We start from the raw sequence: 126,879 nt of genomic DNA on the forward strand, positions 1-126,879 counted from the left end.
ACATTGACTACAATAGGTACATGGGAGGGGTTGACCTGTTTGATCAAGTACTAAGGCTGCACAATGCCATGCAGAAAAAAAGGGTGTGGTATAAAAAACTGAAGGCCCTGTGTAATGCCTACATGCTAAATAGATGTGCGGGCTAGAGGGGAACCTTTCTTGAATTCCAGGAGGAGGTCATCAAGGCCCTAATATTTGGGGACCAGAAAGGGGGGAAGCCCAGTACTTTTGGAAATGAGGCCACACGTATTGTACTGGGGCAACACTTTCCTAGTGAAATTCCCTCCACTTGTAAAAAGCGAAGAACCCAAAAAATGTGAAGACTCTGTTACAAATGAGGGCTAAGGGGGCGTGGCCAGCGAATGAAGGAGTAAGCCGCACTCCAGCTCGGCTCCCGTGACCGACCCCTAGAAAACTGCATCTAGACGACCCAGACCCGGCTACTTACCGCCATGACGAGAGGAAAGAAGAGGGGAGCCCCGAAGACATCGCCAGACGACTCCGGGAGAGGAATTGCCGCATTCCTGAGAAGAACGGCGGGAGAGGGGTCCCGCGCGGCAGTGGCCAAGATGGCGCCCGCAGCATTTCCGGCGCGGCAGACAAGCTCCGAGTCAGAGCAGGAGCAGCCGGCAGAACCCAGCGGGCAGAGCGGGGCATGTGAAGACTGCGGGACCGCGGCAGCGCATAGCCCAGACAGAAGGAGGGGCAGAGGAGCCGCCGGAGTCTCCAGGAAGAAGCCGGAAGAGAGGGATTCCTCAGAGCCAGTGGACACCAGCGCCAGAGGGAGAGGAAGCTCCATGAGCCGGGACCGGGCAGCAACACCCGCGGCAGCGGGGGTGGTGAGCGGGGCAAACATAACAGCCGCAGGAGAGGGGAAAGACACACACAACATGGAGACAGGAAGCACCGGAGCCCCAGCGCCCCCCCCCCCCCCCCCCGCATACTCCCCCCCCTGAGCCCCACAGGGTCACATGAGCCAGCAGACTCTGTTCTCCTGGACAGTACCCCAACTCAGCCCCCCTTACCCAAGGGAGCCCTGAAGCCCCAAGGAGCAATAGGCTCAGCCTCTACTCCTAATAAAATGAGCCCAAGAGCCCACACAAGAGCTGGGCCCTCGCATCCCGCAGACCTAGGAGGGGACCCCCCACAGTGCAAACTCCCCCAAGGCAGCGCACCCACAACAACAGGCTACTCTCCCCCACTGCACAGCCCCTCAGAGACGCACAGCTCTCCCGATCCATACCCCAGCGCCAGTGGTGCCTCCAAGGGCCCCCCGAACGGCCATCATACAGATACAGGGACCGCCACAAGGACCCAGCCACCCTATGGCACCCCGCAACCACAAAGATCTGCGAGCCAGAGAAGGCACAGACAGCTGGACACCCAGGGTACTTCTGCCATCACAGAATCCACACTCCAGCCATACAAGCTGACTCCAAGGCACAACAGCCAAGATACCCCCAGCTACAGGGCTGGACAACCACCTGACTCCAGATACTCCCCGCAGAGGGACCCCGGTGATCCTCCCCCCACTCCGGCGCCCGAAGATAGTTGGGATTGGAAAAAGCATCTCTGGGCACTACCGACTCAGAATCATATCGATGCCCTATTCCAGCAGCTGGAAACCGCCCGTAAGAAGGATGTGGCGTCCCTACAATTCGAGATCCGCCAAATAGGTCAAAGAGTGGAGGCAGTAGAGGAGGCCCAGGAGAAGACTACGGAGACCCTAGAGTCCCACAACCAAGAACTCCACCTACTCTCCCAGCAGATTCTAGAGCTCTACACTCATCTAGATGACCTTGAGAATCGCCACCGAAGGAATAATTTGCGCATAAGAGGCCTCACAGAGGAAGTAGAGCCCCCACAACTCGAGTCCTGGGCCCAGTCTTTCTTTAACAGCATCCTGAAAAGACCCGAGGCTACCACCTTGGAAGTGGATAGAATCCACAGATCATTAGGCCCGAAATCCTCCGACCCCGGCAGACCCAGGGACGTGATCTGTCGAATCCACTTCTATAAGGACAAGGACTTAATACTACAAAAAATCCGCTCCCTCAAAGACCTGTCTTTCAAGGGTACACCAATCCAAATCCTACCAGACCTATCACGTCGAACCTTACAATTACGTAAAGCCCTAAAACCCCTATTGACCCTGCTGCAGGAAAGAGGAGTCCCCTATCGTTGGGGTTTCCCTTTTCAACTACATGCATCCAAGAACGGCAGGTCCACGACCTTCAGAGGACTGGGAGACCTACCGAACTTTTTGAGCACTCTGGAGCTCCCCCCGGTCCAACTTCCGGACTGGCCCTCCCCATGCGCTTTACCAGTGATGCCCCCAAGGAACACCTGGCAACCAGCACCCACAAGGTCCAGCCGCCGCCGCAAGGAACCCCGACAGGGAGATAGGAACGACGCCGGAAGCGAGGCCCCTGAATGATCTGGCGGAAATTATGCATATCTTGTTCTTTAAACTCTCTTTGACTCAACTCCCCCCCTCTCTCGTTTTCCCTCTTTTCTTCTCTTTTTACCTCACGCGCCATCCCACATAGGGAACGCACCACTAGACTAATCCAGCAGAGGGGAAAAGCTTGACCTGGCCGGGTCTGGGAACATCTATCCACATTGATATCACTCCTGGGTCTAGAACCCAGGAAACATTTAACGTAAGGGGTTGGGAAGCGGGAGGGAGTTTACCCTTCCTTGGCTCCCACCCTCCCACATAGGGCTGACAGCTAACTAAAGCTGCGGATTTCTGCCGGATTTAGGCAGGCAATTAGTTCGAGGGGACCATTAGTGTCCCCCCTATTAGTTAATGTTTGTACCCCGGTTGTACGTCTTTACCTCATGTATTGCCCACCCACGACCTCTCCTCATGTGTGTCCCTTCCCCCCCCCCTCATCCTAACCCGCCCGAGGGGAGATGAGAAACAGGCACCTATCCTTATACCAAATCCTAGATGGCGAACCTAACATTTTGCTCATTCAACACCAAAGGCTTAAATAGCCCCCAGAAGAGAAGGCAGCTCCTGTACCACCTGCATAAAAAAAAAGGTGATGGTAGCATTATTGCAAGAAACACATTTCAAGATAGGTTGCGTGCCGACCTGCTCCTCCGCGCTCTACCCTACATGGTTACACAGCCCTGACCCCTTGAGAAAGGCGGGAGGGGTCTCCATCGCCCTGCACAGAACCCTCCAGAACCAGCAAGTCGACTCATTGATCGATCCAGGCAGTAGATATATTTTTCTTAAGGTTGAAATTCTGGGCAGAGTAATCACATTTGCAAATATATATCTTCCCAACCAGAACCAGGTACCACACGCTCTGAGAGTGTTGAACATCCTCGCCAACTTCGCAGACGGGTCGAAAATTGTCCTTGGAGGAGACTTCAACTTGGTCATGGATCCCGCCATGGATACTACTTCGGGTAAGTCCTCTATCTCCCGATCAGCAATCAGAACACTTAGGAAAAAACTAGACACACTACAGCTTGTAGATCTCTGGAGAACTCTGCACCCAGAGGCCCGGGATTATACCTTCCACTCAGCGGCTCACAATTCATATAGCAGGATAGATTACCTATTGATCTCCCACAGTCTTTTAGACAGCTCCCCCTCATGCTCACATGGAGACCTGCTGTGGTCGGACCACTCTCCGGTCCTGGGAGGCCTGGCGGGGTGGGGCTCGGCGCCAAGACACCAGTCTTGGAGACTCAATGATAATCTTCTAAGAGATCCATTATGCATCGCGGCAATCAAGAAGGAAATAGAAACATTCAAAGAGACACACCAGGCCGATCAGACCCCCGCACCAATAAAATGGGAGACACTCAAATGCATACTAAGAGGTGTTTTAATCTCCCACGGGGTAAGAATTAAAAAAGAAAGATCCGCCACCTTAACGAAACTGTTGGCCTCGCTGGGGGTCAGGGAAACCGCTAACAAAAGACAACAAAGCGAAGCCCTAAGAGCCGAAATATCGTAAATTCGGCAACAAATACTAGAGATTCTAGATCAGCGTTCCCAGACCTGCAGAGACAAGCTCAGAAAGGGGTCCTTCGAATATGGGGATAAATGTGGGAGCCACCTCGCTAGAACCCTACACCCCAGGTCACCTCCCACTTATATCCCCAAAATTCAGACATCCAGAGGACATCTGGCCCATAACACCAAAGACATAATAGAGGAATTCAAATCCTACTATAATAAACTCTATAACATTCCAACAGAGACCCACTCTTCCTCTCCTTCCCTAGACAAAGAGATAGAGGCTTATCTGTCCGACCATGCCCCAAAGAGCCTAACGCCAACCGAGGCGGAGGCCCTGGAACAAGACTTTGCCCCACAAGAACTGACAGACATAATCCAAAACTTAAAGATAAACAAAAGCCCAGGGCCTGATGGGTATACAGCAAGATTCTACAAACTTTTTACAGAAGAACTCTCCCCAATAGCATTAGAGGCATTTAATTCAGTAAATAGAGGTCATCCGTTCCCAAAACAAGCATTACAAGCCCATATCTCAATTATCCTCAAGCCAGGGAAGGACCCCTCGGCCTGCGGGAGCTACAGACCAATTTCATTAATAAATGTAGACATCAAGATGTTTGCAAAACTGATAGCAAACAGACTACAGAACCTAATCCCAAAGCTGATCCATCTGGAGCAAGTGGGCTTTGTACCAGGCAGAGAGGCAAGGGATAACACCATTAAAACAATGTCTTTAATAGCTAGGGCCAAGACCACAAATACCCCGCTGTGCCTTCTGGCAATTGACGCCGAGAAGGCCTTCGATAGGGTGAGCTGGACCTTCCTCTCTGCCACTTTGAGGAAAATCGGAATAGGCCCACGAATGCTCCAATGGATTATGGCACTATATCAGGATCCCACGGCCAGAATTAGAGTAAACGGGACTCTATCCGACCCCTTCAGAGTGAAGAACGGAACGAGACAGGGGTGCCCACACTCCCCTTTCCTATATATTTTAACTATGGAAGCTTTAGCTAACTCCATACGAGGAAACGACTCAATAAAAGGTCTCACAATAAATTCAATAGAGCACAAAATGGCTTTATTCGCGGATGACCTGTTATTGTACTTATCCAACCCCCGAGTCGGTATGCCTGTGCTTTTGAAAGAATTCGAAAAATTCGGAAGAATCAATAACTACAAAGTCAACACACAGAAATCCGAAGCCCTAAACATCTCGCTCCCGCAGGCCGAGGTCTCCCATCTGGGGTCAGTACTCCCTTTCCGATGGGTCAACTCGCACATAAAATATCTAGGAACGAACATATCAGCAGATCTATCCCTGGCCTATAAACTTAACTTCATCCCCTTTGTCGAGAGCCTCGAAAGGGATCTGGGCAAATGGAATCCCTTATACATCTCATGGAACGGACGAATTAACGCGATAAAAATGGATGTATTACCTAGATTTTTATATCTCTGCCAAACCATCCCGATAGGGTTACCGAGAACATTCTTTTTAAAAGTCAGAACCCTAATTATAAACTTTGTCTGGAGGGGCCAAAAACCACGACTACGACATTCCCTGCTGACGAGGGAAAAAGAAAGGGGGGGCCTGTGTCTGCCGGACTTCTCCCTATACCAACATAGCAAACTGTGCCCTCGACATTATCACAGGTAGGGGTTCAAGGCTCTGGGTGGAAATTGAACACTCAGGCGAAATAGACGGCCTATACGGAGCCCCCTGGATTCCCCCCAAGTGGGTTAAGTCTATCCCCAACATTTCCCCCTTCAGTCTCCAATTATTTAACACATGGGCGAGTTTTGCACCCCGATCAGGACTAGTCACAGTCCCAGGTCCGCTAACACCACTCATAGCAAATCCCCTATTTGAAATTTCCACAAGCCAAAAGGGACTCCTATCCCTTCCAGCTGATCCAATCCCAAGGCTGAGAGATGTGCTGACGCAGACGGGACTGAAACCCATGACCGAGATCCTGGGACAGACCTCACCACAGCCAGGCACCTGGCTCCAATACCTACAGTTGAGGGGTTTTGTGAGCTCGCTGACGCCGAAGGTAAACCTGACGGCGCCCCTCACGGAGTTCGAACAAATTTGCATATCGAACCAAGGTCAGAGACACATGATTTCTAAGATCTACAAAATACTGCTGAGTCGGGAGATGGAGGACGAGATCCCGAAGTATAAAGGGCCATGGGAAAGGGAACTAGGTGAAAACCTCACCGAGGAGGACTGGAGCAAGGTTTGGACCTTTACTCACAAGGTCTCTACAGCAGGTAAAATCCAAGACCTTAATTACAAGTTGGTCTCAAGATGGTACAGAACCCCAGACCAACTACAGAAAATTTTCCACCAGTCCTCCCCGGTGTGCTGGAGATGCAATGGGAGCAGAGGGACAATGATTCACATCTGGTGGGAATGCCACCCAGTATCAGACCTTTGGAGGGAAGTGACAATACTATATAATCGGGTCGGTCACTCAGATGTGACTATGACTCCTAAACTCACCCTGCTCTCCCTGTTCCCAGGCTCTTTGAGAGTAGTGAAGTCAAGTCTTCTAAAACACTTTATAATCGCAGTGAGAAGAATTATTCCAAGACTCTGGCGTTCCACAACCGCACCTACCAGAGGCATGTGGGTAGAGGAGCTCCATACTCTCATGAGACTTGACGAGCTGGGGGCAGACGAGCCTAAACTGTGGGAAGCCTACCACAAGACATGGCAGTCTTGGGTTGCGTTTAGGGAAACAGATGCCTTTAAACAATGGTTAGACCAAGGATCAATTGATTGATCGCATACCCGTCGAGCTTCTGGACAACATTCGCCACAACTTCATTAGTCTCCACCCACCTAACCCAATACCCTCTCCCCCCCTACCTGCACTTGTCCCCCTCCCTGTCTACCCCCTCCCCCATTTCCCTCACTCCCGCGTACGTCTTAGTGTAAGTTAAATAGAGTTTGGTAGGAAAGGAACAGTCACCTCGAGATTCCATTTTAGAACCGGAATGGTATGCTTATTCGTGATTCTCAGGCACAGCCAAGAAGAGGAACAGAGTGGGGAAACACCATAGCGTGTGCTCTACCCAAACAACTCCTGATCAACCTACTTAAGTCAGGCGCATTCCCACTCAAACACTCCCCTCGCTATCTCCTTTCCAACCCCCATAGGTATAACTGCCTAGGAAACCGTCACAAACAGATAACCTTCTTTTAAAGTTGTTTTTTTCTTTACATCTTTGTGTGACAATTTAAGCTGTAAACAAACAAAGGCAAATTTGTATTCAATAAAATTTATATGAACCACAAATGAGGGCTAAGGAAGGACAACGTTTATCACTGTGAAATCTGCATAACAGACTGTGTGAAAATATACCACAGATCCCTAGAATTTTAATTGTATTACTTCGGCGATCCACCGTAACATGTTTTACCCTGATGTACTCCGCACAACTTATATATAAGGCCAAATGCCAATCCTTCCCTTCTCAGCTCTGCCATGTGCCCAAACAGCAGTTTACGCCTACATATGGGCCATTTTCGTGCTTGGGTGAAATTGGGTAACATATAGTAGGGTGCTATTTTTCCTATTACACTTGGCATAAATTAAAAATTTAGGGCTAAACCTACATATTACTGGAAAAATTTGAATTTTTTTCATTTTCAATGTCAAATGTTCACAAATACATAACACTAGTGGGGTCAAAGCACTCACTACACCCCTTGATGAATTCCCTGATGGGTCTAGTTTTCAAAATGGGGTCACTACTTGGGGGTTTCAAATGTACTGACACCTCAGGGGCTGCAAACAAAACATGGCGTCTGAAAATCAGTCCAGCAAATTCTGCATTCCAAAAGCCAAATAGGACTCCTTTCCTTCTGAGCCCTGCCATGTGCCCAAACAGCAGTTTATGTCCACATATGAGGCATTTCTAAAAACTGCAGAATCAGGGCAGACACCCACTGGCGTTTTTTTCTCCAATGCGCTGATAGCTAAGCACTATCTGTAATTGGCTGAGCGCACAGCCAATAGCTAAGCACTAGCTGTTATTGGCTGAGCGCTCAGCCAATCAGCACAGCCCTTTCAGGAGGCGGGGATTTTTAAATCCTCGCCTGCTGAAAGTGCTGGACAGCAGTGTCGGAGAGCCAGCCGGAGGACGCGTCTGAGCAGTGGAGAGGTGAGTAATTTTTTTAAAACTTTTTTTACCACTTATTGATGATTTTTCAGGGAAGGGCTTATATTTTAAGCCCTTCCCCGAAAATCATACTGCAGGGTTTGCGAAAAACCACTACTTGAAAGAAATGGGATAGCATGCTGCACTTCTGCCACAGCTGTCACAGCTGTGGCAGAGGATTCCTTCATCCCCACGGTCCCCTCGGGGATGAAAAAAACTCCTACCACAGCTGTCACAGCTGTGGCAGAAGTCCGCGGTATTCTTAATATCTTTTCAATGAGGCTAGCGCTGCTGCCGCTGGCCCCATTGAAAAGACTGGCGATATCCCGATCTCATTCCGGCATCTTTCTTGTGCTGTGAGGCGAGTGTTTTCACTTGCTCTCGCAGCGCAAGATAGAAAATATCGCCAGTGGGTGTCCGCCCTCAGGGTAATAAATTCTGAGTCTTGTTTCTCTACTAACTCCTGCTGTGTTATATGGGAAAATGGTTTTGAATTGAAAATCTTAAAAAAAAGAACTGTTCTAATTTCTGAGGCACTTTTCTTTAATTCCTGCAAAACATCTAAAAGGTTAAAAAACTTAATGTCATTTTGAGGGGTGCAGGTTTTAAACTGAGGTGATTCATGTATGTGTGGGGGGCCTGTTATATAGGTTCTTATAATCGACGGCAGAACTGAATTGTTTCGTAAAAAATCAAATTTCTTTTAAAATTTGATAGTAGATGTGAAAAATTATTGCTAAACTTCTATACTTTTTGGAATCCTAAGAAAAGAAAATAATACTTAGAAATGGTTGCAATACACAGTAGACCTATGGTAAATGGCATTTTAACTATTGAGTGGTGTACAACTATCTCTTTTAGGGCTCTTTCACACAAGTGTAGGTGTTTTAATGTTTTCTCACCCATGCCATAAAATTGCGTAAAAGGACTTTTTCCTACCAGGGTACTTAGAGTTTTCTCGCCCATTCACATGACTGTGGAGCGGGGTTTTTAGCGGAAAACTACGTCGCACCCTAGTAAACCTTTGCTTGGTTTAAATACTCTGAATGACCTCTAATTAGAGTTGAGTGAACATACTCTGCCGAACTTGAGGCTCGTTCAAGTATTAGCATACTTGATGGTGCTCGTTACTCGAACGAGCATCAAGCCATGTACGACCCCGCCCCAGTTTTTGGCTCCTCCCCACTGTGACGTGCCTGTTTTGACCCCTCGCTGCCGCGACGCAGCGCATCATTCGCAAATTTTTTGAGAGAGAGAGACCTAAGAAAAAAGAAAAAAAGCTCGGCACCCGGCGTCCCACATACAAAAATGCTGGAGTCTCCCATTGTAGTCTATGGGGTTCGCTACTCGAGTAGAGCTCTCAAATTTTACGAAAAGCTCGACTCGAATAACGCGGACTCGAGCATTTGGGTGCTCGCTCATCTCTACTTCTAATGCCTACATAGAGGCACCTGTAAGCTTTTTGCAGCGTTGGCCACTGCAAAAATGCCTCCCCCTCCCTTTTCTCCCCTGCTCCCATAGGAGACTATGGGACTCGCTGGCGTATATTGGCCAAATATATTTTTGCCCAATGTATATGTGTTGGTGCTAGAGATGAGTCAGCACCCAAATGCTCGGGTCCGCGTTATTCAAGTCGAGCTTTTCGTAAAATTTGAGAGCTCTACTGGAGTAACGAACCCCATTGACTACAATGGGAGACTCGAGCATTTTTGTATATGGGACGCCGGGTCCCGAGCTTTTTTTTGTGTGTGTTTCGTGTGTTCTCTTTCTCTCTCTCTCTTTCCCCTGCCTGCCAGACAAAAAATTTGCCGTTGCAGCGGGGAGGAGCCAAAACAGGCATGTCAGAGCGGGGAGGAGGCAAAAACTGGGGAGGGGTCGAACACACCTTGATGCTCGTTCGAGTAATGAGCACCATCGAGTACGCTAATACTCGAACGAGCATCAAGCTCGGCACAGTATGTTCGCTCAACTCTAGTTGGGGCGTATTTCGGTCGTGTATATTCCATTTTTCACGGTTCAACATTTGTACGCATCATATATTTGCCCATGTCAACGGATGCATTGGAAACCAATGGCTCAGATGGTCGCCTATATCGGCCGGGAGCATAAAAACAATGACGTTTATGCGCTTGTGTGAAAGAGCCTTTATAAGCAGAAGTTTGAAAACCGTGAATCTACCAAATTTTCAATAAATCTTGATTTTTTTATTAAGACAAAATTTGAGGAAAATTTACTACTAACATAAAGTACAACATGTCATGGCAAAAAATCTCAGAATTGCGTAGATCCGTAAAAGCATTCAAAAGTCATTACCAGATAAAGTGACAGATGTGAGATTTGAAAAATAAGATTTTGGTCTTTAAGGCAAAAATAGGTCATTTCCCTAAGGGGTTAAGGATCTCCTATCTGAATGATCACAATCAATTCATGACACCACAGTAACGGGGTGACTATAAGATATATCCCTTATTTAATCTATAATGACAATATCAAACCACAGAGCACAGCCAGCAAGGCTGATACATTTCATCAGTAATGCCTTGTTGGAAGCAACCCATACAAATTCACGTGACCATATAACATAAAAGCATCAAATGGTGAAACAGTCAAGAATCAATACACTATGATATATATTAGTGTTATTATATAAGATCATGCCTTTGATATATTCGCCCTGGCTACCAAGCATTCAGAATAAAGATACAATATGATTCTCTATTAAGGATCCTCCTACTGAAGTATCTATATACTCTTGGAAAAACCCCTCAAGAGAAAAAGCATGATACAATTCCATCGCGTCTTATGATTCACCCCCAGACACTGAACTAAAGCCTTTAGCCTTTTATTATCATGCAAAGCAAAAAATGCAAACACCACTCGGCTGTTTGGTTTCATGCTCCGACTAATCATTTCCTAAATATCTGCCTGACGGTTATTTCCTACAAATCACTATTTGCTTCACTTCCTGGGTATGTCTAATCATTTCTTGTAACTAAAATTGTACAAATCCACCAAGACAAATCCATTTGAAATATCAGAAGTTTTTAAAAAATAAGTAAAAATTAAATTTAAAAAAGTATATATATAGAATTTGAGTTGTTCTACTTGTAAAACAGATAGTTATAAACCACAAAACAGTTAAAGGGGTTTTCCAGGGAAATACTATTGATGACCTATAATCAGGATAGGTCATCAATCGTTGATAGGCCGGGGTCCGTCGCTCGGGACCCTGACTGATCAGCTGAGAGGATGCAGTAACATAGAGGTCGGAGTGAAAGCCTCTGCGCCAACCGCCATATAGTGGCTGAATTCAATGGGAGCCATGCCCGCAGTTACAAGCGTCAGCCACTACACGGAGGTCGGCGCAGAGACTTCTGCTCCGACCTCTGTGTTATTTCAGCCTGCGTCCACTCAGCTAATCGGCCGGAGTCTTGAGCGATGAACCCCGGCCGATCAACTATTGATGACCTATCCTGATTATAGGTCATCAATAGTATTTTCCTGGAAAACCCCTTTAATAATAAACATTTACCATAGGCCAATTTGAATGGCAATCGTTTTTAAATATGACTCCATAAAGTATATGAACTTAGTAATAAATATACATAGACACTCGGGACCACAGGACTTTGCATCAACATTCTAGTTTTGCCAGCTTTATTGCACACACAGCAAAGTATTACAGCATACTGGAACATAACAGAAACTTCAGGGTATCCAACCCTCAGTGCCCTTGTCACATTACCCAGCAAGGGCATCTAGGGGGCATCCTTCCCTGTCAGACTCGGGAGGGACACAGTCTGGTTTGTACTGGACCTCAGGCTTTGCAGCTCCTGAAGCTGTCTCTGCAGCCTTATCCCCCGACTTTCAAAAGGAAACTAAATGTGTCTGGAGGTTTTAACTTCTCCAGACACACCCACACAGCTGTACCTGCTGATTAGCACACATCATGCCTGATTTTTGCCCTCTACAGGCCATCCTGTGTACTACCTTACCACAAAATATACTGGAGCTGGTCAACTGCAGTTATAGCCATGCTAAGAAACGACGAGTTGTGCATTCAGACATGCTGTGGAGCGCCATAGTTGTATTTGGTTGTAGTTTGCTTGACTATGCTCTACCTGTTCATTGGAATGATTCTTGACATCCTCCTCTGTCCCTTTTCGTTAACTAGTTGTTTATATCTACGGAATCCCCTTTCGCTGGATGTTTTTCTTTGATCTCACAATTCTCAGCAGACTCTGGACACCATTGCATGACAAAACACCATGTTTGCTAGCTCTTAAGCTTTTAAGGACATTATCTTTTTAATGCAAGTATATTACAGAAATGATAAGACTAATGGCCCATTTAGACACAACGATTATCACTCAAAATTCGCTCAAAAGCCATCTTTTGGGCGATAATCATTGTGTCTAACTGCACTGACATCGTGCAGTTTTTGTTAAACCGTCGCTCATCATTGTCTTTCAACGTGCTGAAAGACAACGATGAGTCTCATCAGGGATTCACAGCGGAATACAGCTGATACCATTGTTTCAGCTGTATCCCGCTCTCTGATAACGGGTTGAGTATGAAGAACAGAGTGGTCCAGCTCTGTTCTTCATACCTGGCACGGAGCGCTCAGTTGTATAACAGCCTGGCGCTCAGTGCAGAAAACATCTGGATGCAGAAGACAAGCGGGGACACCCCGCTTGTCTTCTGCATCCTCTGCTCCGAGCGCTCGGCTGTATAACAGCTGGTGTATAACGGGTGAATTTGCATTTTGGAATCCGGAGCTGGCATCTGCCTACGGATTCCACAGCAAATATAGCCCATAGCATGCTATAGAAAATTATGATTTCATCTTCACAAGCAGAAATCGATGCAATTTTCCACTCGCAGAGAAGAAATCGCAGCACGCTGCGATTCTGTGTGGGCTCCACACGGACGGCTTCCGTTAAAGCCAATAGAAGCTTTCTGATCCGCAGCCCTTCCGCTATGACATTCCAGAAAAGTCGTGGATTATGGGTCATCACTAGCCAGTGATTTAGAAAAAAAATTTATACTGCGCAAGTCCAATGGTTCGCCGTGCGGACCATCTGCAGTACAGCAAAAAGACTCCCATGCGGACGCCGGCTGGGCACAGGGTCGGATTCTGTAACACCCCAATACACTTACAGTGCGTATGGCCGGACACCTAGTCCTTGTCACGGTGTCGCCAAGTGGTAACACAAGGGGGAATTCTTGTAGAGGTATATATATATATATATATATATATATATATCACGTTGTGACGCCACAGTTCCCCCACACCATTATTCTATGCGTCAGAGTAATAAACACAGACTTGTGTATCGTACCTCAGACCCTCAGGAACGGTTGAGACCCGGCAAAACTTTACTTGAATAAACTTGAAATAACAGGTAATCACAGGTATCATTCACTTGCATAAAGTTACAGGCAGTAGCTCAGAGGTTGGGAGGAAACACAGGAACAATACGGCCCTATAGTCCATGTTATCTATATGTCACCGATCCTGGAAATTGGGTATACTCTGGAGGAGGTAAAAGGTAGGAGTCTCTCCACATACACTCTGGCAGACAATTATCGAAGAAAGGCTTAGCCTAGATGCACCCTGCACAACATCCGCATGGGTGTCACAATCACGTACCTCTGTGTGGTGATCCCAATAGAGGACGGCCACAAAGGAACCATGATGCCTGTAGTGTGAATGGGTACCTGGTACGGTGGGTTGCTCTATACAGAATTATTTGGGGGTTGCTCTCACTCTGGAGGGAATTTGGTAACTCACTCGTTCTCCCATGCATTTCACATACGGTAGGAATGTCTCTCCTTCTCCTCCATATTAGACACAAGAAAAACAGAGGTGTCTCCCTGTGCCCCTGCGGTTTCTCCAGCGGATGGGGGAAGAGGGAAGATCCTCAGCTCCTGCAAAGGGAGCCTCTCCTTCTTCTCCATTTTCAATGCAAGGAAGCTAAAGGTGCTTCCCTGCATCACTGCATGGGTAGATGGATGACCATCAACAACCTTTCCCGCTCTCAGACACTCACATTTATAACCTCACTTGTACCACATGACACAGTAGGATAGATACATTCAGCAGCAGAGCTGACAGGCAATGATTTTATGGGAGTTAACCCTTCAGATGCCGCATTTGTGCAACATACATACTGAAAATTGATATGACAGTTTTGCACAGTGCATCCACATAAGACAGAACATGTATGACAATTATGGAAGGGTCCAGGATGTTGTTCTGGGACACTACAATTCCGCATGCAGAATCCGACACGCCCGTTTGCAGGCGGCCTATCACAAGCTAGTAGATGGTCTTAAGTTGTCTAAAAAGTTAGTGCCCCTTTAAGTAGGTGTCAAAGTAACATCCATATGAAAGTCAGAACCCAAGGTTTCTTAGAAGAGCGTTGCCCAGTGGCACATGGCAAGAATATTGTATTTCCTCTTTACAAGTCACTAGTCAGACCACACATGGAATATTTTATTAAGTTTTTGTCACCCCTACTCAAGAAGGACAAATCAGAGCTTGAGTGGGTTCAAAGATGGTCAACTAAAGTAATAAATGGAATTGGTGAATTATAATACCCAGAGAAGTTATCAAAATTAAAGTTATTTAGTTTAGAAAAAGACTGACAAGTCAATACAGAGATCTCCCTCCTGTTCTCGTTTCACCAAGGCCTGTGACTGACAAGGGGTCATCTTCTACATCCAGAAGAAAGAAGGTTTCAACACCAACATAAAAGCGGTTTCTCACTATAAGAGCAGCAAGACTATGGAACTCTGATCCGTGAGGGGAGGTAAAATTGCTTATCTAAGGCCTCTAACGGTGTCCCCTGACGGGATCTTTATCCGCGGACCTTTCCCTAACTTTGGCGCATGCTCCCATCGGCAAAATGGCAGACGTCAGCGCAGAAGCTGGGCAGGGCCCAGGAAATTTAAAATCACCTTGTTCTTGGCTACTAAAGGTAGCAGAGAGCATGGAGCAGTGACCGAGGGCCGCAGTGAGCAGTCCATGGTCATGTGATCGCCATTTACCAACAGATAATGGCGATCATGTAAAAGTTAAAGTGCAATGCTCCTCTCGGTTTGGGCCCCGTTGTGCATATGGACATAAGATTAGGGCCACAATGGGTATGTCTCTGAACACAGGACAAACAGGGGGATCCATTTTGGGGTGAAGGTGTTCATCCATATGTGGGCTGTAGAAAAAAACTGTTTTTAAAATGACATAATTGCCAAAAAAATGAAAATCGTAATTTTTCCTTCTGCCTTGCTTAGATTCATTCAAAAACTTTCCAAATACGCAGTACACCCCTAGATGAATTCGTTAAGGGGTCCAGTTTTCAAACTGGGGTCATTTGTGAGGGTATCTATCATTCTGACACCTATGAGTCTTAGGTTACAAGTCAGGTCCTCTGCACACGGGCAGGAATTCTGCGGCAGGATTTCCCGCAGAATTTCCGCCCGTGGCCGCTGCCATAGGATTGCATTAGAATCCTAGGCAGATGGCCACGATTTGTCTGCGGGAAATCACACATGGAAAACAAATCGCGGCATGCTCTATTTCTGTGTGGGGCTCGCAGAGGCCCGCACAGAAATGTCAGTGAAGAGCCGCCGGCCCCACTCTGCGCATGCGCCGGCTGGGCAGCAGCCAGCACATCACAGAGCTTCGTAGACACAGGGAGCGGGTGAGCCGCAGGCTTCTGCAGGGGCACGGGTCTGCATCCCGCTGTGAGAATTCTCGCAGCAGGATCCGACCCGGCCGTCTGCAGGCGGCCATACAGTTAAAAATGTGAAAAAAATAACAATGTTTTCAAAATGTTCCCAATTTTTGGCACTTTTAATAAATATTCACAAATTCTATTGGTCTATTTTTACCACCTAAATGAAGTACAATATGTGGCGAAAAAAACACTGTCAGAATCACTTGGATATGCAAAACCTTTACGGAGTTATTCTATGTTAAAGTGACACATGTCAGATTTACCCCAGTGTTTTGAACGGCGCAGTAATTGTGGTATAACGCTCCCATTGATTTCAATAGGGTCTCTCAGACATACACTCGATTTTTGAACGCTGTCTGCTCTATTTTGCCATGTTTAGCGCCCCTCATGACCCATTACAATGATGGGGTGTGCTAAAACCTGCTGTAAAAACCGCAGCGCATGTGTGAGAGTGGCCTAACACTGTTCGAGTCCAGCAAATAATGTTAATCACTCGTTCAAGCGTCTAAAAGTGTAGCTCTGTCCTACAGAGAAATTGCCAAGGAAGCCGAAGTGGCAGGCAGTACAGTTTCCTGTACCATCAAAAACCACATGGCAACTGGAGGAAACTAACAGGAAGAGGTCTGACAGACCAAAGGCCACCACAAACTCAGATGACAAGTTTTGAAAATCAACAGTTTGTTTAATCAGTGCCTCACAACACAAAATCTTCAAGCACTGCTTAAGGCCGCCTGCAGACAGCCGGGTCGGATCCCGCTGCGAGAATTCTTGGTGGGATGCGGACGTGTGCCCCTGCACAGCCCTGTGGCTCACCCGCTCCCGGCGTCTTCTCTCTGCACAATGTGCCAGCTGCTGGTTAGCCGGCGCATGCACAGAGCGGAGTCGGCCCGTCACCAGTGGCATTGCTGTGCAGGCCTCTGCAAGACCCGCACAGAAATAGAACGTGATTTGTTTTTCGCGCATGTTTTCATAGGATTATCCAATGTAATCCAATGGCAGCGGGCACAGGCGGAAATTCTGCAGGAAATTCCGCCCGTGTGCAGGGGTCCTAGAGGGGTTCTGTCATTAAAAAAAAAAATAAAAGTCAATACTTACCTGCTGAGGAGGAATAGGTAAGTGTTAGTAATTATTAGGAAATTATATGTGCCAGTGCTTCTGGTGGCACAAAGCTCCACACAGCTCTGCTACATGCACATCACACACACAGCTCTGCTACATGCACATCACACACACAGCTCTGCTACATGCATGTCACACACACAGCACTGCTACATATACATCACATACAGCTCTGTTATACACATTTTTCATACAACAGGGATGAAAAGCAGCACAGTCGAGTCCTGCACACACTGATCACCCCCTGGTCATGTGACCCCAGACTGCTCCCACACAGGTGACTGATCACATGACAGTGACATCATCACAGGTGCTGTAAGCACACGGCTGCTGTAGGTGTTTGTTACTATTCCATCCCGTACAAACCCCCTGCAGCCTCAGTTGCTATGGAATACTAACGAACACCTAGCTGGACGGACATTATCATTTTCTGCAACACCTCTGCCCTATTCAGCAATTCCAGCGGAAATCCGCGGCGTTGCCCTGCAGCTATTAGGTTCTATTGAACCTAATAGTGCAATGCTCACGGTGCGGAATTCCACCGTGGAATTCCGCCCCGTGAAATCACCCGCAGCATGTTCTATTTGCCGTGGGCGTACGTGCGGACGGCTTCCATTGCAGTCAATGGAAGCCGTCTGTCACGCTATCTTCCGCTTCACATACATGCGTTTTGTAGTGATGATTTTCTAGCGAAATTTTCTAGCCCGCGTGGATCCGGCCGTAGGCTGCTTTCACACGAATGCTTATTACGCTCAACTTTTGTGCGTTGCGAGATGCAGAAAACCTGTGCGAATATGAACTCGATTCTTTTGAATGTAGTCATTCACATGAGCGCTGCTGCGAGAAAAAAAATCACAACATGCCCTCTTTTTTTGCGTTCCTCGGAACGCATCGCCCATTGATTTCAACGGGACCTTGAATGTCTCGCATGCTGTGCATGTGAGCGCGATGCGAGGTTTCCCAGTGAAATCAATGGAAAACACTTCCGATCCGCTATTGCACGAGAAGCGACGTAAGGGAATTTTTCGCCGTAAATTGGCTTGCATTCGTGGATAAAACGCACGTTGACAAGCGTGATTTCCTGGGCCAATGTCGCACTCACCCAAGTCCAGTTTGCCTGAACGTGCCTTCATACACAGCGTAATCGCAGTGGAAAACCCGCAGCAACTATGCATAAGTTCCGTAGCGGCCAAATTCATACCTAGGCGGTGCGGATTTTGCCGGCAGATTTCAACCCTGATATTGCGAGGGCTGTATGCATCAGCAGGAATCCGCAGCATAAATAGGCATGCTCTGGATTTAGAATCCCTTTAGAGTCCCTTTCCAGGACTTATGCCTGGTTCACACAGGGCAGATTTACCGCGGAAATTCAGTGCGAAATTTTGCTGCGGCAAATCCGCTTGCGACCGCTAATCCCGAGATTAGGCAGCCATGTGGACGAGATTTGTCAAAAATCACGTCCACACAGGACAGCCAATCCGTTGCGGCAAAGCCGGAGCTACGGCACGGATTCCCTGGCTGCAGCATGCCTCCCCCCCCCCCATTGCAGCCGTGATGCTGTCTATGGGATAGCTGGCCACAACGGAAAAGCATGTGGCCAAGCAACTCCAAAATCCGCGGTTAAGTGCTGCGAGTTCTGAAGCAGCGCTTTCCCGGCGGAAATCTCACGTTTTTTCGCTGTGGCAAAGCCGCAAGATTTCCGGCGTGATTCCGCACTGTGAGGACCCAGCCTTAAGGCCCTTTTAGACGGAATGATGATGTTCAAAAAAATCATTCAAACAAGTGAATGACAATCATTCATTCTGAATGCCACCAATGGCCGGATGATAATCATTCACTTTTTGCCCTTTGTTCATTTTAGGCCTCATGTCCACAAACGTATCAGTAAACCGCTACGGATCTCCCGTTTTACCGATGTTTGTAAACACCGTCTCTGCCGGCAGAGACCGCGAATGGCAGCGAGATACTGCAAATACTTCACTTATACCGCGAATGTGAAAGACTGAGCGATTTCTCATTTGAACGAGCCAATGATGTATCAGCCGGTATAAACAGGCCGCACGAGCGAACCCCGAAATCAATTACTCGGTCAAAGATAAATCGACTCGTCGAAGGAGATGCGTGATATAATGCGTTATTCCGCTGGAAAAAGAACACATCTGGAGCTCATAGCCATTTTAACCGATGCGCCTTTGTTTGCCGCGTGCAAATGAACGCGTCTAGCGGGCTACAAAAATACAGTGAAATATGCTGATGAGCGTGCAAAAACGCATATTCGTTCCGCAAAACACTTTTACGCTTATGCATGCGCAAATACACGTTTTTATATGGGGGCGTAAGTCGGTCTGACAGTATACGCCAAACATAATGTCCCTGTTGCCCATAGCAACCAGAGTTCAGTGTTTATTTCTTGGTTATTATGAGCCACAAGAACACTTTGCTTTTCCTGTCAGACATGACGGCTGGTCTTAACAACAGCGTGACTCCAGGTTGCTATGGGCAACAAGACCAATTAGTCTCAGAAATTCGCTAAACTTTATTTACATCACCACAGAAGAACACAATACAAAGCAACACGGAGTACAGGCTAGTCTGATCGTGACTTTATGCCTGCCCATTCATTGACGAATCCCCAACAGCTGCCTCAGTATTTCCACTGATACATTCCCAATACTACGAGCCCTAACAAGCTCCGGGAACTCTCAGCCGCCCCCTCCCTCCACACGTCCTGTCAAGCACAGACAGAACTCGATCCGGCAGCTCACTGCCCACGGGACATAACAGAGCGCCCCACAGAGAGGGCACACAGGGCTCCTCACATGACCGCCCCTCTCCGGGGCTCTCCACTCCTGACTCATCATCACCCACCCACGTGTCTCCCCGTTGACTTCCGCATTCGAAGTCCAGCCTCGACCACGCCCACAACCAATCAACCACGCCCATCCAGCTGCCTCGCTTCGGCCACGCCCAGAAAGTGCGTTTGTGTTGGAGTGAGCGGCCGGGCAGCGCGCGCGGGGAGCAGCGGAGAGCACTCAGGTGAGTGGCCTGCGGGCTGGGCGGGTCTTCGGACACCTGTGCGCGGTGTGGACGCTGCCCTCCACCTCCTCAACTGGACGCTAAGCTCCAACTCCGCTCGCTTCCCCTTCAGTTGTATGTAATCTATTGTTTCCTGTTATCAGCCAGCTCTCTATGGAGTTTGAGCCTCACTGATCTACAGTATTCGTGCACTTCTGCATAGACTATGGAGTTCATACTTCTCTATAGGCTTTGCTGTGATCCAGCCCCGTTAACCTATGGAGGAAATATGAACTTGTCTTTAAAGGGTTTGATGGTAGGATAAACTGATATATTGTGACACTTTGTAATATAGTTACTGTTCCAAGTTGGGGGGTTTATGATGTAACGATGTGCCATCTAGAGTACCCTGGATCATTTTGGGTGGGTGTTTCCTGATCCCAGTATTGATATGATGCCCATTAATAACACCCTATCACATGTAACAGTTGGCTGTTAGTCATGTGATGTCATTGCGCCACAATGGACCGCGGCAGGACGAAGGGAAATTGGAAAGGTGCATTTTGTTACAAAGTTTTTTTGGGGGGGGAACTCCTTTTTAAACTGTGCGTTCCTGTATATTAGGCAGTTGCAGCCGAGGCGTTATATATGTATGTTGGATACAGGATGCTATATGTACCTGTTGTCTGCTTGTGGATCCCAGGGCAGCGACCGCGATCAGGGGCTACACAAGGTAAACTTAGTTTACAGTGAAAACGTGTGTTTTCATATCAAAAATGGATTAAAACTTATGCAGAATATATAGTTTAAAAACATAAATGTATACTTAAAACGCGTGCGTTTTTTTTGTTTTACACGTTTCTTTCCATGCACATTTCTGATGTCAAGGTGCCGGTGCAGACGGACCCTCACTTATTAATAAAGGGGAAGGGGGGGGATGTTGATCGATATTTAACAATATTATCTATAATTATGGATGATATTTACGAATATACTACATTCCATCTTTAGGGCCGGCTCACACAGCGGTAAAACGTAAAAACGTTGCGTTATACAAGAGTGTTTTATGTATACGCTCGTGTGAGCCGGCCATAAAGATGGTATTTATTCTGGCAGTGTACAAGTATATGGCTGCATAGGAAGGCGGTTTTTGCACTGCGCATGACCGCGTATCTGACTTTTTTCTTTCTTTTCCCACTCTGTCGCTTAGCGACGATGCGTATAAACGCTGCACATACGTAATGTAACTGCGTATTGATAGCGTTTTTACGCACCCCCCGAGAACAATAGCGCTCCGTCATGCATAATACGCGGTAAAATACTGCGTTCTTTTTTTTAACGCAAGTATTATACGCAATTTTTTTAAAAACCGCTAGTGTAAGTGGATCAGTGAAAATCAATGCACCTTTATCGACTCCACTCGCCATGTCTTGCGTGAGTGAAGACATGCGCATTTGCTGCGTGCCACCACTCCGCTTTAATTATTTTGGCGTGTATGCACTTGTAATACACGCTAAGAACATGCTGACATTTTTTTCGTGCACACATTTCGCACGTTTGTGTGAACGGTAACATGGCGGTGTATAAGAGATTGGTACTGCGTATTACGCATGTGAAAACTGCATGCGTAATACGCAGTGACCATCCGCTCGTGTGAGACAGCCCTTACATGGGTGGCAGATACTTCACCTTGGACCTTCAATGACTCCATATAAATGAGCTGGGAGTGTTCTACTGGGTCGTTCCATACTTGTACCCTTCCATATGTGACTGCCTATATAGGCTGTGGCGTTGCCTCTGTAAGGGATTTTTCTCACTGGTCCATGAAATACGCAGCATTTGCGCAGACTGAAACTGCTTATTTGGTCGTCTTTGTGTTTTTTGGGAGGTTTTTTAGCGAACATATGCACTGCATTTTTCATGCTCAACCCCCCCCCCCCTCCCCCCACTAAGGTCCCATAAATTTCTTCTGCCGTCACGTCATGCCTAGATACTCCTATATCTTGCATAAGTATATGATCCCTTTGCCTTTAATGGGCAATTTTGCGCCAAATAGGACATGCTATGATTTTTTTTCACACATGGAAAATATGCACATGAAAAGCGCATATCTGAATCCCCCAATATAAATCAATGTGGCTTCTGCTGTCCATGTAGTAATATGGATCACATATCCGCCGGTGTGAATGAGGCCTGCTGGATAACTGTTATATGCTGCCGGGGGTTAGATCATACTGTTATGTCAGCTGCATCCTGCCTAGTCCTCCGTCTCCACATCCTATCGCTCGTCCTTTGTGTCTCTTATGCTCTAATTCCCCTTAATGTATCTCACCAGGCAGGGTTGGGAGTGAAGAGGTTAAGCCTAGGCGTGGAGTAATAAGTTTGTAGGTCATAAACGTGTTCCCGCCGTCCTGCGGCCATGAAATTCTATATGACAGCAGTGTATTGATTTTCTAGGATTATGAACTGCGCTGGCACAGCGATCCTACCGTATTATGGTCAGTAATTGGGGCGTAGGGTAGTAGGTTGTAGGACGCTGTGGCGCTCGCTGCTCAGAGGGGCGCACATCCTCGGTGTGTTCAGGAGAGTTTTTCTCACAAAACGACCCATTAAATATAAAATTCTGTGGCAAGATCCGCAGCATTTGCGCAATAGAAAGTCAAAATTCGCACCCCTTCCACATCACCTGACCAGCGGCGCTGCGCTCCCTAGAGGCCACTGGTGAAGGGGTGCGCTGACAGCACAAAGAATGGCAAGGGTAGGCTACATTCATACGGTCAAGCGCGACATAATATTCAATATTCAAAAACACCTCACTTCTGGGAAATTGCGATCTTCAGACATGTGTTTTTGATGCGCGTCACAAGTTAGAGCCCATTACTCTCTATGGGCGCGTAATCAACGCCGCCCATACACAATTACATTGCGTTTGGATGGCGTGTATATGCACCATTGTGAATTGACGCTGCAGGAAATTTTGGAAAGCAAGGAAACCATGACGGCGTGCGAGAAATACGCGGTCCTGCACAGTACAAGATCGCTTCCCTACGCGGTAACTGGCCGCATCACTGCCGGCTACACAGCGGTAAAACTTTGCGTGAACAAGGCAGGGTTTTGCGCATATGGTCGTGTGAGCCCAACCTATAGTTTATGGTATGTGTTTTTGTTACATATTCTCCTCCTTTCTTACAAACTGAAGGCAAGACTTCCTTGTAGCCAACCCAAAGTGATAAGATGCTGAAAGTATTTCGTATGTTGGTTTCAGTATCGGTTATCAGATGGTTTCCCTTATATGACTCAGCCGCTCTTTACACAAGGGCATCACAGACGCTCCTACACCTTATAGGCTGTTTTGGTCTTCTAGGACCAACTTTTTAGGGATTTTACCCTTGTGGGGGTTTTAATGCCCTATTTTTTTTTTTTCCCCATTCAGCTACCAAAATCACTTTTGCTTCGTTCTTTCCCCGTGACACACAGGGCTATTTTTTTTAATATCTCATTTTCACAGATTTTTTTTCTTGTTTTTTTTTTATTGGGGGTAAAAAGCTAAAAAAAAAAACCTCTTCTTTTTTTTAATATTTATAGTTGTATTTTTTTTTTAATTAGTATATTTACGCTAAAATATAGGAATGAGTTCCTCCTTTTGGGTCAGATGTTTTGATGTATATGATGTATAGTTTTGGATTACAGAGAGCGACTGTTTGGGTTGGCTGATCATTTTCTTTTTCATATTTTTAGGACTAATTCCCATGGGCGGATTTCCGCCGTGTATTACGGCGGAAATCCGCGGCATTGCCCTGCAGCTTTTAGGTTCTATTGAACCTAATAGCACAATGCTCACGGTACGGAATTCCACCGTGGAATTCCGCCCTGTGAATTCTTTCGTAATCACCCGCGGCATGTTCTATTTGCCGCGGGCGTACGCGCGGAAGGCTTCCATTGCACTCAATGAAAGCCGTCCGTCACGCTATGTTCCTCTGTGTAGCACAGCGGAAGATAGCGTGAAAACGCTTCCCCAGCTACCGCGTCATGTGATGCAGCCGATGCGTCACGTGACACTGCCAGCACGTCGTGCGGGACGTCGGGCCGCGGATCTGGAGGCAAGTATGGGGTCTCTGGGGGGGGCGTCATGACGGGCTCAACTGCGGTATTCCGCTTGTGAAGCCCATCACGGCCGTGGACATTAGGCCTTATTCTGTAATTTTTTTTACTTTTTTTGTAACTATTTTTTTATTTTTATCATATGGCCTCCCTGTTGTCATATAAGACCCCTGAGGACATTCTAATTGCCTTTATTTCACACTTTTTCACTGTAGCTGATGTATCCATAGGAGCCCCAGTTACAGTGGAGAACATCCCTCTGTAGTGACATTAATCACTGGTAGAGCTGATCAGGGTCTGCTAGGACCCTGCAGCTCTGCTGTAACAGGGGGACCCGGTGGTCATGTGATCAGCGGATCGCGTAGTAGTACACATTGAGCGCTATGTACCCGGGAAAGGAGAAGGCAGAAGTGGTTAAAAAACGCTTCTCCCTTCTCCTGGGGGTCTCTGCTGTGTTTAACAGCTGAGGACCCGACCTGCTTCTGCTTGATTGCAGGAACAGAGGCTTTAATCCCGCGCCGTACATCTATCGGCAGGGATTAAAGCCCAGGATCAAGCGCCGTATATTTACCGTGCTTGGTCCTTAAGGGGTTAACAGTCAATATAATCTGTATGCAGAGTAAACCCTCTATAGGCCCCCTGAACCTGAGTTAAGTGCCACTAAGACTTTGTTCACATAACATTTTTACATTGCATTTGGCTTATAAACTGGGAAAGTTCCTGACCTGTATGCCGAACATCTCGGTAGGGCCCCGTATACCCGACAAACCACAAAGAGTGTTTTGTTTGCTGGGCAAATACACACGGCTATACCTCTTTTCTTTAAGTCGGGCTCTAACAGGTGGATTTGTTTTGCGTATTCCACGATCGGCAGCCACGCGGACGATACGAGGTAGTGTGCGGCCATTGGAAGGCATGAGCTTTCGCAACTTAGCCCATGTGTGTAGTTAGGAATTACGTTTTCTGCGAGTGAAATACAAATTGCAGCATGCATTATTTTTGCGCAGATTCTGCACGGACGCCCCCCCCCCCCTTTCAAGTCAATCGATGCAAATGTCCCGTTGCCCATACGCAAATAACGTTGTGTATGAGTGGCGGAAAAGCTCACAACCTCAACAGTAAAGCCAGAATGCCGGACGATACGCTGTGCATAGTGTACATCCACGCGGAAAAGTGCTTGTATCCACAATGGATGGACGCATCCTGCCAAAATGTATATATTGCAGTCAGAGGTGAAATGTGTATATCACAGAGTGAGCATCGCTCTGCTCGAGTAACTGCATCCTCGTCCGAGTAGGCTCGGGTGGGCGGCAGTGGGGAGAGAGATCTCTCTCACTCTTCCCACCCTCCCCCCCCCCCCCCCCGCTACCCCACCTGCCCACCCTTGAGCATGCTCGGATGAGAATGCTGTTACTCGAGAAGAGCGATGCTCACTCGAGTAACTGCATTATCCGAGCGTGCTCGCTCATCTCTAATCGCAGTATAATTTTTCATTCCAAGAGCCTATAGTCCACTATGTCTGTATAGTGGCATAGATCAAATGTGTACGTCAGGGATGACTCCCAATGCACATCTCCGATAGAAGGCACAGATGTTATCAGAACACAGACTAAAGGCCCCTTTACACTGGCCGATAACTGGGAATGAATGTTTGTCGGATCGTTCATTCACTGCCTTGTGTGAAGGTGCTGGCATTCAGCAAATCCTCATTTTTCGGGAGCTCACAACTTTTATTCTGCACCAAAAATCATCTGCTCTTGGCAGCATTTGATTCTGTGTAAACAGGGAGGCGCTGCAGGCAACAATGAAACTGTATGTGCCGAGTGACCGTATTAATGATTGTTCGGGCACACACAGTTGTGCTATTATTGCTCTATGGAAAAGGACCTGAACGAGTGCCAATCAACTTTGCCAAAAGTTAATCTGTGGGCCCTTTTCCTTCTGAACAAGATATGCATGTAGCGCTTCAACTTCAAGTCACCAAGTTGTCAACTTGAGGACAAGTTTTTTATTTTGTGCTCTGTTGCATACCAAATGAGAAGTGAAGCAACTTCATTCAAAATTTCCCGTTTCCTCCATGTGTAGCCTGACTCATAGTGTACTTTACACAGAATGACTGTTATACAGGAGCAATGATCACTCACTGAATGGAGGCGGAGTGCATCAGAGATCTCTTCCGGCCAGCTGCCCGCCTCCATTCAGAATAAACAGGCAGTCCTTTATAGCTGAGCGACTGCCTGTTCACACGGGCTGACAGTTGGCTGGGTTTTTAGGTGAGTTACAAACTGCACGACTCCAACAAGTGAGTGACTCTCACTCACTTGCCCTGCTGAGTCCTGTGTTTACACGCTCCAACAGTCACCCGTAATGACTCTTGAGCAATTACTCGTGTCTGTCGGTCCTTGTGAAAGTACCTATACTCTATTTCATCCCCTACTTCTTCCTGCAAACCTAGCAAATGTACATTAGTAAATTATGAGACAAAGATTGGAGTATGGCAGCAGAAGGCTACATGGAGTTTGTTTGCAGCCTGTCACCATGGAAACACATAAATATGTACTGTAGCTGTATACCAAAAGCAGTGCGAATTTTTTAATCAATTTTTTTTTTCACAGTTGCTTCAGTTCTAATTTCAGATGCATTGGGGCGATAAAAACCATTTATTTGTGAAAGTGGAAATGCACTTTAGCCTGTTTTAACACAGTGTTTTTATTGACCGTTCCACGTCAACCATATCAAATCTCTGTACCCGCTGGCAGACATCACTGACTGCTCATTTGCAAGGGAGAAGAAGATCAGACATATTGATTTTTTTCTTTATCTTTTTCTTGTCGTTCAGCCCTGCCATGTGTGACAGCAGAAGTAACGATTTCTTTACTCACCCCCCGTCTCTCGTTAGATTGGGGGGGGGGGCAGGAGGGAATGGGTTCGGCAAAGCTGAAAGTAGGTGATAACTCTTGTCTCAACAAGTTTTATGCGGTTATCATGTCTGTGATTTGCTTTTGTAGAAACTTAAAGGGGTTGTTCCAAGATTGCAAGTTGTATCCTATCTAAGATAATAGATAACTTGTAATCAGTGAGGGATTCCTTGCTGAGACCCCTGCCGATCACGAGATCGGGGTCCCATGTTCACTGTTCTCACTGCGCCCCGTAGGAGGAGACTGAATGGAGCGCTGTCAGTTGTAGGGGTGAGAAGGTTGTGACGAGTTTCATTTAAAAGGATTGCCCAGGGCCATAAAAAGTTATTTGTTGCTCAGTTACAAATGAATTGCCCTTACTATTATCCCACAGCAGGATATTGGTGGAACGTTCATAGTACCAATATATTAGTAAAGGAGCATTCCCACGGTCGTCTACGTTGTGGGATATTGTTGGGGTTCTGTCACAAGTGTCGAAAAGAACACATCGCAGAGCAGACGTGGAAGTACGTGAGCCGCACTGGTAACTGCAAGGGCGCGGGTCGGAGCCCGCTGCGAGAATTCTGGCAGCGGGATCCAATCCGGCCTTTTGCAGGCGGCCTTATAGGGAAAAACATCCCCTGTAGAGACACTAGTCACTGGCAGAGTTGGTGAGGGTCTAGTATGAATGACCCTGTAGCTCTGCTATAGCAGGGAACCCCGGTGGTCACGTGACACCCCCCCCCCCCCTTTCCCGCCTCCTGTAGTGAAAGTTAAACTTTCACTTTCTAGTACACAGCGTTCATTGAGTGCTGTGTACTCGGGGAAGGAAAAGGCAGAAAGGGTTAACCCCTCCTGCCTTCTCCTCTAGGTTATCAGCTGTCACTAACAGAGGCAGCAGGCTTAAAATCCCTGCCGTAATTTTACTATCCGCGGGGCATTAAGCCCAGGACCAGGCGCCGTATATTTACCCCGCTTGGTCCTTAATGGGTTAAAGATTGGATCCATTCAACTGATCTGGATGCTGAACTTCCCAGATACCTGCTGTGCTCGCCAAAGATTTAAATAAAAACTGTGGATATTGGAGTGGGATAATGTGTGGTAAATCACAGACCCCTCATTGGATACCCCGTTTCCCTTAAAAGTCCTACTCCAAAAATAAGCCCTAGATACAATTAATAAGAAAAGTCAATTTAAATAGTGCCCAGGCAGCTATACATGTAAAAAAGTTAAATCTTTTACAGTCACAATTAATATAATATACTTACTAAAAATGGTCTTCTAATACATGTAATTTAAAGGGAACCTGGAACAGGTATGTACAGCACATCCGCATATGACTTAGGCTGCTTTCACACGCTGCAACAGCACTACAAAATACATGTATGTGAAGCCCATGCTTTCCAACGGGTCCTTCGCATTAGCAATGTAGGCTGCTACATTGCGAGAACACAATCGCGGCATGTTCTATACAGCCGCGATTTGGGTTTTGTTTGTAGCCCATGTTTTCCTGGGGAGAGAAGGGTCGAGCAGTTGGATTTCAACATGCCTGATCCTTTTGTTCTCTGAGATGAGCCACCGCCAGATTCGTTTGGCACTAGCTTACTCCCCACTGAGAACACATGTACGCTGTGCGTAAATGTGTATTGAGGGTTGGGAGGGATATCTGTTGGCTTATTCGGCCATCTAACATGCATGGTCATGTCTGGATGGTCTTAAGCCAGAAAACTAGCACAAACGCCATGTTGTGACTGATCAAGACACTTTTTCTGTTAAAGCATTCAACATTATGCTTACTTCCCATTATTTGGCGGCAGCCTATCCTGCCACACTGTACAGAGGATGCGTCGGCACCTGCCAGGCTCACAATCTTCTATTATCTCGGATACATGCATGCTGGTGCCAAATTCATTGGAAGTCATCTGGCCTCTGTATGTTTTTGGAACACGATAAGAAATTAAAGTACCACTATTTTGCCATGCACAGTGCTTATCAACTCTATGCAGACTTGGCTATGCTCAGGTTCAAAACCACAATGTCAGCAAGGCCATAGAGATATGGGACAAGTCAAAGTACCTGGGTCAAAGGCTGCAGGAGCTTCAAGCCTTACACCAAGCCATAATATAACATGATCTTAAATAGGCACTAACTTTCCACACAACTTCTCCTCTAACAGTCTATGTGAGTATCATCAATCTTGTAATCTGCTTACTTGCATTAAAAATGTTTGTTTGACCACTGAAAATCAAGTTTAAACTAGCTTTCACCAGAGGTCGTATTTGCAGTCTGCTCTAGTAAGAGGGGCATGGGGACGTTGCTAGTTACTACATGCAGCAGAGGGATGGGCATTCAGATTACAGCTGATTGGAGCAGGACTATGCAAGGCAGCATGTGTATTGTGATAGGCAGTCCTGGTCAGTACCATACTGGCCGACCTCTAGGTGGTCTACAAATACCAGTGTAGCAGAACAGTAGGGAATTCTATATGAAAAACTGAATTGACAGTTTTAACTGTGTGGAAACGGCAGCCAATGAAGAACTGTCTGTTTTTGGAATTTTTTTGAAAACTTAAGTACCCTTTAACTTTAAGTCTGTGCCTGCAGCCCTTGTTCTTCCAGGGTCTCTACAGGGTGGAGAAATAGGATCACGTTTATAAATGGCTTAAAGGGTTTCTCCACTTTGAAAAGTCTTTACTTATTAAAGCTTCTTTGATAATAAACTGATCATGGACTGTTCTAGCAGCACCGTCGATAATGTAATCTATGGGAAAACCTGCTAAAAAGTGTTCAACTTCCATACAGCGCCACCACAGGGGAATTTAAGCATTAGAGTTTCCATTCACATCAATATGTGATCTGTATAATGCAGGGCAGGTCCTCCAAAGCGAGAGATGCTCTTTGTAATTTCCCTACTCCCCCCCCCCCTCCCCTTCTTATTAACTCCAAATAATCCAATAGAACAATGAACTTTCTAACAATATACTTAAATGTAGTTCGGATACAAACTCGCACAGAGGTGCAGAACTTTCAAGGTTCACGGTCTGTCTATAGATGATCAATACATTTTTTTTTTTATATAGAGAACAGCGTGTTCGTTATCATCTTGTGAATGATTAACACCATTTTTTTAATTTTCTTTTTTTTTTGCCGCATGTTCTTTCCTGAGTTTGGGGGTTATCTTGGAATCCAAATGTCCTGTTCCTCCCCGTTTCCACGGTGACCCATCTGTTTATTTGCTGAAAATCTGTCACCTAGTATTCTACTGACTTAACTCCTAGTGGTTCGCAGTTTCAGAAGCCTACAATTAATATCTTTGTTGTGCCTTTATTCATGGAGGAGCAGGAAACGCTCTACCTCCAAAAATATTGTGGAATCGCAAGAGTTAATACGGATAGCTATCACAGCCAGGAAGCGTTCTTAAAGATTGGAAGACGTTGGCTGCCGGATGATGATGATAATCTTTGTATAGCGCCAACTTATTCCGCAGCGCGTAGGATCTTCCATCATCTTCTACGGTATCGGCTACGAGAGGACAACAGGTCAGTCTTGAAGGATGGTGTGATGGGTCTGTAGGGCCATGCTGGGTGGCACTGTGGAGGATGTCTTTGTATGCCGGGATCCTAAGATCGTCTTGAGATTTCCACAAGCCTGGTTTCACCCTTGGGTTTGTCTAGGTCTTGTGTACACATAGGGAGATGCTCGGAGATTTTGGCCTGGTGGTGTTTAGAGTTGCCCAGTTGGCTGATGCGTTGCTCCGTAATCCTGTGCCATGTTGGTTATACACTTGATATTGGGGGTATAACTTTGTATCTAGGTCTTGTATATAGGAGGCTATGGTAACAGATTTCATTTTTTTCCTCTAGGTAAACGTTTTTCCCGTAGCCTATAGATGGAAATCTCTGCAGTCTCATTGGCTCTTATCCTCCTTGGCGCGTCATATTTTACACACAGTATATTTACAAGTGAATTAGCTCTTATCAAACCCTCTTTGTGTGTTCTGTTTAATCAAGGTCTTGTTTAACTTGCCGTAGATGGAACTATTAACGATGTGAAGGATAGTAAAAGCTTCCATAGCTGTATTGATATAGTGACCATTCCTCTCCGTAGAGGTCTATGGACAGCTGTGCTCTGAGAACACAGCACTTACTGTAGTACTGTAGCATTGTCAGGGCTTTGTGTCGGTTATTAGTATGTTATAGCCATGCTTTATGTATTAGTGAAAGTGGTCTGGAAGAGCTAAAAGCTCGGGTGCTACTTGTCTGATGGTGATTTAGATGAATTCAAGTTTGACAGTGTTGGTGTTTTTCAATAAAAATTACTTTTCTTCAAGAACAGCGTTTCAAGGTACGCAGACCTCTTCATCAGACAGACAGATGTAAGGGCTCATTCACATGCGCTTAAATTTTGTGCATGTAAAACTGAGTGAATACAACGCATTGATTTCAATGGGTGTGCGCAAATACACAGGAAACCTGCGCATTTGCTGTTTTTAGTCACAAAATCAATGCAAATGTGTTTTTTGTTTTTGCTTTTTTTCAGCTGGGGAATGCACTGAGTACAAAGGCTGTCAATAGGCAGAAAAACACAAGGCAGCAATGTATTTTGGACCAATATATGCATAAACCCTAAGGATGTATGAGGACTTTTTTTCATTCATCTATATATGTGTAATCTAGCTGTCTGATGAAGGGGTCAGCTTGCCTTGAAACTCCGTCACACTTTCTGGTTTTTAAATAAAAGCAATTTTTATTAAAGAATGCAGGCCCTGTGAAATTTCATTTTAGTGACTATGCGCCGACTGGTTGTTGATGAGTCTTGGGGTGCTTTTAACATCGGACGATTTGTTGGGCAACAGAAGCCCGACAGGTTGTCCCAGCGATAATCGTTCCTGTGCTTTTACTCGGGAATCGCTGACTGAATGGAGGTGGCGCGGGGATCATTCTGGACCACCTACCTCCATTCACAGAAAACAGGCAGCCAAGTGAATGTCAGTTTACACGAATGATCCATCACTTCGTTTTCTGCATGCAGAAACTGAACGACGAATGAAAAGTGAGACTTCTCGTTGACCGTTTAGTCAGTGGATCGCAGGAATTTAATCAATTTAATCAATCATTCTATGTAAATGGACCCTCTCACAGAGCTTTGGTCCACCAGGCCGGCAGCACCTACTAACTTTTTCAACACGTTGTACTCGAGTCTATCTCTACCTTGAGGTTGCTCCTCTTCTTTCACCTTGTGTATGAATCAGTTTGCCCACTCACTGTTTGACTCATGTGGCGTCATGCGCTATGATAGTGCTTAACGTTTAATCATTTCTAAGGACCAACTCTTCTTAGAACCGCTTCAACTCAGTGACTTGATCCCCTTTTTGTAATATTTATGTACACATTGCTCTGTTTTTTTCTTTTGGAATGGTTGTGTGGTGTGGACAACCTTTGTCCACTTTGCTCGCCTTTCAAAATCGCAGCTCTTCTGCACGTGCTACAGCAACCAAAACAGTAGGTGTAGCACGTCCAGAAACAGCAAATGAAGCATTATAGGGTGTTCATTGGTTTTATTGACATTTGGGCCTACAATACCACACCTGGCCACTACATAATGTACAGCGCTATCTGCTTCCTGCTCTGTACACAGTGATATCTGGCTCTGCAAGCATCTGATCAGCCAGGATCCCGAGTGGTGCAACCCAACTGATCAGCTATTGATGACCTATTTTAAATAACAATGTGGGAATATGAAGATAACTGGAAAGCAGCGGTGGTGCAGGTCCACAAAAAAAGATACTAAAGTTCAGTTTGACGATTTAGATGGATGTTTGGAATAATGGCAATAAGTGGAAACGGAAATTTTGAAAACTTCACCCAGTCTCAGGAATACCCCTTTAATAAGGTAATAGCCTTTAAAAAGTCACCTTGCATCCTTTCACCAGTGTCCTTTAAATTCCTTATCAGTCTATGCAGGCTTTATTTATTGCAACAAGAAAAGCACAATTAAAGGTGTTTTTTTTTCCATAGTGTTTTTATTTTGCAGAAGTTTCTAAAAAAGCACCTATTGCTACAATCGTAACAGCCCATATAACGACGTTAACATGTTAATTAAACATTAAACGCGTAATAGCAAAAGTGCAGAATTATTTCTCCCATCAAAATCAAATAGTCTAACTTTTCAAACTACTTTTGCTAGTTATCGCTTCGGCTGAAACGTAAGCACAAGTTGCTTTTATTTAATTTAGAGGTTTTTGTGATGAAAAATCCCTCTAAATTGTCCGCCACTAGGGGTCTCCCTTCTAATTTGCTGCCTACTTTCTGTTGGCAAGTGATGATCTAGTAACAGATAACAAGATGCATACCAGAAAGTAAAGGAGGGTGACGGCTTATGCTGCCCATAGAAGTCTATAGAAAGGTGAGGTGGGAGTAGGGAGAAAATCAGCCCCACACAGAAGTGTGATAAATGTAGGATACACGTGATATAATAACCTGAAATGGTGTTCCTCAAGTACATACACGGCAGCTTATTCTGAAAAGTCAGGGAACAATGTGTGTGAGGCTGCCTGTCCACGGGCATTGCTGTATCCTGTGGCCGATCTCAGCAGCCCGGGAGCAGGAGCCATCAGATGGATCTCCGCTGTCAGCCTATCTGACAGAGAGGCTGACCGTGGAGAATCGCGGTAATTCACAGCATGCTGCAAATTTCTGCCCGCAAGCAACGCTATGGAGAGCTTTTATTGTGTTCCCCCGCGGCCGGATTATTGCTGTGGGGAACGCAATTCAAACCCGCCTGTGGACAGGCACCCTAAGGCTGAAAAAAAAAAAAAAACAACCAAAACATATGTCCATCCAGGTCAGCCTATTACCCCCCAATATTGATGGGGAGGAAGGCAAAAAAAGCAGTGAGGTAGAAGACAATTTTCCTCATTTTAGTGGGAAAAAAATTCCTTCCTGACTCCAATCTGGCAATCAGAATAATCTCTGGATCACTGACCGCTCTGAAGTAATCAGTGATTATAATATATAATATTGCATCACTCAAGAAAGGCATTCAGGCCCCTCTTGAACTCTTTTAGTGAGATCACCATCACCATGTCCTCAGGAAGAGTTCCATAGTCTCACTGCTCTTACAGTAAAGAACCCCCTTCTATCCTCTGCATCCCCTATAGTTATGCCATCATGGGAGAGATCTGTGTATTGTCCCCTGATATATCTATACATAGTGATTAGGTCGCCCCTCAGCCGTCTTTTTTTTTTTTTTTTTTTCTCTCTAATCTAAATAACCCCAGTTTTGATAACCTCTCTGGGTATTGTAGTCTACCCATTCCTTTAGTTCACCTTTGAACCCGCTTGAGCTCTTATATGTCCTTCCTGAGTACCGGTGCCCAAAACTGCACACAATGTCCCATGTGTGGTCTGACCAGTGACTTGAAAGAGGAAGTACAATGTTCTTGTCATGTACCCCTAGACCTCTCTTAATGCACTCCATGATCCTATTTGCCTTGGAAGCAGCTGCCCGACATTGGTTGTTGCTGTTAAATTTACAATTAATTAAAATCCCCCTTTTACTCAGTGTTTCCCATGGTTTCCCATTTGGCATATAATGGTGACATGTATTTCCTCTGCCCATGTGCAGAACCTTACATTTATCCATGTTAAACCTCATTTGCCACCTTTCTGCCAACTTCCAGTTTTTGCAGATCTATTTGCCACTGTATACTCTTAATTACTTTACTGTGTTATCTTCTGCAAATATTGATTTTACTGTTCAAACCCTCCACAGTGTTAATAAATATATTAGGCTTTAGGCCTCATACACACTTGGCAAAATGAGCCGCGAATTCCGCACTTGTCAGCAGGCGCGGGCGACCCGCTGCTCAATGTGCCCATTTATGTGTGTGGAGATTCCTCTCTATGCGCACCAGCAGATGTTATTTGCGGCCACTACGTGCCGAAATAAAATCGCAGTGCGCTCTGTTTTTAGAGCGGATACACTGGGACGGCTACCATTGAAGTCAATGAAAGCCGTCCCTCTCGCGGCACTTCTGCAATGAGCATTACAGAAGTGTCGCAGATCCGCCTCATCGCCTATACTGCGCACAGAAGAAGACGTTTGACAGGTATGCAGGGTCACAGGCAGCGGGCGCGTGCCTGTGGCCTTTATACGGTCTCTGTAAAGGGGTTTATTTACAAAGAAAGGGCCCATAAAGCTACATCAACAGAAAAATAAAGTTCCTACTCTTGGAATGCAATGACCTAAAAACGTTTTTTTTCCTTTTTTTTGCCGTAAAGTATTTTGCCTATTGTGCAAAGGTAGTAAAACATAGAAAACGCATACATCTTTGCTATTGCTCAAATGATACTTTCTCATAGAATAAAGGTAACATGTTATTTATGCTGCCTGATGAATGGTGCAAAATGTAAAAATGCTAAAATCAATAACAGGATTGCAGTTTTTCTTCTACATTCACTCTCAAAGTATTAGTAAAAGTTAATATGTAAAGTGGGCTTGAAGGGGTTAAAAGTCGTACATACAAGCACGTGTTAATGCATCTAGAAAAGATGGTTGGAACCACTGTGCAGCTATAATGGCTGAGATGAGTAGCGGATATATGTTGCCTTTTTGTAGTTGACAAAGATCATTCAGACTCACTTCTCTGTTCCTTCAGACATTGACATTTGCCTATTACTGGCTGGAAGTAATCATGCTTAGCATTTAGCAGACCTGATACACATTGCAGAATTGTTGTCTGTCTGTAGTGGGTGATGCCATGTGGCTCATTGTCTTTCCAGGATTTGGGCAGTGCCAGGGACACTGGCTCCTTTCTGCCTTCCCCCGCTCCATCTGCGCCCCCCTTCCCCTATCACGCACTTGAGGGTGTGAATAAGAGGCCATTGTAAAGGAGGGGGCTCTGACTTGGAAGGCTTCCCCAGTATGTTCTTCAGAACAGTCTGCTTCATGTGAATCCCAGCTGGAGCAAACAAGGCGTTGGCCTCTGATCGGAGGCGCAGAGACAGTAGGGCATGACCCGTGCTCCTAGACAGTCTGCCTCGAGCGTCGTCCTTGTTGGTTGGACATAGTTCAGTGTCTACATACTATTATTTTGTCTGTGGCTTTTTGGTAAAAGACTAGAGTCTCTGCCACCATTTAAATGGGCATATAAATATATTTTCTAGTTGGACGCTGGGAAAGATGGGATTTTTGCGATCGGAGAAATTTTTTAAGCAGATTTTTCTAACCATATAATTAATAAATATAGGATAAATGAAATGCGTTTAAGCCATGCTCTGACTAATTAGGGGGAAACAACTTTAAAGATCTGCTGCTACTTTGTAAGTGACCACTGGAGACCCATAAAGTGGTTGTCCGGTTACAAAGCAAGTTTTTAAAAGTAGGTCCAATGCTGTAAATATAATAGAAGCAGACGTACGTGCCCGACCTCAGACGTGGCGATCCAGTGCTGCAGCCCCACGGTCCTCTGCCTTGTTAAATGGACATCACATGACCTCTACAGCCAATCAGAGGCCGCAGCATGTCTGTCCTGAACTCCTGGCATCATGGAGAATAGTCCAGATGTCAGGAGAATAGTCCGTTACTCTGCGGCCTCTGGTTGGTTCGTTTCACAGCAGAGACCAAGAAACCCGCATGGTTGCAGCACTGAATCACCCGGTCTAAGGACGGGCAAGTACCTCGGCTTAAATGACTTTAACAGTGTTAAACCAATTTTTAAAAACTTATTTTGTAACCAGACAACCCCTTTAAGTTAAAAATTAATTTGTTTTTTTATCTCCGTTACACAATGACTAGGCTTTACTCATGTAAAACTGGAAAACCCCTTTTATTCTTAGTGTTCCATGAGACTTCTCCTATTCTCTGACTGCACTTTCCCCTACTGTGGCCAACAGAAGCAGCATTGTAAGCTTAGTGTGACAATTTATGAGTTATGGAAATTCTCAATAGCTGACCATGAAAACGCAGTCAGTCATCCTTGCAGCTCATACACACATCACTCTGTGCTATCTAGGAAATGTATGGAGCTGTGCAATACCAGCCACAGAAGTCTAAGGGTGGGCACACAAGTGGCAGATCAATCTGCCCTACAGGTGGAGCGTGAATTTTGCTACGATTTTAGGATTCAGGATAAATTTATTAGTACATGATGGCTATTCAAATTGAGCAGGCTGGATCCACTAGACTCGGTGGCGCTCTGTTGTAGCTCATAGGATAAAGATCCCTCCTATGGTGTCCATATACACTAATGGCGTATATGGTCAGGAGTTGGCTTTATGGAACAACTTTTGACTTGCTAGTTCACAAAACAAATTAAAAAGGTCTGAAGACTTTCCGAGTACTGTTGTACCTTGACGCCACCGGAAGCTAGGGGTTTGACAGGGCTTAGATGGAGGCACGCGCCTGTCAGGTCCCTAGCTCCCGATTGGCTGGTGACCCTGCACAGCTCAGAGGCAGAGTGCACCGTTGAAGGAGTTTGTGCTGGGATTTAGGGTCGGGGTAGTTTAACAATTAGGCTTACATTATTAGCTGTAAATGCTTCCATGTGATTGTTGGCCGGCATTTACATGGAAGCATTGACACCTAATAATGTAAGGCTAACTGTGAAACTAACCCTCTATCCCAGGCAAAAGTCACTGCACGCTCCTAGGACCTTGCCGCCCGTTTCCCCTGCAGTCAGAACCCCAGCCGCCCGTCACCTCCTGCCGCCACTGGCAGGACCTTGCCGCCCTGGTCATTTAAGTCCCCGCCTCCCCCCACCAGCGCGGCCGACTCGGCAACTAAGGCAGAAAGGAAGGGTGAGTGGCAGGAGCTGAGGAGAAGCCACAGCGAGCACCAGGGTTGGGAGAGAGCACGAGCAGAGGACAAGCCATAGCGAGCGCCAGAGTAACTCACTGCAGTCGTCAGGGAACATTTCTCTGCAGCCCAGCAGAAGACACAGCGCCAGAGGGTTGAGTGCAGCTAATTGGGCACTGGGGGTGTGACCTGGCTGTCAAGCTCCCTAACACTTGGCTACACCCACCACTTCCGGTGGCGTCAAGGTACAACAGTGCCGACTTTCCGTACCCATTGTGTGTGTGTGTATGTATGTGTATATATATTTTGTTTCCTTATCTTGTGGCCTTGTGCAAATTAAACACGAAAGTTCAAGTTTCTCCCAACTATTCTGCACTCAATACCCCATAATGACAAACTGAAAACAAAATGTTAGAAATCTTTGTAAATGTTTTAAAAATAAAAACTAACATTTTGCATTAACATAAGTATTCACACCACGCACTCAGTACTTTGGGCTAATGCCCACGAACGGATTTTCACCTCGATTCACGCACTGTAAATCCACGGCAGAATACCGCTGCCATTAGGTTCTATTGAACCTAACAGCTCAACGCTCATATGCATAATTCTGCTGCGGATTTCTGCCGCAGGAAAAAAATTGTGGCATGTTCTAAATCACTGCGTTTTTCCGCCGCGGGAGGTCTCCATTAATATAGTATTATTGGAGATCTCGGGATTTCCGCAGCGGGATTACGCAGTTGCTTGCGGGCACTCGAGTTTTCAAACTCTGTACTCCCGCAATCCTTCAGTGAGCGTGAGGCCTTAGTTGGAGCACCTTTTGCAGAGATTACAGCCTCCAGTCGTCTTGGGTAAGATGCCACAAGGTTTGCATTTGTGGATTTGAGGATTTTCTCCCATTCTTTTCTATAGATCCCTTCAAGCTGTCAGATTGGATGGGGGCCGTCTGTGGACTGCCATTTTTAGCGCTCTCAGAGATGTTTGGGTTTAAGTCAGGGCTTTGGCTGGGCCACTCAAAGACCTTCACAGAGGTTTCCCTAAGACACTCCTGTCATATCTTGAGGCCCATTTACACTGGACGATTATTGCTAAAAAAATCACTAATTGGCGATCGTTTTAGCGATAATCGGTGCGTTTAAATGTGCGCCCATCGTCAGCTTTTCGGCTGATCGTTAAAATCAGTCCAACATAAAAATTGTCACTCATTTTTATGAGTAGTTCTCCACGGGGAGTGCTGATAGCATTGTTTCCCCATGGAGAACAAAGGATCCGAGCGCAGATAATAGCCTCAGGCTATTAACTGCCTTCATAGAAGGCTTCATTTGCATACCTAATTGGTATTTAAGTAGCTGAGTTCCTACTTAAATACCAATTAATTTTTATGCAAAATGATCGCTCAAAGCTTTCACTCAAACTGTCATTTGAGCGATCATCTGTGTAAATGGGCCTTTAGCTGCATTATTTGGTCTTGTTTTAAGGTGAACCTTCTGCCCAGTCTGAGGTCCTTTGTGCTCTGGATCAGGTTTTCATTAAGAATACCTCTGTACTTTGCTCCAATCAGCTTTCCATCAATCCTGATCGGTCTCCTTGTCCCAGCCACCGAAAAATGCCCCCACAGCCTGATGCTTTACTGTAGGGATGGTATTGGAAGGTGATAAGCGGCGCCTGGTAACCTCCAGACACAACACTTAAGGCCAATTTAGACATCAACGATTATCGCTCAAGATGTTGCTCAAGCGACTTTTGAGCGATAATCGTTGCCATTTGCAGCCCAAGATGATCGCTCAAGATGAACAATCACCTTGCGCTACTAGCAGAGGATGCAGAAGAGAAGCGAGGTGTCCCCGCTTGTCTTCTGCATTCAGCTGTTCCCCACTCCGAGCGCCCAGTTGTTATACAGCCGAGCGCTCGGAGCGGAGGATGCAGAAGACAAGTGGAGTGTTCTCGCTTGTCTTCTGCATCTAGATATTTTCTGCATGGAGCGCCTGGCTGTTATACAGCCGAGCGATCCGAGCGGGGTATGAGGAACAGAGCTGGACCGCTCTGTTCATACCCAGCTGGTCATCAGGAAGCGGGATACAGCTGAAACAATAGTATCAGCTGTATCCCGCTGTGAATCCCTGATAAGGCTCATCGTTGTCTTTCAGCACGCTGAAAGACAACGATGAGCGATGGCATAACGAAAACTGCACGATGTCAGTGCAGTTACACACAACGATTATCGCTCAAAAGACGGCTTTTAAGCGAATTTTGAGTGATAATCGTTGTCTAAATGGGCATTTAGAATTGAGGCCATAAAGTTTAATCTTGGTTTCTTCGGACCGGAGAGTCTTTTCTCGCAGTCTGAAACACCTTTAGGTGATTTTTGGCAACCTTCAGGCAAGTTTTCCTGTCTTACTGAGGAGAGGCTTGTTTCTGGCCACTTTGCCATAAAGCCCAGATCGGTGGAGGCTGCAGTGATGGTTCACCTTCTGCAAGTTTCTCCCATCTGCACCCAGGATCTTTGGATGCTGCCACAGAGGCCATTTGCTTCTTGGTCAACATTTACCAAGGCCTTCCTCTCCTGATTACTAAGGTGGTGGGCCAGCCAGCTCTAGGAACCGTCCTGGTTGTTTTACACTTCTTCCATTTAAGAGTTATGGAGGCTGCTGGGCTCGTGGGAACTTTTTTTTTCTTGTAGTCTTCTGTGGATCTCTGAGCTCTACAGGCAGTTCTTTCCTCTTCATGGGTTTTATTTTGGCTCTGATATGCGTTGTGAGCTGTGAGATCTTATGTAGACAAGTCTTTCAAAATGACGTCCAATCGACTGAATTTACCAATTGTAGGTGTAGAAACATCTCAAAAGTAATTATGGTTTGGCTCACACGGCTGTATGCCGGCATATCGCATGGCAGCGAAACTACTGCACACAATAGCGTATCTCTCACATGCTAACATGCGCAGTCTGTTCTCAGTTTGTCGTTATGGGGTATTGAGTGCAGAATGATGGTGGGGGAAATGCATAGTTTTTTTGTTTTATGCACAAGGTCGCAACCTAAAAATGAAATAAATGTAAAAGGTCTGAAGACTTTCCAGACTCAGAGTATGTAGGGGTGTGTATTTCATATATTATCACACCACCTACATACATTGTGTTCGGAAAGTCTTCAGACCCTTTAACTTTTTTTTTTTTTGCACATTGTGTTATGTTGTGGCCTTGTGCAAAAAAAAAATAAACATATTTTTCACCCATCATTCTGCTGTCACTTCCTTCAGCAGTATATATAATTGTGTTTATATATAATATGCAAATAAGGAAGCGCCACCTATTGGATAGCCGCATTTCTGTACATCAATGTCCAACCCTTTATACAGGTCTTTATAACAATGATTGGGAATTAAAAACCAAGCCAGAATCCATACACAGATGGCTGTTTTGGGGGGTTTTGACCCTCATCAGTGCGCAATAGGATTCTGGCTTGACTAGTGAGAGGCCTATGGATGTGGGTCAGGAGGGGTATCATCATGGAGAGCACCTAGAAAGTGAGGGAGGAGACTTATAAGGCTATGCATGCTCCTCTGGGAAATATATGTAAATAAGGAGGATTGAACCATACCTCTGCAGCGCCACCTATTGGATGGCAGTATTCCTGCAAATCAATGTCTGACCCTTTATACAGGTCTTTCCCAATCATTGTTATAAACTTGGTTTTCAATTACCAATCATTGTTGCAATCAGCTGTTTATGTATTGATTCTGGCTTGGTTTTTAATTCCAAATCAGTGTTATAAGTCTCACTCACCAGCTAAGTCACACGTCAAACACAAGGCCTGCGGGCCGAATCCACACTGCCATTTCATATTATGAAATGCTAAACTGCCTCCCCCTTTCCCCCTCCCCCTTTCCCCCTCCCCGCAAGGGGAAGGGGCGGAACAGGGCAGGAGCTTAGCAACTAGCTCCCGCCCTCTCTCATTGCAAACAGCCGGGAAGGGGGTTGGGAGTTTAGCAGTCATGCTGCTAAACTCCCTCCCTTCTCCGCCAGCTGTCATAGGCTCCCATAGGAGTCTATGTAGTCGCCGCCGTATTCCGGCCGGAAAAGTTAGTTCCAGAACGATCTTTTCTAGCGGACGTAAAAGCGCCCAACCAGAATGCGCACCATATGCATTATCTTGGCTGGCTGGGCGCTTTTACGCAGTGGAAAAACGTCGTCCTGAACTGAGGGTGGCGTATAATGGCCAGCTGTGAAAACAGGGCCGATGTACTCCTGTGTGAAAGAGCCTTGAGTGAGCCGGCCAGAGGCCAATGGGGAGGGGGAGAGGTCACTATTACTTGGACTACTATGGGGGGGGGGCACCTTTTACTACTGTGGCCAGTATAGGGGACACAATTACTATTGAATCCACCACGTGCCATTGATGTGAGAGATGAACGTCTGCTATGACGGTGCGCGAGGGATAACGGATACGCTACAGTGGAGCAGCTCGCCATGAAAATGAACCAGGGGGAAGACAACCAGCCTGTCTAGCTGCTGTTTAGGCGGCACATGGTGGTTACTCAGGATATTAGCTGGTGGTTATAATAATTTGATAGTGTTTTATCATAAGTATTTTGTACTTCAGGCCGCCTGTCCACAGGTGTAGTGTTTCCCTGCAGTGGATTTCCGCCGCGGGAGAATGCTAAAGTCACTGCAATTTTCCACAATAAACCTATCATTATGGCGATTTTCCGCTCGTGTACATCGGGCTGCGCTTTTTATCCTATGGAAAGTGTTCATTGTGTTACCCGCGTGTGGATTATCGCCGCAGATAACGCAATGATATATCACCTGTGGACAGGAGGTCTTAATGTGCAGCATGTAGTGGGTGGGAGACTCTGCCCCTCAGGAACTTTAGCGTTGTTATCGGACCACACCAGTACCGATCTGATGACCTCGTTGCCAGGTGCCAAATTGGTAGATATGGAAGCCCGTGATGAGAAGATTTGCTGGCAATTATCTATCAATAGCATGAAATCACTCCATGTTATGTCAAGACACTTCTCCATGAGAACTCAATGAATTCTACTTTATTATCAACATTGCCAACTCTTATACAGGAAGAATGGGCGTATCCAAATGTTGCCTGGTACAAAGATTAGAGTTACGTAGTTTGACTTATTGACATCTACCAAATATTCCCAAAGCTCTTAAAGGGGTTGTCCCGCGAAACAAAGTGGGGGTATACACTTCTGTATGGCCATATTAATGCACTTTGTAATGTACATTGTGCATTAATTATGAGCCATACAGAAGTTATTCACTTACCTGTTCCGTTGCTAGCGTCCTCGTCTCCATGGTGCCGTCTAATTTTCAGCGTCTAATCGCCGGATTAGACGCGCTTGCGCAGTCCGGTCTTCTTCTTTTCTGAATGGGGCCGCTCGTGCCGGAGAGCGGCTCCTCGTAGCTCCGCCCCGTCACGTGCCGATTCCAGCCAATCAGGAGGCTGGAATCGGCAATGGACCGCACAGAAGCCCTGCGGTCCACCGAGGGTGAAGATCCCGGCGGCCATCTTCACCAGGTAAGTAAGAAGTCACCGGAGCGCAGGGATTCAGGTAAGCACTGTCCGGTTTTCTTTTTTAACCCCTGCATCGGGTTTGTCTCGCGCCGAACGGGGGGGCTATTGAAAAAAAAAAACCCGTTTCGGCGCGGGACAACCCCTTTAAGGCTCGTCTCAGACATAGAAATGACCTAAGTCAAGATATTGCTGTTGTATTTAGACAATAGTTCTATAATAATTGTGTGTCTTCTCTGTTAACATAGCTCAGCCTTATTTAATTTGTCTGTTGACTTCTTATCTTAAAATCCTAGTTCCCGGCACTACAAAGCATAGATTTTAGTCTTCTATTTGAGGGCCAATAGTCCAATACAAGGTAAGAAACATACACGTATGGCATTCTGAAACTTAACACTTTATATTCCATGACAACATTGTTTGACACTGTAGGGGGCAGGCGTACCCTTCCCGATTTGGGAGAGGAATAGCTGGCTGGTCTTTAGTACTGGAGCCCAACAATTGATGACTTCCTTTTGTTAGTGTGACCAGAACTGCTAGAGAGAAGAGCTAAATGGGGTGGCAACATGGGCAAGACTAGAGCAGGGGGCACGGAAGATCCCAAAATATTTTCTTTTCCGTCCCTGGTAAATCTTATGTCTCTGGGCAGTTTAGAAGTACCTATAGGCAATGACTAGACATTATGTGGACATTTGTCTGTTCTGTACAGTAGAGGATTAATCTTTTCCCCTCCATGTGAATTGGCTCTGTTTTTGTAAGGACGTGCTCTGTTTCAAAGCCAGAGATAAAGCAGTATTTCTTCTATTTGATGTCATTTGACTGGTGGGTATGAGATCTGCTGAGGTGAAGAGCTGACGGCTGACAGTGATGGTTGTGAAATAATCCTGTATCTGTCATCACATGATACGGCTGTCATAACTTTCTCTAGAAGTCACGTAAATATTTCACTCCCTCGGCAAGTTACAAATTGTTGTTGGGGAAATTCTTCATAACTCGCTCTGTAAAAGCGCAGCTTGACTTGATGAGCTCATTTATAATTGCAGTCTGTGACGTGCCCCCAGGTTCAAGGTAGAAAATTGAATTATTAGCACTGTTTCTATTTTTGAAGATGACCAAACTGTATAGTGCAGTCTCTGGAAGAGTATTATAAATTATAATCCGATTTGGACGCACTGCGGTAGATTTACTAATCCCGTCTAATTAGGCAGTACAAACTTGGACGAGACATTCTGAAAATGATCTATCCATAGGGGCTCGTACTGGACCACGGATCTGGAGTATCTGTAGATTGGCTAGTCTTACTTTATAATGGTTGGCTTAGTTGACGCCACATTTTATCGCAAAAATCACGTGTAGGATATGTGCAAAGTGTAACACACAGGGTTGCCCCTTTTTCAGACACGTCGAAAGTGTTCACAAGTGGCTAGAACACTTTACAAATATGGCGCAAAGTATGTAAGACTGTTCTGTCTCTCAATTTACACCAGAAATCAGATGAATTTTTAATAGTAAATAGCCCATGCTGAGCGTTTGGGCATCCACTTGGCAAATTAGTGTGAGTAAATGTAAAGTTATAATAATCTGCATGCGTCAGACTAAGGGTCATCGTAGACGAGCCGATTATCGTTTGAACGAGGGAGTGACGTCATCGTTTCTCGTGCAGCCGGTTTATACAGGCAGATACGTCATTGGTTCATTCCAATAAGAATTGTTCAGTCTTTCACATTCACTGTATTGAGTGAATGACAGAATGAAAGAGCGCTGCTTAAACCAAACGATAAGTGAACGAGCGAACAATGATTTTTCTGCCTACATAAAATGAACGAAAAGTGAAGATTAATGTTCGGTGTTCAGTCGTTGGCTCGCATTTAGACCGAATGATTATCGCTTTTTTTTTTTTCCTGCTCATTTAAAGAATAATCGTTCCATCTTAAATCACCTTTAGAAGCAGTTGGTCAGCAGGAAACTGTCGAGTGTTAAACTGGTTTTAGAGACCATTTTTATTGATGACCTATCCTTAGCTGATCGGCCAGGATCTGCCATTTGGAACTCGGACCAATCGGCTATTTGAGTGACCACTGTCACCAGCAAAACACACGGGTTGGAATCAAATTACACTGACCCCTGTGTAGTGGCCAGCACTGGTAATTGCAGCTACAGGTCTCATTGATTTTAATGGAACTGCACCTACAATTACCAGTGCTGGCCACTACAAGGGTTGGTGTGACCTGACTCCGCTCTATACCCTGTGTGTGTTGCTGGTGACAGCGGGCATTGGAACAGCTGATTGGTCTGGGTCCCAAGTGGTGGACTCCAGCCAATCAGCTACTTATGACCTATCCAAAGGCGACGACTCCACAAAGCATTGGTATGGCCTCATGTGGAATGTGTTCAGATCTTGGCAGTAATTCGTAGAAAGGATTTTGTAGAGTTAGGAAAGGTACAAAGAACAGCAACTAAGGAGCATGGAGGAGCTTAATTATGAGAAAAGCTTAAAAGAATGACATTTGGGTCTGGAGAAGACATCTATGGGGGGGGGGGGGTAGTGATTAGCCTCTGTAAGTAAACAGAACACAGTGAAAAGTTTTTCCATGTAAAATGCCTTCAGAAGACTGGGGGGGGGGGGGGGCATTACTCTTCTGGAGAAAAAAGGTTCAATCATCAGTCAGTAAGCTCCTTTACAAGAATAACTGTGAATTTGTTGAATAGCCGATTTTATTTATTTTTATAAGACGGCGTCGATACATTTCTACTGACTCAGACTTCACCAAAACAGGATTTTGACTCAGAAGACATGAGTAATAGACGGGGCTCTCGAGTCTAAGGAATACATTTACTGTATTAAAATGGTAAAACTCAACCAAGTTTGTTTCAATGTAAACGTGCAACAAATTCTCCAATTAATTATATATATTCATACAAATATGGTTGTTGGCATTGGCTGGCAGAAAAGCTATTAGGTTCAATGGAACCTAATGGCTGCAGAACTCCGCCGCAGATTTATGCTGCGGGAACCGCGGTACAAGTCGTGGGCATTTGGCCTAAGTTTTATCACACGTCCTATGTGAAAAAGTCTTAGGCTGGGAAAATTGTGGAGTCAGAGGTTTGGCTTTCCCACATTTCACGGCTCTGGTAATTAGATGAAGGCTTAAATTCTTAAAACAAAATAGCATCAATATTTATGGAAATATATCATTCTTGCCTTGAATGTTGATCCAGTCTAACCAGCACTAAGTTCTGGGAAGAATTTTTTTTCCCCTATGGCGCACATTGGCTTATGCCCTTATTGTGGGTGGAGGGGGTTACCTTTGCATAATTGTAGGGAACCTGAGTTATAAAGTTTGCCTGTACCACTTCCCTACATCCACATCCTTTCCCTTCTCTTGGTTGAAGGTCATAGACAGGTTTTTTTTTATTTTTTCCCAATTTTAAATGGAAAGATTATAATTCCAAAAATCATTGGATCACGTAAATGTGAACGCTAAACGTTCAATGTAAACATGGCCAATGATTGAGCGGGAATTCGTTCGCATCTTTTTCCATTTTATGCACGCGTAAAAATCATCGCTCCCTCATTGTGCGTGAACGGCAATTGTTTAGATGTTTACATTTACTGTACAGTGAATGTGTACGACTAAAGAACGAACAAAACCGTAAACATTTCTCTGCCTGTATGAATTGTTCGAGCGAACTGTCATGGGAGCCTATGAAGCTCACATTTTACAATGTTCCAGAGATGAGCTCTGATTGACAACCATGCCAGTGCTCCGTCAGACAGTGTGATGAACAATATATCCCTGCAGGGGGTTCTCGCTGCTTTCCTGAACAATTCTTCTCAGCTGTCCTGCAGTTATAGCAGTTTCCAAGTGACAACAGCTGTGACCACCAATACAGCAGTTTTTACCAAGGGCTCTCTTTTTTTGGGGGGGGGGGACAGTTGCATTAGCAAACACTATCAGCAGCTTAGGCTCTGTTTACATGGCCAATAGGGCTGGAGCTTCTGAAAGATGTTCCATCACTTTTGAAGATGAGAAGAGTGCAGAATGCAGAGCTCTTGTCACTTCATAACCCTGATGGACCTGATTATAAGCTCATGGGGTTTGTTGGACATTACCTAGATTCATTGTGCAAAGTTACCGGCATACTTTGTCATGGCTTCCATTCTAAAGAAATTGATTTTAGGAAAGTAAATTCTTATAAATGCAAGGTAGGTTAGCGTAGGGGTGAGTAGCACTTTTTAACTTGGACCCATGTCTACAAGCTGAGTTCATTGGGATGGACTATGTAACTAGTTCTGTAAGTGCTACTGTATGTCCCATTCAGGAATCCTCTCCGGAGAACACAAACTCATCTCATTTCCATTAAGTTCCTAACAGATGGACAAAATAAAGCTAAGGATTGCATTTTAGCATCCATCTGCTGAACCAGTGGCTAGGCATTTCGGGAGTTGTAGTATTATCCTTAGAAGCACTCAAGGAGTAGATGATGCAGCCGGCATTTAGATATGTCAACAGATATGCATGTCGTGGGATGGGAGTAATCTTACAAGTTCTAAAATATATATATATACACACACAATCCAGTATTCTAACAGTTGATGTGCTGATCGTTGTCCGGAAACCGACCCACCACACAGCCTTTTAGTGCAGCACTAAATTATTCTCATTTCTTACAAAAACATGTATTAATTGGTTTATGAAAAATGATGCTGTTCAGTTCTGGAAGGCATTAACCCTCCTCTAATAATCTTAGAGACTCTAAATGTACAAATAAATGAAACACGGAGCGGAATTTGTTCAGTTCAAAAAAACTGAAGGCCTTCAGTTTGCTTCCTTTCAGTTTTTTTTTTTCAGTAATTTTGATTTTTAGTGTGTTCAAAAAAAATTGGGGGAAAACGCAGAAGTGAACTGAGCCTTATGGTACCATTACATAGGACAACTGTCTAAACGAGTGCATAAGTGAGCGACGTCACCGCTAGTTGCTCCTGCAGGACGTTGAGACAGGCTGAGGATCGCTAACTTTTCGCTCAGTGCTTCACATTCTGAGTGGGGAGCGTGTGTATGCAGTGAAGTGAGTGAACCAGCAATGATTTTTATGCTGGTTGGAACTGAGCGACACATAAAATACATGAATAGTGTGGAATGGCTTTCCATTTAGACTAACGGTTACCGCTCATTTTCATTCGCTTAAACAAATTCTGCGCAGCAATCGTTACATGTAAATGGCCCTTTAGATAGAAATAGGGGGATGGCTGAATAACTGTTGACCTAACATCTGATGAATGGTCATTTTGCAGACAGTCATGCACATTTCAGGCCATATTGCCTGTTAGTTTTTCAAACTCCATACCTGTTCATTGACACTCAGTGTGATTGGTCCCAGTAAGGGAAACAAAGTAGATATGACCTGACAACAGAATACAATAATGGAAGAGGTTTATTTAGAACAAAGGATCAGCTGGAGGGAAACTTGTAATCTGGCAGACTTCTTTCCAGACTATGACTATTAGGCTGGGTTCATACAGGGCGCATTTGCCGCGGAAATTCAGTGCGGAGTTTCGCTGCGGCAAATCCGCCTGTGGCTGCTAATTCCGGGATTAGCCAGCCGTGGGGACGCGATTTGTCAAAATTCTCGTCCACATGGGACAGCCAATCCGTCGCGACCACGCTGCTCTTCATGGGAGTGCTGGCTGCAACAGAAAAAAGCATGTACCCTAGCCGTTCCAAAACCTGCGGCTAAGTGCCACAGGTTTTGAAGCTGCGCTTTCCCGGCGGAAATCTCACGGGTTTTTTTGCTGCAGCAAAACCGCAGGATTCCGCCCTGTAAGAACCCAGCCTTAGGTCCTGACCTTAGGATAGGTCTTCCATATGTGATCAGTGGAGGTCTGCTGCTTGTTACTATAACTGGGTTAATTAGCGTTTTTCTTTTTTAGTTTGGACGCCAGTGCCCTTGGGCATGATTTGTAGTAGTGAGGTGCTGAATAACACACAGACAGATATTTTGCTTAATTTGTTGTAAACACGATGATGTTCAATCAGACAGGGAGATGAGGTAATTTTCTTCAACACATATAGTGAATAATAAATGATATACACTTTGCAACAATCAAGGTACTTGTGTCTATCACATTTATATACTGGAAGCTTACTCTGAATTTCTTTTCTTCATATTTACATCTCTATATTTCATTATCTCCCTCTCCATCTCAGCTCTTTTATCTCTCTTCTGCTCACTGTCACAGCTGACTCTCCTCTGTTACTCACTGTTTTCTGATTTTTCTCCAGTTTCTCTGCTTTTTCTTTTCCTGTCTTTTTTTTTTTTCTCCTGCTTCTCTCGTTTCTCTCCTTCTCTTGCTTTTTGCCTGTTCTCTCTCTGCCACTTCTGCCTCCTGCGACCGTTGTCCGGCTATTTATCGCCTCTGTCACCTGACCAGTCTCTCTGCAGCCAATCACAACCTATTTGGTTGGTAGGCTACCTGCATCATCTGAGTCTCAAAGCATTTTTTCTAACTTCTGCAGCTGAATAAAAATGACTAACTGGTTGCTAGGTTACCTGCATCACCTGTGCAAAATGACTCAGATTAACGCCCTAGGGCCAGTGGTTATATTACCGTTCCCCACAGCTAAACAGCGCTATGTAGTGCCCTTTTTCAGGCCTCTACAGTACCTCCACTGAGCAGCTTTTGGAAGAGGCTGATATGAGTGCTGCAAACTGTGTTCAAGCCAGTACCTTCAGGCAGATGACCTGAGAACAGCTCAGCCCCTTTCAAGTGAATATGTTTGAGCTGCTTTACCAGCCAAAGCCACTATACAGTGCATGGCGCTGTGCTTGGTATGCAATGAAGAGGATGTTAAGCTTACCTGAGTGCAACTGCCTTTTCAATAAGCCGATCCGGGATGGTGGGGGGTATTATAGTTGCAGAAAACCTCTGTCTTGTTTGTTCTCTACTCCAGACAGGGTAGTTTCTACAATAGCAACACCCCTCCCAGCCTGAGGCATATCTTACCAAACCTGTTTGTATGGTTGTAGTAGTAAGGGGGCAATAAAACGATTGTATTTTTTTTTAAATAAAACAAAATACGGTAAAAGCTTTTTTACCCTACCAGCCAACATGAAGGCTGCGGTCACACTGGGCGGAAAACTTGCAGGAATGACTGCAGCGGGACCGCACGGAAATTCTGCGAGATTTCAGTGGCAAAAAGGCAACTTCAAAACCCACATCGTCCGGTGCGGGTTTTGTCTTCCACTGCTGCCGTCTCTCCCCATAGAGAGGAGAGAACCAGCAGCGGAAACGGCGATAAAATTAACATGCTGCGGATTTGAATCCCACACAGCGTATCTGTTTCAGCGTGGCTTGGCTGCAACAGACTGTCTGCAGTGTGTGCACAAGATTTTTGCAAATCTCATCCACTTTGCTGCTTAGGCTCGGGTTTAAGATTGCCGGCAAAATCTCCAACAGGAAGGTCTGCACGGAAATTCTGTGGCAATTCCGCCCGGTGTGAACCCAGCCTAAAGGTAGCTTTTTCTTTTATGCATAAAAATGCTCTTTAAAGGAAACCTTGTCACATCTGGTAAGCATATTCTAAGTTATGGTGCTAATAGGACAGGGAGCGAGGAGTCCAGGGATGTGCACTTGCCCCATACCCCATTTCCTTACCATCGCCCCCGAAAGTCAGCGCTCGGTCTATGAATGTGGCTCTTCTGTCAGTGATAGTACACTCTTACTGTTACCTATGGCACGCACTGACTGAAGAGGAGTCTCACTCAGACTGATCACTGACTTCCAGGGTTGACGGCAAGGAAACTGGGTGTCGGGTAAGTTTAGAAAGCGCACCCCTGGACTTCTCCGGATTATAAGTAGGGCCGAGCAGGGGACTATTACCATGTGTACTGTGTCCAGGCTGGTTCTTCTACCCACCATTTCACTCAGTGTTTAGAGACAAAGGGATATCAGTGTGCTCAGCAATCTTCCTCCATCCCATAAAAGTAAACGAAACTGGCGTCCCATATACACACTGCCTCTCCATTTACATAGGGCATTGGGAGTGCCGATCTCGGGATCATTGGAGGGTCCCAGAGGTCGGACCCCTAGCGAACAGACAGGATGTCTTTGGGAAAAACCCCTTTTAAAGGTATTTACTGGGGATGTCAATAGTAGGACATTAATATATGATCAGCTTATTATCTAGGCTCCTTTTTTTTTATACAGAGTAGGGATTTCCGAAGCGAATAGCCCTTCTTAAGCAGTGGGAAATCTGGGTGAAACCCGCTGTGGGGCTTTTTGACAGCTAAGGACTTGTTCACAAATTACAGATTTTTGGAGATTTTTTGTTCTTGAGCTTTTGAAAAAGATGAGAAAAGAACCAGTGCATTAAAACGTAAGCCATATTGTGATGTAGAAGGCCATGCACCATCTTTCCTTCCCTGCAGAGTGCATTCTACTCACTGGGCCAAGTATTGACAGACTAGCACACAAGCTTTCCCTGGTACTATTGTTCAGGACTGTACTTTATATGGATCTTCGTCCGGCTGCGCCCTGTTGTGTATCTGGTCTTGTGCCTCTCTAGGGAGGGGACATCCTGGTATTCCATGTATGTATGATATGGTCACTTCCTTCCTCTGACCTTCCATTAAACTCAGTGTCTATTCCCCTAACCCTTTCTGTGCCATACCACTCCCTCCAAATGCTGTCTCTTACCATTACATTTCTACATGTGCCATCACGGTCTATAACTTCGTCTTATTACTCACATCTTCAACTTCCCCTCTACAGCGTCGGGGCTGCTGGAGCCAAGCCACTCATCTTGGACGGGATTGGAAACGGCTGATGTTTACAGTGCAAGAAGTAGCCCACTGGTCGAGTCGGATGATCTTGGGCAAGACTGACAAGCAGGTACTTTGCACCCTTCTCCGTATCTTTGCACATAATTTACTATACAGGGCTTGGCAAGAGCAATTTATGTCCTGCCATCTACTGCTTGACACGAATTACTCTCTGCGGGATGCCTTTACTTGAACCGGACCATTATATTTTATGTCTGCAGAACAGATTAAGGTACCTTATTACAGATTTGAAAGTTTTGTGGTATTGGAGAAAAGTCCATAGGAAGTTGATGGCTTCCTACTGTAACAGTGAGCCTTCAGTCTATGCTCTTTCCAGACTTTGTTCTTTCTTATTAATCATCTTAATTATTTGATTCTCCTTCTGCTAGTTAACGTTGTTTGGTAAATCTTGTAGGCGTCTCCATTGATATAACTGATAAGGAAGCCAGACGATTTCGAAGTCTGTTTGCTACACCAAGCCTACGTCTGAGTACAGATACAATCTTGTACTGTACCTACACGTTGTTTTCCTCTTATATGTATTTGACCCTGAAAGAGCAGGACCCTTAACTTTAGTTTATTTTTTCATAATATATAAAGTGGGAATCCATTTTTATCAAATAGTGGATATTCAGACAGGAAGTCAAGTGACTGCTAAGCAATTCTCAGCTTTAAAGGGGTTTTCCAGAAGTAAACTTATTGATCTCCTATTCTCAGGATAGGTCATCAATAGCTGAACTGTGGGGGTCCACCATTCAGGATCCCCACTGATCACCAATTGATGTGACAGCAGCGCTCCTGTGAGCGCCGCCATCATTTGTCCAATCCAGGTACAGTGCCATATATTGTATAGTGGCGGTGCATGGTATTGCAGCTCAGTCCGATTAACTTGAATGGTACTGAGGTCACGTGACAAATGAATGTGATGTAACTAGCCTGAGAAGAGGCTAAGGCACTCAATTGCCTTGGCCTCTTCAATCGGCTGATAAGCGGGGAAAACGCCTATTATGACCTATCTTGAGGAAAGGATCTTGTAAAGATAGGTCATCAATAGTTTATCCCCAGAAAGCCCTTTTAAGCCTTTGCAGCTGCTGAGCAGAGCAGTTAGGGAGCTGGCAATGTTCCATCAAAAGCGGGCAATCAATTAAAGAGATATTTGGAGACTGGGTGAAATTTTCACAATTTTCGTAACGTTTACATATATCACCATTATTCCAATTTTTAAGCTGAACGCTAGTCTATTTTTTTTGTTTGTTTTTTGACCTGCACCAAACTACATCTCCCACAATGCCCCACTGCCAACTACTGGCTAGTACACATTCACGACAGTACAAACTGTGTCATTACATTTTATTTTCAAGAAAAAGAAGGGCATACAGGTTTTAACATTTGATATCAATGAAGAACAAAGTGGGGGAGAGGGTAGGAGCCTGCAGGTAAAGGAAAATCTCTGCCGTTTTGTAAAACAAGCCATAACATAATACTGCAATATTACATGTTATCACCTTATGAAGCCTAAAACGGTCAGTCTGAATTGCCAGAATACCCCCTGTATTCACACAGCATGGTCAAGTCACATTTTTTTTAAAATGCAATTATTGCAAAACCGTGACAAAATCTCACTTTTTAGTGACATTGCTGCAAATCTGCAACACTTTGCTGCTTGATACATAGATGACAAAATCCAAGCTTGCTATGTAGATATGGTAGTAGAACCAAGCTAATTGTATAGATACAATAACAGGACCAAGCTTACTACATAGATACAGTATCTACCCCCAACCATCTATTTATGTTCAGGAGGAGGGCCTATGGGGAAGGAGGCTGCCCCTCCCTCAACAGCTGGAATTGTGTTGGCTAGCCCTGGGGCAGAAGTGCAGTGGAAAGGCAGCTAGCCCACCTAGAGCTCAATACCTCGACAGCGGCCGTGTTTTTGATAGTCAGAGCCTACTAGCCAGTGTAGGAGGAGCTTCCGTCTTCGGCTCTCTGCCGCAGCACATAAGTCTCCACAGCGCTCTGGAGGAGCGTTCCTCCCTCCTTGAGTTGTCAGCCTGCAGCTCGGAGGAGCGCTCCTCCTAACTGAGCGCAGAGAGCTCGGAAGGCGCTCCTCATTAGCGGGAACATGAAATCACACAACCGGAATGCAATACAGTCGGCAATATGTCTATAGGAAAAGCCCAACTACCATCCAACGTGGACCTAAGCAGCACAGCGTCCGTCTATGGTTTCTTTTTAATAGCCACTGGAGTAAATATTGCCCTGGAGCTTCCTTGGGCTCCAGCTTTGAAGCAGACCAGACTGCAGCAGGGTTATAGGTGGCGGCGTGTCAGTAGGTGACAGTTTTGCAAGGGGCAGTAGTGGGCACAGGGCTATGTACTTGGGATACGCTAAGACCGGGCAGAGGGGTAGGGGCATTACTGGACGAGATGGTAGTGCATAGCTTCTGGCTAGCTTGTGGATAACTGGACTATAAAAAAAAATGTGATTGTTCCCAGCAAGAGAACCCAAGTAATCTTGTGGATATGATACCTTTTAATGGCTAGCAAAAATACGTGATGTTATAATAGCGAGCTTCCGAACCAACGCAGGGTTCTTCTTCAGGCTTATGGATTGAATCTGAAGAGTCATGAATATTTATACACACTTATAACATATACTTATGACAAGGCACAGATATGGATGTGATTGGTTCACACTTGAAAGGAATTCTGCAACAGCAAACAAACTTTTTTTGTCTAGGCACTGATAGCGGAGTGAAAGTTTTATGGTCCCTAAATTACTGTTGGGGGGGGGGGGGGGGCGGGTCAGCAGGCTAGAAATGCTACAAGAGGTACACAGATGTTTTTAGCTAAACACTGATAAGGGAGTGAAAGTTTATGGTCCCTGAATTACTGTTGATGGGGGTCTTATCTGTGTAATAAATGTCTCACACCTCCCATTCACGCATAAATCCAGGGAAATAATTTAACCCAGTATTCAGCGTGTGAAAGTTTATCAATTTATACTCCCAAATTCTTCTGTGGTTTTGTGACTTGAAACCGCCCTTCAATATAAAAACTCTCATATCTCCTATGACATGTCCACGGTTAGAGAAGTGCTCGGCCACAGGCCACCATATACTTTCACTCCCTTATCAGTGTTTAGCTAAAAACGTCTGTGTACCTCTTGTAGCACTTCTAGCCTGCCGACCCCCCCCCCCCCCAACAGTCATTTAGGGACCATAAAACGTTCACTCCGCTATCAGTGCCTAGACAAAAAAAGTTTGTTTGCTGTTGCAGAATTCCTTTTAAGTGTGAACCAATCACATCCATATCTGTGCCTTGTCATCAGTATGTATGTTATAAGTGTGTATAACTATCCATGCCTCTTCAGATCCAATCCATTAAGCCTGAAGAAGAACCCTGCGTTGGTTCGGAAGCTCGCTATTATTACATCATGTATTTTTGTTAGCCATTAAGAGGTATCATATCTACAAGATTACGTTGTTTCTCTTGCTGGGAACAATCACATTTTGCTCTACTGGCTAACACGGTACCAGATCTTTGTTTTCATTGGACTATAAAACACATGGAGATACAGTGATCAGCCCGATTATCCGCTTGGCTTCTTTCATTGTTTAGTACATTACAGTACAAGTCCCCGGACAGAACATTGGGATCCGTGTAGAGGGGGAGGGATTGTATGGGGGATGTATCTCATTGTATACCTATACAGTGGAATATGTAGCAGACTTTACACCAATTGTATCTCATTAACAATGCACAAAGCTCTTCATTTCTTATTGCTGCAATGTGACTACAATTTACAACAGCGCAAGAAGTGGATTACACGGCCATAATTTGTTCATTGTGCCCTGAACCCCATGGATGGTATTTCAGTGGTTACTTTTTGTGTACTGAAGTTTTTCTATGCCCATTACCAAGAGCTAACCACTTAAAGTGGCTGGATATGAAAAAAGTTTCAGGCTTGGTTTTGTAGAGTTCTAGCTGACAATCTGTTGTAAAAACCACATTTTATCTAATATGTTGTACCTAATCAATTCGAGATCCCTAACAAAAGTTCTCCAAGTAGATTATTCCATGAGAGATTTAGTCTAGTACTGTGTAAAGCTGATTTTGGTCAAACCCAAGACAAAAGTTTAGAGTTGCGTGGAGGCATGGATGCTTCTGACTATTTCTGTACAGCATTAATAGCTATGCAAAAGTCTATTTCATACCTTCATAGCCAAGACTTGGCGGTGTTGACAAACGGCTTGAAGCACATTGCTCTGTGGTAGAGTGTGTATGAAAAGGTTAACTTTCTGCACTTGGGTAAATGCTGTAATTGCTGATGCTTATTGCATAACTGTTAAGGCATAGCATGCAAATGTGTGGTCTGATCGATGTGACCCACTGGTTACCCAGTGCACAAATTGTAGCAAATTGTGCCAAAATTTTGCCACAACTTTTAATATATGCTTAGCCAACTAAAAGTTGGGTCTAAACGTAGACTAGACTGTCTTAACCCTTTCCAATCCACTGTCGGGGCTGCCCTGACATAATTTTCCTCTATAGCTCCGATGTCGGGGCAGACCCGACATGCTGTTTCCTCCCACGCTCTGCTGACAGAGGCCACCCGACACACATGTGAATAAGCGAGCTGCAAACAGCACTGAACAGCGCTGGATTCTTCTTTTACTGAAAGCCAGATGTTCCTTCTCCTCTGCCCTGCTGCCCTGTATTCTCCGACATAGAGGAGGGGAGAAAGAACATGAGTGCAGTCAGTAAATGAAGAGCCCAGCGCTTATCAGTGCTGATAGTGAATGCCCGAATGTGCTTCCCTCCCCCTCTCTGCTGCCGGAGAACACCCGACACACTTTTATGTGAATAAGTGAGCTGGAAAGAGCACTGGACAGCGCTCCATTCTGCATTTACTGAATGCTCCCCTGTTTCCAGCTCACTTACTGACATAAAAGTGTGTCGGGTGTTCTCCGGCAGCAGACAGGGGGAGGGAAGCACATTCGGGCATTCACTATCAGCACTGATAAGCGCTGGGCTCTTCATTTACTGACTGCACTCATGTTCTTTCTCCCCTCCTGTATGTCGGAGAATACAGGGCAGCAGGGCAGAGGAGAAGGAACATCTGGCTTTCAGTAAATGAAGAATCCAGCGCTGATCAGTGCTGTTTGCAGCTCGCTTATTCACATAATAGTGAGCAAAAGAAATGAGAAAGTGGGAAGGAGAGAAACCACCTTTTAGGGCACCTGCACACGAGCGAAAATTCCGCGGCGGGATTTCCTGCGCAATTTCCGCCCCTGGAAGTTGCCATAGGATTGCGTTAACAAACGCAATCCTAGGCAGACGGCCCTGATTTGGCCGCGTGGCAAACAAATCGCGGCATGCTCTATTTCTGTGCAGGGCTCGCAGAGCCCCGCATAGAAACGTCACTCACCGGCCGCCGCCCCCGCTCTGTGCATGCGCCGGCTGCCCAGCAGCTGGCACATGAGAGAGCCGGGGCCGCGGGAGAGGTGAGTGCCCGCGCTGCTCTCTGCAGACACTCGGGTCGGGTCCCGCTGCGAGAATTCTCGCAGCCGGATCTGACCCGGCCGTCTGCAGGGCGGCCTTACTGTGAAACATGTACTAGGAAGCCTGGACTTCATCCTGCAATTTGTTTCAAAAAGTATCACGCGCTAAAAAATTATAAGTCAAAATAAATAAAAACCTTTTAATTTATCTAAAAGTGCTAATAAAATCATTAGGTAATTTATTTGTGTGGTTTTCTATGTTGTTCCAAGTAATCCACCAACCTCTTTCCCGCACAAAATAAATTGGAGCTGGGAAAAATGAGCGTGGCAAAAAAATTGGATTGGAAAGGGTTAAAATTAGACAAATTTAGCATTCAGCAGAGCTACTATGATAGAGCTAGCATATTTTAAGACTGTGTAGTCCAAGTTTGCCCTGTCTGACCCCTTCACACTCCATACAAACCCTCTGTGCCCAGCATATAACTGGAGTGAGATTGGGAGCCTATCCCGCCCCATACACAGCAGATGCCAGCTGTCTTTGAGAGCTGAAACCTATCTGCAACAGCTGTGATGAGTGTGAACGCTGATAGTGGCTGTTTAACACTTTAACCCTTTCCAATCCAATGTCTGACCTCTGAAGACATTCTGATTTAAGGCTGTACAGCTCCGATGTTAAGACATCCGTCTGGTTTCTCTTACTATATATTGCCAGCCTCTCTACTGTCGGAGCCTATCTAATGTGTCACCTCATGCAGTACTGGCTTTAGCCAGCAGATAGCGCTGTTGTATAACGGCAGAGAGTAAGCCCCCTAGGAAAACCAGGATACAAATTGGATTGGAAAGGGTTAAATTCCACTGTAAATTCTGACAGCAGCATTTAAATGCTCCAATCAGTGTTCTGTGGCCCTGAACTGCCTCCTCTCTGCAATGAGATGGCAAGGTGCCATTTGGTTGCCATGTCAGCCTGGGGCCTTCTGAAGGGCCCTCAGGGTGCCATGACTGATTGCTTATCAAGACATGCCTGCGGCACATCTTAGCAGACTGCTTTTTAGAATGCTGTATAATGTAATATGGTATTGTGTTATACTGTGTGAGTAATCAAATGATTGAAAGTTCAAGACACTTATGGGAACTGAGAAATAGTAAAAATGAGTTAAAAAATAAATAAATAAAAAATAAGTCTATTAAAAAAAAAAAACCTTACCCATATTTATACAGTACTAATAGAAACTACAGGACCTCCTGCAAAAAAAAAAAACAAGCCCTCATGCAACTATATTGACCGAATAATAAGTTAAGGCTGTCAGAAGATGGCAATAGAACCTAATAGCTGCGTTATTCCACTACGGTGAACGCGGCATAAATCCGTCCGTAGGCATTAGCCCTTAGAAATTTTAAAAAGGTTTTTCAATACATTGTATAGTATGTTAAATCGTACTATTGAAAAATGCAGCTAGTCAATGAAAAACAAGCTGTCAGATAGCTATGTCAATGGATAAATAAGAGTTATGATTTTTTTGAAAGTGGGGAGAAAAAAGGGCCACATCATTAAGGGGTTAAACAGTATTCGTAAATAAGCCACAATGTCTTTTCCCCCATGGATGTTGTGTTGAGTGGTCTTGATCCCAGTCACTGTGGCTTTTCTGAAGGTTTGCATGGGGTTTGGCACTCTGTTATGTTGTCGTTGTGGTGGTGGAGAGTAAGCAAGTACCAGAGGTCTGTGCACTGTTGGGTGCAGCCTGAGTCATGACCTGCGAGAGAGGTCCCGGACCCCACTGATGGGTTAGGTGCAAACTGAAGGTGTTTGGGCTGCAGTATATCCCTGGAGACTCCTGTTCTAAGCGGAGTGCGCCTGGTCAGTCTGGACCATTGAGCCGAGTTGTGACCCGCTGTATTATTCCACCATAAAGACTGACTGCATACCATTTATGAACTGTCAAGTGTGTCCATGGAGCCACACCAAGCCTGCTGAGTACTTCAAAAGTTTGTAACATCATCCGGTCAGAGCTGAAAGCTTGGGACAGTGTTGCCAAGCTTAGAGCATTGCTAAGTAATGAAACTGTGTTACAACGTTCTGAAATTAAGTGTCAAGTTAGTCTGTAACAAGATTCAGGTGCCAAGTAAAGACTGCAACTATTTATCGCAACTTATGCTCAAACACTTGATCGACCAGCCATGTGGGGTTTCCAATGCTACACATAGTCAGTTTGACTAGGCCTGCCCAGGTGGGCTGCCCACTGCTGGCAATCGTGTGGGCAGGTTCTTGTGGAGCTGGCACAAACTGGGATAATTATCCCCCCCCCCCCCCCCTCCATTAATATGTGATAGAGGCACTTTCATATGTGGTATCCAGCTAAAAGGCACCCATATCTAATATCTTTTTCTAAGTTTTGTATCTATATAGATCGGTCATGTGAATTAAAGCCTATTCACAAATCCATAGGTGGTAATCCCATTATCAAACTATCTCTTCACTGGATTTGTGTTGCCTGCTACAGACCATTTGATGGCGTGTTCTGCATGCCATAAAGGTCCAGTCTGTAGCCAAGGCGCCTGTAGTACCGGCAGCCGCCTTGTAATACTGCCATTGATTATATCGGCGTAAGTACCTGTAAAGCACTGTACAGTTAGTTGTACAGCACCAGACGAGAGTGCTTTCCCTGCTGTGTCCTGACAGAACCTGATCATGTTCTTGACACTAAATATACGGCTCCTGCTAGATTACAGCCTTATGGAAAGTGTGCGGCACAGTCTGATCTAGGCTTCTGGAACTTTGGAAGAAAGCTCAAGCCACTTATTAAGCATGTAAAGCTAGGCAGGCGCTGCTTCACTTTACTATAAACGAGAGATTTTAACTCATAGCCGACTGACCTATATCCAGTACAGGTTAAAAGCAAAATCTACATATTGACAAGGTTTATAGAAGTTCATATAAGCTTGAACAACAGTGGTGGCGCCCCTAGTGGTGGCGCCCACAGCACGTCTCAATCTTCTAGTGTACAACTAGCACCAAACTATTATTTCCTCGCTTTTATCTGTACTTCCAATTTATAGCTGCATGGTTTCTTGTAGTTTTCCCACGCTTCCAGCTCTTGTGGGTTTCCATTTATAAGTGTGTGTAATGTGGAGAAATAGCCTAAATTACAACAACCCGCGGAATGTACTAAGAGGGAAGCGCACAAAGGCATGTGAACGGCATTACAAAATTTTTTTCTTTTTTTTTAAAGTCTATTTTTATAAATGAACACTTCCGTGAAAAGCAATGGACATCCTCTTTGATGCTTTTGTAAATGATCAGTATTCACGCATATAAGAGAACTCCGAGCATCATGGATCCCAATGATGCTCAGTGCTCGGGTCAGGATACCAATGGTCAGACTAGGATCCATAACTGTGGCTGAAATATGCTCATCATTTGTCAGCCTAATGTTGTATAGGGATGCTAATTCATCTGCAGTAGTGTGTGAGACGGTACTATACTGAGGAGGACATGGCCAGAATGTACAGCGGAGGCGCCTCAGTATGGTGGGGTGGCTGTCATCACATGACATGTCACTGATTAATCTAGATTTGGGTGGTTCAGTATAACATAAGATACCTTGACTTGAAGGATAACATGGAGTACCCTAGAAGCAGGTACCATGGTCACCTTCATCTATTGACTGCGCAGCCTACGTAGAGACTGTTCTTCCTCTTGCCGTCACTTCTGTTCAGTTTCCTTTGCCATTAAAAGTAGTAATTGCAAGTTTCCAAGTCCAGGCCTTGTGTGCTGCCATGTATCCGCCAGGATATCCCCTGCTGTTTATGAAGAGGTTCATCCTGATATGGTGTGTCAGTAGTAATCCAAATGCGCCTCCACATTATTTAGTAACTGCTATGCCAAGTTCAAGGAGGCTGAGTGCCACTAGTTAAGAAACATTTAGTTAGCCTTTAATGTGAAGATCAGGGGTATTAATCTCTATTAAACTCTTTGAGAAAGAGCTACAGAAGGCGTTAGAACCCCCATCCCCTCAAGCTGGTTATGTCACGCCCGATGAATGTGTTAATTTTGCCAGTTACATTTCTCCTATGTGAGATATCATTTACCCTCTGCTCTTCTCTCTCTCTCTGGATTTGCATCATAAATTAGTCCTGAGAGGTCTTTGCCCACATAGTCCCTGTAGACGCGTAGTATAGAGCTCTCGGACTAGTTGTAGCTTCATTGTTGCCCTACTCTTAACAATTAATGCTTTATTCTCCTCTCCTCTCTTCTCTACATTCGAGTGCCACCCTTCATTGATTTCTCCCACTCACTAATTCATGTGGTACACTTTGCCTCTCTGCTCTCCCATTGGACGCCGACTACATAGCGCCATGTATACTGTTCAGTCATGTTGGTGTAAATTAAGTTAATTGTCCTTCAGTAAGGATAGAATTACATATCCTCATTGGATATCATTATTCGGCTAAAACGGGTGTCGAAGTAACGACCTAGGCATGACATAATTGTGCTCGGAAGCTGAACATGCTTGGTTGATCTAGGGAAGCGGAGAAGATGACTGGCACAGTGAGATATCTGACGCCACTGCATATAACCTGCTATAGAAAACCATAAAATCAGACAGGAAGTTTTAATTAGTCCCATATGTTTTCGTACTCTTTATGAGATATGCTTATTCCGATAATGAACCAACCAGGATTTTTGGATATTGTTATTAGAGGTTACTCTGGAGCTGTATGGCCATAGAAAAGCATAGGGCACCAATGAAAAATGGAATTTAAAGCTTCTGAACCTCAATGCAATATCTGTAACTGAGCCCCAAGCTACCATTAATGATACCAGGGACTTATATGGCAGAGGGGCCTCTGGATTCCCTTAGGCACCAGGGCTTGGGTACAACTGCTATACCTGCATACCCTAACGCTATGATCCTGTTCCCAAGTATATTATGTATTATGGTACACCAAAAGAGAGCCCATCAATTCATACTGTTCAGCATAGGGCTTTCTTGAAAAAGTGTTGGTCTTCTCCAGACCAAGAAGTACCTGGCCTCCAGCTGGAAAGTTGCGTAACTTCTCATAGCACTTCTGGAGTTAGCTCCAGAGGGGTCCCTAAATCATTGGCAGGACATACCCAGATATCACTTACAAGCATGCCAATGGATTTCCTCATAAATGTGTATTATAATAAAATTATAGAATATTGACTGTATGGTTATATATTTCCCAGTACAACATATGTAGTCAAGCAATCAGGATTTTGCTTTTTAAAAGGTTTATCAAGCTGCACTATTGTGCTTGTTACAGCAGTCATGTCGAAGCCCTCTGTGTCTGACATGTCTAACCTTCTCCATAATCGTTTAGGCCATGTAGTTAGGACTCGGGTTTATGTTGGCACTAGAGCTATGCAGAAGGTCATGAAGATAATGGGCCCTCCATGTAGTGCCTGGACGTGCCTCGTCCTCAAGACGTCCATTGTAGTTGTTCTGTACACAACGTGGTCCTGCTTCTGGGATTCCGGTTGGCGTAGTTCCAGGGCACACAGTAATCTGTTTTCAGACAATGATTAGTCTTGTCTACACTGATTACATTAGGTTTCTGGTTTCTTTCCAGCAAGTACAATATCTGGTCATGTGTTTTATTCTTTAACGATTCATCAATTGTTTGTTCATTATCTAATGACATGAGCTAATTTGTATCCTTGTTCTCATGAAGTATTGACTATAAATAAGTTTGCATTCACACGCTTGGGCTCTTCATTGAGATGCGTGTAAGTGTTCTTTTACACAGCCCCGTGTTTGTAGAAACGTTCGTTTGCCTGATTATCTGGCCATGTCGGTATGCCCTAGACCAGCGGCAAATGAGGAAACTTGTTCGTCCGGCGCATTTGTGCTTTGGCAATCATTGTCAGCAGCACATATCCTTGTGTAAACCGGAGGGGCTGCAGACATTAGCGAAACCCAATTGCAGACAAACTATCACATGAACAATCATTCAACCTTTGAGAGTTAATCAAGTGCTGATCTCTTTGATCGCCATTCGTCAAATGCCTTTTATTGAGCAGTGCTAAAAGTGCATTTAGACACAAAGATGATCTCTCAAAAGATGGCTTTTGAGCAATCATTTTGCATAATCTACTAATTGGTACTAATGCCTATTAGTACCAATTAGTGGTGTGTGAGCCACTGGGAGCTGAATTTTTTCAGAGGACCACCCGCTGTTCTCTGAATAAATTCTTTGTTCTGCCATGCTGATTACAGCTGAGAATGTAATCAGCTGTTATCAGCGGTCCCCAGGCAGAACACAGCGTGCGGTCCGTCTTATCAGCTGTTCTGCTGAAGGACTGTTTTCAAGCCGAACTGAAATCCATCGTTCAGCAGAAAACTGAAAGATGGGCACATTTACACAACGATTATCGCTCAAAAGATGGCTTTTGAGCGTTAATTGTTGTCTAAATGGGCCTTAAGGCATCTCATCTGGCCAACAAGTGTCCTGCTCTGAACTGATAAGGGGGTAAGATCTCTAAGAAGGTCTCTACAGACTGATCACTCTTCTGTTTGGCTGATATGAGCTAATTTGCATTAGTTATGTAATAACGCCTTTGCAGAACTTCTTATAATAGTGTACTGTTCTACTGCTTCTGCACGTTACACACTGAGCAGTGCTCACATTGTGTGTGGGTAGCTGTGAAACTTATGTTTAACCATCTTTGGTTCTGTTTTTTTCTTTTTCTCCAGACATGGCATCTGTAAATAAAAACGGTAGCAACTCGCGCTTGCAAAGTCGGAAACCACCCAACCTCTCCATTACTATCCCTCCAACTGAAGCTGAGCGGGAAGCCAAGCAGTTGCGGGTACAAATCAGTAATGTTTTATCTATGTAGCACTGACCAGTAACCACATCTTGGCACACACAAATAAAACCGTGTGTTCAATTTCTTTATATTTTATCCTGTAGAGTTGGACTTTTGGACTACAGCTGCTAACTGGTGCTGTGCTCGCACCATCTCTATAATGGCTCATATGCATGCTATACAGACATTATTCAGTATGTACACAAGCAGCTCGTAAACTGGAGATCAGCTTTTCAGGACCAGTTGTTGACATAAAGCTTGCTGTGTGACCCTCGTATGAAACGTTACTGTACAATGTAAGAGAGATGCATACATTTCCCTGTTCATTTTTTACAGCCCATTCCGAAACCACTGTACCAAAAGAGTGTCAGCCTGCAAGAACCAAGAAGGATAGAAGATAGGTCCGCAGGCGACAGACCCATCTTTAGACGACAGACGTCACTTTCTCAGAGCATAAGAAAGTAAGTAATCGCACCAATCTGTTTTTAGCTACTATCCATTAGCCTGGGCGAAGAAGTCTGGCAAAAAGTTCCAAAACTTCCTCTGGGAAATCACGACGGCTTGGTGATTAGCACTGTTGCCTTGCATCTCTGTAGTCCTGGGTTCACATCCTACCGGGGACACCATCTGCATGAAGTTTGTATGTTTTCTCCGTGTTTGCATTTCCCCTGGGTACCAAAGTTTCTTTCCACATGCCAAAAGCCTAATAGGTGATCTAAGATGAGCTTCAATGGGGACAAGAACCCAATCGGAGGCTATCTGTATACAGCGCTGCAGAATATGTATGATTGTATAAAACGAGTGGAATCTTAGGCTTTATGCGGCGTAACTAATTTCAAGGATTTTTTTCAAGAGTTTTTTTTTTTTACATGTATTTTTGATGGCCTTTTTAATTTGTGCATGCGTATTTCTGGACATTTTGGAAGTCCTATGAAGATATCTGTGGAGAACCAGACAGAAAGCTTTATGTATTGGAGTATGCTGTGGATTGATTTAAAAATATAGGCCACTGATCCCAAAAACCCAAACAGTATGTAGTTGTGTAACGTAGCATCTGACCACAGTGTGTTTGTATGAGGGGATAGAAAAAAGTAATGCCACAGCAGTCCCCTATTCAGTGGGATAAAGTTCTAGAGTAGTTATACAAGTCCTCCATGTGTTCACAATATCAGGTATAGAATATCTTCACTTGCTGGTATAGGGTGTTAATTGTACTAAACAAATTGTTCTCCTCCTTTTCTCCCTGTTGTTGATGTGGAGACCAAGTAGAATCTTTATAGAACATTTTCTGGTCCTACACCCTCCTTTAGAACTTCGGACAGAAGTAAAGGAGATAATAAATGATCTAACTGGCCTCAGTATTTCTATGGTTCTGACTTTTTCTGGAACAAACCACGCTGTTAATGACTGGTATGTGGCTTCAAAGGTCGAAATAGGACCTCACAGCCTCCATTAACAGCTCCGCGAAATTCAGGAAGAATGGAACTATTGAAGTCCCATCTGCCATGGTTAGGGGCCTACCACTTTGGGCATATGGCAGTGTGATTGTCTTCGATTGATGTCTAGTTTCCGTTCTCCCTCACACAATTTTCTTTCCATGTCCACCCATCCCCCTCAGTTTTCTTCCTTCTCTCTAGTCTTTCCTCCTCACCAATTCTATCCTTCCTTATTTTACCCCCATTATTCCAGACCCCGCTTCCAGGTATACCGAGGAGTCAGGTCATGTTTTTTTGCATTGCATTTGCATTTTGCATTGATGGAGACTAGAGATGAGCGAGCGTACTCGGAAAAGCACTACTCGCTCGAGTAATTTGCTTTATCCGAGTATCGCTGTGCTCGTCCCTGAAGATTCGGGTGCCGGCACGGAGCGGGGAGCTGCAGGGGAGAGCGGGGAGGAACGGAGGGGAGATCTTTCTCTCCCTCTCTCCCACCCGCTCTTCCCTGCTCCCCGCTGCGACTCACCTGTCAGCCGCAGCGGCACCCGACTCTTCAGACCCGAGCACAGCGATACTCGGATAAAGCAAATTACTCGAGCGAGTAGTGCTTTTCCGAGTACGCTCGCTCATCTCTAATGGAGACCATAACAAAATTGGGCCGGTTTGAAGACCTAGCCTTAGGTGATTGTGAGATTTAGGGAATATTAGAACTAGAGAAATAAAGACAAAGGGGATAAGAGATTAAAAAAATGAAAGAGTAGAGGGGGGGGGCATAGTGGACGCCCAATACACAACAGACGAGGAGGTGGAGGTTAGGTATTCAGGAAAAACAAGTTAACAAACGCAGGATCTAGTTAGGAAGACTTTAATACTATAAGTAGCACTCAGCTAATCGTATATCAAAATGTTGGGGACCGCGACTGTATGGGTAAGTACCACTTCAGGGACAAAAACCAAGACATCCTAATGGGGTAAACTGTAACAGCTAAGGGCCATCGGCACAAACAACTTTGGAAGCCAGTTAAGTTGTTAGATATGTAACTTTATAACTAACTACTGGTTCTGGAGCACCGTAAGCAAAAATCCTAAATATGTTGTGTAATAGTCAAACTACTGACCCCTGAGTGGAAAGGTTAGGGTGAAAATAGTCATCATCTGTGTTCGTAAGTGTAGGACAGAGAGAAGACCCAATGGGGCTCTAAGTATCCAGTATACAGGTAACCATACTGCAGAAAGGCTATTGTTAATATGTTTGAACTACGGGCCTAGCCACAGTCAAATCGTCCTTTAGTAAGGGCCCTTACCCACTGACGATAGGTTTTCTAGCGATGCGAGAGTGCGTGAAAACGCATGATTATGAAAACAATGATTTTTCAATGGTTTGAGGCTGCATCTGCATGGACTACAAAATCTCGCTACAGTGTGAAGCCTATGGTTTCCAATGGGTTCTTTCAGATGAGTGATGTTTTGTAGCGAGATTTTGTAGCCCGTGCAGATGCAGCCTGACTCTCATTGGCAATTTGTTTTCAATGGGAGAAGATCGTGCAACAGCCTTGGAATCCCCCATAGCAAGGAGAGAGGGGGGCGGAGCTCCAAGGGGTCTCTTCCATATCTCCCCATATTTGGAGAGATAGGGGGCACGGGTAAAGGGCTTTCCCAGGGTTTCCCCAAGAGCAAGGGTGGGGGGGCAGGGCTAGAGGGATTCTCATAGTGATTCAATCTCTGTTCAAGAGGGGGCGGGGCTAGCGGGATCCACCCACTAGCCGCAGCCCCTTTCTTTGCTAGGTTAGAATCCCTGTAGCCCTGCCCCCTGCGTTCGGTGAAACCCTGGGAAAGCGCTTTATATGGGGAGATATGGAAGAGATCCCCTATAGTTCCGCCTCCCTCTCTCTCGCTTCTTACTATGGGTATCTGTGTTTGGGACAGGATAAGCTGCAGTTGTGCAGTCTGGAGGTCTGTCAGGTCCTAGGGTAGCCGTGCTGCTACCGGTTTGGCTGTTGTGGAGCCTTCCTAACCAGGAGGATCAGCGGCAGTGCTGCTCTGCTGGAAGGCTACGAGGTCTGTTAGAGAGGAGCAGCCGGGTCGGTGTTGCGGCCATGCTGTACATAAAATCTCAGCAGAGCGTCCGCTGAAGCTAATGCACAGTGTCTTCTTTTGTTCCCTTTACCCATAATGAGGGAACCAAGTCTGCAGGGTGTCTAGGCTGGGAAAGAGCCATGTGGGTCCGGAGCTCTATGTGGTTGCTTCCTCATGCCACCATGCTGAATCTACACCCCCTGGCTGTGTTCTTAAATGAAAATGAAACCTGTTCTAGGAATTTGACATGTAATTCATTCAGGAGTACCATTAAATTACATGGCAACTATTATTGGCTCTCTATGTAATACCATGTTCTCGGGTTGCTTCCCAGTATCAATAATGTGTTCTCACTACCTCCATGTTTTGGTTTAACTAATTGTTTAAAAAAAAAAAAAAGCAGCGAAAAATGTTGTTTGTGAATCTGACCTAAAGCGGTTCCTTTCCTTCTTCCAGAGGTACAGCGCAGTGGTTCGGTGTGAGCAATGACTGGGAAGGGAAGAGAGCACAGTGGCAGCGCAAAAGTCTTCGTCACTGCAGCCTCCGTTATGGAAAACTTAAACCCCAATACCAAAGGGATATGGAGCTGCCCAGCCAAGAAACTCCCTCCTTCCAGGCAACGGAGTCTCCTGCCACCTGTCGGCTACCCAAGGTAGGCTGGTAACTGAGTAGTCTTGTACACTAGGTAAATTGACCATATTTCCCTTAAAATGCAAACCTATACTTGTAAAATAGGTCCATTTTTAGATCTCATAACTTAGACACATTTTACTAGTATGAGAAATGGAGAATTCCATCCTAATAGTACTCAGTACAAAACAGCTACTCAGAAAATTGCAAACTGGCTAATGCCACTTTGTTCTAGTCATCGAGTCGGATAACTGACTCCTACCAAGTGGTTATCTGTGGTATATGCCAACAATTTTCTTTTGAGATTACCCCTTTAAGATACTGTTGTAGCAATCACAGTAATGGTATTGGGAACATCTTATGTAGTTAATACAATTACCATTTATTACTAAGCTTTGACATTCGGGGTCAGATTGTAATAAGTATTACATGTAAACCCAAGCTTGGGCCTGGTTTGCATGTTGTGATTCAAACGTACGTTTTATGATATGGCAAGGCTTTAAGATTTGATTACGGCAGTCCATCTGTAAATGAAGGCAATGAGAAATATCTGTAAATGTAGTTTTTACAGCAAACTTTCCTCCTAAAGAGTTCTGTTAAACAAAAATGAGATTGAGTCTTGATGTTTGCTCCCTAGATTGTGGATCCGCTGGCAAGAGGACGTGCATTTCGACATCCGGATGAGGTGGACCGGCCAAGAACCCCTCACGTGGGCGTTGCCCCAGTGACTCCTGGAGTAATGTCACTGACCTCCTTCACTAGCGTACGATCAGGGTACACACGTTTACCGCGACGGAAGAGGGAAAGCGTAGCACACATGAGCTTTCGTGCTGCGGCTGCTATTATTAAGGTACAGTACCATGAACAGACTTTATATGAACTTCTCCATCTATGCCTGCATCAATCACCGAATTGTCGAGGTAGTGTGTATTTATTACAGAAATGCAATTCCTGTTCCAGAGTCAATAACATGTCGCACTAGATCCACAAGCTAACCCCTGAAAGACCACTGTGTTTCAGTCCTAAAGGACCAGACACTTTGTAATGCTTTTTACCCATGTGGTGGTCTTAGGGCCCTATTTTTGTTCCTGTCCCACCAAAATTATTTTTGCTGTTTTTTTACCCTTACATATAGGGCTTTTTTTATATACATTTGTTACCTATGACACCTCTGGGGGACAGTCACACAGTATTTTTATTTTACACTTTTCCCTGTAACTGGGACTCCAATTGAAACTGCAGTTACTGTGGAAAACCTCCCTTAGTGTGACAGTAGTCACTGTCAGAACTGCTAAGTGTTCTGCTAAGACCCTGGAGCTCTGACATGTTGGTTGCTGGCTATCACATGATTGGAAGGTCCGGCAGTGCAGCTTCCTGCATTCTCTACATAGCGCTCATTGAGTGCTATGTAGCCTGTATAAGAAAAGATAAAAGCTGTTCAAAACTACTATCGTCTTCGGGGCCTTGGCTGTGTCTGACAGCTGTGAACTTAACATGCTCATGCTACATTGCAGGAGCCTTAATCTCACGCCGTATATTTACTAATTGAATCCCAGAATCGTACACTGTATATTTACGGCTTAGTCCTTATTGGGTTAAAGAGTCGCTGAACTTTTGTAAAACTTTTGACATGTCAGGGAGGCATGTCCAAAGTTTTGATCAATGGAGTTCCTGCTGCTGAGCCCCTCCAATGATCACTATGACAAAATATAGACCCCTCTATGAGCTGAAAAGACAATTGAAGAGGAACAGTGCTTGGGTCAGCGCTGCAGCTCCCTTGTTCTAGTAATCCGCTTGGTCTCGGCAGCAGGACCTTTGCTGATCAAAACTTTTGACATGTCTCTCTGACATGTCATTGAATGGCTGTGATTGGTTCAATGAGCACTGACTCTGATTGGCTGAAGCCAGTGCTTCCTAGAGTCATGGATTTTCCAATCCCCTGTCCAGAAGAGATGCTGAAGACCAGTGCCGATGAATGGGGAGAAGACGCAGCGGAGCCCCAGACAGTGATTCTAGGTGATGTATGTGTATTTTGTTTTTCTGCAGCTAGGACTTATTTTGGGGGTAGGACTTGTATTTCAAGGCTTTCCCCGAAAATACTTGCATGTGGTGCTACAAAGTCGTGCAACTTTGTAGCACCACAAACTCTGGGTATCACCATGAGAAAATGCAGCGATATTGCACGGACCAACGATGCGATATCGCTGCTATTTTTCTCGCGGCGATGTCATGTAGCCCTTGTGAAGGAGGCCTTACTCTAATGAATCTCTACTTAATTTGACTAGCTGAGGTTATCCTTTAATGTGTTTCCAGGGTCGCCCCATACTTGACACCCCCCACAGCCGAAAAGCTGGACAGAATCGCAGCTTTGCTTATCCCAGTTTTATGGATGAGGATATGGTGGATGCCCCAGACACTTTGGATTCCTCCTTCTTCAGTAAGGCAAGAAATTTTTCTCTCCAAATTCAGGTAGCCACTATTTATTGCTGAACACCATTCAAGTTTCTTCATGTAATGCGTTCCTTTCTTTGTACAGGTTGACATGCATGATGAAACTTTCTCCATGCCGGATGATGTCTTTGAATCTCCTCCCTTATCTGCAGCTTACAGAGCTCATGTGCCAACTCCTGAAGATAAGTCAGAAGGGCCCATTACAACTGTGTGAGTGCATCCGTTTTTCTTTCTATAGAAGGGGTATTCCCATCTGAGACCCACACCTGTCTGAAGAGATCAGAAGTCCCCAGCCTGCCTTTCTGCCAGGCAACGTGGCCGCTTGCCAGAGCTTATTTGGCGCATATGAAATTCTCATAGGTTTGGTTAGAGACAGGTGCAAATGTATTGCCACCTCTTTTCCCTGCCTGTGACTGTATGGCGATGCTGCAGGCTGCCCTGTTGGCAGAACGGCTCAGGGGACCCCCTTTAATTCCAATAGGCATATAGGGGTTGTCCGGTTGTAAATTGTTCATGGCCTATCCTAAGGATAAGTCATAAGCAGTACATCGGAGGGCGTCCATTGCTTGGGTCTCCCTGCTGATCGGCTATTTGCCAAGCCAGTGTGTTTGTGCACTGAGCTAATTTCTGCAGGAAGCAGACAGCTCTGTTCTTATTATAGTGGCCAAGCTTGGTATTGCAGGCAAAATTCCTAGTCATTTCAATGGGAACTTGGCCTGCAATAGCAAGCCTCACCACTACAGTAAGAATGGAGCTGTCTGCTTCCTGCAGAATTCAGTACACAAGTGCACTGACCTAGCAAACAGCTGATTGACAGGAGGCCAGGGTATCAGACTCATGCAAATCTACAACCGATGGCATATCCTAAGGAAAGCCCATGAATAATTTACACCTGGACAACCCCTTTACCATCGCTAACTGTAATTTATGATTCTATAATTTTACATTAAGGTTCAATGATGTGTTAATCTTTTGGTTCATGTTTTCTATGAAGTGTGTAGAATTTTTATGTAACTATTTGTCAAAATAAGTATATATGCAAAATGGAGGTTTTACCAAAATTTACAGACACATTGAATGATTCAGCAAAATGAATAAACATATACAAATAAAGTTTTCTTATTATGGCACAGCGCGTCTGTGTTTCATATAATAGGGCAGTTATGAGAAGGCAAAAATACTTTAAAGGGGTTTTCTAGGCCTTTTAGAAAGCATGACCTATCCCCGCATAGTTAATCAATAGTTGATCGGTGGAGTCTGCCACTCAGGACCACCACTGATTAGCTAGCTGATCGTCAGGCCATTGTCTGTGCAGGTAGCGCTGCCCATTTTGCAGCAGCCCAGTTTGGAAATGCAGGCACAGCTCCTATTGAAATCAGAGGGGCTATACCTGTGATACCAAATTGGGCCACTGGAATGTTGACAGCTCTGTCTGAGAGCAGGCATGGCAATCAGCTGATCAATGGTAGTGCCCCATGATCAACTATTGATGAACTATGCTGAAATGGGTCATCATTTCTAAAAGTCCTGGACAACCCCTTCAACAAATCCAGAGGTCTTGAGAACGACTTCTCTACAATATACCAATACATGAACGTAAGTGTGACAAGATTGTATGACGTATATTTAAGTAGATGATTTTTTTTTTTTCTGGCAGCAAAGAATCTATAAGGCCCTCTCCTACCCTGCCCGGCCACCCACGTAGAGGGAAGCGGATTGCATCTCAGGTGAAACATTTTGCATTTGATCGGAAGAAGCGCAGTTATGGTTTGGGAGTGGTGGGGAGCTGGTTAAATAGGACTTACAGGAGAAGCATCAGCAGCACTGTGCAGACCCAACTGGAACATATCGACAGTCACAGGTGAGAAATAGATGTAGCATACAGTATCCAAGGTAAATCTGGAGGACTGTTACAGGTTTAAAAGGGTTTTCCAGGGAAGTACTATTGACCTATCATCAAGATAGGTCATCAATAGTTGATCAGCCGGGGTTCGTTGCTCGGGATCCCGACCGATCAGCTTAGTGGGCGCAAGCTGTCAGCGCCGCAATAACACAGAGGTCGGCGCGGAAGCCTCTACGCCGTCCTCCGTGTAGTGGCTGGCACTTGTAACTCCAGGCACGGCTCTCATAGAAATCAATGGGAGCTGTGCCTGCAGTTACAAGCGCTGGCCGCTACATGGTAGGGTCAGCATGGAGACTTCCGCTCCTAATACAGAGGTCTAAGCGGAAGCCTCAGCAATTACCTCCTTATAGAAGCCAGCACTTGTACCTGCAGGCACGGCTCCCATTAACTTCAATGAGAGCCATGCCTATAGTTTCAAGCGACGGCCCCAGCACAACAGATGTCGGTACGGAGGCTTACGTTCTGACGTCTGTGCTGTTGCAGCGCTGACAACACCCGCTCAGATAATTGGTCGGGGCCCATGCGGTATAGACGCTGGACAATCAACTATTGATGACCTATCCTGATAGGTCATCAATAGTATTTCCCTGAGAAACGCCTTTTAAGAAAAAACTGTCATGCATGTTATCATGTAGTTTGGTCTGTGGGCTTTATGTGATAGAGCAGGAAGTCAATGTGCTCACTGTTGCTTCACTTCCCTTTTTGTTATGTGGTTTCTTATGAGGAACTAAGGATGTTGGCTGAACTTCTCACATTTTACCAAGAGTTAAACCGGTCACACTGAGCTGCAGGGAGGTTGTTATAGAGCAGGATGAGCTGAGAATGATGCATAGTTCTGATGTACTGTTGAAGCTAAAGAATCAATATAACTTGTGTTTTATTTTCTGCTCATTCTGGGCTTAAGAGTCCAGTGGGCGGTCCTTCTCGGTGATTCACAGCCTTCTCACTCATACATAGAATGGGTCTGAGCTTGTGGTACCATTCAGTAAGTGCCGGAAAACTGGGCCATACGTTTGTTTACTCTATTTTAAATGGGTTGTCCACTTCTAAACTTCTAATGACCTATCCTTGCTGTCTGTGTGTATGGAGCCAAAAGAAGACCACTCATACACATTCGGTTGGCCCAGGTTGATGTTGCAGGCATGGTATTAAATTTAATGGGAACAGTGCCTACAATACCAACCTGGGCCCTCATGATCCGCTGCTATTGACCTACCCTATAGCTCATCAATAATTCAGAAGTAGATAATTCCTTTATAATGCCTAAAATATTAGTGGGTTCTGTAGACTCGTATAAATAAATGTATCTTTTTAATTAGTGTAACTTTTCTTTTTCTCTGTCCCAGGCCTTATTTCACTTATTGGATCACATTCGTCCATGTTCTTATCACTCTTCTAGCCATTGGTACATATGGCATTGCACCCATTGGATTTGCACAGCACACCACCACAGAACTGGTAGGTTGCCCTATTGAGTTTTGATTTTCTATAACCATAAAGAGCTAGAAAGCTACATCGACGGTCCACTTTTTAATAATGCTAACCGTAAAGTTCTAACAACTTTTAAAAACGGGGTTAATAGAAATGTGTTCCTCTTTTTTTTTTTTTAAAAACTGCATTTAGCAAAGGTTCAAAACACAAGAGAAACCAATTCCTCAAACTCTGTCCCCTGCACAGGAAGAAGTTGTATGAATAGGGGTTGCCCCTTTTACAGCGAGGGTTCTGCTTCCTTTTACTGTGTTTCATAGATCTCTAAACTCATAACCACAGAGGCCTGACTGCTTTTCGCCATAAGAGATGCAGTGAAGTAACTTCAATTACAGAGCCTCTCCAACTGAAAGTGAAAACTTACCAATAAATAGAAGTCCTTGAGTCATGCACTTCTGTGAAGTTGTGAGATCTAAGTTTCGGTCACTTCATAGTTTATATTTGGAAAGCTAAGTGCCAACCAAATACGAGCTCATATCACAGTACCGATAGGGGTTGTCTTTACGCTGTCTTAGACTTCTGAATGGCAACTTTGCTAAGAGCTATGCCTGGTTTAGACACAACGATTATTGCTCAAAAGATGTCTTTTGAGCAATAATCGTATGCATTTACAGGGCAAAGTGATTGCTCAGACAGCAGGTTTTTTTGACAGTTTTGAGCGTTCACCTTGCGCTCCGGGCGGGGTATGCAGAAGACAAACAAGGCCGCTTGTCTTCTGCATCTAGCTGTTCTCGGAGCGCTCAGCTGTTACACAGCTGAGCGCTCCAAGCGGTGTATGCAGGACACACCTGGACCGCTGTGTTCTTCATAACCGGGCTGTGTACACAGAGCGGGATACAGTGAACTCCTGATAAGGCTGATCGTTCTCTTTTCAGCCCCTGCTTAACGAAAACTGTACGATGTCAGTGCAGTTAGACCCAACTCGCTTTGAGCGACAATCGTTGTCGAAATCAGCCTTTATACAGAATATTTAGCACTAAATAACCAAGCAGATTGTCAATTAGGGGCTCTGGAAAGCTGAGTGCCAGTTAATATGGCTTCTAATAAAGACCTCGTCTAAAAAGAACTCCAGGGTTTATTTATCCATTTTTTTCCCCTTTTTCTGTAATAATTCTAACCTTAATAGTTGCATTTTCTCCCTTCATCTTTTGTTCTTAGGTCTTAAGGAACAAAGGTGTATATGAAAGTGTGAAATACACACAGCAAGAAAACTTCTGGATAGGTCCGAGTTCAGTAAGTAGAATTGTCACTACTTTGTGCTTTCCTGCTAAAAATGCTTTGTAGGGCAGTTTTCACAAGGCTGTAATGAAGATGCATTATAACTTCCATATTACACATGTAATATTCAGAGCTCCCGCAATTCAATCACACAAGGTCGTATAGTGATACATGTCATACTCGGTAGAGCCATAGGAGATTTAGGTATTGCTGTAATACAAATGCATCTTGAAGGCGGCGTGCCAAGATGCCCAACCCCTCCCAGAATGCAGGGCATGGAGCAAACGGCTGATCCTCTGCTCTCTAAACTCACGTCTGTCTGCTGATGTTACCGCGAGATTCCATAGCTAGCTATCGCTGGAGGGTACATGTAGTGTTACAGGATAGCAGATAGTCCACCTGAAGGGAAGCCATTCTGAGTGACTCTCCGTCCTGGGTCATAGTGTGGTCTCGAGCCGAGGACCCTGCTTTATCACGTTGATATGTTTTAATGGGGCACGTGAACAGGGATTGTTTCCTCGGCACAACCCATTATAATCCCTTAAGGACCAAGTGCAGTAAATATACAGCGCCTTAGTCCTGGACTTTATTCCCCACGGATAGCAGATGTACAGCACTGGATTAAAGCCTCTGCTCCTGCAATCATGCAGGGACAGGTTGGGTCCTCGGTCCCTGTCTGTGTCTGACAGCTGACAGGAGAAGGGAGAAGTGTTTTTTAACCACTTCTGCCTTCTCCTTTCCCAGGCTACATAGCACTCATTGAGCGCTATGTTCTAAAAAGTGTGACGCAGAGATCACGTGACCACCGGGTACCCCTGTCACAGCGGAGTCTGCAGGGTCCTAACAAACCCTGATCAGCTCTGTTAGGGATTATTTTCACTACATGAAGATGGTTTTTCCCTGTAACTTTGTGGGGTTTTTTTTTTTTTTTGATGCCTCGAGCTATAGGAAAAAGTATGAAATAAAAAAAATAAATGTGAATAACCCCCAGAGTTCTTATATGATGTCATGGGGGGGGCATAGATAATAAAAAAAAAATCCAATAAATTTTATATATCAAAACATCTGAAACAAAATGAACTCATTCCCATACTTTATTTTAGCCTAGATATACTGATAAAAGGAAAAAAAAAAAAGTTGTTTTTTTTTTTAAAGCATTTGCCCCTAATAAAATTCAAACGGGGGGAAAAAGTTTGTGAAAAAAGAAAGCATCAAAAATAATTTTGCTAGCTAAAGGAAAAAACAAAAAACAAAGGCTGGGTTCACATGGGACGGATTTGCAGCGGAGTTTCTATGCAGCAAATCTGTTCGCAGCTCCTAATCCCGGGATTAACCAGCCATGTAGACGAGATTTTGCAAAAGTCTCGTCCACACGAGGCAGCCAATCTGTCGCGGCGAAGCCAGGCGGAACTGGCAATGTGGCGCGGAATTGACAGCCGCAGCATGTCAGTTCTTTTTTCTTTTTTTTTTCCCATTGCGGCTTCACTCATCTCTATAGGGAGAGAAAGCTGCAATGGAATGCTGGTGGCCGTACCGCTTCAAAACCCGCAGCGAAATGGCGCGGGTTTTGAAGCTGCAGCTTTCCCGTTGAAATCTCATGGCTTTTTGGTGCGGCCAAGCTGCAAGCTTTCCGTGGGATTTCCGTCCCGTGGGAACCCAGCCTTAAAACCAGTACATGAGTAAAATCCCACAGTGTCTGGTCCTTAAGAGCCAGGGTGTTTTGGTCCTAATGAGGTTAAGGGTCTGCCTTTTCTTTATAAGGCTTGGGTTGACATTTGTGGTCATCTCTCACATTTACACCTACAGATCCATCTGAAAGACTAATGTGTTGCATCGGGTTCAATAGTGTCTGGCATGTTACTGAAACACATAGTGTTCCACATGGGCTTCGGTGGAGGTGTGCGCTTGGCCTTATCACTGTGGCTTTCTTTTATGTGCTATTCTTTACTGCAACTGTTTTCACTGCTTATGTAAGTGACATGCCTCAGCAGAATACCTGCCATTTCAGATAGCTCTCATCCACTTGGGAGCAAAGTTTTCCCCTTGTATACGGAGAGATGTCCAAATCGAGAATCTGATAAAAAAGGAACACGATCTGGAACGCGAATCTGGCTGCTGCATTCAGAATGATAATTCGGGCTGCGTACAGACCCGCCGTCGAGACTGCTCGGTAAGAAGACCGCCTAATGTCCCATATATTGCCTTCCATCCTTGGTCTGCTCACAATATTCTACCAGTAGATGGCGCTCATTCACCAGCAAATGCTAATTACAGTTTGCTAATCTGATGCACTTATGTTTTATATAAAATCTACACTTTTCGGATCATGAATTTGAATCCAGTTAAATTTATTACAACATTTCTCTATGATTAAATAGGGAGAATTATGGAACCAAACTATTACTATATCACCCTAGTTATGGCCAGCATTGTTATACATTTAGATCTAAAGGGCAATAGGACAAACGTTGGTCTAATAACCCTTTTCAAAGAATATTCTGGTCTCCTGCTTATGTGTATGCCGCAAGTATGAGACGTCGCCTCCTGCTGTCCTTATCACATTGGTATGACTGCAACCACTGAATACAGTTTATGTATAGTGGCTGCTGTCACCAAAATGTAAGGCGATTATTGAAAAGTGGAGAGGGGTGTCCTCATGAAGTGGAGGCACAAGAATGAATTGGCCATTATTCTCCACAAGTTGCTATAAGACAAATTTGTGTGTATAGATATGTTATTAATATATATTTTTTAATTATATATAATTTTAATTTTTTTTATATATATATATTTTTGGGGAAAAAAATCTATTAACTCTGACTTGGGCCTATGATGGCATTACAGCTTTTTAAAGGGGTTCCAGAGAACTGTAAACTTGATGGCCTGTTTGTAGAATAAGCCACCAATGTTAAATAGATGGGGTCTGGTTTTTGGCGCCCTTGGGGGTCAGCTGTTCGAAGGCGCTGCCGAACTCCAGCAGGCGCCATGTACTTTCATTGTTCATCAGGCACAGCTACATGCTTTTAGCAGCAGCAATGTCTGGTATTCTAGTTTTGTCCTATTCATTTGGATCGGCCGTAGCGCTAGTGAATTATAAAACTAGGCCCTACTGCTAATAAAAGTTTGGAGAAGTTACCTACTTCCACTTACAATTCTCTCTATAGCCTAATGCAATGTACCAGTCTTAGTCGGTTTGATACAATGATGATTTGTATGACTTTACAAGAAAGTGATACTGATTTCACCATGCCCTATTTTCAATATGCTGTGAAATATTTGTTGTACTGAAGTTTTATAAGTAGTCCAAATAAGAGTTAATAAAAAAAAGTTTGGGTTCATACCTGCTAAGCAGTGAAGGGGTCTGGGGTGCTGGGAGTTGGACAACCATGATCTAATAATGATGGCCTATCCCCCAATCAGGCTATCAGTTTTCCTTTTTTTTTTTTTTTTTTTTTTTTTCAACTAGAGTTGGTATTGAAGTTTGGGGGGGAACAGAAAACAAAGGGGGGGAGGGGTTGTTTTTGTTACATTGCATTTAACAAAAAATAACTAATTCACATGCATGCATGTTGTTACTATCAGTATAATGACCAAGAATTAAAAATGGACTTGCTGTATCAAAAAGAGGAAAATAGGGGGGGGGGGGGGGGCATATAGAAGGGAAGGAGAAGGGGGAGGAGGAGTAATGAAGCAGTGTGGGGTTATAAGTTGGCAGCCCATGAATAAGAGTCCTGGAGGCCTCAGGTAAAGTAGAATTTGTCCATAGCGTTAGGTAGAGAAGCTGTAAGGTCATCAGGTGAGTATACTTGATCCATGTGTAAAGATTCAAAAGGGAGAATGGGGCATTATGTTTTCAGAAAAGGTCAGGGAGACATCTGGTCGCCATCGGGATGTGGAGAAGCCGTCTGAAACTTGATCTCCTGATATCCTTGGTGGGACACGAATGAGAGGCCATCGGTTTTGAAGTTTCTTGTAATTCCTTTAAAGCTACAGAGAACAGTTCATTTGTAACCGCTTGTTGCCTTTAACAGCGGGAATCGGCGAGAACACCAATTCCAGCCATTAATCTCTTACATGCCGCAATCAATGTTGATTGTGGCATGTGTGGTGTTAACAGAAGGAAGGGCGCTCCCTCTGTGATTTCATCGGCCCTCCAGCATAAAATTGCAGAGAGCTGATGAGTTCCTGTGTAAACGAGTAGCAATAAAACTGCAGTGTATTATCTGAGTGATCCTAAGATCGCAGGTTCAAGTCCACTAAAGGGACTTAGAGGGTGAAAAAAATAAAAAATGTTAAAACGCCCTTCTTTACACACTTTTTTTCCCCCAGTTTTTGTTAAAAGAAAAAAAAAGTTTGGGTTTTTGGCTCATCACTATTTGTATCACGTGTACCCCAATGCTGTAAAAACAGGCACAATTTGTTTCGTGTTTTTTTCATCCTGTCCCTACAAAGACAATGTAATAAATTATGTACCCCCCAATTGGTATCAATAAGAAGTAAAGCTTGCCTTGCAATGAACAGGCTACAACATAGGGCTATGTTGATGGAAATAATAAAAAAATATTTTTTTGAAAAAGGGAGATGAAAATTCCCTAAAATGATTGCTTTCTTAGGTCCAAAATAGGCCGCGTCATTTAGGGGCTAAAGAGAATGGAACTCTAGATAGACCGCATTTAATAAAGGGAATTTACAATAAGACAAGCATCATATGGTAATTATATGATTGGCTTCAGTGCACCGCATGGTGGTGACTGCTGCTCCTTTCGGCACACAAGTGGCACGACCGCATCAGGACAATGAATTGTACAGGGAGGTTTCAGAATTGGTATACACCACATGCTTTTGAATGTTACCTTGAACTTGCGTAAAGTGAAGAACAAAAAACACCGGAACTGGGCTGAATTTGCCTTCGATTTTTTTTTTTTCCCGTGTAGAAGCCAGTGGCACTTAAAGGGGTTGTCCCGCGATAGCAAGTGGGTCTATACACTTCTGTATGGCCATATTAATGCACTTTGTAATATACATTGTGCATTAAATATGAGCCATACAGAAGTTATTCACTTACCTTCCCTGCGCTGGCGTCCCCGTCTCCATGGCTCCGTCTAATTTCAGCGTCTAATCTCCCGATTAGACGCGCTTGCGCAGAAGGCTCTTTTCCCTTCGGCTCGGTCCGGCACGAGCGGCGTTCTGGCTCTGCCCCCTTCTACGCGTCATCGCGTAGCTTTGCCCCCGTCACTTGTGCCGATTCCAGCCAATCAGGAGGCTGGAATCGGCACACGTGACGGGGGCGGAGCTACGCGATGACACGTAGAAGGGGCGGAGCCAGAACGCCGCTCGTGCCGGACCAAGCCGAAGGGAAAAGACCCTTCTGCGCAAGCGCGTCTAATCGGGAGATTAGACGCTGAAATTAGCCGGAGCCATGGAGACGGGGACGCCAGCGCAGGGAAGGTAAGTAATTAACTTCTGTATGGCTCATATTTAATGCACAATGTATATTACAAAGTGCATTAATATGGCCATACAGAAGTGCTTAACCCCACTTGCTATCGCGGGACAACCCCTTTAAGTAATTTTTCTAGCCTGGAGATGGTCTGTAATGGTGGGATACTTCGCCCTGCTATAATTGGAGTGATCTCTCCACTAAAGAGAGCTGTTCCAGTAATCAGAACTTTACATTGGGCCACAGAATGTTTACAATTTGCACATAACTTTTGTTACCTTTTTCAATGTTTATCGAAAAAGTCAAAAAGTTCAACCTTTTTGGCCATCGCTATGATTCTAGATTTTTTTTCTCCTTCTAGGAAACATTGGCTTCTTTTGTAAAGTGGCCAGAAGATAATGCTCCCTTACTTAATGTCAAGGATGGCGAGAGGAGAGTGTCAGGAGCAGTGTGTCACCAAGACCCCCGGTGAGTTTATTACATTGAGAGCCAGATTTCTGATTGCCTGTTATGTCATCTTCCCACTGTCTTGGCCTTCTGTTATTGGAGATTAGCTTTAAATTGTTGCTCAGTGGAGTTTAACCCCTTAAGGACATGGCCTATTTTGGGCTTAAGAGCGCAACGATTTTTGGCGCATTTTCTTCATTTTTCAAAAGCCATAACTTTTTTATTTTTCCGTCGACACGGCAGTATAAGGGCTTGTTTTTTGCGTGGCGAACTGTAGTTTTTATTAGTGCCACTTTTGGGTACATTGACTATATTGTCAAACTTTAATTTTTTTTTTTTTATGATAACGGGGAGAGAAAACGCATCAATTCTGCCATAGATTTTTTTTTTATTTTTTATTTTTTTTTTTAATTTTTTTACAGCGTTAATCATGCAGCATAAATAAGACATTCCATTTTTTCTGCGGGTCGGTATGGTTACGATACCAAAATTCTTACTTTTTTTAAGTTTTTCCACTTTTCTGCAATAAAAACCCTTTTTTGGAAATCTTTTTTTTTTTTTTTCTTCTAAATCGCTTCATTCAAAGTCCTGTAACTTTTTTATTTTTTTGATGTATGGAGCTCTATGAGGGCTTATTTTTTGCGAGACGAGCTGTAGTTTTTATTGGTACCATTTTGGGGTACATACGGCTTTTTTTATCACTTTTATTGCGTTTTTAGGAAGGCAAAATGCTAAAAATTAGCATTTTGCCTCAGTTTTTTAGCTTTTTTTTCAATCGCTTTTTCCATGCACAGTCAAAAGCATGTGCAGCGTATTGTGCGTGTCGTTACGGACACGGCAATACCAAATATGTGTGGTTTTAATTTTTTTTACCTTTTTTTATGCTAATATGAGAAAAAGCATTAAAAATGTTTTTTTTAACTGTTTTAAACTTTTTTCTTTTTTTTTTACACAATTTGTGTCCCTCTGGGGGACTTACAGTACAGCACTGATGATCGCTGTGATATGGCATGGCTACTGCCCTGCCATGCCTTATTTCTTATACAGCGATCACAGGCTATGGCAATACAGGATGCCAGCGTCTGGCGTACTGTTGCCATGGCAACCAGCCAGGCTCTCTGCGATTATATCGCGAGAGCACGGTGACGTTACAGAGGGAGCCCCTCCCCATGCCGCAATCTACATAGATCGCGGGGCGGGAAGGGGTTAACAACGGAAGGCTGGCTATGACTGACGGCAAGCGCTGCGGGATAGCGTGAGATCATAAGTGAGCTCGCGCTATCCCCAGGACGTAAGTTTATGCCCTGTTGCGGGACGTACTCCGCTGCCAGGACGTAAACTTACGCCCTGGAGCGGGAAGGGGTTAAAGGCGTTATCCCAGTTTAAGAATTGATTACCTCTTCATGAATAGGTCATCAGTAGCTGATCGCCAGGGGTCCAACGCCAGTTGGCTTATCGCTGGGGCTGGTCTTCTAATGTACTGAACAGTTTTGTTGCCGGAAGAAGACTGCTTAATGTATAGCCTGCAGCACCACACCAGGCCACTGCACATTAATTTCAGTGGGACTCGGCCTGCGGTACCACAGTCTAATATATTGCGCTGTCTGCTTCTAGCAATGAAACAGTTCCATACGCTAGAACACTAGTCCTGATGGCAGACCTCCACCGTTCAGCTATTAATGCTGACCCCTCCTGAGGTGATGTCATTAGTCTTAGAAGTGGGACAATCCCTCTTAAGTACAGAATGACCTTTTCTGTTATACACCTTTTTTCATTCTTCTCTCCCTTCTGATTTCCTAACTGCAGTCACACAAGCTTTTTCATTATTCCAGCTCCCGGAATTACCCTCATAGACATTGTCATATATTCTTCTCCTTGCTGTCAGAGAATAGAAGCATGTATTGTTTGCACTCCTGAGTCTAAAAACGTATGTTCAGCTAACAGAAGGGTTAGGAATATCCTTGTTTTTGTGCTGCGGATCTGTTTCAGTTCATGATCTGGATGGGATTTCAGGCTCTGAATGTAGGCAGCAAGCCTTCTATGGTCAAGCTATAGAGTAACTGCTCTAATCTATAATGCACAGAATAGGCAATTATAAGCATTTTTGCAATTGATTTGATTAACCTGTTCTATGCATGTTTTGAACAAACCCCTCTTCAGCTATGCAGCTAGTTGGGACTGTGTTAAGAAACTTGTCTTCAGCCAGCTACTGTAACTGCATAACTGAAGAGGGCGCTCCGGCTGTGCTTGCACTGTTCTCTAGTGCAGGCACAGCTGTTCCATATTAACATTGTATTAATGTCTGCTTTATATTTTATTTTCAAACATGTTTGGTCCTGTGCTCCCAATGGTCTGTCCCCAGTGCAAGTTTTATTAGTATTCTGCCTTTGCTCCTCTGGTCCCGGGTGCTGTGCAAGAGAAGCTGTTCTGTGCTGCAGATTTCTTTTCCCCGTCAGACCTGCTGAACTGTCAGGATCTCAGTGTATCCGGATGTACAATACTGCACGTCACAACCCGATGCACTGAGACCCCAATACTGCATTGGGTTCGGTGGGGAATTGGTGCTGTGATGGGGAGAAGCAGTCTACTTCTCCTTATGCAGCATCGGGGAGGGGCAGAACTCTTGCTCCTCCCCCACAATCCGCACATATTAATCCACATGTGCCCATCATGCGCTCGAACTATGGGTGCCATATTTGATAAGTAAAAATGTCTTGGCAGGCTGTTGATTGGTCCATATGCAAATTAAGTTAAAGGGCCATGCTTGGTAAGGGCTGTTGTCCATTACTTCTGCATTATACACACCACTGCTCCTAATACTTTATTTTACCTACGGTTTTAATTTAAGCTGATAGAAGCAACTAGTTGGCAACAATAAACTACATAAATACGCCGTGTTCTTGATTATGTTCTTGATTGATGAAAAGACTTACTACAGGTAAAATGTAGAAGTAACTTACAATTTAGGAGCGGGTACCTATTGGTTAAAATGCTTTCACCTGCTGTCTTGCTGAGGCACATTACCTGCGGGCCAGCAGCTGCCACCCGTCCCACGCCTTGGATTACTAGGACTACTTTAGTAAAGCCGTCTGCTTGTTACAAGACGTATTGTCCTGAGTTAAGATCAGCTTCTATGGCACGTGTTCTTCTCTTCTTCGTCCTGGAGTGGTGACATGCTGGCTTAGTTACAGGAATAGAGCTTGTCACTTATCTGGCTGCCAGTCTCTTAAACCCAAGTATCCTGCTGTGTTCTGCATGAGATCCCCCTCAGACAGATTGCTCATTACTCCTCAGTATTCATGAGCGGGCCTCCAGTCATCTTCCTTTATAAATCACTATATAAGGCAGTGCCTATATATACTGCACTGTATTGCAGGCATAGCCAGAACAGTCCTGTCTTACCAAAATTATTTTCTAGAATGTATGTTATGTCTAATGATTTTGTATAGCGGCAACATATTCCACAGCATTGTACACATAACTTAAAGGGGTTGTCTTGTGAAGAACCTTTGTTGCAGCGTCCATGTGTTACGTGGATGGCTTTTCTTTTGAATGGCCGCTATGTAATACACTTCTTTGGCTTGCTACATTTTTTTTTTCTAGCAAAATCCGATATTTTTTTTTTTTTTATAGCCGATCACTGCCCCAGGCTTTAAGACCATCTCTGTCACCCTTGGGGTTCGTTGTCTAATATCTCTATCTCGCACAAACCCAAGGAAAAGGGAAGTATCATTCCCTTGCAGCTTACTATCAAACACAATTGTGTCTCTTTGGGACATATTGGCACTTTAGCTTTAATAGCACATAATAGATGGCTAATCTTTAATTGTCCACTTCTAAATTCTCTTGACTTCATGAAATGTATTTCTTTGCTTTCCACCAGAACTTGTGAGGAGCCCGCCTCTGTTGCCCCCCACGTCTGGGCTGATGACATCACTGAGTGGCCAGTAAGTGCCGTTCCATGAGTTACTGTGACACTATAAAGTGCCGCCTGGCTCCTATAACTTTTTTTCGGTTCTCTAGATCTGCACATATCAACACAAAAATAATCACACTGGGTTTAGACACATGGACTGCGAAATCAAAGGAAGACCATGCTGCATCGGTACCAAGGGAAGGTAAGAACAATGGCAGATGATTATGGATAGGTAACCCTTAGACTGAAGCTCTGTGTGTAGGGTGTCTATGTATAAATCCTCAACATATGTATGCATTAAGGGGTTGTCCAAGACCTTCTTTTTTTTTTTTTTTTTTTCATTTTTGATGACCTGTCTTCAGCGGCCTGATACATCCCATTGAATTCAATGGAGGCTGCCACTGCAGTACGGACAGCAATATCTAGTTCCAGCACGGTCTGCACTGACACTGGCTCTGTAATCATCTTATTGGCAGGGATTCTGAGTGGCAGGATCAACTACTGATGAGTATCCTTAGGATAAGTCATCAATGGCAAAAGTCATGGAGAACCTCTTTAAATCAGCAGAAATGTTGCGGTAGGGACTTGGGGATTTTAGGTAACTTTCTCACCGCATACTCTGAACCATCAGGTTGCTGATATAGTATGTATATATGTGGCTGGGTTTGCTTTGAATTGTTGATGCATGAGCAGTATTGGTAAAGATGTAAGATGGGGTTTGTTTGAGAGGGAAGTACTTTTTGCATTTACAGTTTTTTGTTTTTTTTCCTCAGTTGTGAAATTACAACCAGGGAATACTGCAGCTTCATGCACGGCTACTTCCACGAAGAGGCCACGCTTTGTTCACAAGTTAGTTGCCGTTTGCCAAAACTTTAACAAATTCGATTTTATTTTTTTTGTTTGTGATACTAAATGGTCCGTCTCGCTGCAGGTCCACTGTCTGGATGAGGTGTGCGGCTTACTGCCATTTTTAAATCCCAAAATCCCTGATCAGTTTTACAGACTCTGGCTGTCACTTTTCCTTCATGCTGGGTAGGTATTTTTCAGCAAGATTCACTACTATACATAGGTGGCCTTTAAAGAAAAATTAGGCATAATCTATTTTACAGCCTGCTGAGGTTTTTTTTTTTCTCCGTTCAAACTAACATTGTCACATTAAGGCAGAACGATAGAGCCTTGTGTGATTTTTCACCCTAAGTATCCAGCCGTTCTCCTCACATGTCTATTTTCACAAATGTGTTCTTCATGATGTAACAATTGTACACCATCTTTTCTTAGATCTCTGTGTTGTGCAATTCCTCTGTTACTCCTCCTAGAAATTAACAATTAGATGTTACCATTTGTGCGGGTGAGTCTTTACGCACATTGACACTGTCCAGTCGGTGTTGTCAGACTTTGAATGTTCCCACCCTGTTGACAAGGAGAATAGTAACACCCATTTGTCAATTTATAAACAGGGGGATAACCGAGGAACATGATGTAGAGTTCCGAAAAACAATATTTCGGAATCATTTCATAAGTTTTTACTAAAACAGACTCTCCATTATATAGTGACCAAAAACTAATTTTAAAAAGCTTTTCCCAAGTGTTACCCATAGCAACCCGTTAGAGTGCATCTTTAATTTAACCCCTTAATGACGCGGCCCCTTTTTCTTTTTCCATTTTCGTTTTTTCCTCCCCCCTTCAAAAAAAATCGTAACTCCTTTATTTATCCATCGACGTCGCTGTATGAGAGCTTGTTTTTTGCAGGACGAGTTGTATTTTTCAATGGTGCTATTTAAAGTACCATATAATGTACTGAAAAACTTTTTTAAAATTCTAAGTGGAGTAAAATGGAAAAAAAAAACGACATTTTGCCATCTTTTAGTGCGCCTTGTTTCTACGGCGCACAAACGGCAACAAAAGCGACATGATAACTTTATTCTATGGGTTGGTACGATTACTACGATACCAAACTTGTATAGGTTTTTTCTTATTCTTTTTTTTTTTTTTTTCTTCAAAGACATTTAATTTTTTTCAATTATTTTCTGCGGTCATTTTGTGCGCGCAATAACTTTTTTTATTTTTCTGTCAACATAGTTGAGCAAGGGCTCATTTTTTGCGGGATGTCCTGTAGATTCCGATAGTATCAATTTGGAGTACATACGACTTTTTGATCGCTTTTTATTGCGTTTTTTATTGCGTTTTTTTCTGGGAGACAGGGTAACTAAAAAAGTGCATTTCTGGCCGTTTTTTTGTTTTTTTTTCGGACGACGTTCACTGTGCGGGAAAAATAATGCAGTACTTTGATCGGACTTTTACGAACGCGGCGATACCAAATATATATATTTTTTTTTATAATTTAGATTTTTTTATAGATATGGCAAAAGGAAGGTGATTTTAAAAGTTTTATAACTTTTTTTTTACAATTAAAAAAAACTATTTTTTTTAATTTTTTTTTTTTTTTTTTTATATTAAGTCCCCCTGGGGGACTTCAACATGCGATGCTTTGATCGCTCTTGCAGTATACTGCAATTTAACAGGCAGTCTATCAAGCCACCCCACAGTCTGGTAAGGCAGCCCTGGGGCCTTTCATTAGGCAGCCCTAGTGCCTTTCATTAGGCCCCCGGCTGCCATGTCACCTGCACGGCTCCCCCGATCTCACCGTGGGGGGGGGAAGGCATGCGGGACCCCCGAACATAGTCCGGGGGATTTAAATGCCACTGTCAGAATTGACAGCGGCATTTAAATGGTTAATAGCCGCGATCGGCCGAACGTCCGATAGCGACTATTGCCCGCGGGTGTCAGCTGTATTAACCAGCTGACGCCCGCACTGTATGAAGAGAGGTTGCCATGCAACCTCTCAATACATACCCCACCGCTCCATGAGGTATCGGTACATCATGGAGCCGGAAGGGGTTAAAGAGCCACTCCAGTGAATGCTTTTTTTTTTTTGTTTGTTTTTTTTAAAGCATTTCTAGAACTAGACCCCAGTATATGTCAGCTAGTATTACCTTGGTTAGTTATTACTGACTATCTGAAAATTCCTGGAATCCTTCTCAGGTCGGTCATGGGATTTAATTGTGACCACCTTAGAATTACTTGGCTTTATGTTTTCTCAAGCAGTCACCTTTTCAGATAACAATTCCTGTTTGATAATACATGGACTGTACTACACAGGCTCCTCAAAGCAGGAGGGGGACTGACTCCTATCATAGTTACTGCTGCTGATTAGAGGTCCCTGTCAGAGTTATAGTGAGATCGATGATAGTTCATCCTCCCTAAGTGCATGCTTATAGCCTTTAGCTTATTTAGGAGAATATAGAAGGTAATATTTGATGTCCTTCCAGCAGGCAGAAATGGTACTGGTTCTAGCTGGTGGTCATGTGAGGCTGTGCTGATGCTTCATAGGATTAATGGCACAGCATAGAGGAAGATGGGAAAAATCTAAACATCAAGATGGTGTCTGATATGTATGAGACAGGATGCTGCACTGCATGGAACTGAGAGAAATATACATAGGAGACCTCCAAAGCATGACAGGCAATCAGGTGTGAGGGGTGCAAGGATAAAAAAAAGTGAGTTTTTCCTGGAGGCGCTCTATAAGGAATGAAAACTCTGGTTGCTATGGAGAATTGCAGGAGCAATTTTTATGATGGACCATCTTTGAGAAGTGTGACCCATGCTGTTGACATGTTTGGTGGTTATCTCCATTTATTCTTTCAGGATTATCCATTGTGTGGTGTCGGTGATTTTCCAGATGACTGTCTTACGTGACCTAGAGAAGCTGGCAGGCTGGCTTCGGATCGCCATCATCTACATCTTGAGTGGTATTACAGGGAACTTAGCCAGTGCCTTATTCCTGCCCTACAGGGCTGAGGTAAATCCTTCCGTGTGATAGAAATATGCAGAGTTTATACATACTTGGTCCAAAAAAATCCAGCACCTAGGAGTTGTCATTTTTCTGCAAAACCCGGCATGCAGTTACATCTCAAACAGATATACAAATGATAGGACTGTGATGTGATTATACTGTTAGGACCCGTGGATGTTCTCAATTCCTAGGGGCCACAGCAGTCAGACCACCAGCAATGACACATTTTTCAGCTAACTTGCGAACAGGTAATAATTAGATCTTGCGGAAGAACCTCTAACTTATAGAAGGGAACCCACTAGATTTCAGCCCGGCTGTAGTTGTGACCTCGCTAGATTTCCATAAGTTAATAAGTCCGCATAACAGTTCAATTGGGGTAAAGCAAAGAGTGCCCATGAGATAGACACCCACATGATATATGGACTTGCTACTGGTTGATGTACTGACGTTACTTGGTAGCATAAACCGTGTCCTACAGTAACCTACATTTATGGTCTGATGGGCACGTGAATCCCCCTCTCATGCTCCTTACTTTCTAGCTTTCATATGATTATCCAGAGATTAGCTGTCTGGCCTAACGCCTGTTACTAATCCATGTGATCAGACAGCCAGGAGCTGTCACTCGTTTCCTAAGTGGATCTGTCTGTAACACTTACTGGGTCACAACACTTTCACTATCACCATATTTTAGATTTCATTGCAGACTCTTAAGACAAATGTATTTTAGCCTTTAAAATGCAATTCGAGAGAAAACTAGAGTTCAGGTCTGACTGCAACGATCTCCTATATGCCATTCTTCACACTTTATAGCTGTCCATTCCTGTTAGTCATCCCTTTTCTTTCCCAGATCAAGTAGTGGCTCCGGTAGAGTCAAATATCTAGTTTTGACCTATCCGCTATATCCAACCACTATTTTGCTAGAAAGAATGACCACCTTATCCATTCTATGCCACCCAGCAGGTATATGGGAAGCTTGATGGTTTCTTGAAGATTGGGCATGGGAGAATTTATATTTTGGGATTGACTGGGTTTAACACATTGTATTGCGAATTGAAGAGTTTACCGCATTCTTCTATTACATTTTGTGGACTTACTTGTATGTCTTCTCCTACAGGTTGGTCCAGCAGGATCACAATTCGGTCTTCTGGCATGCCTTTTTGTTGAACTTTTCCAGAGCTGGCAAATCTTGGCCAAGCCATGTAAGGCGCTCTTCAAGCTTTGTGGCATTGTTCTCTTTTTGTTCCTGTTTGGATTGCTTCCGTGGATTGATAACATAGCCCATATTTTTGGCTTCTTAAGTGGTCTTCTGCTCTCATTTGCCTTCCTCCCCTATATTACGTTTGGCACAGCTGACAAGTACCGCAAGAGAGCTATGATCATCGTTTCTCTGTTGGTCTTTGTAGGTCTTTTTGCCTCTCTGGTTATCTGGCTCTACGTTTATCCAATCAACTGGGCTTGGATAGAATACCTTACCTGTATTCCTTTTACCAACAAGTTTTGTGAGAAATATGATATAGACCAGGTGCTTCACTAACTTTTCATTTTACTAGCTTCTGAACTGCGGAAGCTACTTAAGAGAAGAACTTGAACGTCCTGAAGATCTCAGAAGGCTGAGCTCAGATTAAAACGTCATTGGATTTTGGTATCCAATTCAGCATGACTAATTTGAATGACCACCCTGGGCATCATGTACTTGATTTTTCGTGCCAGTAGTGACATTGACATACCTGAGCCAATTCTAGAGTCAGTCCAAATCTCAGTGCCTGCTTATGGTTCCACTGACTTGACTGTGGAGTTTATTTGGAGAAGCTAAAGGAGTGTGATTGAGCTTTGCAAAGACTGTCGGATCTCATCAGCTCAGGAATCGCTCCCTAATTTATGCATTATCAATGTTAAGTGTCAAGCCCCTACAATAGGGGAATTGAAAATGTCCAGCATGGTCATATTTAATATCAGCAGCTGCTGAAAGAAAAGGAACGTTTATGAAGAAAACCTCAAGTTCTTGTTCCAGGTTGGGATTTTCTGGTAGAAATGCTGCCTCTGAGGGACACCGAGTCTCGCTTTAGTTTACAGACAAAACTCTGGGATAGAGAACACTAGGGAGAATCACTAGGTCCGGACCTATGAGGTTAGGGACAGTTAGTAACCTCCGCAAAGTGAGCACATGCTACTTAACTCGGGCCAAAGTACAGTTACATTTCCACCTCTCCAAATGTATACATTTCTATTTAACTTGATTCTCCCAACCCGAACTTACACCCTCCACCTATCGCAAAAGGGAAGTTATCAAGACTAACATGGTTTGAAAGATATTTCTGCATCTCGACTCTGCTACCCAGCATTTGTACCCTGTGATTACATTCTGGGCATGCTTGCACACTGTTGGAGAAGCTTGTAGCCTTTACCCTGCTTGTGCAAATGTGCCAGTATGCAATTACAGGTTCATGCATACTAAGTAGCCAGTATTGCCCTTAATTATCAAATTGTACAGGGTGTCCCAGTTAATGCTGTGGCAGGGCAAGTAGTGAGGTAGGCTGGGAGACTATATAGATATGGAAAACTAATTTAAGCATTAAATATATATATTTTTTGTAATTGCATGATCTAAATGCGGTAGGAGCATATTGGCGCTGTGCCCGAAGGATGCATTGGCACCCAGCAGCACTTAATTGTCCAACTACGCCCATTCTTCTTTCACACATTTCGATGATGTTGTTCACAGGTAGCATAAACTATCTCCTTCCGCTGCCTCCAAACACAAAAATTAATTGGCTGGGGGAAGATGAAGATAGTTTATGCAACACATGTGAATGATGTAATCACTTTGCGCTAAAAAAAATGGGTATAGTTGAACAATTGATGCCAAATGAACTAATTGCTGCTGAGTGCCAATGCATGCTTCGCACACAGTAGAAGGCGTTGAAAACTTGATGTAAACGTTTTGCTCTTTCTGCACTTATGTCGTACAATTGCAAATTAAAACCTACTTTACGCTTGGTTTACACTCGGATTTCAATACGTATAGTTTCCTAGCATTACACATCAGCAATGTAGTGAAGTCTGCCTCACTATTTGCCCGGTCACATTATTGTATATGAGCTGCATATTTGGTGACGGGATCAGATTCCATCCTAGGAAGCCCGGAAAGCCTTGGCACTAAATATACGGCTAATGCCCCCACATTGAGGCACGCCAAACCTAAGTTCCCGTTTCTATATAAGAGTGTGGCCGGTTAGTCCAATTCTTCATCTACTTGCTTCAGTCTCTGTAAGATGAAGAGCTGTAAATATCTGGCGTCTTGTCACTCCTCCTTAGAACTGCAGCCCTTCCAGCTACGGTAAAGAGGGACACACAGTACACCACCTTTCCAGTCCTAGGCAAGGACATCAGGGATCTGCTGTACCTCATGACAAGGTGAAATGCACATATATCAGGGACACATTGTTCTCTATGGTTTTTGCATTAATGGACCAAATCCGCGCTCAGTGACTTACAAAGATAATCTATTCTCACTGTGCGACCGTCTCCAAGATGAACCTGCTGGTAAAGGAAAAAAAAGGGCTTTAGACTTGTTTTTTCTTTTTTTTCCAGAGTAGAATATTTTTAATGTAAGACTTTTTGCATGGAACACTTGGATTTTAAATGAACCCTTTGCTGCGCAATAGGGTTCGCTCTGCGAAATGTTGCAAACCAATTTTTTTTTTTTGGAGTGAATGTGGATTTTGTACAAGCGCTGTTCTGATGTCACAAGACATATGCAATCAAGGTAGATTTTGCTGCGACTTTTTTGTGAAATGTTTATATTTAATTTATTTAAAGCAGGACTGCACGACTATTCTCTCCCCTTACTTACAAGAGGGGGGTTTGTCATACAGCAGCTGTTGGCGGTGCTTTACGACTGGTTTAACCAAGGAGCACTTAACAGCTTTTGAAATAAAACACTCATTATGTTTCCACTTGATGTGTCCTGCGTGTGTTTTTTTTATTTTTTATTTTTTTTCCTTTTTGGGGGGTGAGGTTGGTGATTGAAAAGTATAAACATTTACAGCGCTGTATGTCTTCACCCTGAAGTCAAGGGCCAGTAAGGAATCTTCTGGACTGTAGACCTTGCTACTATGACAGTGATGTCACTGACACAGTATTGATGTTGTGCATTGCTAGTTCCAATTTCTAGTGTTTCTTTTTAACCTCTTAATGACGTGGCACCCTTTTTTTTTTTCCCATTTTCATTTTTTCTTACCCCCTTTAAAAAAAAATCCCAACTCCTTTATCCATCGACATCGCTGTATGAGGGCTTGTTTTTTGCGGGACGAGTGGTACTATTTAATGTACCACATTATGTACTGAAAACTTTTAAAAATTCTAAGTGGAGTAAAATGGGAAAAAAAAGACATTCCGCCATTTTTCAGTGCATTTTGTTTCTACGGCGCACAAATTGCATCAAAAACGGCATAACTATTTTATGGGTCAGTACGATTACTACGATACCAAACTTGTATAGTTTTTTTTTATTTTTATTTTTTTACTGTACTAATTTTTTTTTCAGAGACTTAATTTTTTTCAATTTTCTGCCGCCATCTTCTGCGTGCAATAGCTTTTGTCTATTTTTCCGTCGACTTAGTTGTGCGAGGGCACCTTTTTTGCAGGATGTCCTGTAGTTTCTGATAGTACCAATTCGGAATACATACGACTTTTTGATCGCTTTGTATTTTGTTTTTTCTGGAAGACAGGGTAACAAAGTGCATTTCTGGCGTCCTTTATTTCTTATTTCAGATGACGTTCACCGTGCAGGGTAAATAATGCACGATTTTGATATATCGGACTTTTACGGACGCTGCAATACCAAATATGTATTTTGATTTTATGATTTAGATTTTTAAATTATGGATATGGCAAAAGTGATTTAAACTTTTTATTGCTTTTTATTTTTTACAATTAAAAAAACTTATTATTTTTTTTTTTAACTTTTAAGTCCCCCTGGGGGACTACAACATGTGATGCTTTGATCGCTCCTGCAGTATGACATAATGCTACAGCATTATGTCATACTGCCATTTGACCGACAGTCTATCAAGCCACCCCACGGGGAGGGCTTGATGGACAGTCTCCCAAGGCAGCCCTGGAACCTTTCAGCCCCCGGCTGCCATGACACCTGTGCACGGTTCCCCCAATCTCACCACGGGGGGGGGGGGGGGAATACGGGACCCCCGAACATCGTTCAGGGCATTTAAAGGGTTAATAGCCGCAATCGGCCACACTGTCGATTGTAGTTATTGCCCGCAGGTGTCAGCTGTAATAAACAGTTGATGCCCCCGCTGTATGAAGAGAGGTCGCCTCACGACCTCTCTCCATTCATACATACATACATACCCCGACGCTCCAGGACGTAAATGTACACCCTGAAGTGGGAAGGGGTTAACCATGGTAATAAATGTCATTGACAACGTTCAAGGGACTTTCACTTTGGGTTTGTTGGATATGTCACAGGTCACATTGTACAACGCGCGGACACCAGTCGGATGCTGTCCGATGTACAGACACAATGCACATTGACATGTCCTATTTCTTGCCCGTGCAATGGATCGGACCAAATATGCTAGTGTGCACCTAGGCTTGGAGAGATTGAAGACGAAATTAGGTGGGGCGAAGTTACGTTCGGGGCATCATAGTATCCAATCATGGAATTACAGGATAACCTTTTCCATAAAGGTGTATATTTGGTTCCAAATATAATGGTTTTAATTAACACTTTTGTATAAAGTTTAAAGGAGTTGTTTGGGACTTTACTATTGATGAACTATCCTCGGCATAGGTCATTAGTAGTTGATTAAGTGGGTCCACCACTCGAGATCCATGTCAATCATCTGTCATTGTGGATAAAGCCAACAGCAGACAGCTCTGACCATAGTGCAGCTGCCCAGGATGGTATTGCAGGTGCAACTCCCTTTGGAATTCAGTGAGTTACACTACGGCCAGATCTGTCTGGTTCAGACTCTGTCCACAATGGCAGTAGCCTGTGCAAACGGATCAGCAGGGATCCTGAGTAGTGAACCCTTGCCTTGCAACTATTGATGACTAGAGATGACCGAGCACGCTCGGTTAAGGCAGATACTTGAGCGAGCATCGCTCTTTAGTAACTGCATACTCATCCGAGCAAATGCAGAGGGGGTGGGGGGGGGTGGCACATCTCTCTCTACCCCGCCGCCCCCCCGCATTTGCACGAACGAGTATGCAGTTACTTGAGAAGAGCGATTGTTGCTCGAGTATCTGCCTTAACCGAGCGTGCTCGCTCATCTCTATTGATGACCTATTGTCAGGATAGGTCCGCAGGAAAAACCCATGGCCCGTCCTATTCCTGCCTGTTTCACGGACGAGAAATGGAACATGCCAATGCGCCGTGTCCGCGTACATCAGACAGCTCAGCGACTGCTGAATGATGACAGTTTAGTGCAAACGCTGCCTGCAACTGAGCAACGAATGCTTATTTGTTTGCCTATCATTTATACAGTTTGTCATGTGACCTCTACCTGAAAAATATATCTCCACTTTCCCTGACCGCATTTTCATGATGGGAGGAAAGGAGCGGAAGCACTGCGCTGTATTGCTCATGTGCAGTGCTGGAAGGTTCTGTCTGCTTCAGCAGGCTCTCTCTGGCGCACTCAGTGGGTGGGAGGTTGGTGCTGGTAAGTTGCAGGGCCTTGAGCTGAGGGCGGAGCTACAGTGCTGGGCGCTAAACGAGCTCTGTATGCTGGAACAGTCTGTTACTGTGGAAGTGATGCATGTAAACACAGCGGCAGATCGGCAGCTGCTTGGGATGAAGAACATCTAGAGCAGCAGATAAAAGGTACAGGTTGCCGCTATACAGCTGTTTCTCCTAGATTTTAGCATTTTCAGCATTTCCATTTTGTGCTTAGAAACCCCTTTTAAGCTCTGAATAGCATCATCCAGCAGCGAGTCGGCAGCCTTAAAAAATGATCACGATTCAATCTGTGACTCTTATTTCTGCGCAGCCATGAAGTGTGTCACATAAAGAACTGCTGCTAGTCTCAAAGAGATTGTCTCCCTGTTTGCCTTTTTGGACTGCTCGGTAGATGCAGTTTCACTCATTAGTATAGAACCATTACATAATTATGTTAGCGCTTTAAAGGGGTTCTCGAATTTATCTATTGATGACTTATCCTCAGGATAGGTCGAAAGTAGTTAATCAGTAGGGGTCTGCTGCGCTGGATCCTCAACAATGTGCTAATCCCCTGGCTCACTGTTGGTGTGGACGGAAGTGGAACCAAGTAGGGCTGTCTGTATTGCAGTGGCTTGGTTTGGTACTGCAGGCACCAATTCACTAATGACAGGGATGGAAAAAGTCTATATAACTACAGGTAAGCCCTTTTCACAGTAACAGACTAAAATATGCGTTCTTTATTAGGGGTATATTAAAAAACATAAATGGGCTAACACACAAACAAAAAATTATATAAACCAAAAAAGTCAGTTACTTTTTGGTATACCACTGGCCTCCACTCAAAGACCAGATATGTGTGTGGGGCCAGATAGCAGATCAGTGCTACAGGTAAGTGATAGGAAGAGCTTAGTCACTTCCAAAAATGGTAAAGATCATGCAGCATCAAGATTTGGAGGTAAGGTGCTCCTCCAACTTGATATTGAGATGCTGCAGTGATCTACCAGAGTGATTGCTGTCTTAGACAGTATCCAATATAGGGACGTGTCAGTATCTCAAACTCTTTGGCATCAATCACGGGCAAAGAGAAAAAGTTTTCCTATAATAAGGATTTTTCACAATCGGACACTCATAGTCGGAGTGTTAGAATGAACTGTGCTCGACGCGTTTCCCCACAATAGAAAAATGTGGTTCATCAGGAGCTCAGATGGATTCGACAGGCATTCGTATAGCACTGTTTATAGTAATGAATTAACAAACGATATTTTAAAATGAAGTCAGATAGTACAGATAGTGCAATGACTTAGAGGCAATCTGCATGATTGCTCAGTATATCAGATGCATAGAAGCAAAATTGCGTATTCAGGCATCAACTAAAGAAATACACGTGCACTCCCAGCATTAGTATGCAGAGTATGGTCTCTCTGCTTGATCTTAGTGGATGGGAGCTTATCAGTAGGAGGTCTGAGAGATATTGGCTCAATATATTATGAAAACTGCAGCCAAAGTATAGGCTCCCTGGGTAACCGAGAGCTATAAAGCTGAAAATCTGGATGCAGTATCAGCTTGGCAGTTTAAATGATAGCCCAGTGTCATCAGGACTGTCTCGTCTAGATGATATAACGGAGATAAGAGGAGGATGTTAGGTATATGGTGAGCCACAGGCTTTACCTCTTTATTTATTTATTTATTTTTGGTGCTTTTTGACTTTTTGATGCATGGGCATAACAACTATCTTCTGTAGGAAGGAGTAGATCAGAGAAACCTGCTGCTACCTTATATCTGGTAGCATGCAGGGAGGCTCTTTATACTATTTAAAATTAAGCCTATAGTTTCAGCCTGGGTCTGAAGTCTAGTTTGGTTATAGAGGCGGCCACACTTATATGGTGACCACTTTCCTATATACCTAACATCCTCCTCTTATCTCCGTTATATCATCTAGACGAGACAGTCCTGATGACACTGGGCTATCATTTAAACTGCCAAGCTGATACTGCATCCAGATTTTCAGCTTTATAGCTCTCTGTTACCCAGGGAGCCTATACTTTGGCTGCAGTTTTCATAATATACTAGCTTACCCGTCACGCGTTGCTGCGAAGACAGACAGACATACATTCGTCTTTATATATCTAGATAACAACCAATCACAGCGCAGCTTTTTTAGGTTACCTCAGTGGTATAATATATAACAACCAATCACAGCGCAGCTTTCATGTTACCTCAGCTTTATAATATATAACACCCAATCACAGCGCAGCTTATGTTACCTTAGCAGTATAAAATATAACAACCAATCATAGTGCAGCTTTCATGTTACATCAGCAGTAAGACAAATAACAACCAATCACAGCGCAGCTTTTATTCTGCCTCAGCAATATAAAAAATAGCAACGAATCACAGCGCAGCATTCATTTTACCTCAGCGGTATAATATATAGCAACCAATCACAGCACAGCTTTTATTTTACCTCAGCATTCTCAATATCCAGGAATTGTCTTGTGATACGTTTGGCGGATGCATCATTTTGTAGTTGAACACGCATCCCGTTGCTCGTAATGCCTTTTGCTTTTGTGCTTGAGATGGAAATCAAACGATCTTTGTCTGGGGGGGCATAACTGTCGACGACGCTCGCACGCAGCCCACCTATCGTAGGATAGATGTACTATGCCAGTAATCTTCCCAGGAGTGTACTCAACAACTTCCCATTAACTTTTCCTATTTATGACATAATCAATGCTCGTGCCAAATTTCAAGTTTCTATTACATCGGGAAGCGAGAAAATTCAATTCCGTACGTAAAATTTGGACGCCAATTGTTTTGCGCTTAAAATTGAATAATCGAGTTGGGACCCATTAGCGTTTCCTATTTATGACATAATCAATGCTCCTGACAAATTTCAAGTTTCTATGACATTGGGAAGCGAGAAAATTAGATTCCCTACGTAAAATTTGGACGCTAATTCTTTAGCGCATAGAATTGAATAATCGAGTTGGGACCCATTAACCTTTCCTATTTATGACATAATCAATGCCCGTGCCAAATTTCGAGTTTCTATTACATTGGGAAGCGAGAAAATTCCATTCCGTACGTAAAATTTGGACGCCAATTTTTTTGCGCATAGAATTGAATAATGGAGTTGGGACCCATTAGCTTTTCCTATTTATGACATAATCAATGCACGTGCCAAATTTTAAGTTTCTATGACATTGGGAAGCGAGAAAATTAGATTCCGTACGTAAAATTTGGACGCTAATTCTTTTGCGCATAGAATTGAATAATGGAGTTGGGACCCATTAGCGTTTCCTATTTATGACAAAATCAATGCTCGTGCCAAATTTCACGTTTCTATTACATTGGGAAGCGAGAGAATTCGATTCCGTACGTAAAATTTGGACGCTAATTCTTTAGCGCATAGAATTGAATAATCGAGTTGGGACCCATTAACCTTTCCTATTTATGACATATTCAATGCCCGTGACAAATTTCACGTTTATGACATTGGGAAGCGAGAAAATTCCATTCCGTACGTAAAATTTGGATGCCAATTTTTTTGCGCATAGAATTGAATAGAGTTGGGGCCCATTAGCTTTTCCTATTTATGACATAATCAATGCACGTGCCAAATTTTAAGTTTTTTATGACATTGGGAAGCGAGAAAATTAGATTCCGTACGTAAAATTTGGACGCTAATTCTTTGGCGCTTACAATTGAATAATCGAGTTGGGACCCATTAGCTTTTCCTATTTATGACATAATCAATACTCGTGCCAAATTTCATGCGTGTACGACATTGGGAAGTGAGAGAATTAGTGGCAGTGATGGAAATCGAACGATCTACGTGGGGGGGCGTAACTGTCGACGACGCTCGCACGCACGCCATTTATCGTAGGATAAATGTACTATGCCTATAATCTTCCCAGGAGTGTACTCAACAACTTCCCAAAGTTTCATGGCGATCGGATGAATGGTGTAGTAGCGCATAAAGGACAAACAGACACGCACGCACGCACGCACGCACGCATACAGACATACATTCAATTTTATATATATAGATTGAGCCAATATCTCTCAGACCTCCTACTGATAAGCTCCCATCCACTAAGATCAAGCAGAGAGACCATACTCTGCATACTAATGCTGGGAGTGCACGTGTATTTCTTTAGTTGATGCCTGAATACGCAATTTTGCTTCTATGCATCTGATATACTGAGCAATCATGCAGATTGCCTCTAAGTCATTGCACTATCTGTACTATCTGACTTCATTTTAAAATATCGTTTGTTAATTCATTACTATAAACAGTGCTATACGAATGCCTGTCGAACCCATCTGAGCTCCTGATGAACCACATTTTTCTATTGTGGGGAAACGCGTCGAGCACAGTTCATTCTAACACTCCGACTATGAGTGTCCGATTGTGAAAAATCCTTATTATAGGGAAAACTCTTTCTCTTTGCCCGTGATTGATGCCAAAGAGTTTGAGATATTGACACTTCCCTATATTGGATACTGTCTAAGACAGCAATCACTCTGGTAGATCACTGCAGCATCTCAATATCAAGTTGGAGGAGCACCTTACCTCCAAATCTTGATGCTGCATGATCTTTACCATTTTTGGAAGTGACTAAGCTCTTCCTATCACTTACCTGTAGCACTGATCTGCTATCTGCCCCCACACACATCTGGTCTTTGAGTGGAGGCCAGTGGTATACCAAAAAGTAACTGACTTTTTTGGTTTATATAATTTTTTGTTTGTGTGTTAGCCCATTTATGTTTTTTAATATACCCCTAATAAAGAACGCATATTTTAGTCTGTTACTGTGAAAAGTGCAGGCACCAATTAAAAGTTAATTCATTGGGAGCTATGCCTGCAGTATGGACAGTGCTAGCAGAAGCCCCAGGGATCAACTAATTAGCAGGGATTCTAAGTTGTGAAGTCGTTACTTCAGAGTAACTGAGGAATAAAAAATGTATACACAAAGACGACTGTTAGATTCTCCTCAGACTGCATGTACTGATGTCCCTCTGCAGAATGTGCCACCCCTCCAATTCTCCGTTTTTAGCTTTAAAGGTAACACCCCTTTTTATTCAAATTTGACAGACTGGTGGTTGCACCCCTTCTTAGTCTAAAAGGCTTACCTGCAGTCCGTGGCTGCTTCCTTATGTACTTTACAGCCTTTCAGTATATGCACAGAGAAGGTAGGTATATCCAGTAGAGGCGAGGTAGATTGAACTAAATCATGTATTTACAGACTTTCACAATACTTTCACGCTTAGAATTGAATGTTGAGGTTGAAACCCCTTTACTTTTCCTGTTAGGATGTAAAGAATGGTTGTGGCAAATTTCACGTTGGTGCGGTTCAGATGTGTTTCTAGTTACATTACATAGGTGGTGACTGACTCTTGCACTTAGGAAAAGTAAAGGGGTCGCAACTTGATTATTCAATTCTAATTAGGACCTAAACAATGGTTGTGCCAAATTTCAAGTTTGTGCAACACCGGACAGTTAGAGATTTAGATTGGGTACATTACATAGGGTGTGTGTAACTTATTTATGCCCTTAGAATTGAATAATCAAGTTGTGACCCCTTTACTTTTGCTATTTGGGACCTAAAGAATGGCCGTGTGAAATTTTACGTTTGTACGACCCCGAAAAGTTGCATAACATAGGAGGTCACTTACTTTTGCACTTGGCATTGAATAATCAAGTTGCAAGCCCTTTACTTTTCCTATGTAGGACCTAGAGAATGCTTGTGCCAAATTCACGATAGTGCGAAGTTATATAACATAGGGCGTCACTTTTGCACTTAACTTTGAATAATCAAGTTTTGATCGCTTTATTTTTTCTATTGAGGAACGAAAGAATCGTTGTGCGAAATTTCAAGTTTGTACGACACAGGGCAGTAAAGGCTGATTTACACACAACAATTATCGCTGAAAATTCATCCAAACGACTGCTTTTGAGCGTTAGCTGTTGCGTGTAAATGTGTGCGTTTATCGCTGAGTTTAGTTCCGCATAAAATCAGTCATCCCCGATGTGAGACGGCATGCTGTGTTCTCCACAGGCAGCCCTGATAGCATTGCATGCAAGCTGCTGCCTGCTGCAGAAGAGCAATGTAGTTAGAGATCAGACAACCTGCTGTTCTCTATATACATGCAAATACAGCTAGTTAGCTACTAATGGGCTGATTAGCCCATTAGTTCCTAATGCAAAGCGATCGCTCAAAACTGTCAGTTTGTGACAAATTTCGAGCAATTATCTTTGTGTGTAACCGGCCCTTAACGTGGTAGTCTGTCAGTAACATAGTAGTAGAGATATGCAATCTGTCCTATATGAGTGTTTGGTGTTGTTATAGCTTAGGAGTCCATATGAAGCTATAGGACGGGTGCACACTGTGCGGCCCCAATCCTCGGGAGACAAATACCTTTCACATAGTTTCCATCTCGGGGCGAAGAGGAGTGGCACATAGCAGGGTAACCGAAATGGACAAGTACTAAGGGTGCGCTGTGTGGCCATGGCTGGGTCCCCTATATATAAAGACAAGTACTAAGGGTGCGCTGTGTGGTCATGGCTGAGTTCCCTATATATAAAGAGAAGTGCTAAGGGTGCGCTGTGTGGTCATGGCTGGGTCTCCTATATATAAAGACAAGTGCTAAGGGTGCGCTGTGTGGTCATGGCTGGGTCTCCTATATATAAAGACAAGTGCTAAGGGTGCGCTGTGTGGTCATGGCTGGGTCCCCTATATATAAAGACAAGTACTAAGGGTGCGCTGTGTGGTCATGGCTGAGACCCCTATATATAAAGACAAGTACTAAGGGTGCGCTGTGTGGTCATGGCTGGGTCCCCTATATATAAAGACAAGTACTAAGGGTGCGCTGTGTGGTCATGGCTGGGTCCCCTATATATAAAGACAAGTACTAAGGGTGCGCTGTGTGGTCATGGCTGGGTCCGCTATATATAAAGACAAGTACTAAGGGTGCGCTGTGTGGTCATGGCTGAGTCCCCTATATATAAAGACAAGTACTAAGGGTGCGCTGTGTGGTCATGGCTGAGTTCCCTATATATAAAGAGAAGTGCTAAGGGTGCGCTGTGTGGTCATGGCTGGGTCTCCTATATATAAAGACAAGTACTAAGGGTGCGCTGTGTGGTCATGGCTGGGTCCCCTATATATAAAGACAAGTACTAAGGGTGCGCTGTGTGGTCATGGCTGAGACCCCTATATATAAAGACAAGTACTAAGGGTGCGCTGTGTGGTCATGGCTGGGTCCCCTATATATAAAGACAAGTACTAAGGGTGCGCTGTGTGGTCATGGCTGGGTCCGCTATATATAAAGACAAGTACTAAGGGTGCGCTGTGTGGTCATGGCTGGGTCCCCTATATATAAAGACAAGTACTAAGGGTGCGCTGTGTGGTCATGGCTGGGTCCCCTATATATAAAGACAAGTACTAAGGGTGCGCTGTGTGGTCATGGCTGAGACCCCTATATATAAAGACAAGTACTAAGGGTGCGCTGTGTGGTCATGGCTGGGTCCCCTATATATAAAGACAAGTACTAAGGGTGCGCTGTGTGGTCATGGCTGGGTCCCCTATATATAAAGACAAGTACTAAGGGTGCGCTGTGTGGTCATGGCTGGGTCTCCCATATATAAAGACAAGTACTAAGGGTGCGCTGTGTGGTCATGGCTGAGACCCCTATATATAAAGACAAGTACTAAGGGTGCGCTGTGTGGTCATGGCTGAGTTCCCTATATATAAAGACAAGTACTAAGGGTGCGCTGTGTGGTCATGGCTGAGTCCGCTATATATAAAGACAAGTACTAAGGGTGCGTTGTGTGGTCATGGCTGGGTCTCCCATATATAAAGACAAGTACTAAGGGTGTGCTGTGTGGTCATGGCTGGGTCTCCTATATATAAAGACAAGTACTAAGGGTGCGCTGTGTGGTCATGGCTGAGACCCCTATATATAAAGACAAGTACTAAGGGTGCGCTGTGTGGTCATGGCTGGGTCCCCTATATATAAAGGCAAGTACTAAGGGTGCGCTGTGTGGTCATGGCTGAGACCCCTATATATAAAGAGAAGTACTAAGGGTGCGCTGTGTGGCCATGGCTGGGTCCCTTATATATAAAGAGAAGTACTAAGCGTGCGCTGTGTGGTCATGGCTGGGTCCCTTATATATTAGGACAAGTACTAAGGGTATACTGTGTAGCCATGTCTGGGTCTCCTATAAGGACAAATACTAATGGTGGACTGTGTGACCATGGCTGGGTTCCCTATATATAAAGACAAGTACTAAGGGTGCACTGTGTGGCCATGGCTGAGTCCCCTATATATAAAGACAAGTACTAAGGGTGCGCAATGTGGTCATGGCTGAGTCCCCTATATATAAAGGCAAGTACTAAGGGTGCGTTGTGTGGTCATGTCTGGGTCCCCTATATATAAAGACAAGTACTAAGGGTGCGCTGTGTGGTCATGGCTGAGTTCCCTATATATAAAGACAAGAACTAAGGGTGCGTTGTGTGGTCATGTCTGGGTCCCCTATATATAAAGACAAGTACTAAGGGTGCGCTGTGTGGTCATGGCTGAGTCCTCTATATATAAAGGCAAGTACTAAGGGTGCGCTGTGTTGTCATGGCTGAGACCCCTATATATAAAGACAAGTACTAAGGGTGCGCTGTGTGGTCATGGCTGAGTTCTCTATATATAAAGACAAGTACTAAGGGTGCGCTGCGTGGTCATGGCTGAGTCTCCTATATATAAAGACAAGTACTAAGGGTGCGTTGTGTGGTCATGTCTGGGTCCCCTATATATAAAGACAAGTACTAAGGGTGCGCAATGTGGTCATGGCTGAGTCCCCTATATATAAAGGCAAGTACTAAGGGTGCGTTGTGTGGTCATGTCTGGGTCCCCTATATATAAAGACAAGTACTAAGGGTGCGCTGTGTGGTCATGGCTGAGTTCCCTATATATAAAGACAAGAACTAAGGGTGCGTTGTGTGGTCATGGCTGGGTCCCCTATATATAAAGACAAGTACTAAGGGTGCGCTGTGTGGTCATGGCTGAGTCCTCTATATATAAAGGCAAGTACTAAGGGTGCGCTGTGTGGTCATGGCTGAGACCCCTATATATAAAGAGAAGTACTAAGGGTGCGCTGTGTGGCCATGGCTGGGTCCCTTATATATAAAGAGAAGTACTAAGCGTGCGCTGTGTGGTCATGGCTGGGTCCCTTATATATTAGGACAAGTACTAAGGGTATACTGTGTAGCCATGTCTGGGTCTCCTATAAGGACAAATACTAATGGTGGACTGTGTGACCATGGCTGGGTTCCCTATATATTAGGACAAGTACTAAGGGTGCACTGTGTGGCCATGGCTGAGTCCCCTATATATAAAGACAAGTACTAAGCGTGCGCTGTGTGGTCATGGCTGGGTCCCTTATATATTAGGACAAGTACTAAGGGTATACTGTGTAGCCATGTCTGGGTCTCCTATAAGGACAAATACTAATGGTGGACTGTGTGGCCATGGCTGAGTCCCCTATATATAAAGACAAGTGCTAAGGGTGCGCTGTGTGGTCATGGCTGAGTCCCCTATATATAAAGACAAGTACTAAGGGTGCGCTGTGTGGTCATGGCTGAGTTCTCTATATATAAAGACAAGTACTAAGGGTGCGCTGCGTGGTCATGGCTGAGTCTCCTATATATAAAGACAAGTACTAAGGGTGCGTTGTGTGGTCATGTCTGGGTCCCCTATATATAAAGACAAGTACTAAGGGTGCGCAATGTGGTCATGGCTGAGTCCCCTATATATAAAGGCAAGTACTAAGGGTGCGTTGTGTGGTCATGTCTGGGTCCCCTATATATAAAGACAAGTACTAATGGTGCGCTGTGTGGTCATGGCTGAGTTCCCTATATATAAAGACAAGTACTAAGGGTGCGCTGTGTGGCCATGGCTGGGTCCCCTATATATATATATATATATATATATATATATATATATATATATATATATAGGGGACCCAGCCATGGCCACACAGCGCACCCTTAGTACTTGTCTTTATATATAGGGGACCCAGCCATGGCTGAGACCCCTATATATAAAGAGAAGTACTAAGGGTGCGCTGTGTGGCCATGGCTGGGTCCCTTATATATAAAGAGAAGTACTAAGCGTGCGCTGTGTGGTCATGGCTGGGTCCCTTATATATTAGGACAAGTACTAAGGGTATACTGTGTAGCCATGTCTGGGTCTCCTATAAGGACAAATACTAATGGTGGACTGTGTGACCATGGCTGGGTTTCCTATATATTAGGACAAGTACTAAGGGTGCACTGTGTGGCCATGGCTGGGTCCCCTATATATTAGGACAAGTACTAAGGGTACACTGTGTAGTCATGTCTGGGTCCTCTATATATTAGGACAAGTACTAAGGGTACACTGTGTAGTCATGTCTGGGTCCCCTGTATATTAGGACAAGTACTAAGGGTGCACTGTGTGGCCATGTCTGGGTCCTATTTATATTAGGACAAGTACTGTACTAAGGGTGCACTGTGTGACCATGGCTGGGTCCCCTGTATGTTAGGAGAATAAAGTCTCTTGCCCCTTTTAGCCCTGCTGAAATAAGTATATGAGTTATGAGGCATTGTATATGCATGCAGTTCTCTCTATTGTACTTTGTAAAACTTAGGTAATGTCAGGCCGTTACCTCGACAGCTATCGTCTACAGTGGAGAGATCCACGTGCCTTGTCCCCTCTTCTGTGCAGTGCAGACTGAAGGGGCTAGGAAGTTGACCCCCCCCCCCCCCCCCCCATTCTCCCCATAGGAGAGCGTTTTGGAAGTGGAACTTACTTTGATTTATTATGGGCTATACAAGATATACCATAAATGTCTCAGAAGGGCATACCCTTGCAGCCCTCAAAGTGGTTTGATATGGCAATGTAACCCTCAGACCAGAAAACTTTGCACCCCTGCTATAGGCGGTTCAGAGGTTGAGTATGATTCTTTAATGCTGTAGCTATGCCATTTTTGGGGGGGCCTCAGATTTAGCAGTAGCTACCCAGAGGCAAACGTTTCCATCTCTGATACCACTCCTGAATGATCTTATGGCTTCTGCGGTCATAGGCTTCCGTTTTAGACACACATACAACCTAGAGCATGCAGAATTCATCTGCAGGAGCTCTCATGCTTTCCGTAGTGCTCCCTTTACAGTCACCTGTTACCATTTGTAACATCCCTAGTAAATGATCATATAGCGTTATATCCCAGCTTGTGCCTTCATAGACCCTGATCTAGCCCACAGTATGGCTTGCTTCCCTGAGCTATACACCATCATGCCATATCCAGTAAAGATGGCATTTAACAGTATGATATCTAATAGCTGTAGACATTGGTGATTCGGAATTGGGGAATAATGCTTCCGCAAGTCAGACATAGAAAAGCAGAAAAAAAGAGCAGATTTATTATGACAGATTACATAGATTGAGGATTTGTACAGTGAAATAATTTGCAAGATTACAGGATTTTATACAAAGATGCAAAAAGGACTTCTTGTGTGCAGCCAGATGCATAGGATGCATTGGAGTGAGAGCAATTCATACTTTCATATTAACCAATTCATGTCCGAATTACTAAAAGCATAACCCTGTCAGCCCCTGCAGCAGCTCCATCAATGCCTTTGCTTGGCATCAAGGTTGAACCAGACTTCTCTGAGACCTGTTGCAACCCTTGAGCGCTAAAAGGGTTAAGGATTTTAACTTTGGGCATATTGACATGGGTGTATGCAATTTCAGTCAATGAAGTTATCACTGCATGTGTGTTTTTTTACACCCATATAGCATCCATACTCGCTGCGTTTTTATCGCACGCAGAAAAAAAAAAATCAAAGAAGGCTTAATTAATTTACCCACCCCCACGGTCTCCTGGCAGCATGCGTAAAAAACCCCACAATGAATATGCATGCCAACTGCGTTCTTGCTGTGCTTTTACCCAATCCTATTGACTTTAATGGGTGATTTCAGTCCATAAATACGGAAGAAAATAGGAGATGCTGTGGGTTTTTTTTTTAATACGTGCATAAAATACGTACATCTGAATACACCAATGTATGTCCGTATTACGTCCTTAAAAATACGGATGTAATATGGACAGAAAATATGCTTGTATGAGTGGGTCCTTGGAGAAGGAGGAAGGTTAGGGGTTAGCAACCACTATTTCTACGCATAAAGGCATGACCTTTGACTGGGCATTGCATTTCAATAAAGGTCAGGTCTCCAACAGTGATGTCACACGGGCCCACAGCCTTGAAGCCACACTTGGAGTAGAAAGGAACCAGAAAATCTTCACACATTAGCGCGGCCCGCCGTGCAAAAGGCAGGCAACGCAGGTACTGGAGGTAACGCCAGAGCAGGATGGATCCCTTGCCCTGCTGCCGGAATGTGCGATGAACAGCAAGGACATGGATGTGGACTGATGACCCATGTGGTTTGTGCAGCGTGAGGGCATCCTACAAGGAGACAAAGGTGGTAAGCACCGATATGTAGTACTGACGTTTACTAGGGTGTTCTCTATAGTTTTAAGGCTGGGATTACGTGGAGATTTTTTGCAGTGCAATTGTAACTATTGATTGATCGCTGCGGTTCACAGGAGTGTATTTACTTGCTTGCAACTTATTTCCAGGGAGTGCAGCTTGATGGAGTGTAACTTTTGGGGAGTGGCACTACAAAATGTCTCGGTGTAGTCCCAGCCTTATCTAAATCGAGTAATTTTCTGCATAGTACAAATTATCACCATGCACAAACAATGCAGTCTAAACAGTTAATGTAGCAGAGCCAAATGTGTCCATCTGTACATTTATGTATATACTCACACAAGGATCATCAGATCAAAGTGTTATATTCAGAGTACAGGCTCCACAGCACTGCAACGTTTCAACCGTATGACAAAGACCGGATAACGGTTGAAACGTTGCAGTGCTGTGGAACCTGTGCTCTGAATAAAACACTTTAATCTGATGATCCTTGTGTGATTATATACTGATTATACTGCTGCTCTGCTACTACACTATATGGACTGCTAAACTTTGGATCCTGCTGTCCGGATCCTTATGCTGAGCGTGCAACAGTATGTGAAGGTTTTCTGCTCTCCCCTTTGGGGATACAATTGTGTATCTTTGGTGAATTGAATCTGTACATTTATGTGTTGCAAAGAAAGTTCAATAGAACTACTTTGTATCGACTTCAAAACTTCTTAAGCTTTTTCTACCCTATTGATATATAGTACAAGTCTACAGTAGTGTGTGAGTAGTTTTTATTACCTGACTGAGCCTGTCCTGATCCCATAATGAGCCAATGATAAATGCCACAAGACGCCCCTCTTCAAACCAGCCAAGTGACAGCTCCGGGCACAGGGTTAAGAAATGTCTTACTTCGTCCAGATGGAGGGGACATTCCCCAGATACAGAAATGAAGGCTGTGAGAATAGAAAAAGACAGTAGTGAGACTCCAAATTAGAATCACCCCATCTGCAGTCATAGGAACGAAACGGAGCACATGAAGAATCTTAGCGAGAATAACAATGTTTTTGCTTACATTTTCTTAGGCCTATACAGCAGCAGTCACAATGCTCATTGGATATTAGATAGCCGATCCAGACAGTAGTGTGTGCATTATATATGGTGCTTTCAGGAAATCTGATCCAGCTCTATAGCTTGATACTGGTGTTCTATATTGAAATAACCGTGTACTTGGATAGTAAAGCATAGATGTACTACACAATGGTATGGCACACGGGCTCCGGAACATGGATTTCAATTTTATATTGTGGCCCCTGTAAGACAGAGGGTAAACCCCAATTACAAAGTTGAAGAGTAGCATGTGAGAAGCCCCATGGGTGCTCTGCTACGGCTGAAGTAAGGAAAGTACTGGAAATGGCCTCCTGCTATGATACATGCATGGAGCTGTTTGACAGTGCAGAACTGATACCATCATTGCTGGGACCTTGTTTGTGAATGGCGAAACACCAGTTCAGTGCAGGTGCAATGCATTTTGCTGTTAAGAGCACAACCCAATCAGAAGACAATGCAAATTTCAGCATGAACTTGAGGGTTGGAATTTGGCACGATTGGTTTATTGGATGTGTTTTCATTCCACGGGCTCCCAACGCGGATCAGTACCTGAATCACAGATAATAGTGGATGACTTCCTGGGTGACCTACCTGTATTGTAGCAGAAGAAGGTCACTCCGAGTACACTTTCCTTACTTCAGTCATAGCAGGGTCCCATGGGACTTAGACATAGAAAGCAAATTCCTGCTTCTCACACGCTACTCTTCAACTTTACAATTGGGTTTGGGTCTGTCTCTTTTACAGGGGTCACAACACAAAATTAAAATCCATGTTCTGGTGCTCCCAGGGACTTATGCGCCATACCATCATGTAGCACACCCATGCCTTCCTATTCAAAGTACCTTATTATTTCAATATAGGACAGCTGCATTGAGAAAGAGTGCTGGAACAGACCTTTTGACTGCACCCTGTATATGTATGTATGTATGTATGTATGTATGCATGTATGTAATATATGTGTGTATGTAATATACAAAGCAAAGGAAAATATATATACATACATTTAGGGGTAAATTTACTAAGCCTGACATTTCCTGCACCAAGCTTTGTAAGATTGCTCCCAGCGCAATCCTCTTATGCATTCTGTACATAAATCTAATGCTCCAAGGCAGCCAAACCACTACTAACAAGTCCCATCCACTTTTCAGAAAAGTGTCAGGGCCGGCGCAGGGGGACAAAGTGTTGCAAAATTTTTGAGCAAGCGCAGACTTTTCCACTAAAGTATTGTGGAGTAGACCAGTAAGTAAATGTACCCCTTAATTTTTTTCAGGTGCTTTACTGTTTAGTAAAGTATTGTCTGCTGTGCATTCCTATACACTTGTGAAAAAAAAGTATTCTTTTGGCCTCCATTAGCCTCCCATTGACCCATGGTTATGTTCAGCATGAGTGGAGAGCTTTCTCTCTAGACTTTTCACAAAATGTGGTGTGAGCATAGACTTTGATTGTTGGCAGACCCTGCCACAATCTTCCAATAACTTTTTAAACACAAACTGTGCCCATTACTCTGGCAACATACAGCAGGTTGGGCGTCCTCTGTTATTTTACCTTGCCAATTAGAATTTATTTAAAGACCTCTTTACTTACCCTCTCTTTCTATCTCAAACACACTGACTGCATCTTCCGGGGAAAGACAGCGGAATTCACTGGCAGGAAGTGTGTGGCGTCTCTGCTGGCGAGGTGATCGAATGTGGATTGGCTTCATGAAAGGTAGTACATTCACCACAGACATGGCGAGCTCTGTGTCTCTATGACTCCGTACCAATAGCGAATCCTGTTTGGAAATAAGCAAGCACCTGTCAGCATCGCTTATAAAGACTGCTCCAATGACTCAGACAGACAAGGGCACTAACAGTGTCAAAAAGGGGGTACATCACATCCATTTAGGTGTCCGTTCTTCCTTATGAATATTCAAGCATATTTCTACCCTGCAATTGAGAGGTTTTTACATGTTTTGCCGCTATTAAAGCAGGATTTTTTTATATTGTTTGTTTTTCTCCTAAATTTGCCAACCAGATCAGATGCAGAACAATATATACAGCAACCATCAACTGCCTACGGTTTTATACGATCCACTAGAAAATGTAAAGGGGTTTTCTTGCCTTAGAAAGTAATAGCATATTACTGAGTTATTCACGTACAGAGGTGTCAGACCTGATCAACAGAATGAACAGGTCACAACTCTAGATAAATGTTGCAGCCACTTCCCAGTCTTTTGCTGCATGGCGAAGCTCCTGGCCACCTGATGTGGAAGGAATTGCAGCATAGTTTGTGGCTAAAATGGCGCTGTCTTGTAGTTACCTCTATAGTAAGCGGCTAGAAGCACCTTGATAAATGCCCAAAGGACTGGCTGCTGTCCTAGAGGAGTTGAGAATACTCCTTCAACTTAGAAACTCAAGAACAGAATATTTAAAGAGGCTTTCAGGGATTAGAAAAAAGAAAACGCCACTCTTAACAGTTTGAGTCTGATATTACAACACACCCCTATTTAAAAGAGTTTTCTGAGTAATTGTGGGGCATTATATAAAAAATAAATAAAACCAATACTACCCTCCCTGCTGCCGTGCTCTGCATGACGGCTCCAGTCGGCAGAGATGTCACGAGTGGTGTCCCGTAAACCTGCTGAGGGGGCTTCTACATTAGAAGCCCAAGTGACAGGTTTACAGAATGTCACCTGTCAGATTCCGTTTCTATAGTTTTCAGGAACACATCGCTCTTGTGAATGACCCCATTCAAAATTATGGGGTTCATATTCGTGTGAGATTTGTATGCATGAGATTCTAGGCCGCGTGAAACTGGCCTTAGGATGCCTATACACATTGTATATAGATTGTCCGACCCTGTTGATTTTGGCAGAATCAGACGATCATCTAATGTGCAGCCTCCCTGCTCTCCTCCGACAGCAGATGTTGGGGAAGATGAGGATCAAGCAGTGTATGGGTGACCTAAATGGCTTACTAAATTGTTCATTTTGCTCTGGATATCCGATTCTTATTTCAATAGTTCTTCCTGATAAACTTAATGTCATATTGTTTAAACTCGGAAAGAAAGCAATGTGTCCCTGTCTTTAGGGATTAGCTAAATAGCTTTAGAAAGCTTCCATCTATATTTGTATGCTAACTTCTGTGCCTTCATGTAGGACAGGAGGAAACAAAGCTCTTATAGATAGATATAATGTAGTTGACTCTGTTAGGCACGGTATAAGATGGTGTTAAAGGGAACTTCTACCTGGAAAATGGTTTTCATTCCACCACCATAGTATTAAATGGTATAACACAAGTAAGGTAGACATGACTGCATGCAAAAAAAAAATAGCTTTTTGCATTTGCAGAAAATCTTACATTTAAAGGTTGCTCATCGGTTATGCAAATGTGCTACCTCAAGCCAAAGTGGTGGTACAGTCTTCTCTCTGTCACTGCCTAAACTTGGCCTTTACACTTGGTCCCCCCCTACCCCCTCATGTCTTGGCGTCACTGCTGGTATATACCTTGACTTTACCTGGCACAGTGCCCATGCACAGTAATACATAGCAGTAGGGTACACGGTGCATGCGTGAGATTTCAGCATTTACCAGTGTTGACATCAAAACAAAAGGGTCCGGCAAGCAGGTGGAGATGCTGAGCTTAGGCAGTGATGCATTAAATCAGAGAGAAGAGGGCGCCAACTCTTTGACTCAAGGTGATGCATTCACATAATCGTCGCACATCCATCAAAGTAATAATTCATGGAAATGCAAAAAAGCTTGTTTTATACTGCATAACGGTATGGCCGCAGATTAAAAACCATTTTCCAGGTGACCGTTTCCCTTAAAAATGTAAAAAAAAAATGGGATTAACTTTTTTTCATGCTTTAAAATAATTTAGGCCATAGACATTAAAGAATCAGTTTGGGTACACAGGCAGAATGGGTTGAAGAAACATGGCTGCTATCATCCAATACCAGATTCACTCTTGTCTAGTATTCAAGTGAATGGGTCTAAGCTGCAGAACCAGATCCATGAGTTTTCTTACATTTGATACCCACGCAGAAAATGTCATGCTGGGTAACTAAATGCATGGTTGGTGATACAAGCTGGTTGCTTCCAACCATCAATGGACAATAAATACTAATATACCTTCAAAGTTATTTTGGTACTGAAGCTTTTCTTGGCGAGAAGCCATTCACTTCTATGTGAGTTACAGAACCAGTGTAGCCAAGGTGCTTGGCCATTTCCATAAACCACTGCCACTTCTAGGAGCCTGGATGCAGCAGAGCAAGTTTGGGGGAGGAGGGGGTCTCACCTCTGGGACCTGCGCCTATTGGACATTTTATGAAATCTTCTGTCAATATGCCATAAATGACTGATAGAAATATTCATATAAGTGTTGAATATTGTGGACATTTGCAGACAAACCATGGCTTAGATACTGGTAGTAAATGCATCTTGTTAGAAGTATGACTTTTCTATATTCCATTGATCTCGAAGCTGTGGCTCTCCCTAGGACAGCCTGCAGAGCTAAAGCTTTATAAGATGTAGCGCTAAGGACTGCAATGCTTACGGGTCACAAGCAGGAAATCTTCCAGCATTAAATTACAACAAACTTTATTCTGGCTTGATAAAAAGTTGAAAAAATTAGCAAAGATTAAAAACAGGAACACTTAGACATTTCAAGCTATACACTCGTGGCTCTTATCATGACTGAGTCTGCGCTATGACTAAGGGCCACAGCTGTATGTCTCAAAATACATAAGCATTCCTGGTTTTCATCTTTCCTCCTAATTTTTTGCTTTTCATAAAGATAGAATAAAGTTTCTTTCAATTCATTTAAGAGTGCTGGAAGATTTCCTGATTGTGATTCTATATGCCGGGTGTGGAAGCAGTTTTCCACTTCCCTGCACTTCCCTTACTCCAATGCAGACTAATTGGATCTGGTGTTGGAAAACTGGTTACTACTTCTTTGCCTGAGTGGCGTGAATATATGAGCATTAATTCAAAATAAACCAGGTAAAAAAGGACAATCTTATGAATGTTGGGAATTAAAGGGTTGTTTCACCTCGACCACCCTTTTCCACATGCCCTTTGATGACATATACACCTCTTGGAGGTGGGAGCATTCAATTGGGACCTCAGCTTTGAGCCAGGGTGGAGGGACACTAACAAGCTGCAGTTCTTCACACTTGGCAAATTTCTTGCAGAAATTTCTGAAACTGAGAATCCGTTCCATACCCGTGAATGAGGTTGTTTCTGTAGTAGCATGTACATGGCTTTCTGCAAGCCCCATTCATATGAATGTCATGGAAAGTAATAGGAATTTGAGATTATGGTGCAACCTAATAATTATGAAGAATGTAAAAATTGTGCGTTTCAAGGCAAATCACCTCTGCATCAGTAATTCTTATAGGGGCTATACCCTTAAAAACAGTCAATGGATTTAAGTAACAGGTGCAGCCAGCCAATCTAGACACTTTAGAACCCACTAGGTCTCTGCTATCATAGCCATATGTCCAGATGTGACTGAACATTCCTGATGCATGTCCCCAGCAACTACTAAAAAAAGGTGTGTTTCCATTGAAATGCATATATTAGCTGGTAATGCTAATAAATAGAGATGAGCGAACGTATTCGTTTAGGGTAATTTTCGCAGTCGAGCACCGCTTTTTTCGAGTAACTGACTACTCGGGGGAAAAGATTCAGGGGGTGCCGGGGTGAGCGGGGGGTTGCAGAGAGGAGTGGGGGGGGGGGGGAAGAGAGCTCCCCCCTGTTCCCCACTGCTACGCCCCGCTCCACCACGCCGCCCCCCGAATCTTTTCGCCCGAGTAGTCAGTTACGCGAAAAAAGCGGCGCTCGATTGCGAAATCGCCCTAAACGAGTACGTTCGCTCATCTCTACTAATAAAGAAGTTGAGCTAATACTTCTACTTATTTGTACATTCATAGGTATTAGATTATACCTCATTCACATTCTTTTTACTTTCCTTGGTATTGGTCTACTCTTGTGGGTTCTACGATATCTTAATTAGCTGCACCTGTTACTTAAATTCATAGACTGCTTTTGATGGTATATGCTCCTTAAGAAATCCTTCCCTCCGCGAACTTTCATTCTAGCAATTTCCTATTGAGGTTGCTCTACTTCTCCTTTTATCCACTACTACCTATTCATTTGAATAGGAAAGTCACAGAACATTTGCTGGACGGTTTCCCTGTAGGGGCTTTGCTAAGAAAATAAGCAGCCAACTGCAGCTTCCCCTGGCAAAATTAGCACTTTGCCAATGGTCTGAAAAACAAAATCTAGCTGATCACCTTGTATTAAAGAGGTCATTTGTGATTAAATAGAAGGAAATACTCATACAGATATCTACCCCACCTTTCCCATAACCATGCACCCTCAGCCTTGAGAGAGACATGCTGCTAGCAGAGACTTCTCTCCTTGAAGGACAAAGAACTGAGCAGCTTGAAATCCAACAAACCTAATCCTCATTTCTCTGAAGAGCTATAGTTGGAGTGCAGTCAGAATGTTCCTATTCACATAGGATCCAGTGATTAGCCATATGTACATGACACTGGAGCTGTCCAATACTGGCTATCCCCTTTGTCCTTCTGTGAAGCTCCGTGCTATTTCAAAGAGTCTTCAGTTTACTCTCTGTGTATTTCAGCTAAAATATGATAGATTTTCTTAAGAATCCGAAGCCAGCAATGATTTCTAAACGTAGTCGGCTAAAAATGTGCCGTTCCCGAATCGGCTCCATAAATAAAACATCCGAATGAATGGATGAAAATGGAAAGCCAGAACATTTCTACTCAATGGAATATGAACTATCCCACATTTAAAATAATTGTCTAAACAACCCTACACACCATTAATTATTGAGCATAGTGCATGTGAGAAACCTGCGTCACAAATAGAGTAGTCCTATTAATATAATTGCTATGTGTTAATTGTGGAGGAGAGATTTGTAAATGAGCACTTAGAGAGAGGGGGAGAGAAAATATGTACATATGCAATGGACGTGTCTCTACTGTGTGTGTGTTAGATGAAATCGGCAGATAAATAGAGAATAGAGTGAAAATAACCAACCTTACAATTGGAGTGGAGCTGTGCAGGTCCTAAAAAGTTTGTTTGTAACTATTTATGTTATCACAATGTATACTTTTGCATACAGTAAAACTGCTACATTAACTGAGCTTGGATACAGCTGCAAACAACTGAATGATAAGATTAGCTCTGCTACACACATATATATATATATATATATACACACACATAAAGAAAGCTAATCTTGACCAACAAACCTTACCATAGAAAGCATATTGGTGCTGTAAATAGTGATCATACTATGCCATATATGCAGTCAGTATCACAGACTGTCCAATAAATAATCCTGATTTTAGTAATGTGTTAAATATGCCTTCGTAAGAAGAAAGGAAAACTTTTTCCATCACCAATCAGTTGTTTTCAGCCTTTCCCCGAGACTACTCACCTGTGTTCAGCACTGACCTTGGCGGACAGCTCCCAAGTGGGGCCAAGAAGAAGCGAAGGAGAACAGGAAGAACCTGTAGTTGTGTAGGTGTTGCCTGTGTCCACTGATCTCCTGAGCTGCCTGCTTATGATGACATCTTCTGAATTAAGTTGTTTATCACTCACGTGACCGGCCTATAAAGGGTTTAAGATTCTGCCAGCGCCTGCCAGAAAGAATGAGAGAGAAACTTTCACTCCTGTCTGCTAGTACTCTAGACTCTCACCAGTCTTATTGGCTTAAAGTAATTAGAATTTAGCAGATCCTTATCCTCTTGGGGTTGGCACTATGTAAACATATACAGAGCATTTCAATTTTTCTGTGTTTTTTGAATATGTAAGAGCTGATTTATCATGGATATAGCAGATTTTTTGCATTTTACTCTATTGTTTCTAATTGGAAACCATCAGTAAGCAGGCTGGCTACCGCTGCTGGTGGATCTTACTGTGGCTTTATTTTTTACTTTTGTTACGGATTATCTGAATAAAAAGTTTAATTGGGCTTCTTTATGCCGTAAATCTTGATGTTTATTTACTTGAACATCCAAGCAGTCTAAGCAGGTTTCCAGATTAGTGTTTTTTTTTCCCTAAGAAAACCGATAAATAAACTGTTGAATTAAATGTTAGTTTGCTTCTCATGGAAATGATTCTACGCTATCTCTCATTCATTTATTTCCTTTTTTTTTTTTTTTTTTTTTTTTACAAAATTTATGCTGAAAAAAAAAGGCAAACTATGTGTAATGTATGAATATTTGGGCTTGCATTGGGTATTTATATGCTGATGAAGAGGGCTTCATGGGGGATTAAGATGTCAGTGAGCCAATCGCACTCACAGGCCATTCACCTCAGTGCATTATTATACACTTATGTCCTATAAATAGACCGATAATAAGATTCAAAGCTTTCAACAGCAGCTGTGCGGGGTCAGATGCGGATATGAGATGAATTTCTGGAGTCGGAGTATCCCTTTAAGGCTATAAATAAACTAGTGCTATAATCGTAATCCAGATAATAAATTAATTCTAATTATCTGTATAGTATGAGTACGGCCCTAGTAGTGAACAATCATTAACACTGTGAATAATTTTTAGTAAGTGATTTAGATTTTAGTAAGTTATGTCTTTCCTGCGTTAAATAGCTTTGTTGAATATTAGACAATCTATACATTAAAAAATGACAAAGTTACTACTTAAACATTAAATCAGAACTACGGTATCTACTTTATAGAGAGAGAGAGAGAGACACCTGGAGGACAAACTGGGTATTACATTTCATGCAGATTAGTGCTTGCATCTCCCTGCCATTGGTCATAACACTGCCTGCTTATAATATACTGCACACAATGCCATTCAGACGTCTATACATTATCTTGTTACAACAGCACCTTGTCACGAGGTGGGATACATTAGCAAGCACATGAATAGTCTGTTGGGAGCTCTTGGGTGTTCCTGTTATGTAGCAGTTAGTACCTACAGAAAGTGATCCAAGGAAGGACAACCAATGAACTGGCGACAGTCATAGATGCCCAAACCTTATTAATGTGCATGGAGAGCGAAGATTAGCCTATTTGGTCTAATCTTATACAAAAGCTACTGTAGCTCAGATTGCTGAAAAAGTTACTGGTTGATATGCTAGAAGGACACACAGAGCATTTCACCTTGCTTTGCATGGGGCTGCATAGCAGCAGACAGATCAGAGAACTCCTGCTGACCCTGTCCATCACCAAAAGAGCCTACAAAGTTTATGTGAAGATCGGACTGAGATCATGGCATAAACAAAGGAAGGTCTGGTCTGATGAATCGCATTTTCTTTCATATTGCGTGGATGGCTGATGCATGTGCCTCACTTACCTGGGGAAGAGGTGCCACCAGGATATGCAGTATGGGAAGAAGACAAGATGTCGATGGCAGTATGATGCTTGGGCAATGTTCTGCTGGGAAAACTTGGGTCCTGGCATTCCCATGGATATTACTCTCCTACATACCACCTACCTAAACATTGCTCACAGCAAGTATAACCTTTCTTGGCAGAGATAGTCCCTAATGACAGTGGCCTCTTTCAGCAGAATAATCCTCCCTGCCACACGGAAAAATATATTCAGGAGTGGTTTGAGGAACTTGACAGAGTTCAAAGTGTTGATTTGTGCTCCAGTTCCGAAGATCTCAATTGGACTGATTATCTGTGGCATGCACTGGAAAAACAAGTCTAATCCATGGAGATCGCACCTTACAACTTACAGGGCTTAAGAACTAGTAACCATGAGTGCGGGAATCATATCCTGCAATATCAAGCGCATGAGCATTTTGCAGATGAGACCGAGGACTCTATGCCTTGCTACAGGGTGCATGCCGCAGAACTAGCGACTCTTTAAAGAATCTGCTGCTAATGTCATTTTGCCAGGTGGTATAAGAGGACCTCTTCAGAGATCATATGGACAACATGCTTTGATGGGTCAGAGCTGTTTTGGTGACACGAGGGGGACCTACACAATATTGGGGTAACCCATGAGGGAAGTGACATATCGTGGGTTGGATTGGTGGGTATATAATGCTTGCAGTAGGCTGCCTGCTCACGTATCACTTGTTGTTGTCATGGGTGAAAGGGGTGATTATTCAGGCAAGGGTAGCAGTATTTCTCATACAGTGCAGTTCATGAACTATTCCCGTGCTATTGTTCATATAGTGTTACTTGATACGCTGACTTTTTCCATTTCGAGGTTCTAAGAAAATGGTGTTCATATGGAGCCCCAAGCTAAGCCATTAAATTGAATTGGTGAAATGCACACCAAAGTTGTAACTTTTGCTTTCCATTTCCCCATTTTTCCATTTGTTTCCATTATTTTTGAAGGTCCCACTAGCATGGTCAACTATGATTTTCTGTTCTCCAAGAATTAGGGAAACTAAAGTAAACCTGGTCAAATGGAGACCAAATTCATCTTGTGTGGCACAAGGTCCCAGGTGTGACTGCCACCGCTGCAGCCCGTTAACATGTAGCTCAACATATAGAACAATGGTAGACGTTACAATGCATGGGCAGTGCCATATTAACGCAAGGGCCTGATGGGCACTTATCCAGGGACCCCATAAGCATAGGGGCCCCATACTAAGCTATGTATGTTAACATTTCAATGTACCTTGTATTACATATGATAATGTTGTGGGCGGGATATGAACTTGGCTCCAATCTGTCTATGCCATGTGTTGTGAAGACTTTAATTTTGTCACTTTCTGTTTCACTTTCATATTACCCATGATTCCTTTTGTAAATTACCCATAATTCCTATGGTAAATTATCTATAATTTCTATAATAAAAGGAGAGATTTCCCGCCAAATGGATGTGTGGATCATCTTGTAAAGCGGGGTACATTGTCTCGTTACTTTCTAGTGTAACGTAGCCTGGCACTATGAACAAAGACACATCTATAGTGCAAGAGGAAAATGGACCCTAGAGGCTTAGACTGCCAATTCTCCGGTCTAGGTCACCGGATACTAACTCGCTCGTCCTCCTGAGTTTTCTCTACTTTGTCCCGTGCCTACCGCATCCTCATATAATATATATTTCTAGGTGAATTTGTTGGAAGTGCCAATAAAAAATAAATATATGTTTAATTTTATCGACAATTTACATTTTTATTCCTGTGAGTAGTTGTCGTAGGGGCCCCAGCACACTGCTTTGCTCAGGTGCCCATAACGCTGTTAAGACGGCACTGTGTATGGGTATAGGCGAAAGACCCCACAATGTATTAGTAGTATTAGGTGACTGGAATAACCTGGCCACCAAGTGTGCCTTTGTGATGTGGATCACAATTTGTGTGGCACATAAGAACCTGTCAGAGGATGTAATTAGGTGGCAGCTAGGGTAATACGCCTGCAAAGGAAATCTGTAACTTGGAACGAAAGAAGAGAAACTGGGTGAAAATTTAAAGGCAAGGTCCACTTGCATATGTTATTTTGCAACTCATAGTACCAAATGTTCTTATGTCTCACTACAGGTGAATCATATCATGTAATGGACGCCGCAAATACCCAACAAGATCAATCTTTTGAATTGAAATCTACTATTTCTATTCCTATTAATCAATTTTCTATATTCCTCTTTAGGCTCTTTAAGGTTCATATTTCCCGCACTGCCGCCCGCACACACACACAAAGTGTCTAGATCTCTATTTAAACGCTCTCCCTCCCCCGCGTTTAAGTTTGGACTCAACAGACCGACTTGCGCTGCTATGTTAGTGGCGGATGTTTGGTTAGTAGGGGGCGCTGAGGTCATCCGTGTTGCCGCTGTGGCTGCAATTGGGGTGTGTTGTTCCTCCATTTCCTCTAAACAGTTTTTCCAAAAACACTCTAAACATAACTCTCTTCTCACAATGTTTTACATGCTTTCTACCACTGATTTCACTTGTTTCTGTATGCCATTCTTCTTGATCTAGAGGCACTGGCGTATCTATAGGGGATGCAGTTGCACCCGGGCCCAGGAGCCTCAGGGGGCCCATAAGGTTGCTCTTCTGCATATAGGGAGCCCAGTACTATGAATAAAGCATTATAGTTGGGGCCCTGTTACAGGTTTTGCATTGGAGCCCAGGAGCTTCAAATTACTTCTCTGCGTTAAGAAGTTAAAGGGGTTGTCTCGCGGCAGCAAGTGGGGTTATACAGTTCTGTATGGCCATATTAATGCACTTTGTAATATACATCGTGCATTAAATATGAGCCATAGAGAAGTTATACACTTACCTGCTCCGTTGCTGGCGTCCTCGTCTCCATGGTGCCGTCTAACTCTGTCTTCTCCTTCCATTTAGACGCGCTTGCGCTGTGCGGTCTTCTGCTGTGTTAAGTGGAGCCGCTCCGGCGTGCTCGCGCCGCCGAGGTCTTCTGCGCATGCGCAGACCAGCTCTCCGGCGCGAGCACGCCGGAGCGGCTCCATTGAACACAGCAGAAGACCGCACAGCGCAAGCGCGTCTAAATGGAAGGAGAAGACCGCGTTAGACGGCACCATGGAGACGAGGACGCCAGCAACGGAGCAGGTAAGTGTATAACTTCTGTATGGCTCATATTTAATGCATGATGTATATTACAAAGTGCATTAATATGGCCATACAGAACTGTATAACCCCACTTGCTGCTGCGAGACAACCCCTTTAAGAGAAGTTGAGGTGCCCCAAGATAAACTTTTGCACCCGCGCCCATGAGCCTTTAGCTACGCCCTTGTCTAGAGGCCCTGTTTTTTCCAAAATTCTCTTAATTCCTATAGATCTAGACACCCATCTTTTCGCATTTGAGTTTTTTTCAAGATCTTGCCTACATGCTCCACTGGTTTTATTTTTACCACATTTATGCTTACCGTAACTCATTGCGGTCTCCCCTTTCCTCTCACTTTGGGGAGGACCACCTTTAAATAGGCAGGTTCCTTTTATGATCTCCTAGATAGCTGTCTGTTGCATCAATTCCTCCTCCTCCTTGGCAGTAGCCTTTGAATTCTGTATTCCCAAACAACACAGTACTTTAATCCCTACATGCCTAAAGATTGCGCACAAAGTACCCCCTTCCTCTCCTAATCACAGACCACCTGTCAGTGAGTGGAGGCTGGACCTATAAGCCTCAAGTCTATGGGAACCATCCAATTAGACCCAATTTTCCATATAGCTGTTCTGCTCTATCTTTAGAAGTAGATATTGGACGTTATTCGCTTCAGCTACACTATGGACCCCTGGATCCAACACTCTATTATGAAACTTATACGATATTCTGCTCTTTCGGTACAGAATGCATCAACCACCCAAGGAAAAAAAATTCTGCAGTGGATTCCCCTGTGTAAACATAGTCTTACTCCGCAACCTATATTTTGCACCTCTTAGCGACTTTCACAACAGCATCCTCTTGGAATTCTTGCTAGATAGCTTCTGTTGTTTATGGTTTGAGAGATGAGCAGTTTCATAAGGAAAAGCAAAGGTTACCAGCTATATGTATTAAGTACAGTAATATATTTCAGGGACAAGATGGAAGGAAGATACAAAATAGAAGACAGCACAATTATGTTCAACACTTTAAGTAAATTCCTTTCACAAATGTTTTCCCAATTTCTTGGGAAAAAAGGATGGAAAGGATAAGTGTTTGAGCCCTTACCTTCAAGGATCTGAACTTTTTTTTATTTATGTTATGCAATGGCCTATGCACGGAGGACAACAAAAGGTTAACCAATGTTCCCATTTCACAGAACTAGTTCCCATCTCATCATATTTCCCCTGAGATAGCTGTATAAGCAATGTTCTTCCTAGTGTAGTGTACATGGCTGCCCGCCATTAATGTCCCTTGCCATTACTAGTGCTTTATTAGTACATGTGATACAGGGTACATAAACTACATAAATGTGAGTAATAAAAGACTAAAACCTAAAGTTCCCATCATTTAGTGTTCAATGAAGACTTTAGGTGCCAATACACCTTCAATAGATATTTCTCCTGGCTCCACATACCCATGAATATGCCAGCCAAGCATTCACGTGTATCAATAAGGAATCATGGCTATGGTGGCGGCTTATCTGCAGGGTGGGCAAAGGAATGGGTATTGAAATTGATCCTTTCCCCCAATACTCTCTGTCAGGGGCTCTCCACCTCCATACCCATGTGAGGATAATCTTGTCCTGCTGAATCTGACACCTTTGGCTAACTTTTAGCTAAAGTGTATGGGGACCTTTAGGTCTCATGTCCACGGGCAGGTTTGAATTACGGAATCCACGCAGTGTACCCACATGGATGACCCACAGTTCAAGCCACCGATGGGGAGACTTAGGCATCGGCAGCTTAATTAAAACATACATATTTGTTTTGTGCACCTTCAGTATGAATCTACTACATAGAAAAAAAAACAAGAAAACCATGGAACGAAAAAGTGTCTAAACTCTTGACTGGTACTGTACATAAAACCATTAGTTTTACCGTACAATAGAAATCAGAGCAAGAAAACATGATGGGCCACTTAACTCAAAAACAATTAGGCTGGGGTCACACAGGACCGAAATACCGCGGAAGTCTCGCAGAACGACCGCACAGAAATACCGCGAGATTTCCGGGGGAGAAATGCAGCTTCAAAACCTGTTGCGTTTCACCATGGATTCTGGATCAGCTTTGCCGCCTGTATTCTGCTGCAGCCATCTCTCCCTGTAGAGAGGCCGCCGTGGAAACGGGGAAAGAATTAACATGCCACAGTTTTGAATGCTGCGCGGCACGTCAGTTTCAGCACACGGCATAGCTGCAGTGTGTGGACGAGATTTTTGCAAATGTTGTCCGCTTTGCTGCTTATTCTGGGATAAAAAGCTGCGGGCGGAATTTCTGTGCTGTGCATGTTCGCCGGTCTGGCAGACAGAATTCACGCAGCGGATCCGGAGAGGTGAGTATGGGGGTTTTGTGGGGGCGCCGTGGCGGACTCCGCTGCGGTATTTTGCTGGCGGAGTCTGTCACGGCCGTGGGCATGAGGCCTAGATCCTGAGTTAATGACCCTGAAAATTGCATCAGTGAATTTTAACAAAAAAAAAAGGTAAGGAAATGTCTAATTCTTGAAATAAAGCTTTTAAAGTGCAGCGATTCCTAAAGTTACAACGACCTCAGGATATAATATTTTCACCATATATGGTCTTTCCTGGACCTTTGTAACTTGAAACCAAATTTACCATACAATGTCCCAGACTGTCCAGATCTGCAGTGCATACAGTTCACTGGAAACTCCAGCCAATCAGTTTAGGCATTTCACTGGTAAAACCACTGTATTAGTGTAGCGTCTGCACTAGAGATGAGCGAGCACGCTTGTTTAACCCCTTAATGATGCTGACCCTTTTTCTTTTTCCATTTTCATTTTTTCCTCCCCCCCCTTCAAAAAAATCGTAACTCCTTTATTTATCCATCAACGTTGCTGTATGAGGGCTTGTTTTCTGCAGGACAAGGTGTATTTTTCAATGGTGCTATTTATTATACCATATAATGTACTGAAAAACTTTAAAATAATTCTAAGTGGAGTAAGATGGAAAAAAAACGACATTTCACCATCTTTCAGTGCGTCTTGTTTCTATGGCGCACAAACGGCAACAAAAGTGACATGATAACGTTATTCTATGGGTCGGTACGATTACTATGATACCAAACTTGTATAGGTCTTTTTTTTTACTGTACTACTCTTTGTTTTTTTCAAAGACATTTAATTTTTTTCAATTATTTTCTGCGGTCATTTTGTGCGCTCAATAACCTTTTTATTTTTCCGTCGACGTAGTTGGGCAAGGGCTCATTTTTTGCGGCACGTCCTGTGGTTTCGGCTAGTACCAATTTGGAATACATACGACTTTTTGATCACCTTTTCTTGCGTTTTTTTCTGGGAGACAGGGTAACTAAAAAAGTGCATTTCTGGCGTTCTTTCTTTTTTTTTTTGGACGACGTTCACCGTGCAGGAAAAATAATGCACTACTTTGATAAATCGGACTTTTACAGACGCGGCGATACCGAAAACATATTTTTATTTTATGCTTTAGATTTTTTAATAATAGATATCGCAAAAGGGGGTTGATTTAAACTTTTATAACTTTTTTTTTACAATTAAAAAAACTTTATTGATTTTTTTTTTTACTTTACTTTACTTTAAAGTCCCCCTGGGGGACTACAAACAGCGATGCTTTGATCGCTTCTGCAGTATGACGTAATGCTATTGCATTACGTCATACTGCCAATTAACAGGCAGTCTATCAAGCCACCCCACGGGGATGGCTTGATAGGCAGTCTGGTAAGGCAGCCCTGGGGCCTTTCAGAAGGCCCCCAGAAGCCATGACACCTGCACGGCTCCGCCGATCTCACCGCGTTCGGGGGATTTAAATGCCGCTGTCAGAATTGATTGCGGCTATTGCCCACGGGTATCAGCTGTTATAAACAGCTGACGCCCGCACTATATAAAGAGAGGTTGCCCCCCAACCTCTCTTCATACATACCCCGACACTCCCCCCTGACCCTCCCCCCCCCCCCCCACTGCCCTCCCGCATGGTACTCAGACGAGTAAGCAGTTACTCAAAAAGACCGATGGTCTCTCGAACATCAGCCTTAAACGAGCGTGCTTGGTCAGCTCTAGTCTGCACTGATTGGCTGTCTAGTGGTGCCTCTCTGCAGTATAGAACAATTAGGAAAACCAGATTTTCCCCAGGGCCAAAGCGGGACATAGGGGTGGGGCTTATCATGACATGATTTTACCTCCGTCATTATAAAATGTACAGGGCTGTATCAAAAAAGACTGGGCAAATTCTGCAGCATTTCTGCATCCAAAAAACAGTCGAAATCTGTACCATTGGTGTTGATTTGGGCTGAAAACCAGCTGTGTACCAGCAGCTGAATTCATACTAGGCGGCGCTCCCCTTCACCTCCTTCGAAGGCTTCCCGCTGTCGGCGCTCTTCGGTGTCTGGTTCTTAGTGACCTCACCTGACCAGCAGTGCAAGGAACTGGAAGCCGGGGAGCACTGACAGCATGAAGCCTATGGAGGAGGTGTGGGGGAGCGCCGCATACGGTAGTACGAAGTCAGATACTGTTTTGCCAACTTGAAAACAACAAGTTCGGATACGGCTTTAAAGAAGGACAAGTGGGTGGATACAACAGAATTTATTAATACAAATGAATAAATGACAAAGCTAAAACAAAGTTACCTAAAAATAGGTGATATTGCATAATTCGTTGATCGTTGTCTTTCAGTCCGCTTAA

General features: G+C 44.0%; 2 protein-coding genes across 2 annotated transcripts; one reads left to right on the forward strand and one right to left on the reverse strand.

Moving 5' to 3' along the window:
• Positions 1-19,975: 19,975 nt before the first annotated feature.
• Positions 19,976-93,331, forward strand: RHBDF2 (rhomboid 5 homolog 2). The gene is made up of 19 exons (XM_066588136.1): positions 19,976-20,058; positions 52,133-52,252; positions 64,402-64,517; positions 64,854-64,978; positions 68,486-68,681; positions 69,297-69,509; positions 70,973-71,101; positions 71,196-71,320; positions 72,768-72,971; positions 74,360-74,471; positions 75,660-75,734; positions 77,728-77,889; positions 81,521-81,627; positions 85,490-85,553; positions 85,630-85,724; positions 86,296-86,371; positions 86,454-86,554; positions 89,228-89,381; positions 90,490-93,331. The coding sequence occupies exons 3-19, from the start codon at positions 64,404-64,406 to the stop codon at positions 90,907-90,909; spliced, it is 2,472 nt and encodes an 823-aa protein (XP_066444233.1). The 5' UTR covers positions 19,976-20,058; positions 52,133-52,252; positions 64,402-64,403; the 3' UTR covers positions 90,910-93,331.
• Positions 93,332-108,209: 14,878 nt separating this feature from the next.
• AANAT (aralkylamine N-acetyltransferase) lies at positions 108,210-117,204 on the reverse strand. Its single transcript, XM_066586967.1, has 4 exons — positions 117,125-117,204; positions 111,255-111,441; positions 109,362-109,516; positions 108,210-108,551 (listed from the first exon to the last, which is right to left on the reverse strand). Exons 2-4 carry the CDS (start codon positions 111,397-111,399, stop codon positions 108,246-108,248), a joined length of 606 nt encoding a protein of 201 aa, XP_066443064.1. The 5' UTR covers positions 111,400-111,441; positions 117,125-117,204; the 3' UTR covers positions 108,210-108,245.
• Between the last annotated feature and the right edge of the window lie 9,675 nt (positions 117,205-126,879).

The sequence above is a fragment of the Eleutherodactylus coqui genome, chromosome 13, assembly GCF_035609145.1.
Source record: "Eleutherodactylus coqui strain aEleCoq1 chromosome 13, aEleCoq1.hap1, whole genome shotgun sequence".
Classification (NCBI taxonomy): domain Eukaryota; kingdom Metazoa; phylum Chordata; class Amphibia; order Anura; family Eleutherodactylidae; genus Eleutherodactylus; species Eleutherodactylus coqui.

Coding starts and splice junctions, on each gene's coding strand:
- RHBDF2 (XM_066588136.1), top strand. CDS start 64,404: ATGGCATCTGTAAATAAAAACGGTAGCAACTCGCGCTTGCAAAGTCGG. Junction 68,682..69,296: donor CCACCTGTCGGCTACCCAAG/GTAGGCTGGTAA, acceptor TTTGCTCCCTAG/ATTGTGGATCCGCTGGCAAG. Junction 71,102..71,195: donor ATTCCTCCTTCTTCAGTAAG/GCAAGAAATTTT, acceptor TTCTTTGTACAG/GTTGACATGCATGATGAAAC.
- AANAT (XM_066586967.1), bottom strand. CDS start 111,399: ATGTCTGTGGTGAATGTACTACCTTTCATGAAGCCAATCCACATTCGA. Junction 109,517..111,254: donor GTTTGAGATAGAAAGAGAGG/GTAAGTAAAGAG, acceptor CTATTCTCACAG/CCTTCATTTCTGTATCTGGG. Junction 108,552..109,361: donor ATCAGGACAGGCTCAGTCAG/GTAATAAAAACT, acceptor GTCTCCTTGTAG/GATGCCCTCACGCTGCACAA.